We start from the raw sequence: 120578 nt of genomic DNA, 5'->3' as shown, positions 1-120578 counted from the left end.
TTAAAACTAGACATTTCTACGTTAAAGAAGCACTAGCTACGAGATATAGAAAAAATAAGAATGACAGAAAAAAAAATTAGGATTTTGTTTTTGGTCAATCATTAATTGAAATTGTGAAAAAGTGAAGTAAAAATCAATTTTTAGCAATCAGTTTGGTTCAGTTTTGTCAAAATAAGCAAAGAAACTTTGCTAATGAAATATCATCACTAGCAAGTAAATCATGACATCTGTTTTCATGTGAACTGTAATTAAACCTCTAAGCTAGAGATGGGTTACACATGAAATAGGCGCAATCAGCTAGTAAGAGGGAAAGAATGTTAACAATTAAATGGGAAACAAGGGTAATTTTTAAACTTTTGATTGACTTTTTCGTTCTACAAAAACTTATTATCCAATTGAGAAATTTCCATTTCTAAGTAGCAACATTCCAGCAGCACCGGCATACGGGGTATATATCTCCCAATGGATACGATATTCCTGTGCTTGCATTTCATATCATGATTTTCTTGATAGAGGGTTGCTACTTACAATGAAGCTATTAAACCAAGAGTTTTAAATGGTGAAGTTGAAATCATCCCTTCGTAAATTTTACGGACGCCATCACGAGTTGGTTGACCGTTATGGAATAACCGTTTCACAAATAATATCGGATATTTTCCTTACGTCGTAACTACAATCCCCTTCCCTTTCATGAATGTGAACTACCTAATAAGCCTATTTACCGGATTTTACATCACATTAGCAACACGACGGGTGCCACATGTGGAGCAGGATCTACTTACCCTTCCGGAGTACCTGAGACCACCCCTAGTTTTTGGTGGGGTTCGTGTTGTTTATTCTTTGGTTTTCCATGTTGTGTCATGTGTACTATTGTTTGTATGTTTGTCTTTTTCATTTTTATCCATGTCGTTGTCAGTTTGTTTTAGATTTATGAGTTTAACTGTCCCTTTGATATCTTTCGTCCCTCTTTTATTCTCATACAGGAAAAATCGATTATTAAGCTATTGTTTTTAAGGAATGACTGTAATATTTTTTCTGTCTCTGAAGAAATAACATAAAAAAATTGGTGTACACCGAAAAACACGCATAGCGGGTTATTTAACAGTGTGCACCACATATTTTATGTTATTTCTAATAGACAGAAAAAATATTACAGTCATTTCTTATAATTTAATTCTAAATTCCATTTTAAACCGTAGAATACCATGAAAAAACGTTGTTGACGTCACGGTTACATGACTCAATTATGTCTATGGGCTGATAACAAAATAACGTCAGCCAATCAGAAACACATCCAAAATTAAATTATTAACCTATAATATGAAATCAAACAGACCTAGCTAGAAATGTCCAATTGCACGACTTCAATATCTACTTATATCTATGTTTATATTTACAACGGAATATATAACCGTCGACATTCTTCGGAAGGACACATTGATTGTTAATTAGATGGAGTCTAGACTAAAATGCACACGAAATGCTGATACATAATTTCGAGTTTATGCATCGTAAAATAATTTAATTTTGGATGTAACGCGTCGCGTCTTCTGATTGGCTGATGTTATTTTGTAATCAGCCCATGGACATAATTTAATCATGTGACCGTGACGTCATTAACGTTTTTTCGTGGTTTTCTACGGTTTAAAATGGAATTAAGAATTAAATCATAAGAAATTACTGTAATTTTTTTTTCTGTCTATTCAAAAGAACATAAAAAAAAGTGTGAACATGAATTTGACAGGTAATGCCTCTTTTAGATCGTAAACTCAACTTTAGAAGGCTCGAAATTCTTATTCTAATTTTCAATTTAAGGGACGGGACTTGTAGCTACGAAAATTGAAAAAAATACATTTTATAGACAAACAAGCGTGTCAGCTTTCTATCGAACAATCTGGATAGTGGAGAACAGATTTGATCACCTTAAAATTCATGACATTAAACATATTACATTTTTAAATGTATACAATCCAGCATTCTCTTTCCTTGTTTTACCGTATGAATTTGTTTGTATTTTTTTGGTTTATTCCTTGTTATTGATATTGGATGAGTACTAATAAGGTATGTAGGAATGTTAATCCAGAAAACGCATTTTGTTCTGCTGTTGTAATTCTATTCAAAAACAGATCTCTGAATGTATAAAAGATTGGTGTATTTATAACAAATCTTAAATGAACAGTGTCTGAAAAATTATTTCCGACATTTAACAATCTTTATTTTGATATTGAGAGTTCACATATGATTGACATAACTGGTTGAATATATCTAATCACGACATTTTTGAAGGCCATCTTTTACTGTAGAAAGAACAGAAGTCAGCGCTTTAAACAGATGTTTAGTCAAACATCTTGATGATCCAGCTATGAATCGTTCTTTATATGGAGTTTGTGAAGTTTTGGTATCCAGTATATATAATAACGGTAGATTTAATTCGTTTTCTGTGATGTTAATACCATGAAAAAGGGATATATTTTTATTTTGTAAAATTTTATCCTTTGGAAATGATGTTAAAGAACATGTTGGATTGCAAGTTATGCTATTTATTCCAAGCTCTTTTGTGAGACATAGCAAATTAAATAACGGTTTTTACATTTGTAAACCCTTGTGCTCATAGTAAATTAAAATTAAGGTTAATAATATTTTTGATACGGTAAATAAATTGTAATAACACGAACAGCAACCATAAATTAGACATTCATCTGCTATAGAACAAAATTAAAGAACTTCTAACTAATGTTTACATCACTTCTTCTGCTTTGTAAAGTCAGAACGCTCATCCTAGATCATTTTTGCATGAAATAGGGTATTGTAAAAATGTAAGTGAATTATTTTCAGGTGTAATTATAAACTTCAGGAGATGAACCATTATAATAATCTATAAAACGGAGACATATATTTCCTTAATAAGAAAAGCATTGTAAACGCATCACAAGAATTTGTTGTAATAATTGAGTTTAACTTCACTTCCATTGTCAATCACGTTTTCACCTTCATTATGTCGTCAGTTTGCCTGTCGTCAGTTTGTCATAAATCGCAAAAGTAGTTTGACCGACGCGTTAGTAACCTGTAAGAATTATTGCACTTTAACATATTCCATACCGTAAATCAGAGGTTTCGTTCTCTACCATGTAATGAAAAGACCTGTATTTACTTATTTAAAATGATGTAATTAGTTACACATTGACTAGGATGAAATATTGGAGAATCATAAGTCCTTCGTGGCTTCAATGAACATTACATTGAACAATAATCGGAGAACTTAACTTATTTGTATTGGATACCTTAGCTTAAAAACATTTTGTAGAAACAACGGTTCATTGCTGGCTCACATGCATGTCGGACCAAAGAATTTTTCATTAGATTGATAAAAATTTGAACCTGTATACTCGTTTGGTGGTATTCTAGATCTATATCTTTCTCTGAAATTAGTTTTATCAAAACGTTCAATTTTCAACCCTGTTTACAACTGTTCCCCATGTGAAATTTGAAAATCGTCTAAAAGAAATAACCCACAATGCTTCACAGTTGTTACCCATTGGTTTGATGTGTTTGATGATTTTAATTGCCATTTGATGAGAGACTTTCCTTTTTGAATTTTCCCCGGAGTTCAGTATTTTTATGATTTTACTCTTGACAACATAAAAATGGTAGCATACGATATAGATTAAAAAAAATGGGAAACTTTATTCGACATTTTTTTCAAATGAACAAACCAGTAATACACATAGAGAAACACGTCAGCTGGAGTTACTTATGGACAACATAGTTGTTGGATTTGGAGGTAGAATTTTGAACATATATTTTCGGCATTCTCATGAGAACGAAATGTGCGCCTCTCTTATTTTCATATATACCTGAATTCCTTCAGACACTTGTCAAAAACAAAAAAGATCAAAGGAGCCAGATCATTTATTTCACAATCAGATATATTGATGATGCTCTTTCCATTAACAATCCAAACTTCTCTGATTGGGTTCCATTAATATATCCATCAGACCTAGAATGTAAAGAAACGACAGTTACGGTTTCCTTTGCCTCATTTATAGACTCATATCTCGAATTTGTCATAAGTGGTCATCTCAGTGCCAGAAACTGTGACAAACAAGACGATTCTTATTTTGAAATTACAAATGTTCACTACCTTAGTAGCAATTTAACAGCTTCACCTGCATATGGGATATACATCTTCCAACAAATTTAGTATTCACGATCTTGCAGTTACTTCTCATACTTGGTTGTCTTGAAGTATATATTTCAGGTAGTGGCGTCGTTTAACACCTTATTAACGTGTCTTATTCTTTTATTTATCTTTGCGTATTCATAACTTTTACAGTCTATTTTGGGTTATATCTATTTGAAGTGGCACGGTACTTATACATCTCGTCATTGTCTCATTTTGCTATTGTAAATTTTTGTATTGTTGTCTGTCATTTTTGCTCATGTTCTATGTTTGTGTGCTTTTTTTTCTCGGACATATTTATTTATAGTGACTAAGATTATAACACAACGTTGACTGCTGTACTCATATTTTTGACTTTTTTCCTAATAAGTCAGTTTGTTTTGCTCACACATCGTTGTCAATATAATGAGGTATTATGCGACTGTTATACAGGTGAGAGGTTTTGCTCGTTTACATAAGACTAAATATTGATGTCAGTGTAAATATTGATTTTTTTTTCTGGTGGAAACATGGTCTACGATACAGATTTAAACTTAATCCAAGCCGTGAAATACATAAGCACCAATCAAGGCATCTATTACAAGGTAGGAAACAACTAAGTCATCTATTTTCTGCAAATTGAAGATTGATATCCAGTAGTCATGAATATCAATAATGTGGTCATTTTTATAAATTTCCTGTTTACAAAACTTTGAATTTTCGAAAAACTAAGGATTTTCTTATCCCAGGTATAGATTACCTTAACCGTATTTGGCACAACTTTTTGGAATTTTAGATCCTCAATGCTCTTCAACTTTGTACTTGTTTTGGCTTTATAAATATTTTGATATGAACGTCACTGATGAGTCTTATGTAGACGAAACGCGCGTCTTGCGTACTAAATTATAATCCTGGTACCTTTGATAACTATTAACACTGCTGATGACCCCTCTGCATGATAAGCATCCATAGGAGAGTGGCGGGAAGGAAAAACTAAAAAGGATGCATTAATATGAACCAACAATAACATTACAAGAAGGCAGTAGCGTGAAGTTGCATCAAGAGTGAAATATTTCTCTTTTCAAAACGATAAAATTATTGTTTTCTGATTGATTGCTGCTTGAACTACCAGGATAGAATCACATTAGCATGAATATAAATAAAATAGTAATACAAGTTATTCATTTTGTTAAATATATTCTAATACCAATGACGTTCTTTTTTTATATATTGAACAAGCACGGTCTGTCTATTCAATTTCGCATACACGTACATTTCCAGGACCGTGAAATGTTAACAAAAACCTGTTACTATCATTTTTAAATCGCATTACCCACAGTTGGTCATTCATTGTACTGCATATATCGGATAAAGGGATGATTCTGACGAGCTCTCCAGCAGAGGTTAGCTGATGAATGTTTTTGGATTGATGCCCAACAGCATAAACATTTCCATCATAGTCAATAGCCTGACTAAACGGAACTTTTAAAGTTTCACTTTTGTAATCGAAACTTTTTTCAGTGGTCGATTCCTGTCTAATAGAATTATTGCCATTCGCATAGATGTACTTAGTTGACTTGTAACAAGTAACAAATGGTGTATTTGCATTCGTATTACAACATCTAAGTTTTGCACCGGTTTCAGAGTTCAACCAAGAAATAGTGTTACCTTGAGCGGTAATATATTCATCTCCAGTAAAACACAATCCCCACACACTAACACCAACGGTCAGTGTTTTCAATAATGTCATTGTTTCAACATTGATTTCAAAGATCGTGTGTGGGTATGATGACACCGCAACATTTTCTTCATTTACTTTAGTAATGTCAGTTGGTCTATAAACAAGATCTAGTTCTTTCTTCTTTTGTCCGTTGGGACTATGGCTAACTATCTTCTTACTATTATAATCTGTTATGATTATATCATCATTAAAGAATATTCCACTTATATTCCCTCCGCTGATATTAATTGTAAATATAACTTTTATTTTTCCTTTGTGTAGATCTGTGGTTTTTATCCCGGGGATGGTAGCTCTTTGTTCTTTCAGAATCAAACTTCCAAGAGTGTCTACTTTTTCAATATTATTTCTAGCTTCTATTTTTACTGATATTTGTCTTATTTTACTAACTTCTTGTGACATATCCTCCTCTAACTGCGGTAGTTTACTTAATATGTCTTCCATTGTAACCAAACATTGCAATTCAGATCCTTGAAATAAACACGCCTCAAAAATATTCTTCCAGTTGTTAAATGTGCTATTCAGTGCTGATAGTACTGTTATTTCATCATTCAATTTTAGAATATTAGATTTCTGTGTGTTTCTCACTTCGTCTTTTAATTGTTGTTCGATTTTATCTAAATGTCTATTGAATTTTTCCCGTAAGTTACCTATTTCTTTCTGAATAGCTTCTATTTCGTTTTCAAATGTTGCTATGTTCTGTTTGCGATTTTCAATAACTTTGCATGACTTATCGCTCAAATTTTTCAACTTATTCATAAGATCACGTGCCATTGTAGATTCTTTAACGCCAGATACAGCTTTATCTATGGTAACGACCTCTGTGCACTTTCTATGATGGACAGTGGCGCAAATAGTACAACATGGTTTTGTATGGTCTTTGCAGTATATTTTTAGTCTCTCGTCTGGATGTTCGTCACATGTGATAGCTCCAAACAAATTTAAGGCATTATTATCAGTATTTATATCTTTAATAGGAACGATTCTATGGTTTCGCGTTATTTTGTATGCTTTGTGATGAAACTCACAGTTTTCACAATATGCCTCCTCACAAACCGTACAAAAGGACACGGCATTCTGAGATAAATTTCTGAAACTGCAAGCATCACAAAGCTTCTCTGATGTTTTCATTGCTTTTCTATCTATCATTGACATAATCAAATGGTTCAATGGTAATTGTTTTGCCCATGTTTCTGAGTTTTCTGCATTGTCAACAATTGAAACAAGGCGTCTACATACAGGACATTTGAAACCTATTGGTTTCTCCTCCTTGTTAGTCGAATTGATATAAGTGTGAATACATGCCTCGCAGAATGTATGAAGACAGGGTAAATACTTGGGGTCTTTGAAGGTCTCAAGACATATAGTGCACGTTAATAAATCATCAAAGTTGTCTTTAAGAGATTCCACCTTCACAACTGTCGAAGTCGCCATTTTGTAAAGTATCAAACTTCCCTGTTCAAAGTAACACCATACGAAGATTATTTTTAGATATACATGTAAACTATATTTAAGTTACGGTGATCATACAGCGATAATAACTGAAAAGGTGTTTTTTCTATTTTTAATTTGACCGCATATTTGAAAAATGGAAATAACTTAAATAAATGGCAATAAAACAATAACTACTGTAGAAACATTGATAAGTGGAATTAATTTTCAAACATTAATTATTTTTTTAATCCATATCTTTGTAACGAGTTTACGGGACCTTAAAAAATGGTTAATAAGGAAAATAGTCTCAATAGAAATTTACCGGTGTTCAAATCTCGTAAATTGCTTAGGAAGAGACACACCAAGGGAGCAGACAGAAAACAAAGGGAATTGCATGGACTCGGAAACGATCAGAACTTGGTGCATCCACATCGTGAAAGAAAGGCGACAGATACAAAAGGGAAACGAACAGACAACTACCTGGCAAAAAAAACCCGTCTCCTGTTAAACATTCATACCAAGCCAGGCGAATTCACACTCAGTTAAAATGTCATAATCGGTAATAGGACACAAGCAGACAACTAACTTGAAGATTAGTTGGTGACCTTCTGTTGTTGTTTTTACTATGGTCGGGTTGTTGTCTCTTTGATACATTCCCTATTTCCATTCTCAATATTATTAACTAAATAAAAGTATCTTGAAATCTAAGAATGTAAAATATGTTGCCAGTGAGTTGAAACACCGACACATCGTATCGGTTAACCATTGTAAACATTGTTAATTCATGACCCCACGCCTATTAATGACGCCCCAGTGGCGGATCCAGAACTTTTCCTAAGGGGGGCCCGTTGACTGACCTAAGAGGGGGCCCTCTCCAGTCATGCTTCAATGATTCCCTATATAATCAACCAAATTTTTCCCACGAAAGGGGGGGGGGCAGGATCCGCCTATGCGCCCGTACTATATGAACACAAAAGAGCGTAACGTATTACTGATATGGAAACGCCATACCATGGTATGCTACGGCTGAAAAGATGACAATTGGAAAATTGAAATCATCACGTTTGTCGTAGAATTCTAGTTTAAAGTCGTCCATTCAAAAGTTTCAATATTGAAGAGCAGATCAAAAAAGTTATAAAGCCAAACAAGTACAACATTAACAAAGTTGTACAGCATTGAGGACCAACAATTCCAAAAAATTATGCCAAATACGGCGACGGTTATCTATGCAGAGGATACGAAAGTCCACAGTATTTCGAAAAAATCATTATTTTGTAAACATGAAATTTATAAATCATGACCATATAATTGATATTCATATTAACTCCGAAGTGCTGACTATTGAGCTGGTAAAACTATGCCATTATGTATATGCTTGTCCAAAATCGAGAAATTCTAATCCATTTGTTGTTAAAAAATGTCTGTTTCGGAAATTGTGATTGTCATAATCAAAATTAATCGCTGAAATCAATATTTAAGGTCTCATGTTAGCTTTTGTGGAACATGCTAGTAAATTGTGCTGTAAATCCGATTGTACAAGTGCAGTTAATCATTTTCAACTGAACTTTATCTAAATTATTTCTCGAAGTGTGTACTTCTATGCGTTTTGGTCTCAACAGTGCGAAAGTAATACTTACTGTTATCTATCAAAATCAATTGCAGATTGATTGATTTTTGTTGCTTAACTTCCAGTGACAAATATTTCATGCAAATAAAGGACGACTTACAAGAATGCTATTAACTATTTCTAGGAGTGCTTTAGCATCTTTACTTGGCGGTAATGGTTAATTTTCTAGTGCAAACGTGGCCTGATATACAGTCTTAAAATATGATCAACAATCCATGAAATAAGATCATGGTCACATATAATCTGTACACCTTATATGGGGGTCCTTACAATCAATCAATGCATTAAATGTAATATCTACGAAACGGTCAAACAGACTAAACGTTGACCAATGAACCGTGAATTTGAAGTCAATGTCAGGTCAAATTTGCCAATAATTCAATTGTGGGTCGTCAATGCTCTTCGACTTTGTACTTGTTTGGCTTTATAACAATTTTGATCGATCTGAGCGTCACTGATGAGTCTTATGAAGACGAAACGGGCGTCTTGCGTATTAAATTATAATACTGGTACCTATGATAACTATGAACACAAAATATAATTGTCCTATCGCAAATACAAACTGGAATACTGACTTATCCTTGATACTTATCCATGAAATAAGGCCAAGGTCAGGGGAAGCCTATCTGATAGACACAGAGACCTTGCAAATATAACACATACTATGATACCATGTATAGCAATCATCTCACTCGAATGAGAAAAATTCATGTCACTAAACCTAATTTATTTTATGTTACCGCTGAATCATCAAAATGAGACCAAGGACAACGGACAGTCTTCATCTTTCTCAAAATTAAAACTTATTCTATACAAACAAAAATGAATGATGTTGACACCGTGCATGATTAGTATCCCTAAAACTGGCAGGAATGTGGTTGGAAGGACAAAAAAATTACAAAATATGCCATATGAACCAACAATAACATTACAGAAGGATGTCACGTAACGTTGCATCAAGAGTAAATATTATTTCTCTTTTCAGGATGATAAAATTATTGCTTCTTGATTGATTGTTGTTTGAAAAACTTCCACTGAACAATACCATTAGCATGAATACTGCTAACTAGCAAGAGTACATACAAGATTTTTTGGAGCTTTTGATTTTGCCATTCATAATTCATAATTTTAGGGTTTTTTTCACTTTTTTTGTATGGTATTTTGAGACGAAACACAAAATCAAAATAAGCCTCTGAATTTACTGTATTCCTAAATCACGGTCACTATATCAATAAAGGCAAGCATTGCAAAACTCTTCCCATGAACATACCATATTTCTTTTTTTAATCAGTTTCGGGCCAGTTTCCAAGAAAAACATTTGAATGCAGAATTATAAAAGAGAGAACAAAAACGGCAACACACTCTACCCGACACATGGACTTGACTTGGAGACAACTAGTCGTTGCTCTAACTCCTTACATTATTTGATTAGTAAACAAAGAGAAAATACCTATTTTAAAGTTTATGGTAAAAACGTCAAGTTTACACCCAAAACCTCTTTCACTTACTATACAAGACAAATAAAAAGTTAAGGTGATGTATGTTTATCAAATATTACAATAAGAACAATGTTATTTTGATATGGTTAATGTTTGTTAGTATTTTTGTTTGTTTTTAGAGTGATTACGATAATACCACAATGTTGACTGATGTACTATTATTCACATTTTTAACTATTATATATAGATATAGGAAGATGTGGTGTGAGTGCCAATGAGACAACTCTCCATCCAAATAACAATTTAAAAAGTAAACCATTATAGGTAAAAGTACGGCCTTCAACACGGAGCCTTGGCTCACACCGAACAACAAGCTATAAAGGGCCCCAAAATTACTAGTGTAAAACCATTCAAACGGGAAAACCAACGGTCTAATCTATATAATCAAAACGAGAAACATGTATATATTACATAAACAAACGACAACTACTGTACATCAGATTCCTGACTTAGGACAGGTGCAAACATTTGCAGAGGGATTAAACGTTTTAATGGATCCAAACCTTCTCCCTTTTTCTGAAACAATAGCATAACATCACAACATAGAAAAACATACGATAAAATATCAATCGGCAGACTTAACTCAATCAAAAAACGTATGATTACACAATGAACGAATAAATTTGATCTGCGATATCTGAATACAAGTGCACAGTTAATTAAATATTAGAGACAAACATTCATGACCAAAAAGCTAACAAACAAATTCAAACACACTGAGAAATATTTAACCAATCAATGTTCACTTTAGAAAAAAAAACGTTTTTTTTATAATCTTGAAGTTTATACAAATGTTGTAAGAATAAGTGAAAAATTGAAGATATTACAAATAATCAAAGCTGGTGTATGTTTGTTAAATTCACAAATCGTGGTCAATACAAGGTAATTCTATGTGATAGACATACAGGTAAGAGGTTAAGTCAGCTATAAAAACCAGGTTTAATCCACCATATTTTACATAAGAAAATGTCTGTATCAGGTCAGTAATTTGATGTGAGCTTTTGATTTTGGCATTTAAAAAGGGACTTTCCTTTATGAATTTTCCTTGAGATCAGTATTTATTTGATTTTTTGATTTTGCTTTTTATACTTCAATATTTATATAGAATGGCGTGTGTGTTTAGATGGAAATATAAAACAATTCTGTTCACTTTTCCCATTTTATTTTCTTCACAATTTTATGATAACTTTCAACAAATACAACAAGCAAAAGTACAAATAATAATGTACATAACACTTTAAACATAAAAGTGTACACACAATTTTATACACATATGTGTACATATATTTCTGTACAATTCTGATAGTGAATGAAACTGTTACTGAATGAAATGGTTCTGTATTGAATTCTATTGTAGATAACACAAAGGATTACAATTATAAACATACAATTCTTATATTCTTACAGTAAAAGCCACAGATTTTATGAAGCAAGTCAATGGGGGTAAATAGCTATAGTTGTCACATCTACACAGACTGTTGCATTTCAAGACATGAATAACTTTTTAATTAGATAACTTGTGCAATAATTAAGTTATTTTGACTGATGGAAAAACAACAAAAATTAAACAAACTCACTGTGAGACTTAAGAAGACTTAAGAAGGAAGTAAAAAAACACCCCAACAATACAACTGTCTAATATAAAGGCACACAAGAGTATAGATGTAAACAAAGTAAGATTTAATGAGAAAAATTATTACAAATCATGAAAGTGAACATTTAGTTGTTTTTAATGATGGTTTGAAGGCATTTTTAAGTTAATGATTCAATAACTTATGAAATTAAAATCAGTATTGGTTGAATTTGTCCATTTGTCGCCCAGACAAACTATAAAATTCTTTCTTGGTAATTTCAAGACTATTTTGTTCTTCATACATTGCATGTCATTGCAAACTGAAACTATTGGAAAAATATTTTTAAATTTTAAATAACTTTAAAATGAGGTTTCTATTTGCTCAAAGTAAATTTCTGATATTTTATTCTAAAACTGGAATCAGTCAACCGTGTTTGTTTGTATCTGATTTGTATGCTGGAAAATTGCAATTTTGAAAACTTCTGTTCATCTGAACATAAATTATAATTATAAAATAAAATAATCTAATACTACTCCATCTTCACAATTAGGCTTTTATTCTCAGAAATTTGAAAACTAAACTTTACCTCCTGACAGTACAAGTATACTCATTTAATGTCTTTTCTTGGATAGAAAAAGTTATGAGGCAGTTGAAATTTTAATTTAATGATAATTTACAGTTTTGTAACAAAGAGTTTGGTCTTTATTTAACAAGCATTCAGTTTAATATACTAATATGAATAACGTTTTAAGCACATTAAAGTTAATAATGTTAAAATGAAATAAAATGTCATTCAACTCACTCACAACAACTTATTTCTCATACAACAATGTAATATAGAATTCTACTTTTAAAACAAATGAATTTTTCAATTATGCACATGAAAATAGGTACAAAAATCTTGCATGTTTGTTTCCCATTCATACTTTACAATCTATGCATGTTAATTTTCCTACAAAATACCTGTTAGTATTCATGAAAATTGTTATATTTCTTGTACTAAATATTGATATGTTTAATATGCCACTATTAACCAGATCTCAAATCAATTTCAAAGTGAAATATTAAAATAGTACTTTTTCATTATTACGGGAAAAATTATTAAACTCTGTGTTCTATCTGTTCAAATATGAGAAATATGTAAAATAGAAATTAAGCTAATAAAATATACCTGTTTCCCCTTCTACAAACTGTTTTAATGTTTGACTACTAGTACTCCCTAATGACTTAAATCAGCCAGATTTATAATAAATTTAGTGAAACTTTAAAAATTTATGTCTTGCAAGTGCAACTTACTGGTCATTAAATAAAATTCTGAATATGACAAAAAAACTATTGATTTTGCTGATTATAAAATACAGAAAAAAAGTTGGAAAAGTTTTAGGGTGACAAGATTCAGGAAGCAGACATCTCTTTTTTGTTTTATTTTTTCAACATGATTAAACAACATATAAATTGAATGTATACACCAACATGATGTCAAAGTATCCTTTAACAAAGCTGATTAAAATAAAATCAATTAAAAACATCCAAAATATGTAACAGAATAAACAATGCATGATTTATGTGTGAAACATTTTGGGACATCACTATTTATATTAATTACATTATAACATAAAATCTCAACACATATGCCTGAGCCTCTACGTGCCTTTTCCATAGTATACATAGTTTTTATTTTAAATTCTTATTTAGTTCTGCCTTGTTTTGCATACCTGATCAGTAAGCCAAGATGATGCTTCATTCTGACAAAATGATTTTTTTTTTATTAAAGATGCCTGAATTCTTTTAATGCAAAGTATACGTTTCAAAAGATTTAACCTTTACAAATTTTCTTGCTTTAAACATATTTCTGAATATCTTCATACTTTTTTTCTTACATTTTCTTTTAAATTTATTGCATTTATTTGCTATAAATAACAAAATTTCATAACAATTGCCCCAATCATAATACATCCCCGATGTTTGCAACAACTTCATGAAAACTACTCTTAAATTGATCAAACAAATACTTAAGAATGTATAAAATTGTATGTCATCCATGATTTAAAGATAATTCAAAGCCACTACATTAACAAGTTTCAACAGACAAAAAATGAAATTGCTTTGCTTTATTGTACCTCTCTTCTGTTACTATCAAGCTCACAATATGGAGAAATAAAAATAAAAACTTTTAAACCAGCATTGATCATGTGACACACTTACATGTAAATATCTCATGCAAATCAAATAACAGTGATGAGATTCAATGAAATATACACACACTTTAGGGATCATAAATTTATTCTTAAGGTGGTATGGGAGTCTAAAATAAAAATGATAGAATTTGTTCATACTTTGCCAAACTGTAGTATCTATTGATACATGTTAAAAAATGTTATTAAAATGATAGGTCACCGTGCATTTTTTCAAGCTACGGGTAGTGACAAAATGACAAATTTTGTATGGATTATACAGGAAAAAACACTATTTTGTGAATAGAAACTAAACGAAATGATAGAATTGTAAAATAAATTAGGAAAATATAGCTTTCAAACAATGCTTTGATAATATCAAAAGAAAAGATAGGGTCACCGTGCGTTTTTTCCGGCTAAAATACAAAGTAGAAAAATTCCATGAACAATCCAACAGAAAATGCACTGTTTTAGAGTTACCTCCCCTTAAAATGACAATTTCAAAATATTTAAAAACAACCAAAAATAATCTACACTTGTACATATATTTATATTTATAAGTTATATTCTTATAAATTGGATCTTTTAAATGTAAAAACACATGAAATATCTGCATTCTTGCATCAAATTTTGCTAATTTGATAGAAAATATGGACCTTAGATTCTCTGTTTTTTACAATCCAAGATGGCGAAAGACACCCATACCACCTTAAGAGAAAGCAGAGCATGCTCAGAAGATGCTCACACCTTTTTATAACTGCTCTTTTGAGCAGTTTATGCGACAATAATAATAATGATTCATTAAGATGTCAATCAAATCTACACCACTTCTATAGTACTTATGGAAAGTAGAGCATCCTCCGAGCATGCTTGGAGCTTCTTTGTAACAATAAATCTATGATCCCTTACTGAGTCATAAATTTTAAAGCTATTATCCTGACATTTGCATTTCAAATGGTTGGTTGGCTTGCTTGCTTTGTTTGTGTAAATGTTTAATTTAGTATTGTACAAGCTAAAGCCTCGCCTATCAATATCACATTTGTACAAGCAATGCAAACAAGCCCACCAAACCTTTGACATACAAGCATTAGTAAAGTAGCTCTAATTGAACTGCATTCCAGCAATACTATGACAATATCATGACTAATGATCTCTGCTAAAATTTACTTTTGTACATTGAAAAGCAATATCTTACTGTCAATTCTGATATTTTTGTTTGCATTGATTATAGAATGGTTCAACAATGTACACATTTTGTGATATTTATTATTACTAGTTTAGGAGATGCTGCATATAGATGACTCTAATGAAAATTAAGAATTCAACTGTTCATTTTTGCAAAACCTATCTTGTCAAGATGTAAGCAATAAATAAAAACATCACAAAAATTTCTGAATTGACAGTAAATAAAACAAACAAGACATAACACTACATCTCTATCATCAGAAAAAGTTGTCTTATTGACAATAAAAAGATATATATCCTCATTTCTAAAAACAGATGTTTTACAATGGCAATATTCATACCCTAAAAAACCTCACAATAACCATTAGCATTACAGGAATAGCGTAATTAGATGTTTACAGGAATAGGGTTTAGTCACCATCTGTAGGTCAGGTTAAATATAACATCTTCCATGTTCAAATTCTTAATAAAAATTTCACCAATCATCAATTCCTGGGGGAGGGGGTTGGACTCTTTTTGGCGGATTTACTGGAGTTGAAGGAGTGAATGGTTTCACTTCAATTCCTGGTGGCAATGGTGGTGGCTTGAGTGGAGGTACCTTAGGGGTACTTATTTCAGCTGCGGCTTTCTGTGCCAGAACTTGTGGCGGGGGAACTGGTACCTTATCTGATAATCTTGGTGCTTGTGGAACTTGCTTTTCTAATTTTGGACGCTGGTCTACATCTTCAGGCAAGCCTTCATCTTTATTATCTTTTCTTTGATCTTTATCCCGATGACGATGATCTCTATCATCGTGTCTTGAATGGTAGCGATCATCATCTCTTCGCCTCCTTTTGGATTTTCTATGTGAGGAGTCTTCATGTCTTCGTCTCCTACCTCGATCATGACCATCTGAATCTCTGTCATGTGACCCCCTTCCTTGTCCACGTTTGTTCTGATTTACTCTAAAATCCTGGTCCTCAGCTGAACCAGAAAAATTGTCTTTGCCCATTTCATTTTGTGGCATATCTCTACGCCTATAGTCCTGATCTAAGGGAGAGCAGAAATTTCTTAAATCACTATCTTCTGAAGGAAATTGTAAATCAGAACCGAATACAGGATCTGGGGTAAAACGCCCTCCTTTTCTATGGTCAACATCCTCTGGCCATATCACTCTTGGGGGAATCACGGGGGGTTTATTTATTGTAGCCTGTCTCATATCAACATCCATGACACGTAAATCCTGATCTTGTCTTAAATCTAAGTCCTGAGGCTCATCAGCTCTCCAGTCATTATCAGCTAGATCAAGTAATTCACGATCTAATTCATTTCCAGGTTCATCTTTACGTATTTTCCCCATAATAAGACTTTTGGATGGAGTCACTTCAAGGTCAAATAAACTTGGGATCGCCTTCTGAACAATAGGTTGTTGTACTGTTTGTGAAGGCTGTGGCATACCCATTGGAGGGCCTTGTGGCATCATGACTGTTGCCACAGGAGGATTTAAAAGAGGTGTTGGTAGTAATGCTGGCTTTGAATTAGGCATTGGACCCATTAAACCTTGCACTGCTTGACTCTGAAAAGGTGGACCTGCTCCAGATATTGGGATACCAGGTACAGTCATAGGAACTGCCTGTGGTGGTCCTACAACAGGAGACATTGGGACTGACATAGGAGGGACCATTGATTCTTGCTGCTTTTCCATCAGTCGTCTGAACGAAGCATCAAGTATAGCTTTGCTAATAGGATCTTTGGCTTCAAGCATAATTTCTGGAGCAGGTTTTCCTTTTTTACCCTTTTTCTTTTTCTTCTTTTTCTTTCTTCCTTTTTTACCAGTCTCTTCTTCCTCTTCTGAAACCTCCTCCTCCTCAGGAGCATGGTCTGGTGGAGGTGGTGGGGGCTCTTCAGGTAATGGCGGAGGAGCCTCTGGTTCGGCTGGTAATGGAGGATATTGTAAATGAGGAATATTGGCAGAGTCTTGTGACTCTTCACTAGATGATGACATGACAGATGATGGCCTTGTGTCGTCATCTTTTAGATCTTCACTTGGTGTAGTAGATGGAATTTCATCAGCCTCACTATCAGAGTCACCATAATCAAATTCAAGTAATGATACATTAAACATATTAGGTCCTTCTTTCAAACTGTCCACTGCTGCAGCCTGTCTAGTTTTGTCAGCCATTTTTTGTTGACGAGGATCTGTAGGTTTTAAAGTCTCGATTAATTTTTTGTTTTCATTTTCTTTTGCTGAATCTTTAATTTCTAGTTGTTCATGTTCAGTTTCAATGTTATGAGCCTCTTTTTCATCATTGTCGTTCTTATTATCGATTGTGATTGGATCAGCTTCTTTAAATTTAGTCACATGACTATAACTTCCTGGAATACTTGAAAATAATGATTGCAAAGCCTCAGGCATAGATGACATTTTTTCTGATTGCGCTGCAACTTCATGTGGCAGAAGTCCAATTGTTTTTGATGCAAGTAACTGCACATCAGCCGCTCCTGCAGCAGTAGGAGCAGACATTTTGGAAGAGGTTGCTGAAGGAGAAAGTTCTGTGTCTGTCTCTATAGAAGATGTTGTACTGACTTCACTTGAAGATGCCAATGAATCAATTTTTGTAGATGAAACACCATCACTTTCAGACACTAGAGTTTTTGCACTATGTTGTGAGGCTGATATTGCGGCCCTTTTAGGCGCTGAGACTAGAGTTTTTGAAATCTGACTTATTGCTGTCATAGCATTTGCCACAGCAACTAATGGAAGAGCTGGATCTTGTACAGATTTCCCAGCATGCTTTAGTTCAATTAATTTCTTCTGTTCACACACTCGTTGAGTAAGTTCTAATAATATTTTTTGTTTGTCCGTGATGGTTGCCATTGGAGACAATCCACCAGTAATTGTTTCATTAGCCTCTAAGGCATTTGTTGCCAGTTTTAATTTGTCCATCATTAATGAAACAATACTGGCAGCTCCTGGCAATGTTTTTACTGATCCAGGACTTGATGACGGGGATGAACGTTTCACTAATGGGGCTAGTGGTTTCTTGAACACAGCTTCATCACTAGATTTTGGAGGAACTGGATCCATTGTTGGCTTCTCTGGGTCATAAGGTTCTGGTTCCTCTGAAAATATAAGTGAAATTATATATGCTGAACTATACAAATATAAGTGAAAATATATATGCTGAACTTTACAAATATAAGTGAAAATATATATGCTGAAGTGCTCACAAACATTATAAACCATGTCACATTTTTATGTGTTTGGCCTGAGTCAGGAGCCTCAAATTAAGTAGTTGTCTGAGGTCTCTGTTAGTTTTTATTTCTTTTTTATTATGTCGTTATTTATCATGTTTATCTATTTCTTCTGACAATTTGGACATGAATTTAAAACCTGCTTTGTACTAGACATGTTGAGTTTTGTAACATGCAAAAGCCTTTTTTTCTGTTTTTTGGTTGGGTATTTGTCTCTTTGACATATTCCCCAATTTCCATTCTCAATTTATAGTCAATAAGACAACAATATGCAGCCTGCAAACAGACATATTACCTGATACCAAACCAAGTATGCTGTCTCTTAAATGATGTGTGCTTAGTGAAGTAGTAGAATATATAAAATGTTTGGGTCTTTGGTATAATCTGACCAATATCAAACCTATGACCTCCAGCTCTATGACAACAGTATTGATACAATATGCTTCCTAAGTTTAAACCATACATATATCATTTACCCTACAATATTGGCTAAGGGCTGTTCCAGAATTAAAGAAAACACATGAGGAGTGTAGGTTGGCCAATTACTTTATCAGACACTAAACCACACATAAAAAAATATTTTACTAATAATTCTAATAAAACTTCAATGAAAAGGCATATTAATCTGATGTTAGTGCATCCAAACTGCTTTATTTGGAACAGTCCTAGGCACAAAAGTAGGTCAACATTGAAAAAGTGTAAATATACAAAAACAATCATAGGTGTAAAATAAAAAGGTTAATAGTGTGTTCATGCATGGAGTATCACTGGGTATTATTTTTGGACATGTTAGTGCTTACTTTCAAGTTATTGTATGATAAGATTGAATGCACTAAAGGGTGAACCTTAATGATCCTCAACATTCACGAATTATCAATTGTTTGTGTTCAAAACTTTCAACAAATACAACCCTACCACTTACAATATACTAACTTGATTGCCCTATTCCTATCATTTAATAATTTTTAGAATACTCATTAATGGTTTCACAATACCAAGGAAAAGTGAAGTTAATAGAGTTCACTACACTTGAGGAAAAGTGATGTTAAGGAAGTCACAACACTAAGGAAAAGTAAAATTAATTGGTTCACAACACTAAGGAAAAGTAAAGCTAAACGGGTTCACTACACTAAGGAAAAGTGATGTTAAGGAAGTCACAACACTAAGGAAAAGTAAAATTAATTGGTTCACAACACTAAGGAATAGTGAAGCTAAACGGGTTCACTACACTAAGGAAAAGTGATGTTAAGGAAGTCACAACACTAAGGAAAAGTAAAATTAATTGGTTCACAACACTAAGGAAAAGTGATGTTAAGGAAGTCATAACAATAAGGAGAGATGAAATTAATGGGTTCACAACACTAAGGAATAGTGAAATTAAAAAGTTCACAACATCAAGGAACAGAACGGTTATTGAGTTCACAACATTCGTGATAGTGAAGTTAGTTAGTTCACAATACCAAGGAGAAGTGAAATTAAAGAGTTTACAACACAAAGGAAAAGTGAAGTTAATGGGTTCATAACACAAAGGAAAAGTGATGTTAATGGGTTCACAACATTATGGAAAATTGAGGTTAATGAGTTCACAACACCAAAGAAAAGTGAAGTAAATGAGATCACAACACCAAGGAACAGTGAAACCTTTCTACACCAGTTTGTCTACCATTTTTAAATTATAAATATATGAATATTAGAAGCTTTTTGGAATTTTAACTTTTTTACATGTATTTGAAAGTTTATAATCAATTCATTAAAAATTCATAATTAGAGAATCGTTTTATAATATTCAAGGAAATCCTTACTGTGTAGTAAATATATTTCATTTTAAATAGCAAAGATTTTTCTGATTTTTTTTGTAGATCTTGCAAGTATTCAGTAGACAGAAGATAATTTCAGATAAAGTTAGCAATAATTGTTATTTTGTTTCAAATTTTACTTTGGATTCATTATTCTTCCTAGGATTCCAATTTTTGAGGACATTTGTTAACCACAAAGTTAAATAATGAACATAGTACAAAATTTAAAGGCTGATATGCAGAATTTTACAAAACCACAAAATCAGATATCCACGAAAATTGAATTTCAATCAATCTACAAGAATTGGTTTCAAAGTATCATATTTATCAATTCTAAATCACAAACAAAATAATAACACACTGGTACCGAAAGATTTCCTGTTATATAATAACCCACCAACAACAGAACTATACACTTCCACAATGGGATCACTGCCACCAGAGGGCGTTACAGAGGAAGTAGTAGTTGTCATGGTAACCATTGATGTCACAGTAGAACTAGATGGCATGGTACTAGATTTAGATTTGTATTTCAAACCTATACCTGGTTTGCTCATTTTAGGGATTTTAGGAAGTGGTCCATAAGATTTCTGCCCTGGTGGAGTATATGGTCGTTTCTCCTGCTGACGAACTTTGCCGACTTGACCTTGCCGATGTTTTTGTTTAGGGTCTGGTTCGACACCATGTGGCTTTAATTTCTGCCTCACAATAACTGCTAGTAACATGTGAGGACGATTTAACTCCAAACCTAAAAATAAAAATAAATAAAATCTTTAGCATACACGAGAAGATGTTGTAGGAGTGCCAATGAGACAACTCTCTATCCAAGTCATAATATATGAAAAGTTACCAATATTAGGTCAGAGTATGACCTTCAACACAGAGCCTCAACTCACACCAAACAGCAAGCTATAAAGGGCCCAAAATGACTTCATACAGGATTTCATTAAAAAAAGAAAACCAACATATAATTTACTTTGATCTATATGATAATATTTTGCTGTTAGACAAGAGACATATATTAGTCAGCTATTAAATGATGCAGTGTGTTGACCATGTAAAACTCAAGTTTAACCAGTGTAAAATCAATTTTTTCCATTTATTGCTGGGTTCCTGTTATTTGGTCTTTAGTTTTTTTGTTAACTTGTTTGTCTTTAAATATTTTCCTTTTTTTGCCAAGGCATTATCAGTTTATTAACGACTCAGTTTCAATGTCTCTTTTTTATCTTTCACTTCTTTTTTTTGGTGTAAAGCTTTGTGAGCTGTTGTTTGTTTATAGGATTTTGTAGGCTGTTTTTCTGAGTTTTCCTTACATTATCATTTATCTGTTTTTCTACTTATTTTGGTTTTTGAGATTTCCCCCTTGTTACCTTCTCCCTCTTTTGCCAATTTCGCTTTTCAGAATCTAAAGAACTATGGGTAATCTCATTGTTCATACACCAAAATGAAAATAACGTCATGGCATTGGTTGAATTTCAAATGTTTAGAATGTTTTTAACCAATCACAACACTTTGTTGTACACTTTTGAAATATTACCCAAAATGCAGTAGATTCTGAAACGATTAGTTGTCTTTCACTTACCCCCTTCAACAAATGGTTTGATGACTGAAGGTATTTTACTATGAGAAGCTAGAGGCAGTATGTAGAAATCCTTTATGTATTTTGAGACGCTCCCCACCACTCCACATCGTGATCTACTGTTGAGATATGAATACAGATTGATGTAGGATGTCTTTTCTTCATTTGGTCCGGGGATGAATCGTAGTACTATGATATCCTACAAAACACAAATTTGTATGAGCAGGGGTTTAATTAGTGTGGGTTCAAGGTCCTGTTTTCTAGGAGAGGACTATTCATCTTTAGATAACAAAAGTCAAGGACCTATTCATCCTTTACACTGATACTTTCTATGTAACCATTGGTTTATAATAGAAGACCTTTTGCTAAAAATTTCAAATGGTCCAAATCTATTATTTTGAAGCCAAATTTAAACCCCTAATAAGTTGGTCTGATCCTCCAAAGTGAATTATTCACTGTATACAAATATAGTAACATTATATGACAATACACATAATTAACAGCGCCTGGTGATATTTCATAGCCTGACTTGTTTCAGTCCAAAAAGAACCTTCATCAGAGGTGGATTAATGACTGCACCCTATTTATATAGATATGGTAAACGGTGGTTCAGTGTTAACTGCCGGTTCAGTTAACTGGTGGTTGAGATTCCATAATCCTTCTTGGACTGAAACCGGTCAGGTTATGAAACATCACCAGGCACTGTTATTTATGTGTATTGGAATATATACTATGTTCTTATGCTTTCACATTTTTCCCGCTGGTCATCTGGTACACATAATTAATATGGCTTGTACTAATGAAAGCTCCATTTGGACCTAATGTGTATAGAGACCACTTAAGTCAGTATACCTTTCCTGAATTATTCACTGTACTTCTTATCTTTTGTAAGGATATGGATCAAATGTATTCAACTTGTTTGAAGTTAATTCTAATTCAATATCAGATGAGTTAAAATACCTTTGTTCCAACTTTTCTCATCTTTGAGAGATAATCATAAACTTGCTCTGGAGATATTCTTCCACAAACATGAACTGTGTCTGGTATATTCTGAGAAAAAAAACCATAAATATTTATTTTTTTAATGTATTATTCTTTTAAAAAAAATATGTCATTGTTAATATATACACAAAAAAAATCATCAAAGAATAAAGAAATCAAACTGAGTATGTAATCATGACAATTCCTACAATCAAAAATAAAAGAAAGAGTTTTGTAAAGAAAAGTTCGTTCTTATAGAAGCTTGGTGAGAGAGAAAGATAATGTCATATTTCGAGGGGTCCAATGTCAGACATCTGAATACCTTTTAGGGGGTCTTTTTAGAGCTATTTTTCTAATGCTTAGAGTAAACCCATGGTTAGTGTGATTGCTTTGTTTTTATATTGTACAATTGTAATAGGGATAACATTCAATGAAATTCAATTATAATATGTGCAGGTTTAAATATGCCATGCCTTAGTATCTATGTTGTTTGTAGATGTCAATCTTAATTACAATGCTTGAGCTTATGTTTATACAGTCAAAGCAAGCAAGCCAACCAAAGTCTTACTCTACAAGCATTAGGAAAATAGCTCTAATGGTTATAAAATCAAGATCAAGATTTTAAAATGACCTCCAGGGGAGGGGTGCTTTTTTCAGGGTATATTTTGTTACTGGTTTTCAGACCTACCAGTTTATCACATGGTCCTGAGATTCGGTATGCCGTGGTAACAAACTTAGACACATCCTGCATGGAAACAAAACCTTTCCACACTTGTGGTCCTTTGGGGGTAAAATCTGATTTTTGTTCTAAACCTGACTGCAGGGCTGAATCTGGTGACCTGGAATAAAAATAAATATGTATATAATTTGAGTCTAATGGCTGCAAAATTTGATTTCAAAAATTACACAACTTTACACAACCTCAAAAATTATTATAAGTACATTACAGTAAAAGTAGGACTGGTGACTGTATTATATGTTTTGTGTTTGTTAATGCTCCATTGCTCTCTATATCTCAACTTACAGTAGAATCAATGACAGGTGATTGTTTTTATTCCTCGATCTCTATCACTCACCAAACAGTAGAATCAATGATTGAAGACTGTATTATGTGTTTTTGCATTTGTTTTTTTATCCCTTGCTCTCTTAACACTCACCTAACAATAACAGTAGAATCAGCTACAGGAGACTCTGGCATATTTTGCTCTGGTTCCTCTAGTTTTGTTGGTTTTTGTTCTTTTGCTCTCTTTGCCTCTTCCTCCATCTGTTCTTTCTTTGCTTTTTGAATTGCCTTCAATACTTCCTTCACAACGTCTTCTTCTTTCTTTTGTTCTTCTTCAGTTTTTATTTTCACTTTTTTATCGCTAGAACTTGGTTCCTCTATCTTGACTTTTCGAGCAACACGAACCTTTTTAGGTGTTGTATCTTTAACAGCTCGAGGAGGGGCTTCTTTCCCCGTGCATATCTTACAGTTCAGATCGAATAAATGATTTTTATGTTGTGGAGTTGTGTCCCCTATCAAACCTCCAACAAAATCAAAGGCTTGTGTATCAGCTTTTGACTTTTCCACTTTTTTCTGCTCCATCTTTTTTATACCATGATCCTACAAGTAAATACAAATTAATTTTAATAGTTTTAGAAAGCAACTAACATGATTTATTAACACTTTTCATGTTCACAAAAACAAGTAAAAGTGTGAGCAATAAATGTATGGAGGGGTTGGAAGGCAGTTTTTGTCAGCACCCGCCACCCAGACAATTGTAATTGAGAATTATAGTGCATTATAGTGTGAAAAGTTGCTCTGATACCCATCACCCATGTATTATTAATACAATGTGCCTTCCAAACCCCCCCCCTACATTTTTTTCTGGAACAGCCCTCAGTATAAATGTGAAAACACATCATACAGTATTCCCAGCTGAAATTATGAAGAAGGATGGACAGACAATTAGACAGGGGGTATTATAACTTGTCTGCAAAAAACATATCAAACTGATTATGCAAAAAAATATTACTATTATTTTCTGTAATCTGAAAGAAACTTATACATTTTCATTTCAGTAAACGCCAATTTTTTAAGTGCTTTTTTTTCTGAATAAGTCATACTGATTGATCAAAGGTCAATCTGTGTAATAACATAATTGAACAATAGACTCGAACTAGGATATCATAACATAAGCATTGTGACATCAGAAATTTGTTGTACAGGCAAGTTCACAAATTTGAAAGTTAAAAGTCCTTTTGACGTACTGACTTGTTCATTGCTATTTAACTACTTACTGTGACATTTATATGCCGGAGCGACCGGAGAAAAACTAACAACCTTTGATAGGAAAACTGACAATCATAGTCAATTAAGATAAGAGTCTAGTGCACCCACACAAGGGGTTCGAACTCACAACCTCACTGTTGACAGGCTAGTGATTACAGTGCAGAACTACTTAGACCACATGGCCACCTGAACCCCTGAAACTTAATTATAAATTATAATGGAGTGAAATAATATACAAACCTCTAATACAGTAAGATCCTCATCTTCCGTAGCGTTTACGACATCAATTTCTATTTCTCCTTTATGAGTTTTTTTTACAAAATGTTCTCCTTCCTTCATGAGTTCTTCCTCTTGTTGTACAATCATGTCAAGTTCCTGCAATGTAAGAAACGGATATTGATGATGGGAGTTTTTTTAAACAACCTTGACTGGCTATACAATACAAGTATTAACTCTTAAGAAAATTTACTCCTTAATTCGTTTATATAGCATTGCATAATACACTTATTTAGAAGAAAATACGCCCAACCATTTGCATTGTACCAGTTTAGTATTTCCTGAAATCTTGTGATTTAAAGATAATGACCATACCGAACTGAAGGCTAATAATAATAAGTATGATGCCAATTATCCAAACTGCTATTCTTTTGTTTTCCACAACCCAAAGACCTAACTTATATTCTCATTTAGTGTTATTTACACCTTTACAAAAGTATTAAATCAGCTAAGCTTTTGGAAGTCCAAAAGAGCGTCTGCTCTATGGTCGGGTTGTTGTCGCTTTGACACATTCCCCATTTCCTTTCTCAATTTTATCAGCAATAAAGTAAGTAATATTATTGAATAATACAAACATGTTTTGTTTCAAATTCTCTCCACTTTGCTAGTTCTCTAGAGGCCAGTTCATCTGGGGTCATTCGTATCAATTTATTAGGCTTCAACTCTCCATTCAAAATCTTTCTAAATAAACCCTGAAAAAAAATATGTAGTCACATGTGATATCATAGAATGTTCAGGTAAATTGTGATTAGCTGGGCCATCATTGTCTGTTTATCTTTTTTTTTTTAAAAATTCAGTATTGCTTGCTTTTATCCATAAATCTTTTTGAGACTACTTTCTAGAACATTAAGAGCTTGGAATATTGTATAGATACATGTGGTGTTCAACTATTTTTTGCCCTCTAAATGTGTTTTAATATTTTTTAATTGTATTTTTAGGTATGCTCTATTGGTCTTATATCAAAACTGAAAAATGTACCTTTTAGCAGTTTTTTTCTATTTTAGATTTAATGAAAATACTTGAAACGTTTTTCAGCAGACCATATAATCAAATAACTTATATTGTAATGGAGTAATGTCCCTTTTATAAAAGTTTTTTTTTTATACAATTTTTTTATACAAGTGAGAGGTTTAGCCAGCTATAAAACTAGGTGTAATCTACTATTTTCTACATAAAGAGATGTCTGTACAAAGTACAAATAATATGACAATTGTGTTCTTTTGATGTTTTGTATTTTGATTTTCACATAATGATAAATTCATAAAGGATTTTATGTTTTGAGTTTTCCTTAGAGTTTAACATTTTTGTTATTCTACTTTTAAACAAACTTGACTAAATACCACTAAACCTTGATGTGAGAGGTTTAGCCAGCTATAAAACTAGGTTTAATCTACCATTTTCTACATGTGAAATGCCTGTACAAGTCAGGAATATGTTTTCTGTTTTCTGATGTTTGATATTTTGATTTTCACATTTGATAAAGGATTTTCTGTTTTGAGTTTTCCTTACAGTTTAACATTTTTGTTATTTTACTTTTAAACAAACTGACTAAATACCACTAAACCTTACTGTGAGAGGTTTAGCCAGCTATAAAACTAGGTTTAATCTACCATTTTCTACATGTGAAATGCCTGTACAAGTCAGGAATATGTTTTCTGGTTTTTAATGTGTTTGATATTTTTGATTTTTAAATTTGATAAAGCATTTTCTAATTTGAGTTTTCCTTAGAGTTTAACATTTTTGTTATTTTAATTTTAAACAAACTGATTAAATACCACTAAACCTTGATGTGAGAGGTTTAGCCAGCTATAAAACTAGGTTTAATCTACCATTTTCTACATGTGAAATGCCTGTACAAGTCAGGAATATGTTTTCTGTTTTTTGATGTCTGATATTATGATTTTCACATATGATAAAGGAGTTTCTGTTTTGAGTTTTCCTTAGAGTTTAACATTTTTGTTATAATTTTACTTTTAAACAAACTAACTAAATACCACTAAACCTTGATGTTAGAGGTTTAGCCAGCTATAAAACTAACGTAAGGGTACCCAAATTGCACCGAGTACCCAAATTGCACCTATTTAGAAAAAAATAGCAACAAAAATCTTACAAGATTTCCTAGAGACTAAACAATTTGTATTTTTATGATTTGATACTATGCACATCTTTCAACATAGGTAAACATATTTAGATATACACAAAACGTTCATAGTTTTTATCAACAGATGGACTGTTTACTGAAAAAGCAAAATGTACCAAAACGTCACCATGCGACGTCATCAAAACGTCATCTTTTTAAAATTAGCAAATACAATATATTATAAGTATCCATTTCGTAAAATATGAAGAGTAAGCATGGAAAAATATCCAATTGTTCAAAATATTTGAAGAAATTAAACAAAAGCCCGGTTATTAGACTTTTGACAATGTGAATCTAAGCATGGATGCAATTTGGGTACTCCTCATTACAGAATCATGGATAGTTTGGAGGTTGATTCAAACCCATTTTTCAATGACTCAATATGGATTAAAATGTAAATTGGTGTACCTATACAATCAAGAAGGATAGGGCTACAAAATAAACACAGTATAGACATTTTTTTCTTGATCATAAAAAAATGTAGGTGAAAACACTGTCAAAATAGGTACAATTTGGGTACCGTCACGTTAGGTTTAATCTACAATTTTTCTACATGTGAAATGCCTGTACAAGTCAGTTTTCTGTTATTTTACTTTTAAACAAACTGATTAAATACCACGAAACCTTGATGTGAGAGGTTTAGCCAGCTATAAAACTAGGTTTAATCTACCATTTTCTACATGTGAAATGCCTGTACAAGTCAGGAATATGTTTTCTGTTTTCTGATGTGTTTGATATTTTGATTTTCACATATGATAAAGAATTTTCTGTTTTGAGATTTCCTTAGAGTTTAACATTTTTGTTATTTTACTTTTAAACAAACTGACTAAATACCACTAAACTATGATGTGACAGGTTTAGCCAGCTATAAAACTAGGTTTAATCTACCATTTTCTACATGTGAAATGCCTGTACAAGTCAGGAATATGTTTTCTGTTTTCTAATGTGTTTGATATTTTGATTATCACATTTGATAAAGGATTTTCTGTTTTGAGTTTTCCTTAGAGTTTAATATTTTTGTTATTTTACTTTAGAACAAACTGACTAAATACCACTAAACCTTGATGTGAGAGGTTTAGCCAGCTATAAAACTAGGTTTAATCTACCATTTTCTACATGTGAAATGCCTGTACAAGTCAGGAATATGTTTTCTGTTTTTTGATGTTGTGTATTTTGATTTTCACATATGATAAAGAATTTTTTGTTTTGAATTTTCCTTAGAGTTTAACATTTTTGTTATTTTACTTTTGAACAAACTGACTGGATACCACTAAACTTTGATGTGGTGAACCAATAACATGAATGGGGAATTACATTGCACACCTACCTTGTTTTTAATATCTTTGATGTTAAATATCAGACTACGATATTTATTTTTATATTTGTGACCCGTTTCTTTGAAGAAGCTGAACAGTTCATTTTCAATGTCAAGTGACAGGGACTTTATTTCACTAAGAGACAGCATTACATCGTCAGCTTTCTCTGCCCTGAAAAACAAACACACAATTATACTTTTACTTCTGTATGGAGGTTAGTTTCCAAGATTCAAATCCTTCCCTTAAACATTATAAGACTTAAAAGAGCAAATACTGTAAATTCAGAAATCATTGTGTCCAGTTGTTATTGCGACTTTGTCATTTTAGACTAGAATACGATTTGAATTTTTGCAATATTGAAAAAAAATCCTGTTTAGATTATTTGAAAAAATTCAAAATGTGAGTTTAAATTATTGCGATTAATACTCCTGTCTAACCATCTCAATAATTTCTGAATTTACAGTACTGTTATCAAACTATTAAATACTTTTATTCACTTCTAACAAACAATTTGTAAATTTTGCAGTTGAATATTATTTTTTTTTCCTGGTTTCTGGTGTAGATTCAAAATTTGTTTAAATGAAATAACCCTTATGAAATAAAACGTTATATTTTACATGCTTTGTTCAGCTGATAAAATATATACTTTAGTGAGTTTAAGCAAATCAACCAGTTTTATCCTTTTTAATTTTTTACTATATCAGACTGTCTTTCTATGTTGTGATATTACACTATTGTTTCAGGTAAGGGTGAAGGTGGGTACCTATTAAAACATTTAAATGGACTGCATTTGTTTGCACCTGTCCTAAGTCAGGAACCTGTTTTCTCGTTTCTCGTTTTTTTATGTAGATTATACCGTTGGTTTTTCCGTTTCAAGGGTTTAACATTAGTCATTTTTAGAGATCCTTTATAGCTTGCTGTTCAATGTGAACCAAGGCTAAATGTTGAAGACCCTACTTTGAACTATAATAGTTTACTTTTACATATTGCGACTTGGATGAAGAGTTGTCTCATTGGCACACATAATAGCACATCTTCTTATATATATCAACATATATTTCATATTCATATTTTTTTGACACAGATATTAAACTTTCAGTATTACAACATATCAAATCAGTGTGTACCTTGTAGCTAAAGCATCTCTCAGTGACTTTCTAACATTGAGTCTGATTGGATCAGGACCATTATCGTCTGTCTTTGTGTCACTTTTCCCTTTGTCCGTCTTCTCATCTCTTGATTCCTTTTTACTTTTGTCTGTCTTTTCCTCTTTTTTGCTTGACACATATTTACTGGAATGTTTGTCATCATGTTTTTTATGAGTACTTTGTGATTTTTGGTCTTTGGATGAATCTGAATGGGACTTTTTTCGTTCTTTGGATGAATCACTCTTGCGATCCTTACTGCTGTCCTTTCTGTCTCTATCTTTGTTGCTATGGTGATGATGTTTACTGCCATTATGAGAGCCCTTTTCGTGCTGTTCAGAATGCTTGTGATGGGATTCTTTATCCTGTTTACCTGCAACTATAAATATAATCTTTTGTAAGAAAGTGGGAAAAACTAACAAATTCTTTAGTGAACAAATTGGCAATTAAGTCAATATGTAAGCTTAAAAAATATTGGGAGTAGATTTGAATTAGTTTCTTACTGACAGTTACCTTGACCTATGTGATGCTAGGAAAAAGGATTGAGTATAAAAAATTCTCTCTAACTATCTACCAGTGCACATATTTTATTTGTCATAAGGCAATTGAAGTCCAACATGTTTTTTTTCTCATAAACATCCTATAAAAAATGTATACATTAAATTGCCAACAAAGCAATTTTCTAGATGAAAAAATATTTATAAGTGGCATAACTCCTGTACAAAGATGATCAGTGCTGATTTTTGAAATTGTCTAGACAAATAACTGATATAATCTCAACTTGTTCTTAAAAATCTAGCAAGGTATCATTTTGTAGTGGTGATAATAAATCAGATGGACCAACAGATGCTGTTTTTCTATGTTACCTGCACAGCTTGTCAAAGGGGGACAATCAAGGTAGACAACAAATATATGAAGGATTCCTTCCAAACCACACACACAGCTCAGCCACTATTAGATACTTACTTTCAGTACCCTTGAGCTTTTTAATACTCGGCAGGAGCACAGAGTATGATGGATTTTTCTCCAGCCAGGCACATAGCTCGGCCTCTTTTAGATACTTACTTTCCGTAGCCTTGAGCTTTTTAATACTCGGCAGGAGTACAGAGTATGATGGATTTTTCTCCAGCCAGGCACACAGCTCAGCCACTATTAGATACTTACTTTCAGTACCCTTGAGCTTTTAAATACTCGGCAGGAGTACAGAGTATGAAGGATTTTCTCCAGCCAGGCAAATAGCTCGGCCTCTATTAGATACTTACTTTCCGTACCCTTGAGCTTTTTAATACTCGGCAGGAGTACAGAGTATGATGGATTTTTCTCGAGCCAGGCACATAGCTCGGCCTCTGTTGGAGCCTTGTCACCAGTGAGTATCTTGCCAGTTGTCTTTTCAATAACGACAATTCTTTTGTCACCGGTCAACTGGAAAATAAAAAAGCAAATACTTCCTAATATAAGTTGACTTAAGGATGTACTTAAGTGAGGTTTCAAAATTTGTGCCAAATGTTTCGGACTTCTTGTTTTTTTTTCCATACAATCCAATGTAAAATATTTTGCCCCATACGCTACTTCAAAAAGAGGGTAGTATACCTTACATAATAATGACTTCACAGTTCAGCAAGCAAGCAAACTAACCAAAGATGTTACCTTTTATATCTACCAACTGAATGCAATCGGCTGTAAAAGTTTCAATTTTGGAATGGCTGTTGTCCTCGTTCATGGGGAATAATATAATTAAATACCATCAAGGTTAATAAACTGTGATCATGCAAAACTAAGTGAATAAATGATTAAATCATTCTGATACATCAAAACAATCATACAGTCTCTACTACTATTACTATAAGTCTATCATCATGATCATGATTACAATATATATTTATATATATATATAATTATTTCCCATATTGGTTTAAGCATTTTATTAGATAACTATCAACTAGAGTACACATGTATAAGTTTCATAGTCAAATAAACAGTTTTCTTCAAAAAGCATTTAAGGTGGTACCCAACACTTTCTCTAAAAATAGTTTGGCTTGTTTTAATTTTCATAAAAAACCAAAGTATTTACTTTGACCCTTTAACAAAAATTTTGAACCAACCGTTGTATCAGAAAAAATACACTGGTTATCATGGTTATATAGCAGTTTGACAAACACTAATTTTGATCATTGAGAAGCTTGATATTCCCTCAACAACACCATATAATTAAAACGTTTAGCTGATTTTACAGAGTTATCTCCCTGTAGTGTAAGGCACCACCTTAAGAAGTACAGTACTCTCACTTCAAGTTAACAAACTATTTAAAGTAGATAAATTGCTTTTCACCAATTCACTTTTAGAAAACTTCCAACTGCAAAAATGATGAATATGACAGTTTAAATCATTTTCCCCAAGGTATTCTGTGTACATGTTGTTTTAAAGGAAAATAAAGCAAAAGCTTGTCAAATGAGCTCTAGTCAACCAGTGGTTTTTTTTCATGATGAAATCAAAAATAAATTATTCCATAGTTTCAAAGCAGAATTTTGCATCACTCTACAGCCAAAATATTTTTCCAAAATAGATGGTTAAAATTGGTAATTTCCTCTTCACCACAATCCTGCTATGATGCTAATTGAAATTTTAATTTGTGTAAAGAGTACTGCATAATTTGAAAATAATTATATTTCATTGATAACGCACAGTAGATATAATTCTGAAAATAGTATACCAATTTCATAGTACAACAATATTTAATACATTAAAACATACAAACTTAAACAATTATATCAAACTTTTTTTTTGTGCTAGGGTCATTGTTTTTACTTCATAATGAAATTACAGATACATGTAAGAAAGTTTAATGGTTAGAATGAACTTTTTCATAATACTCATTCTGTTAAAAAAAAAAAAAATTCATGTAAGCATGGTAAGTTGGACTAAAGCAATTTAAGAGTCGAAACTAATTATAAACACTAAAGAACAGACTGTTCCCAAATTTTTTTAGAGAGTTAACCCAGATAAGTAACAACATGCATGCACTCTTACCTTAGTTGGCCTCTGATAGATTTATTTAAAATAAATAAAATGTGGTTAATAATTCAAAATTGACTGTTAAAACCATCTTATAACATGTAAAACACAGCTTTCTCCAGAAAAATAACATTTGATTTTTAAGAATATGTATAAAAAATGTAAGAAATTATCAGAAGTTTGAGTCAAAAGATTATAATAAAAGAAATAGTTTTATTTCCTCACGTTCACTTGTGTTGATTCATTATAATTTGGATGTTAAAGGATGTGGAAATTTTTAGAAAGCTTGAATGCAACCTTTGGCAAAATTAAACTACAATTTCTTCTCAACCCAGAAAAAATTGGTACTCAGGAATATAAATGAATTCACAGTATTTGAGATGAAGTCAAAAGATGTGTATCCCCAATTTAACATGTTTTATACCATGTATACTGTGGATTCATTTATTTTCATGGATACTAATTTTTGTGGAATTATGATTACTGTTAAAAAAAAACTATTTTAGCGGTTATTTTATTTTCACGTTAAACCCTTTCTAGTACACTTCACACCGATTTAAGTTTTGCAATTTTCTAATCTTTCTTGATGTTGTTTTATAAGGAAAGATCTAAGTTATACATATTCATGCCAATTCCAATTAGCATCATTTTTCTATTCGTGAACGTTTCAAAATAGATAACTCACAAAATAAGTTTGTTTACAATACATGCATTTTCATGGTTGGTCGATTTTTGGTAGTTTTGCAAAAGTCTGCATTTCAGCGAATATAAAATTTGTGATTTGTTGAAAATTTAAATTTCTGGCACATCTGTATCCACAAAACCTACAATATTTTTATCCGACCAATAATTTGATCCCACAGTATTTGACAATACAGATAAACATGCAATTCCCCTACTCAGAATCTAAAGAACTATGGGTAATCTAATTGTTCGTACACCAAAATGAAAATAATGTCATTTCTATTGTTTAGAACGTTTTAAATCAATTACAACATTTTGGTGTACGTTTTTCGAAAATATTACACAGAATGCATTAGATTCTGAAAGAGCCTATATTGAGTTAGGACATTAAAGTTGTCTACCTTGACCGTTGTCTGTTCTTGCTGACTATGTATAATATTAAGTGAGTCTTGTGAATGATTGATGATACATTCGTTACTACAATACACGGAATCCCACCTCGACACTTTGCCACATTTAGGTCCGATACACCGGGGTAACTTTTCCTGTTAATTATATTCATTTTCGTTATGATGATTCCACTGTATTCACAAGATCTAGACAGTGAGACTAAATATAGCTTGTAATCATTTCAACATATACTGTAAATTCAGAAATGATTGCAATGTTTTTATTATTGCAAAAATGTGACAGTTATAATCGCAATAATTCAAACTAGAATTTTCATTTTTTTTAAATAATTTAAACAAGATTTTCTCAATATCGTAAAAATTAAATTCGTATTTTAATCTAACATGACAAAATCACAATAATAAATGCACGCAATAATTTCTGAAATTTATACAGTATTGGTATCTTGTTGTGTTATGGTGATTCCGTTGTATTCATAAGATGTTGACGGACTATAAACATGATATATAGCTAGTATAAATATGACTGACAATGAATAACACTTCACTAGATACTAAATGACACAGAAGGTACATTGTAACAACTATCAATCTGAAACCATACAGCCTTCAACAATAACCAAACCTCTTATTGCATACCATGTATTCTTAAATTGTAAATAATTATAAGTTCTAAATTGAAAACTGTAACAGGACTTAGCAAGAAAAAAACAATATATAACAGGCTATTATTTGAACTTGGAATTATTTTTAATTATGGAATTTGCTTGATTTCTTGTTATTGAAATTTTTAATAAATTCCATGTTTATTTGTAAACAATTTTATTCATTGATATATGTGTTGCCTTGTACTGAAATGCTCTGTGCTGCGCACAACACTATCTAACCAAAATATATTGTATGGAAAGTGTTATTAACCGCTTAAAAGATTATAATACCAAATAAACATGGAATTTATTAAAAAAAAAATAACACAAGAAATTATGCAAATTCCATAATTAAAAATAGTTCCAATTTCAAATAATAGCCTGTTATATCCTTAACAGTTAATAACATCTGCAACTGAAAACAAAAATAATTAGTTTAAACTCGTCTTTTCAGAATCTAAATGACTATTTGGGTTATCTCATTGTTTGTAAAAAAAATATGAAAAGAACATTACAAAGTTCTTCATTGGTTGAATTTCTATTGTTTAGAACATTTTAAACCAATCACTACATTTTGGTGTATGCTTTTGAAAATAATACCCAGAATGCATTAGATTCTTAAATGTCGAATTGGAAGTCAATATCTGTCACTGAAACACAAACAAACAATTATCAACAAACAAACAAACAAACAAAATCCTATAATATATCCATGTAATTACCTCTGATTTTTTCTGTTCTGTAGAAGTTTTCCTGACAGGTGCCAATATTTTAGCTTTATCAGGAGTAAATATTTCCAGAAAGTTCTCAGATTTAACCGCTTTCTTATCAAGTTTTCCAGGTGTGACTGAATGTTTATCAGATGTACTTGAGACCTCAGATTTTCCAGTTGTCCCACCTTTTTCAATTTTACCAGGTGTGTTTATCGTCTTTTCTGATTTTACAGTATCCTTTTGAAATTTTCCAGGTAAATTTGTTCCCTTGACCTCTTGACCTTTCACTGTCCCTTTTTCAGTTTTTCCAGATGAGGTCATGACCTTAACCTCTTGTCCTTTAGCACCAATCACTTTCTCTACTTTTCCTCCTAGTAAGGAGACTTTTCCTACAGCTTCCTTAGAACCCTTTTTCACAATAACAGTTTCTCCAGTTTTTTGTGTTGCGACCTTTTTCTCACTCTTCAAAGAAGATGATCCTGAAGCTAGTTTGTGTTCCGTGACTTTTGTACCTGGCACTGTTTTCTTATCAACTTTTCCTGAAGCTACAGGACTTTTGTCTTTATTTTCACTTTTCTTACCTTCAAGGACTTTTTTCTTGGACTGAAAAGAAGAAATACGGTCAACAATTTTCTTAATCCGTTTTGACAAATTATTTTAAAGTACGGTATTGACTATACACCTTATTGCTATTTGGAAATCTGTCCCGTTTGACCAAGAATCTGCCCATCTTGAACTATTGATGTCATACAACAACCCCTTTTCCATTGTGGCATCAGATATTTTGTATTAAGACTTCAAAATTGTACAGGAACATTTTGATGTCCAATAATGGTGGAAAATAGCAATAAGGTGTATTGTCAATAAACGTTTTATTTTTTTGACATTATTTTATGATAATATAAAGTAATTAATCTCCACCAACAAAAAATGACTGCCATGACAATAGGGCTTAAAGTTGTGTTGAGCACCAGTCAATCAATCAATCATATTTATAAGTCAATATAAGCATGGTTATCTAAGTCTAGTTCATTTTATTTATTATCGCTATTATCTGTATTTTTCCTTTGATGTTTTTTTGTGATAATTTTCATATCACTCGTGTAGAGCGAGAATGAAAATTATCGCTAGTTTCTAAGGTCCTTAGCAACAGCGTATTAATCTAATTCATTCGCTAGAGTGTCGACCAATCAGAAAAGATTAGCCGGAACTATACAAAAACATGTTATCGGATGACTGCGCTGAAATGTCAAAGATGATTTCTCGTTTTAATATTTTACCGTGAATTTCGCCGTTAAATAATCTATTGGAAGTTAATAAATGAAATCAAATCATGTTTTTAACAGATAGAAAATGTCCTTTTTTAATATAAGTCTACTTCAAACAAATCATCGTAGGTCTGTCTGCATATGTACATTTCTTCATGCATGATTATTTCTTCGTCTGCTTTGAAAATACATTATATATTCAACCGTTCACTTCATTTTGAAACGTAAAAACACCAAATTACAGCTTATCAACAGTGAAAATGGTCCTCGCCATATTTGAACACGCCGGATGGTTAGATGAGACATCTTTTTTCAAATGAATGAACTACCTGAGCGACTACATATTTATATCAAATAAGCCTACGCCAAAAAAAATAGTACCACAAAAGAAAATGCATTATCATCGTATAAGATACTTTTTTTTAACTGAAATTTAAATTAAATGATATTCCAAAATACAAATAATAGCGATAAATAGATTATTTATGTTTTGTTAAACTCGATGCATTTTCTCATTCTCATCTCATCTCAGGGCTCCGAATGAGAAAATGCATCTCGTTTAACAAAACATAAATAATCTATAATTATACCAATAATATACTGTTGAATTCATATGAAATTTTCATACAATTTTCATCGTCAATTTTGTGAAAAAAATAAAAACCACAATATTAATACTCTATGGAATGTTCTGCTAAAAATATTGAGTGAAAATTAAATCTTTTTCATTAGATACACTTGAAACCTAAATGTTGGAAAATAAAAGTACAAATCATTTGATAGCAAACAATTTGTGAGCTATTGCTTAATTGGTAAACAAACAAAGGTCATTTGGTACTATGGTTTCCCCAAATTAAAACAAGTCCCATTGATAAAGTCTATACTCTGACTTGATATGGTCTACATGTTTTCAAACAAGATCTACATATACAAATATCTCTTCATCTTGAATATGTTGGAAATATGTTGTACCAGATGAAATCGTGTAAAAAATGTGAAATAAAATACAAAAGTCAAATTCACTTTATGATCAAGTTATATATGTAGAAAGAAAAAAATATAGCCAAAGGGCAGACACAGGACACTATATAAAAGACTTGCCCACTTTAGCAAAGTTAAATCTATGGCAATACTTACTGTTAGTTCTGCTTTACCAGTTTTAACAATCTTATCTCCCTTTTTCAATCCAGGCATCTTAACAATCAGAGGTTTAGACCCTGAGGTGGTTTTACTGTCTTCTAATTTGGATTTGCCTTTGATCTTTTCTATCTTTTCTTTCTCTGTAAGATAAATGTGGGAAATATTTTACAGCAGCCATGTCAAAGGAACTCCAATAGTATGATAACTATGTATTTTTTAGGTAATAAGCATTGTGCATAAGTTTCATAACATTTGTTTGAGGCAAACTTAAGTTCGAGAACGGAAACAAAAAATTCAGCAAATTTTCCATTTCGAAAGGGGCATAACTCTAGATCTGTAAAAGTGACACCACCAAAATTCATTGGGCATGTTTATTGACCACAATCAATAGAGAAATAGCAACATTTACAAGGCTGCAATGGTAAACAATGGATTTTTTTTACCTGCCATCACAGAAAATATAGACTTTATAAAGGCAACAAGTGCGTTACCATATTTGTCTACTCAAGACAGGTTCTAATATTCTATAAACCTGGAGACTGTAAAACTGTTGGAGTGGAGAAATATCATAATAAAAGAGTTATAGTCATGACAGTGGTGGAATATGTATCACTAATTATTTGTTATCTTTCCTTTTCAAACATTTACAGAAAGTTGTGTTCTTTATATGTGACATCATCATGCATGGTTACCTACCCTTACAACCATCACAGATATACTCTTCTTCCTTGTCCGCCATTTCTTTTCCTCTCTCACGAGTTATCCCGATACATTTACCATGGTACCAATTCTCACATCTATCGCAGCAAATCATAAATCTGGAAATACCATGGCAACATTAAAAGTGCCAGTCTTTGTAAAAATCAGGCAATTAAGGTAAAAATCAAAACATGATAAGAAAAAACCCACCAAGCTAATCATTCTATTTAATACTAACCATCATCCTGAGTTAAAAATTATAAGTCTTTCGTTTGTGTGTGTCTGGTAATATCAAATAACTCGTTTAGAAAATTGGTAAGAATGATAGCAAATTACAGAGTTATCTCCCCTTATTCGTTAATTTCTAGTGCATTTCAACCAAATTGTATCTTCTACAATTTTCGGCTCTCCCTTGACACCATTTGCAAGTATGGTCTTAAGGAAACGATGATAGTCCGTCGGAAGGGGACGATAAATGGCTGACCCGTGTAAAGAGAGAGCCATATCTCTTGCACGTTAAAGACACCCTTGTAGATTTCGAAAAAGAGTAGGCTAATGCCGCTACAAGGCAGCACTCGCACCCGCAAAGTGGAGAGGGATTAATATAAGTTGCAAAACTTGTTTCCCAATCCACTATAAATAAATATGTTTAAACTAAAACTAAACTATTACCAGAACAGAAAACAGAAATGAATGTTATTTTTGTGCATGACTACATATTATGAACTGAAATCAATGTCAAATTGGGTGGGATTTTTTGGTCATGTTTTCACCACTGCCTGATTCTTAGACTGGCACTTAACAGTATAATAACAAAAGTCTAGAAAACACTAAAATAAAAAATAAAGACAGGAACGCCACCAAATACCAAGTGTGATTTTTAAGTTTTGTAAGTCACAGTAAGCAGTTTGCTGTTTGAAACTAATTAGTTATGCTTTTTGGTTGCTGTCTCGCTGACATATATACTGTGATATGCAAAAAGGGTATTGTTGATTTATTATTACATGTATTATTTATGGGATATATTTTCAGTGAATTTCTTCAATAAAGCTGGAGCATGAATTAAATGGTTCAACAAAATAAAAATATTGTAGAAGTTTGTATCGATAAAATTAGCCACCTTTGAAAAACACATGTTTTTTTCTCACGTCAGTTTTGTATCAACGAAATCAGACATCTTTGAAAAATAAATTTTGCTCAATCCATAATAAAGAGTACCCACAAAATCACATAAATAGACTGTTAATTACCCTATATGTAGCTAACATTGTACGTACTTGTTACCATATGGTTTGTTACAGATACAGTATTTACGATCTGGAGGCTCATATTCTTCTTCGCTGTCCATATCTTCATCATCATCATCTTCTGATGATGATTCTTCGTCTTCTGACTTTTCTTTCGCTTTTTCTTTTGCCTTTTTGATCACTTCTAATAGAAATAATTAACTTATTCTTTATTGTTCATACAAAAAAATAAAAAAATTATGAAAATGTAAATTAACATCATCAGATCACTGGTTGAATTTCCAATGTTTAGGACATTGTAGGTCAATCACAAAGATTTTAGACCACATGTTGCACTTTAGATTTCTTTTTTACAACATGGTTGCTGTCTCATTGACATATATACCCTATACAATCAATCTATTTATGTAAAAACTTATTATTGTTTTCCACAAATTGCTTAAAACCCTTGATTGCTATCTGCCAATTTTGTTTGTTTTTTTTGTTTAGGTTAAAGCTATAGGTTTTTCTTTTGAATCGTATCACATTTGCAATCCCGTGACCATTAATAGCTTACTTTATGGAATAGGTTCTATTCATTGTTGAAGACCTTCAGTTGTTAACATCCTCATACCTTAGTATCTGTTTGATAGTAGTCAATTATTTTACATCTTCTTCTTTTAAATAGTAACTACTGATTACACACCTGTATCCATTAAAAGGCCTCTTTTAAACATAGCAATTGTCAATCACATGACAAACTTACCGGGTTCTTTTTTCTCTTTTTCTTTTACTGTTTTCTTTTCCTGTTGTTTTATCGTTTTTACCTCCACTTTTTCTACTTCCTTATCTGTACCTTCATCTTCAGACTTTGTTGTTTTCTTTCGCTGTTTTCTTTCCTTTTTAAGAAATTCTTCAACAAGTGGATTTCTTACTCTTTTTCTCCGTAATACACGGCCATCGTCTTCCATTTCTGATCCAGTTATGTCAGACGTGTCTAAATCACTAGAACCCTTGACTTCAGAAACTTTTCCACGCTTTGGCACGGACTTTGGTGTTACTTTTTTCACCTGTTTTGTTTCTACATTTGCTTTACTAACCGCAGTCTCTTTTTGCGATACTTTTTCATCTTTATTTTTTGTTTCAATATCATCTTTCTGAACCACATTTTCTGTCACACTTGATACATCTTCATCTTCTTTCTTTTTCTCTACCGGTTCACATACCTGTACACTTAAAACATTGTCAGAACCTGGAACAATTTCAGCTTGAAACTGAACAGCCTCCTCTGGCAAAGAGACGAACTCAATGTTTTCTATCGTAGCCTCAAACTGAATGGGTTCTTCTTCTCTATCAGAATCTGAAGTAACCATAGATACTGATACAATTCCAAAGTTAGAATCAATAGAAGAATTCAAATCATCTGATTTGTCAGCAACTCTTTTGTATAGTTCCTTTATTTTTATATTTTCATCGTTACCTCCCTTAAAAGGTGAAACTTCTGATTCACTTAGTTCCTTTATTTTTGTATATTCATCATTACCTCCCTTTGACGGTGAAACCTCTGATTCACTTTCTTGCAGTGGAATTTGTTCAACAGGCTTTAATTCATTAGATTCATTAACTGAATTTTCATCAGCTGCAATACTTTTTTCAATATCTTTTTCATCTGAGTCAATTTTCTCTTCAACTTTTTCATCTGAATCAATTTTCTCTTCAACTTTTTCATCTGAATCAATTTTCTCTTCAACTGTAACTACAACAGTTTCATCATTTAAAACTTCTGTATGATCCTGATTATTTGAAGCTGAGTCATAACTATGTTTATCACTCTCATCAGGTTTTGTAAGTTCCTGTTTTTGTTCCTCATCTTTCCTGACAACACCATCAGGTTTAAACAAATCAGTCATTGTAAGGTCTAAAAACTCTTCTGATTTTCTAAATTTCTTTTTCACAGATTTGGGAGTTTTCATTTCACCATTTTCCTCCTTTTTCTTTGAATCGTGAGAATCTTGCTGTGTTATATGAGAGTCTTCCCCATTTTCGTGTTTTAATTTGACCATTTTCCCATCAACACTATCTGTCTCTGAATGTTTACGTTTTAAAGCACTTGATTCCATAATTTGCTTTGACAATGCCTCAAAAATATTTTTACTGGCAGACATATCTTTCTTAATTGAACTTTGAACCTTAGTATTTTCTGATTTAATAGCACTTAAGGGCTCATCCTCTTCATCACTGCTTACTTTTTTGTCCTTTTTTGTCAGAGATTTTGTTTTTTCTTCTTTTCCTTCATTCTTTTTTGCACTTTTGTTTTTCTGATTTTTCTGATTTTCTTCTTCACTTGATAAATCTTCAAGTTCTTCCTTTTTCCCTTTTTTGCCCATTGACGTTTTTCCTCCTTTTAGTTTTTTCCCTTTTGCTGTCTTTGGAGACTCTTCCTCCTCACCAGACTCCTCAGATTCTTCCTTCACTTTCCCTTTTTTTCCTTTCTTTTTAGGTGATTCATTTTCAGTTATTTGTTTTCCCTTACCTTTTTTCCCTTTTGTAATTTTAATGTCACTTTCACTTTCAGTATCCTGTTTTTTCCCCTTGCCTTTCTTTTTCTTTTTATTGTCATCATCACTTTGTTCAACTTTTTGTTTCCCTTTTCCTTTCTTTCCTTTCCCTTTCTTTGGTGTTTCTTCTTCACTTTCACTTTCTGTGTATATTTCCTTCCCTTTAATTTTCTTTGGTCTGCCTGGCTTTCTCTTCTCTGTTTTGGGTGACTCCTCTTCGCTTTCACTTTCAGAACTGTCTTCATTCTTTCCTTTCTTTTTCAAATTGTCTTTCTTCTTCCCTTTTTTTGGTGATTTTTCATCACTTTCATCATCAGCATCCTCCTCCTGCTTTTTATTCTTACTCAACGACGGCCCTTTTTTCCCTTTTTGCTTTGGCATCTCTTCTTCACTATCAGAATCATCTTTCACTTTTTTACCTTTTCCTTTTTTGTCTTTTTTATTAGTCAGATTTTCAGCCTCACTTTCAGATTCTTGATCTTTGACCTTTTTAGGTCTACCCCTTTTTCGTTTAACTTGTTCATCTTTTATGTCAGTCTCACTCTCACTTGAATTTTCATCATTCTCATCTTCAACCTTAAAAAAGTACAAAATGACATCAGGGCAATACATCATTTTAAACCCCCTTTAAATGCATGTTTATGCTTATTCTATTACCAGATGCTGTTCTGTAAGAAATCTTTTCACATCAAAATTCCAGCTTCTTGAATTGGAATACATGTTTTTTGCCTTATTTTATGCATAGATGCCAACCCTCTTTTGATACAATCAGTAACAAACTATCAAATTTTCTGTATTTATGAAAAGTTTTCAGTAATCATTTCAAAACGTGCATTTACCAATAAAAATATACTGACGAGTGATTGCAAAGTGATGTGCACTAACATGTTTCGTTTAACATGTTATCTGTAATATGTATTCCAATTATTAATTGTTCAGATGTTCTCGACTCGCACATTTTGGTTTTGTTAACTAAAGGGAAGTAGAGAAAGGGGGAAAGCTACTTCATAAAATGAAAGTTTGCCTCTTCGGAAGTAAGTTAGTTAGCCAACAATAGGTTGATAACTCCAGAGAACCGGAAGCATTACATTGGCGTTTTCTAAATACCGGACCAGGACGAATAAGTAATGATAAAAATCTGCTTTTGTAAAATTTGACCAAAATCTGTGACATACATGTAGTCCATTTAGGGTAGCTCAACCTAAAAATTTAGCCTGTATACCTGTTCAATCTCTTCCTCCTCCTCTTCTTCTCCTGTTTTCTTTGGTCTTCCTCTTCCCTAATAAGAAAACAGAAATTCTCTAAATTATAGACCTGAAACATTTGTCAAATTTAAGTGATTTTTTTAATGAGAAAAGGTGTTCATTCTATCAACAATATAAAAGAAATAAAAAAATTGTAAGGGTTCCGCGGAACCCAGTGTCTCGCCTATTTTTGCTGTAAATCACAGGCTCAACAACACTGAGGAAAAAAATCAATAAAAATATTCCTCTTGTTACTATTTTATGATTGTAAGAAAATTTAAGTCCATTTAAAAGTAAAATTACAGGAAAAAACGGAGTAATCTTTTTACAAACTTTACTTCTGGATACAATCTTATGATCATACATAAGCTTCTGTTAAAGTATAGTACAAACCCAGGATAGTTTAAGAAAGTTATTAAAATTTTAAAAACTTTAACCACAGAATGAATGTAATGGTTCCGCGCAGAAAAAATAAGTCCATTTAAAAGTAAAATATGAAAAAAAGGGATTTATTTATTTACAAAATTTACTTCTGGATACTATCTTATGATCATAAACAAGCTTCTGTCTAAGTTTGGTACAAACCCAGGATAGTTTAAGAAAGTTATTAAAATTCTAAAAACTTTAACCGCAGAGTGAATGTAATGTTTCCCTGCAGAAAAAAACTAAGTCCATTTTTAAGTAAAATACTGAAAAAATGGAATTTTATTTTTACAAAATTTACTTCTGGATATTATCTTATGATCATAAACAAGCTTCTGTCCAAGTTTAATACAAACCCAGGATAGTTTGAGAAAGTTATTAAAATTCTAAAAACTTTAACCACAGAGTGAATGTTTTGTTTCCCCGCAGAAAAAACTAAGTCCATTTAAAGTAAAATACTGAAAAAATGGAATTTCATTTTTTCAAAATTTACTTCTGGATACTATCTTATGTCAGATCATAAACAAGCTTCTGTCAAAGTTTGGTAGAAATCCAGTATAGTTTAAGAAAGTTATTTAAATTTCAAAAACTTTAACCACAAAGTGAATATTTGTTGACGCCGTCGACGACGGAATGTAGGATCGCTAAGTCTCGCTTTTTCGACTAAAGTCGAAGGCTTGACAAAAATGATCTATTATTAGGTGTATTTTTTATATTCATTAAAATTGATAGATATAGGAAGATGTGGTGTGAGTGCCAATGAGACAACTCTCCATCCAAGTAACAATTTAAAAAGTAAACCATTATAGGTTAAAGTACGGCCTTCAACATAGGCATATTTCAGAGTCCTCGAAATTTGGTGGTTTTATTAAAAGGTTTTGACCACTAAAATTTACACAAGTTCTGATTTTGCAATAGAAATAAAAGTGAGGACCAGCAGATTTTCTTCAAGGACCACCAGGGAACTCTGACCTTTGACTGTCTTATAAAATTCATGGGTTTTTTTTAATATTGTATGGTGACCTGAGGTCACTGACCTCTAGATGTCTATTGCTTTATTGAGTGATAAGGTTGCCATTTCCTTGACATAAACATATTTTCATTTTTTTTCATAGCAAATAAAATTGAGAATGGAAATGAGGAATGTGTTAAAGAGATGACAACCTGACCATAGAAAAAACAACAGCACAAGATCACTAAGAGGTCTTCAATGTAGCCTGCACGCCGTACATCCCTAAATCAATAACCAACATTTTTGTCACAAAAATCCGGTTAAAAATTAAAAAAATACAAGACTAACAAAGGCCAGAGGCTCCTGACTTTGGACAGGCTCAAAAATGTGGCGGTGTTAAACATGTTTATGAGATCTCAACCCTCCCCCTTATACCTCTAGCCAATGTAGAAAAGTAAATGCATAACAATACGCACATTTAAAATTCAATTCAAGAGAAGTCCGAGTCTGATGTCAGAAGAAAGACTATTAATTGTAGGTCCTCCTATAGAGCATTTCATAAAGATTGAGTCTGTATTTAAAGACAACCTGTCTTATGAGACCACTGATTATCTCTCACTTAAGTGGTCTCTTAAAAGAGGTTTCACTGCATTTCTATTTTTATACCCTTTTTGGTGTTTCATCTTGACCATCACTAAATTGTCCAGAGTTCAAAGCATCCATTGCCTCTTTTTCTTTCTGTATATTTTCTTGTCTTATTTTTTCTGCCATTTCACGCTGTTCATTATCACTAATTCTATTGGATCGTCTACAAAAATAATAATGAAACCACAATAAAACACTAGTTCTAATGCAATTTGGATGTAACAATTTTTTTCATTGGCTAAAGTTTGCTGTCAAATCCACAGTTGACCAGGCGTAACTAAGGAGGGACCTGCCATTTTGAATTGATTGAATCAACAAATGTTCGATTACTACTATATAATCGAAAATAAAACACCACCTACCTCAAGTTCGCCATTTTAATGTAATTTTATCCGAATTTGAAGCGTACATGTAACGTAATAACCTCCAGTTTGTAAGTTTTCATTGTATGATGTCACGTTTAGCCATTACGTCTTTGTGCCAAAATCATTCATGAAGTTTCGCGGATTTTTTTCTATTTATCAAATTTAGACATTTTTTCAGGTTTTATCGTATTTTTTCTTTTTGAAATGCATTAGAATCGGAATAACAGTACTGTAGTTGAAGAGCTGCTACCGTCAATTTTGATTTGACGGTCGCAAATCTATGTTTTACTGTCTCCGCTACGCGTCGCCAGTAAAACTGCATTTGCCACCGTCAAATCTATAATTGACGGTGGCAACTCTTCAACTACAGTACCGTTATTCCTTAATTATTAATATTCAAACAAAAGTGACTACTGTAGTGTAAATTCAGAAATTATTGTGTGCATTTATTATTGCGATTTTTAAATGAACGAAAATGTGAGATTTATTATTGTGATTACAGGGAAAGCTGCTACAGACATACCAGTATGTATCATATATTATAATCAACTTCTTATCGTTGCAATCAGTCATATTATTGGCATTTATAAAATATACCTCGCAATAATTCTAATATGATTTGCATATTAGGGAATAAATTGATATGATTGGTCGAGAGGACTTTCGGTAGTTGATCTTGACATTGGTTATTTTTTTATAGACAACATTGACCAAACTTCTTTTCGTAACCAATGTAAACAAGATGGAGGCAATATAACATCTATGTCCCCAAAATTTGTTTTCGCTGCAGGTTCATCGCTAGATTAAATGATAAACACAATAACATTCTTTTGAAAGATAATACTAGTTTATGCAGTTTATTTTTTATCAGATAGTAAATTTTATTGAGTACATATTTTTGCGTTAACCAACAAATATATTCATACGCCAGGCCTATACAACGAAATAAGTATACAATTTACCTGTGCTAGAGGTAAAGAGTGTGGAAAAAGTCTTCCCTATCTCCAATTTTAAAGAATTATAAGGATTTAATGCCTTTTCAAAGGAATTTATTGGTGTATAAACTGGACGGAGTCACTCAAAAACATATCATAAAAGTCCAACAGACTTTTATTTGTTCATGAATGAATTGGTTGAGTTTATACACCAATAAATTCATATAAAAAGATGTTTAAACCTATATTTATTACTGAATTTACAGTACATGTATCTTGTGAAATTGATTTTCAAGAAACCTCCCTTCTATGAAATTCTTCAATTTAATTAATCAAAAGAGAAATGCTGTGTAATGGATAAGCATGAGACTTTAGTCCAATGAAATACTAGCAAAATATCAAACAATCAAATAGCAGTGTTGTGGAAGGGATTAACATTAAACTGCTAGAAAGAAAAAGACTCAGAAACACAAACCCCACTAAATAACAATAATAAATCAAAAGAGCATAATTTTCATTTAGTTTACACAGCATGGTTTGGATTTACCATCTGAGATCTGAAAAGATATCCAGTGTTGTTGACTCTTAATGTATAATCTTTGATATATTTCATGTGTATGGTATGTAATAATCAGACAGAAAAAAAACATTTATCTCTTAAAGGTTTATTTTCCTTAAAAGGGATCCTAATATGTGTTATGACTCAATTTTAAAATAGGAAATTATTTTCAGAAGCCATTATGACAGTGTGTCATACAAGATTTTGAGTCTTTATCATATTTTCAAAAAATATACCACAAAAAAATTCAAAGAGACTATCATTATTATTTATAGTCAAGTGAATAATTCAGGTCTATGGTAAATTGCGAATAGATTTCAAAAACCTAAACAGTTCTTGTAGTTTGATATCAAACACACCCTTACATGCCTTTTGTACATCTATGATCATCTATGTGTAATGATTTTCCAATAAAAGTCAGTTCCTTTGACTATAGAAAGTTGTTACCTTTCAATATTAATTCCTAAGAGATGTACATCTTCTGAATATCCATAAAATTCCTTCCTCCACATTTAAAAACATGTGTATTTACTTGTAAGCCACATGTGAGAGACAGGTCATTATCTAGGTCAAAGTGGGTTATTCCATTTTCATAAGAGGGTATTGCTTGGGGTCATTTATCTCCCTTGTTGAACTTCCCTTACAAGATGGAATATTATTTTGTTGTAAAAAAATTGAATTCATCTATTAATTTTATATAAATTTATGATATAAAAACTTCATAACTGGCCTATTTATAGCTTTTTGAATTACAGGTTGCATTTGCAGTCATGAACATAAAATTAGTAGGAATTAATGCCATTTTTTTCTATTGAATCTTCACTAGGTTTTTATTTTCTGTGGATTGAGAGGTTATAGGTGAACCCCAATTTAGTATTCAACAAGAGGCTGTCACAATGACAGCAAACCGGATTTATTAGCATTTATTTGTGTCCTGGCAATATCACAAGAACCATTACTGATGATTGGTGAAAGTTAAAATTGTCAATATCAAATTTGACCTCTATTTTGTCATCAGTATCAACATGTTAAAATTTGAAAAGCTTAGATTGAATGGTTTGTGAGTACAATTTGGGAAGCTTTGGTAGAACAGTTCATGCGTAAATGCACGGACACGACTGGAAACGCCATTTTTCAATCTTTCAAGAACCATAACTCCTGAACGGTAAAAGTCAAAATCGTCATTATAGAACTTGACCTCCATTTTGTTACCAGTAACAACATATTAAAATTTGGGAAGCTTTGGTAGAACTGTTCATGCGTAAATGCACGGACACGACTGGAAACGCCATTTTTCAATCTTTCAAGAACCATAACTCCTGAACGGTAAAAGTCAAAATGACCATTATTGAACTTGACCTTCATTTAGTTGTCAGTAACAACATATTAAAATTTTAAAAGCTTTGGTTGAACGGTTCTTGAGTTAATGCACGGACAACATTTGATTGCCGCCCGCCCGCCCGCCCTCCCAGGCTTAAATTAAAATATTGTTTGTTTGCAGTTTACCGACCGACCCTTGAAAATCCTTCCGACTGTGAAGATTTTATTGCTTTAAATTTGAAGAATTTTTTTTTTATACCTCTATTGACGCGATCCGGAACTTTGGGTCCTTTCCAGAAAAGATTTAAATTCTGGGTCAATTACACATTTCAAGTTCGTTTTTTCTTAGCTTCCCGTCAAGCGTTCATGTGACCATTTAATGATAAAGCACATGGAAATTGTTTACAGGTATCCATGAAGTCACGGAGGAGTACTTTACGCTGTCGTTCGTGTCAATTTTAAGACAAATAACAAACAAAAAAGTTTATTAGTACAGATTCAGGCACATGTAATGATGTGTGATGATATCATTGACAATGATGCAGGGGATATTCATAACTGACACGATAACCATTCTGTCTCAAACAAATCAGGTTCAGAATCTGTGGAGGCTGACTTTATGAAACCAATTTCAGTGGTTAAAAATTTGACAGCAGCTTGAATAGTATGGCATATTTTCTACAAATCGTTGTGAAGACGACAAAGATGAAACCACTCCTCCGTGACTTAAATCTTCATGGATATCTATAAACACGCCTGTACGGAGGAAGGGCTCATTTAAAATGTTAATGGATATAGATTATGCCAAATCAATAAGAAGCAGCCCTAACTACACAAAGATGTAGAGAAAATTAATGGTCAGCTTGAAAAATAAATATACTCTCTCTATTTTTTAATCAATCTTCGATTGCAATGAGTATGCTCCTTTAGGATAAGGGGGGCTGCCCCACTCATTGCAATTATTTTCTTTCTTACAATATTAAATATACCCAAACTGTGTGGCCTGTGTGATTTCAATTTAAACATGTCCTTAGGAGCTATGCTGCCAATTTTATTTTTATGTAATTAAAAACATTTCAGTACAGACCATTTACTTTTAATGGGGTGCTATGGATTTCACCCCAAACTTTAGATTTCTTTGGTTTTCATTAAAGCCTGGCAAAAATATAACCTTATCACATATAATTAAATATTGTTAGAAATATGAAAACAGTCGGATGTCTTAATGCTTTTTTTTCAAGTTGCCTTTTTTTCAATTGAGGAAGATTCAATGTTTTTTTGGTTTTTTTTTATTAAAAATACACTCTTTAATGAGGGGGAGGACAGGGGGTACCCTTCTCCCTACCCCCACCCTTCTCCTTTCTTCTATCCCTCTTCTCCTTATTTTATTTTTTTCAATTTACCGAAAAAAAGAGATATTTTATTTTTTCATATTTCATTTTTTTCTCCAACTTTTTCTCCTTGTCTGTCTCCCTTACCCCTGTCCTCCCCCTCTTTAATAATTGTCGTATAAATCTTTAATATGTACATTTTTCTGATGAAAATACTCTACTCATGAAAACATTCTAGTCAAGAAGCATACATGTCTGAATATATTTCTTTAAAACAGTTCTAGTCATAATGACATTCCTTGTTTATAAGTGTTCCAGTATTTAATAATTATACCATATTTTATGTCATAAATTGGATAATGACACTATGTTAAAGTTTCAGTTTTGGTTAAAAAAAAAATTATCTGAAAATGCCTGTTCATTTGATGTTGGTTTTCAGCATGTCCAGTGTTTGTTGTTTTAAAATGGTTTTTATTCTTCACAAGAAACTTGGTTTAGTGTAACTGCATGCTTGTTTAAACTGTATTTTGGCTGATAAAATAAAATATTTTTCCTACCTACCGACCCTTCAGTCTGAAGGTACAGTCGGAAAACTGCAAACAAACATATTTTTAAGGTTGGCCCCAGCATCCCCAATTTAATAACCGACATTTTTGTCACAAAAATCCGGTTAATAAAATAAAAATTTCTACAGCCTAGTGCAGTGTTCTCCTTTTTTCACTTAGGTAAGGTGGGTGTTTTGAAAAAAACACTTGGAACTGGGTGATTTTTTTAAATATTTTCAATCGAGTGATTTTTTTAAATATTTTCAATCGGGTTTATTTTTTTTACTGTGGGTTGGGTCACAAATAGAAGGATAAGTATTGTATTCACAATTAATGGAATTGAACCATTCTTCTGCTATCACTGTTAGCCTTTCATTAAATGATTTGACAAATTAGTTTTGTGCATCTCGGACAGCAGATCATATTGGCTATAACAGGGCTCCATCCTGCGAATGCATGGCCTATCAAACCAAGTTTCTGTCCTGTTCCTCGCTTAAGTGTTGTATTTTTGGCACACAGAACAGTAGTATCCTTTTGTGACGATTAGCCATTTAAAGTCCTGTTCATATTGATCACCACCCCTCAAATGAGGGATAACCTCTTAATATAATGACTATCCCTTTTATAAGGGGTACATTTAAAGAGAAACAAATGAGCACATATATGTTTCCGGCCTTTTTATCATTATGGACATAAAAAATAATGGGACACTCTTTTAGAATAGTTGTACCAAATAAAACGATTTCCCCCCTTTTAAGTTAAAATATCTTAAGTTTTTCTTTTTCTTTTCTTCAACAGTAATATGACCCCTTGCCTGAGGACAGTCCCTCATTTGGGGATTGTTCCCAACCTGTTTATCTTCACGATCGCCTGTGTGCCTTTTCTGTTGTTTTGATACTTTTTTTTTCAATTTCAACAATTTCAATTCAACTATTTGACTTATATGACTTAGAATTTTCCTTATCACCATCGTCATCTACCTTTCCATTCCCCTGTTTAATAAAAGAAAACATTGAAATTTTACGATCTGCCATTTTTGTCAATGAAAACAAATCTGTCAGGCGTGATTAGTATTTTAATTTTTTCGGTGTGGAACCGAAAAAAATCTGGAATTTCAAAAAAAAAAGCCAACCACCTCCTTAAATGGAAAGGAGGTCGACTTTGAAAAGAATGTGGTCAGCCTAGTGTGCAGTGTTAGAAATACATTAAAGTATCCCAAAATACATTTTTCTTTTCCTTGATGTTAGTACCAAAGACTAAGGAAAAAGTTTGGATGTAATACCTCCACTATTATTTATTTTTTTCATCCATCAACTACTTAAACAGTGCAGAAGAATGCAAAACACACAGGAAAGTTGAATCCCAAATGAGACTCATAGACTATTTTACATATTTATGCATATAGTAATCAAAGCTCTAAATCTTGACCAGTTTCTGTTTTAATACTGGATATTAGAAGTGCCAAGAGGAATTTATCAAAAGCTTTTTCTTCCAGGACCTCTGCCTTTTCCACTTTTTTGTATCTGTCTTTACCTGTTACAACATGTATTAGAAGTGTCAACAGGAATTTTCCCAAAGCTTTTTCTTCTTCAACCTCTGCCTTTTCCACTTTTTGTTTCTGTCTTTACCTGTCACTAAAATTCCCCAGAGGGATTTCTTCAAAGCTTTTTCTTCCTTGACCTCTGCCTTTTTCACTTTTTGTTTCTACTTTTACCTGTTATTAGAATTCCCCAAAGGGATTGACCTCTGCCTTTTTCACTTTTTGTTTCTACTTTTACCTGTTATTAGAATTCCCCAAAGGGATTTCTCCAAAACTCTTTCTCCCACGACCTCTACCTTTCCTATCTTTTGTTTCTATTTTTACCTGTTATTACAATTGCCAAGGGGAATTTCTCCAAAGCTTTTTCTCCCACGACCTCTACCTTTCCTACCTTTCGTTTCTATGTTTACCTGTTATTACAATTGCCAAGAGGAATTTCTCCAAAGCTTTTTCTCCCACGACCTCTACCTTTCCTATCTTTTGTTTCTATGTTTACCTGTTATTACAATTGCCAAGAGGAATTTCTCCAAAGCTTTTTCTTCCACGACCTCTGCCTTTCCCACTTTTAGTTTCTTCCTGACTGATTTCCACATCATTGCCAACATCCGACACAATCATAACTTCATCCTTTGCCCCACCCCTTTTCCTTGGTGATGACATCTGAGGATTGGGAGAGGTAACAGGAGGAATGGTTACACGTTTAACAGGTATGGCATAGGCATGATCAGAAAAATGAGGGTCTAAACCTGAAGGATCTTCTGATTTATTCTGAAAAATTATAAATATAAAATAAGTGCATGTTATGATTGCCAACCAGACAACTCTCCTACAGAGACCGAATGACATGGAAGGTTACAACCACAGCTCACCAGTGGCGGTTTCAGAACATTTTCTAAGGGGGAGCCAGCTGACTGACCTCAGAGGGGGGGTCGCTCCAGTCATGCTTCAATGATTCACTATATAATCAACCAAATTTTTCCAACTAAAGGGGTGCCCCCCCCCCCCCCCGGATCAGCCTATGGTTACTGTCAATGACTGTAAGGCCTTAAACAATGAGTATAGTCAGCTATGAATAGCCCTGAAATTTCAAATGCAAAACAATTCAAACATGAAAAGTAACAGCCTGATTTATCATGTTTATGTACAAAATAATAATAAAAAAAATATGATATACCTCAATTAACACAAGGAGGTAAATAAATTGAGTCTGATTGCCAAATAAATCATACATACAATTTCTCACCATTAAAATAATGAAAAAGGATCTTGATCATGTATAATATAAGGAATAACTAAATTAAATTTTGATATTAGTTTTTCCCTTCTACTATTGAATTTTTAAATGCACATACATGTAGCTTATTTTATCACTTTGAATATCAATGTGAAGGATCTTTTATCATGTTTATTACATTGGTTTTAATAATGTCTTTTCTAATAACATTTATGTTTGCTAATATCTTATAACATGGATTTTAATTGTAAATGAAGTAGAAACTATTCCCTTTTGTGAACAGAGAAGTCTAGTGAAAGGGACACCATGGACACTGGGAAGATCTTTATAATGTTCAATGAGGACCTTTGCAAATTCTATCATTTCAGTTTGGCTGAGGCCATAAAAAAGAATAGGTTTGTTTGCCCTAACCCTACCTACCCAGAAAAAAGCTGCCTAATCAAAATCTTTTTTTGTCCTGATTTTAAAAAAAAATATTTTTTTATTCAGATAGGCATAAAGACTAATAACCATCTGATACCTAAATTTCTCTTTGCCACTGTCTCGATGTTTGGGTAGGGTTTGGGCAAACCAAAATATTTTTAAGTGTGGCCTGAATAGTAATCATTATAATATTATAATGGCACAAAGTAAAATGAAAAGTGAACTGCATAAAATTTAAATAAATAAAATTATGATGATGCAACCTTGACTGGTTATACAGCCCTCGCAAGGCCTTAAATTGATAAGATAAATGCCTTGGTTTTATATAGACAACGTTCATACCTGCTTGAAAATGATAGGACTACGAACATGCTCTGTTTGAACAAACTGACTCACGTCAAATATGTTTATCAAGTCCTCCTTTCCTATCACATCCGTGTCACTCTCAGGTGACCCTGACCTCTGACCTTGGTTATTGTAAGGTTCAACAGTGGTCTGGAGTAGGATCTTCTGAGCCTCTTCGGTGGACAGGAAGTCATCGAGTCGACTCAGATGTTCCTCAGAAAAACTGCTGAAAGGATTCTTGTCAGGCTAAAAAAAAGAAATCAAGATCCATGTTGAAGTTGGTGTGAAACAATCTGAAGACTTTCTTTGTGTCTTTCTGTAAAATTTACAATACATAGAATTGATACTTCAACAAGTGGTCACAGAGTCAGATCACAGATAATTCCAAAATATGTAACAGCTTATTTCCTACAGCTTGTAGAGTACAACTTTGATTGCCTTGCTTGCTTTGTTTGTATAAACATTTACTCAAGTTTTGTACTTAGAATTGACATCTTCAAACAATAAATACAGGCAAACTTAACATGTTTAACCCCACCCATTATTTATGAATGTGCGTGTCCCAAGTCAGGAGCCTGTAATTCAGTGGTTGTCGTTTGTTAATGTGTGATATATTTGTTTTTCATTCATTCTTTTATATAAATAAGACCGTTAATTTTCTTGTTTGAATTGTTTTACTTTGTCATATCGGTGCCTTTTATAGCTGACTATGCTGTATGGGCTTTGCTCATTGTTGAAGGCTGTGTAGTGACATATAGTTGTTAATGTCTGTGTCATTTTGGTCTCTTGTGGACAGTTGTTTCATTGGCAATAATACCACATCTTCTTTTTTATATTAAACCTGTAAATATTACATAGTTACAGCTAATACATTAATGCTAGCAAGACAAATCTTTGTTTGACTTGCTTGCTTTGCTTGTATCAATGTTTGCTCAAGCATGGTAATTAAGATAGGCGGGGCGTCAGCTTGTATACGTCATACTTAAATTTTATTGGACAGTTGTGTTGGAAGTTAAGGACACTAAATTTTAAACATCACAGAATGCTAAATATAAAGCGCAATCGTAGAAATGGAAGTATTTGTTTTTTCTCGAGGATATGCATTTTCATCATTCAACTGAAAAGACTGTCGTCGAGTACTTTTAGAAAAGCAAAATAACTATTCGAACACACTTACTCTGATTTAGTGATTCATTACATAGGTATTTCATTTAACCCATTTCATCTTTTAGTACTGTGATTTTTTATGTTATATAGTCAACCTGTAGCTTTGTTATATAAAAAGGATAGAATCTGAAGCGAGATGTTGTATCAAATGTTCTTCCTTTGTGCGTTTTTTAGACAAATTATTCATCTCAAACACACCCTAACAGAAGACGCTCGATTTTCTCTTTTTGATACAATTGTTTCCAATTTTTTTGATTTTTTTTCTTGGGTCACCTAATGGAAGGACAGACACGGAAATAAGTAAACTTATGTTCTCCGTCTGTATTAATTTAAAAAAAAAAGGGAAGAACTTTCTTCATCCAACTTGATAGATAACCATGTCGTCGACTTTATATCTAATTGTTCTACTTAACTATGTAATAGATAAATTAAAAACTTATGCAAATGGTTGTTTTTGACAATAAAACACTCGTATTTGAGAAGAAAATTGTTATTTTATTTGTTTCTATTCACTTTTAAAAAATTTCTTACTAAAGTAAACATAACAGAAAGCACTTATTGCCTTCTCTATAAACAAAGGATAATCAGTTTAAAGGTTTACACGCAAAAATTAATCAAAAGTGCGCAATATTCAAACAAAATAGACATAATAAATAAAATAATTAAGTCATCCCCCCTAATTAATTTATCCCTTTTATTAGAAAATCAAGTGCACCTTCTTTATTTGGGTGTGTTTGAGGTGAATATTTTGTGTTGAAAACGTACAAAGAAAGAATATTCGATACATCATCTCGCTTCAGATTATATTATTTTTATATAGCAAAGCTACAGGTTGACGTTATAACATAAAAAAAATCACAGTACTAAAAGATGAAATATATGGGTCAAATGAATTAATTCGTTAATACCTATGTAATGAATCACTCGAAATCAAAGTAGGTGTGTTCGAATAGCTTTTTTGTTTTACTAAAAGTACTTGACGACAGTCTTTTCAGTTGGATAAAAAAAAATGCATATATATATTCGAGAAAAATAACAAATACAATTTTTTGGCTTCCAGTTCTACGATTGCGCTTTATACTTGTCATCTTGTGATGTTTTAAAATTTAGTGTGACTGTCCTTAACTTCAAACATAACATCCAATAAAATTTAAGTATGATGTATACAAGCTGAAGCCCCGCCTATCTTAATTGCCATGCTTGAGCAAACATTGATACAAGCAAAGCAAGCAAGTCAAACAAAGATTTGTCTTGCTAGCATTAATGTAAAAGCTGTAAATTCAATTGGATGTTATCTAATTTACTATTGTACAATATACAAATAAAGCATGCATTAGGAAATAAGCTGTCGGATGATTATATAACTTTTAAACTCTTGCAACTACATGTACATGTATGGTTTTGGTAAGAAAATTGTGGCATCAACAAAATGCAAAATTCTTATGTTTGGAACTCTCTACATATTTGATATAACCCACATAAAGAATTGGTAAAAATATGATTTCACATTAATGAGATACATGAAAAAATAAATAAATCCATAATAATATTTGAACCACATGTCAAACTCTTTGGAATACTATCAATATGTGGACATGCTGGATTGACATAACAATTCTATGATTAACTCCCACACCTCGAATGTTATTCATAGATACACTTTCACCATGTAGACCCTCAAATTGTATTTAAACCTTCATTTAGATCATGAAATGGTATTTATACTTACTAATAGACCATGTAGACCCTTGAACAGACTCAGTATTTAAACCTACATGCATGTAGGCCATGTGGACCATGAAATGGTATTTATACCTACACCTAGACCTTGTAGACCCTCTGATGGTATGTTTACCTACACCAAGAACTTGTAGACCCTCTTATGGTATTTATACCTACACCTAGTCCATGTAGACCCTCTAAATGTATTTGTACCAACACCTAGACCCTGTAGACCATCTATAGGAGTTTATACCTACATCTAGACCCTGTAGACCCTCTAAATGTATTTATACCTACACCAAGACCCTGTAGACCTTGTAGACCCTCTAATGGTATTTATACCTACACCAAGACCCTGTAGACCATCTATTGGAGTTTATACCTACATCTAGACCCTGTAGACCCTCTAAATGTATTTATACCTACACCAAGACCCTGTAGGCCTTTTAATGGTATTTATAAATACCTACACCTTTACCATGTAGACCTTCTTATGGTATTTTATACTTACACCTAGACCTTGCTGACCATTTCATGGTATTTATACTTACACCTAAACCCTGTAAACCATCTAATGGTATTTCGCCTATATGCTCCACATCACTGGGGTCTACATCCAAAGCTGTTGCTGAAGTTACAGGAAGTGAACTTTGAACTATAGTAATGACTCGCTCTGACGTCTGGCTGGATTCAGTAGACATCACACAATGGAATTTTTCTGAAAACAAGACATAAAAATATCATTAAGGACACAACAGAATTCTACATGTTATACATTGTATCATGATTGTATGTTCAAAAGATTTTGGAATACATACAAGATGTTTAAAACCCAGGAATCCATCTAAACATTTTTTTAAATTAACAAATCTTATTCATGTTATTTGTCAATGTTTGTGAAACCATGCATCTCCTTCCAACAGAAAATGCTTCAACAAACCGCAGCCATACTTTGTTGCCAGATGAATTAAAAAGTTGCAATTTGTGACATTGGCCCAGCCCAGCACCGTCCCTCCTCTCTCATTTTTGCCATTTTAAAAGAATAACGATTATTTGTACTTCTGCAAGAATTTTGTCTTCCTTTTTTTGTCGAAGCTTCCATGTCAAACTTTTGCTTCATTTCCATCTTTCCTAATTATAAATCAAACCCATCTGCTTTAACCGAAGATATTCCTGACACTGGATGTAAAGGGTTTTATTTATACATGTTCAATTACAAGCTTCTTTGAACACTGAACAATGGAATTTGTTCAGAACCATACCCTGGACATGATTCTTGCTGACATTTCAACAAGAAAAGGTCTCATTATTGTTAAGCCTCTGAAAATTAAACAATGTGGGTAGGCCACTTGTTACACTGAGAAATGGGACATGCTGGGTCCATGTAGGTCATTACAAACACTAGTATCTTCACGACTGATCTTCAATACATGACACCTCAAAAATGCATAAAGGTCAAATTTTAAGATTGATCTCGACTTTATACCTTGTTATGGGATGATCTCAGAAACTATTATACTAACAGTTACCATCAACAGAAGCCATCAATAATAAATACTGAATAGTGAAAAATGTTCAAGTCATTATGGCCTTTCAAGAATTAAACAATTTAACATCAAACGAATAGATTGCTTTCTACTATGACTATAGATCTTTAAGTCCTGAGATAAAATCTAAATCCCTCAAGCACTTTTTGTTCCAAAATTTTAACCAACATGAGAGTTTCAATAGTACACAGATACCCCACTTTAACATGTTTAATTTTGGTCAAAAATTTGTAACAATTACGGTAAAGTCTTACCAATCACTTGACGACTTGTACAATATGACTGTGTATAAAAATAGAATCCGGGTTTGTTCGCGCCCATTCACGTTCGCACCCTTTCACTTTCGCACCCTACACGTTCGCGCCCAATTTTTATTGGTTTTGTGTTTAATAACTTTATACAAGTTTTGTTTAGTGTAAAATATTTTTAATCATTGTTCCTAAATAAAGTGAGATTCTGAAAACGGGGATGTTTTGGGTGGAATAAATCTTAAATTTTAATCAGTTTTGGTTAGTGTATTGGTATAATTTTTGTTTAATGGTTTTAGATCAAAGGGGCAAATCTGTTTGAAACAATTATCTTTTGTGTTTTTCATTTATTAAAATTTTCAGTCAAGGATTTGTATAGTTTACTATACACATGATCCTTGGTTTTACTCATACCAAGGACGTATATTTATATTTATACGTCCTTGTACTGTACATACGAAGCTAAATACATGCAATATTTACATCAAAGCAACTAAAAACAGCAATCATGATTTTCTTATTATTCAACTGGAACTTGATTTTAGATTGGGTGCGAATGGACCTTGCGAGGTGCGAACATGTAGGATGCGAAAGTGTATTGGGCGCGAACAGACCTGATACCATAAAAATAAATACATTATATATAATCATATAATATATACAAAACAATGGGGTATTTCACTTTCTAGGGAGCTAATGCTGTATCTGGAAGAAGCGTCAAGGATAATGTCTTCCAACCTAGGGCACTGACAACAATCAGCATTTGAGACTAGTTGCCACCACTGCCATTATGTGGATTCTGCAGATTTTATCTTTAGAAATTGATTAGTTGCATCAGACCAATTCCAATGACAAGCAAGGTTTGAATAAAATCAGTGATTTAGTGTTTTAGTATAAAATTGCTGCTCTCCTCTTAAAAGATGATCTAAATATTCCCTGCAGAATAATGTTGACTTCAATTTGTAAACAACAAGGGAGTCAAAACACATGGCTTTTAGAAATCTCTTTTGTTGTCAATTCGGGCACAACTTTCAACTTACGGTACCACACATACAAACCTTTTTCATCACAATATTAAATTTTAGAGTCCGATCAAATCCTAATGCAAACGAGAACGTGGAAACGTGTCATATTGCAAATAAAGAGTTGATTCATTTACACAACTTCCCACATTATGCAGTCGCCATTTTCGATTGTCACGTGACCTCTATTTTCATTCTTCCAAATCTCTCTGTATCCTTTCAAATTAGGACTTATGCTTTTGAAAAGAAATAAATGTTTATCAGAACATAAGTGTTCTTTAATTGTTTTATATCTATAATTAACTACATGGTAATAAACGGATCTTACTTAGTTGTAAATATAACGTTCGATACTCTCTAGATTTTTTCATATAAAATTATTTTGCGGGAGTTTATGAACTTCACCACACGTGTAATTTCCCAAAATAACGACTCATTTTCAAAGGAAGAAATATGTCTAACTTCCATAGACAACTTTGCAGCCTACATATCAGAACCAAATAAGTTAGTTAAATGTTATCATGTTTGATTTCTCAAATCTGTTTACTAATACTCAAATTATAATCAACATGATCAACTCTGATAGTACTAAAGTTATATACATGTATATTATATATTTAACTGCATGTGTTGTAGTAGTCTCAGATAAGTTGTAGCTTCCTTATCGCTATTTGTCCGCCATTACTGGACATTACACAGGTTCCCATAAAAATTTTGACGTCATCATGGTAATAGTGCTAAATATCTTTCGCCACAGTAAAAAAAGGGATTGTTGAATGATGTCAATTAATAGTTTAAGTGGGACAGATTCTCAAATCAGTAGGGAACAGCGATAAGGTGTATTTAGAAGAGCGTGGTAATGCCATTTACTGTCAGGTGTCAAACGGTCATTTTCGGTTTAAAACCATTACTGTCAAATTTGTTAAAATTTTACGGTATTTGTCAAAAATATCCTTATCGTGTTTCGTCAGATGTCTCAAATAAATATTGTTACCGTTATTTTTTTGAAAAAAATGGTGTGATTTGTCAAATTCAACTTATTTTTTTATCGTCTATCAGACATTGTCAGAAAGAGGGTGGTAAAGGGATATTTGCGTGCAACGTGTAATGCCATTTTTATTTCACGTGCAGCTGTGAAAAATGTTATTCACCATGTTTCATAAAATCGGTAAAAAGATCAACGTTCAAGACATTTTGAATTTTTCGTTAATCTTTAAATGGCACTACCATGACTACTATTTCATGTTTTTCCGTGCAGAGACCCCCACTTTATGCCCTTCAAGAAAGTGTACATAGTATCGTCATGCACTTAAGATTACCGTTAAATAACATAATTTGGCATGAACTTTTATCATTATTATGTAACGTCATGAAGTTACCCTTATTATTACCCCCTTAGGAAGGGCTAGGTACTCCTTATCATAAGGGAGTGTAAAAATTCCCTTTATCATCAGGTGTCAAACAGTCATTTCATCTTTCGTTAGCGTCAAATAAATTAAAAGCTTATCATGATTTGTCAGAGGTCTTTAAAAATAAAACATCTTACTGCTATTTGGAAATCTGTCCTGCTCGACCCGAGACTACACTTTATCACTATTTGTCCACCATTACTTCACATCACAAAAGTTCCTGTAAAATTTAAATTCATAATAGAAAATATCTCACACCACAAGGGAAAAGTAATAGTTGTATGATGTCAATAGTAAAAGCAGGACAGATTTTCAGGTGAGTCTGGAATAGCAATAAGGTTTATCTGTGCCTCTTGAACTTTTGAAAGTTGGTCAACAGGTACTATTTTCTTGACCCAAAGATCCAGAGATGCTGCTATAGGTACATTGTACATGTATCCAGCTGTAGTCTGCATGTAATGTGGACCCAAGTTAACAAAATGACCCCAACAGTTATTATGGTGGGTATGAGAGCAGTCTGAAGAAGGTCATTTGGACCAAAAATTCGGAATTTCACCATTTTGTTCTGATTTTTTACTTCAACTGGACCTGAAACCAGAAGTAGTTGTTTTCTATGCTTATTTAAATAATAAATTTAATAATTACTATCAGTTTTAATATTCTGAACTTCCTGTGTAAGACATTGAAGGGAAACCCACCCAGTTTTATCCGATTTATTCCAAATTGGTATTTAAGCTCAAAATGCAATTTACATGAGAAACATGTCACTAGATAGTCTCTGGGAACATGCATAAATTTTGAAATTTAAGTATCATACAGTTGACTTCTAAAAATATGGAAAGCCATTGGAGCCAAATAACTGTTGTTTGGGTACGCCCGTCATATGACGGTCATTGCATGGTAAGAATTAAGAACACAGATTTGATCTATTACATAGAAGCTAATTTTATTTAACCCATTTAACATTTTAACCAGATTTCATTACCTTTCTTTTTAGTGATGGTGAAACCATTGCTGATATGTGAACATGGTAGTATCTAATAGCAACAGTGGTAAAACTGGTGACCATGTTAGAACAAGAGTCACCAGGAATCAGACAAAGCCCAAGTGTCACAGGGTAATTACTCAGCTGTCACAAGATGAGTCTAAACATATAACAGAACACCAAAGTCAGTTGGAGGGAGTTGTAACACAGCCAGGTAATGGAAGACAAACAGAACAGTTAAGTGAGTTGGAGGGAGTTGTAACACAGCCAGGTAATGGAAGACAAACAGAACAGTTAAGCGAGTTAGAGGGAGTTGTAACACAGCCAGGTAATGGACGGCAAACAGAACAGTTAAGTGAGTTGGAGGGAGTTGTAACACAGCCAGGTAATGGACGGCAAACAGAACTGAGAGATAGAGAGTATAGATCTATACAAAATGAAGAAAATGATGTGAAAACTAATAACATAGAGGTGAATGGTATCCAGTCAACTTCTTCTATTGTAAGTTTTAATAAGTCCCAAGAAACAAAAAATAAAAGGCAATCCATTTCACAGGCAGAAATGCACATACAGAAAATGCCCGTCATTAATGAGGAGGGCAAACAAATGGCTGTGTGGACAGACATCAAGGAAATCATATTCCCATCATGTTCTGATTCTCTGTGTGACATCGTATTGACTGTTGTAAAAGAAATCCTCGACTACCCCCAAAACGAACAAAATGCCAGCCCATGCACTCCAAAACAACAGATGGCATTTTTAAGGAATTTTAGGATTGTTCCATGTGGAACACTTTTGGTCAACACAAAAACAATACAAGAAAAGATTCAGACCTTGAAAAGCATGGTTAGAACCCGTCATATCACTACTGAAGAAGTCCACAGTCGAGAATGTCATTATTCAAAGGAGCACATCAGTCATGACAGTCTTTTGACACCTGACCAGAAGGTGACCAGTGAGTTCCAGAAAATGAAATTAGTGGCAAATAATCAGTTCTGTTGGTGTGTACTACCATGTGGACAAGAAAAAGAGATCTCCAAAGATGGAGGTAAGAAAATAATTCTATCAAACCTCAATGTCATAGTATGACTAAACCTTCATTTAAATATATCTTGAGAACTAGTCCAGTCAATCTAGCATATATATTTGACCCTAACCTTGAAGTATTTGCAACAGAAGATTTTAAAGTTTTAAACTTTAGCATTATACCCCAAATTGAAAAATGTCTCATAAAATCGAACTTCAGGAAAACTAAAAAAACATGACTTTAAAAATTCCTACAGAGATTTGCATTGATATGGGAGATAACTCTGCAAAAAGGCAGAAATATTCATGAATAAAAAATTGATACAAAATTAAAATTTAACCTCTTTCATTCAACATAATGTATTGATTCTTGATACTTTAGCAATCTTTAGAGTATAACAAACAGCTCTTAAGGTGTTTTCATATCTTTTATCAACCCTCAAGTTCAACCCAGATTTCATAATTTATTAGATTTTTCAGCATGTCATTGAAGGTAAAGAATCTCATATTGAATTAAACTTATTAAGCATATATTCTTCTGTTTGTGGTTTAAAGTTTCTTAAGAAAAAGAAGAAGCTGAACAACAATGATTCACAGATATAAACAATATCAAATATTCACATTATTTTTTCAATATGTTCAAAAAGCCATAAATTTATCAATTTCTTCAACATGAGGAATCTGACAAAACAGTAAGCTGGATCCAGGATCAGAACCCCCCAATGAGACCCCCTATAGAATACTCCTGTACACAGCACTTTGTATAAATGTAATAATTTGTTATGTTTTTGACGTATTTCAGAATCTGATCCTATAGTCTACAATGGCCGCTACTTGATTCCTGCAATGAAGCTTGGTGTCCGACCATATGTTTCTATGTCACTTGTCTACCCCTACTTTCGACAGTTCTACAATTTTTTGTTTGATCTGAGTAGAGACCATCTGATCGGAACAGGAAGTGATATTACTATTTGTCTTTCCCCTCTAGAGGCCAACTGTATGTCCAGTTATATTGCTAGGCAACAAGGATGGGGTAAGCATTAGCATTTTGACAGAATAAATTTTCTAAATATACCTGGCTATTAACAGATAGAAAGATACTGTAGACTGTATGATTGCAAATGAGACATTACTCTCAAAAAGAGACTAAATGGCAGTCGACTGAAAGTGACACATGTACAACAATTCAAACAAAAAACTAGCGGCCTGATTTAATCTTATGTACATAATTATGAATGAAAAACAAATATGATATACCTCAACAAACAACAAACAACAACCACTGATTCAGACTTTGGACAGGCACATACAGATCAAATGTGGCAGGGTTAAACTAGTTTGAAGGTGCCAGTCATTAGGTTATTAATTGTGGGTAAAGATGGACCATGAATTTAAATGTTTAAAATGAATTTCAAATTTTAAAACCACAAAATCAGATATCCATGAGAATACAATTTTCCTAAATCCTTGGAAATAAATGAATCCACAGTAAGTCAAAATGACAAACAACAGTATAATTTTAATGCCTTATGCACTTTGGCAAGAATGTGTTTTCTGTTTTTAAAGTGTTATTCTATAGGCTAGCAAATCCTATGAAAACAAACAATAGTGACCACTAAACACATGGCTATTTTTACTCAGAATGAAAAAAATGCAAAGTTTTTATTTAAAAATCAAAGCCTCATGTTTTATGAAACCCATTTATTGTCCATTTACAAAATAGTATAACACTTTTAAATAAACTATATGCAGGTACATGTACAACATATATCATGTAAATCTGGACTATATGTTAATGAAAAAGATTCCCTTCAAATATTGAATCAGTTATATATATAAACAAGTGTCAGATGAATATACAAAACAGTAAATATTACTAATACTCTGGTGTTGTTATTTGATTTTTTTTTAGGAGCCAATTGGCATCACATTACATCACGTGACCTGATGATAGATTGGCAGAAACTCTGTAAACATGTGAAGAATCCTCCAAGTTTGTCAACTGAGAGTCCAGATCTGTCTCATAATGTTGCCATGGTTACACCATTACAGGTAAGTATCTCTGAAAATGATGGAGGAAAAATATTCAGGGGAATATTGAACAATTGTTCTGGGTTGCTGTTCAAGATTCTTCAATGAAGCTATCCGGATTCATGTTCTGTTATTGACCTTATAAAGTCTCCATTGATGCATTGTCAGAGCCCCCAATTTCACCAAGGGAGTTCATGCAAAAAACATTTTGTTACTTGTTAAAATCGTCTAGTGAAACTCTAGTAATTTCAAATAGTCAATGTGTTTGATAGCTTGCCTTTTTTATGCCCCACCTACGATAGTAGAGGGGCATTATGTTTTCTGGTCTGTGCCTCCGTGCGTCCTTTCGCTTCAGGTTAAAGTTTTTGGTCAAGGTAGGTTTTAAAGAAGTTGAAGTCCAATCAACTTGAAACTTAGTACACATGTTACCCATGATATGATCTTTCTAATTTTAATGTCAAATTATAGTTTTGACCCCAATTTTATGGTCCATTGAACATAGAAAATGATAGTGTGAAGTTCAGGTTAAAGTTTTTGGTCAAGGTAGTTTTTGATGAAGTTAAAGTCCAATCAACTTGAAACTTAGTACACATGTTTCCCTATGATATGATCTTTCTCATTTTAATTCAAAATTAAAGTTTTGACCCCAATTTCACGGTCTACTGAACATAGAAAATGATAGTGTGAGTGGGGCATCCTTGTACTATGGACACATTCTTGTTTTCTCACTGAGACTCCTATTTTCTTTGATCAAGTACAAGTCGGAAATGCTTGTAATTCATGCTAGCACACTTCACAACTGTCAAAATCACCAAAAAATAATAACTGAAAAGGTTATGTTTGACATGAATTAAAAATAGTGAAAGCATGTGAGATTTAAACAAGCAACATTGGTTCAAATGTTTACAAATGATAAAACTTTTATTCAAATACAGTGAACCCATGTTTCTAATAATTGATATAAGTATACTTCATTTTGATACAGTCTAGAAAAAAGTAAAATCACAAAAATACTGAACTCCGAGGAAAATTCAATCGGAAAATCCCTAATCACATTGCAAAATCAAACGACAAATCACATCAAACGAATGGACAACTGTCATATTCCTGGCTTGGTACAGGCATTTTTAAATGTAGAAAATGGTGGATTGAACCTGGTTTTATAGTGCTTAAAACCTCTAACTGGTATGACAGTCTCATCAAATTCCGTTATATTTACAACAATGCGTGAACAAAACAGACGTAATAAATAAAATAGTCAAAATATGGGTACAGCAGTCTTACAATCTTAAAACAAACAATATTACAAAAAAGCACAAAAGCATCTTTCAAATGAAAAACACATTCATTGCTTCACTTGTCTGACGTCAGAAAATGTAAACGTCACATAGGCTAGGATATAGTATAGTTTGCTTAAAAAATACCACATTTAATTATCATACAATAGAAAGTATAATTGTAACTTTAAGCAATAAATATAAAAAAGAAGATGTAATGATTGCCAATGAGACAACTCTCCACAAGAGATCAGTTGACACAGAAATTAACAACTATGGGTCACCTTATGGCCTTCAGCAATGAGCAAAGCTTGAAGTCTAACTAAATCCAGATAATATAAACAACAATTTCTACGTATGTTATATTTTAAAAAATATTACAAGATTTTTGATTTCAGATTCTTTATGATACAGAAAGTGACCAACCTCAGTATGGCAGGATCAAAGATTCATACTACAGAAGTGATAAGTCATGGATAGATGCAGATAATACAGGACTGCAACAACAAAGAAAGCCTTCAAATCTTACTACTCCCTCAACTGGTCAAATAACACCAATGAAAAATTATGTCAAAATACTGCCGAAATCTGAACTCAGCAATGGACCACTGCAGATTCAACATTCTCTTTCTAAGAATGGAAATTTAGAACCAAGTATACATAGGTCAGCACAAGTTTCCTCTAATGGTCAGAAAGTAGACAATGTTGACCTCCCTCCTAGTTCTCTGAGCCTCAATCAACCCCAACAGATAACACATGTGCTGGGAACCTTTCTTGGCTATGGGAAAGATGGTAAAAAGATAATACTACTCAACCGGAATACCAACGATGGAAATACGACAGACGGGTCTAAGTTAGTAAACAATAACAAGTTACAGGTAATTGTAACTAACAACCACTTGTCAAAAACTGCAGCCGAAAGTACAAAACCAAAGCAGTTCATATTTGTAACTCCCCAGAAAACAACAGAGCAGACAACAGAGCAGACGACAGAACAGACAACAGATCAGACAACAGTACAGACAACAGAGCAGACGACAGAACAGACGACAGAGCAGACGACATCAAATGAGACTGTTGTTGGGACTATGGCCAGTGTAAAAGAAGAGAAAGTTCCTGTCACACAAAATGAAACAGTAAGACAGAACACTGAGGTGAAACAGGAAACTGTTGTTCTGAAAGCTGAGCATGAGGAGTTGGATTTGGAGCAGACTAGTGAAAACACAACAAATGGAATCATGAGAGAGATATTAGATGACAAACATCAGTATAAAGATGAAGCTGAGAACCAAGACAATGATCATACTGTGACAAGTAAAAACTCATCAGAGGAATGTAAAACTAAATTAAAAGAGACCAAGAAAATTAAAAGTTTTTGTCAGCAAAATCCTGTGGAATCAAAAGTATTTTCTGAGAAAGATGAAGGAAAGCCAAATGAGGTGAAAGACCATTTTGATGGACTGAAGGTTAAGTCTGACTTAGAGCAAAAAGATGTGATTGATAAAGTGTCTGTAATAAATTCCTGGGTGAAGAATGCAGGCAAAGATATGATTGATAAAGTCTCAGGCTTAAAGGGTAGGGTGAAACATACCAACAAAGATGTAAATGGGAATATTATCATTTGTCCTCAAAGAAAAGCTAATAATTGTCAGAAAGATTACCATGACGACAGCCTGTTTAATAAAACTGGTAATAGTAAAGATACACATGCCACTGACAGCATACAAAATGTATCATCGGAGCAAAACAAAAGTAAGAAAACCGTTGTTAAAGATAATCTGAACTCTGACCTTCTACAGAAGTCAATAAAGGTAACTAATATCAGCAATCCTGTGAAAGATCTTGCATTTAAACATGCTGATTTGAATACAGACAAAAAAAAATTAATTAGAAACCAAAGTCAGAAATCATTCATAGATAGAAATATAAAGACAACAAAAAGACCTGTGGTGCTACCTGTGGGTAAGGCAGGATTTACTAACCTTAGTAGAAACAAACAGTCTATAATTGGACAACGAATCATTGAGAGTAAAACTGTGGATATTGTGGGATCTATCCTAAAAGATTCAATGTCAAGTCAGAAAAGACTGGAAAAGTTAACAGGTGACACATCTAAAAATAAACCAAGTAGTATAAGTAGAGAGGCGCCATACAGGGAAATATTGTTTGATAAAGACCAGCTAAACCAACGTAATTTGATGGCATTGGCATCAGCTAGTCCTTTTGCTCCTAATAGTCAGAGTACATGGAAATTGCTGAATTTGTACGACAGTCAGTACATTTCACATCTAAGTAAGGATAAAAATCAGATTTCATGTCCAACTAATGACAAGGAACGTGATCATGTGACAGGAAGTCAACAGAAAAGTCCAGTAATGTTACCTCTGATATCTAAGAGCTGTCATCTCTTGCCATCAATCAGACGAATCAAGGGTGGAAAGAAAGAAAGGCCAAGGAAGAGTGTATCATCACCATTGTTGGCTTCAGAGAAAGCAAAATACAAAGTCAAATGTGATGATTTGAAACTGACATTTTATAAAATCAAGGAAAAGAGACAGAAATCCAAAGATGATCAGGTGAAACCCAGTGGTCAGCACCGCAGTGGTCAACATGGTCCGTACTTTCATAAAACAGATTTGAGCAAAGCTTTGTATGAAGAGAAGACAGTAGAAAACATGAGTCAGGCAGAGGATCAGATAGGGGTTCAGGAAGAGATAGACTCAGACCACAACAGTAAACCATGTAAGAAATCCAGTAAGGTTGTCAGGGCACGAACATCGACTGATTTGGCTGGGAAGGAAAATAATATTGATCATCAAAGCAACGGAAACATTAAGGCAAGCAAAGTGAAGAAAAAGATTTCAAAGAAAAAGAATGGTAATGGTAAAACTACTGATAAAGGTATTACCAAAGCTTCACATTGCCCCACCACTAGGACAGATGGATCTAGAGGAAAGAAAAGTGACAGTATGTCCAAAGAAAATGAGAAAACAAGTACAGAATGTCACAGCAGAGGAAGACCCAAGAAAAAGGTAGATAATGTTAATCCATTACCTGAAGATGACCTCCAGCATATTGATTGGTCATTGCAGGGATCTGTTTTTGTTCTAGATAATAACCTTGGTCAAGGAAACCAACACATTCTTCGCAGAAGCTTAAGGTCAATTCTTACTCCAAATAAACCCAAAATACAGATTAGCAGTGATGATGATAAAGAAACCAATGATGATGGTGAGAAACAGCCGAAATCTACTAAGAAGGGTAAAAAGAGGAAAACAAAAACCAAATTAAAACTAACAAGACCTGTTGTTTATGATGAAAGCAGTGGAGATAGTCTGTATAATCCACAGCTGAGATCTACGGTTGAAGAAGATATATTAGTTCCACCTTCAATGATTAACAACACCTCAGATAGTTCAGAGGATGTTACATCATCCAAAACAGATCGTGATGGCACCAGTTCTGATGAACTTCCAGATCTAGGAGTTTCTGAAAATGATCATGAACTTAACTCTGTTACTACTGGCAGCAGCATGGAAAGTTTGGGTGACTCACAGGGGTCGAGTGTAAGTAGTGGCAGTCTGGAAACCAGTCATGGAGCAGATAGACAAGGAATCAATCACAACAAAGCAGAGAAGTTTGGAAAGAAACCAGGACAGAAATCCAAAGCAAAAGGGGAAAAAAAGAAAATACAAGTGAAAGCAGAATCTGGTGTAACTGATGAAAAGAAGGTTCCTGACAGAGATAGAGATATTCTCAAAGTGAATTACATGGATAAAGTTATGCAGGAACAGCAGAGAATACTGGACATTATTAAAAATAAGTCTCCATTGATGAAGAAAAGAGGTGGGTTACACAGAAATCAAAACAAGGATTCACAGAATGGGGATACATTAAGGGGACAGTCTGGAACCAGTACTCAAATCATGAGACTAAGGAGTAAAAACGATTTGCTTGATGAAAACAATAATGATACGAACATAGAAAGTGGAAACTATAATTCAAGTCAATATGTTAGTGACTCTTCAGTCCATGAGACTAAAAGTATGAGTCAAAAGAATTCATTCAATAAAGAAATTACAAGAGGAATTCATCTGACTGATTATTTAACTGAGGCTGGTGAGAATCTTTGGCACGACAAAGATGGTTGTGATAATGAGACAGAGAATTCAGATAATAAGGATATGTTTTCTGATGAAAGTCACACACACCTTTCTATAATAAATGACAGTGGTCAAACATCCTTCATAGGCAGCAATCATACACACCTTTCTGAATCAGGCATTTCTGATGGCAATGCTGATAATCATATAGACAATCAAGATGAACTCATTGATCAAGATGTAATATACATCATTAGTGATGAATCAGATGGGGAGTGTCCTGTACTGCTTGTCACTGAGGATAACATTGAAAATGTCACATGTAATCAGCTGATTCAGGACAGAAATATATTTGATTGGGCAAATGTGGAGTTGTTAGGAGAAACTATGAAAAAAGATGATCCTAATCATTGTCTTGGAAATACAAGCAACAACTCAAGTCCAATTTATGTACATCAGCACAACATTCAACTTGAAGATGGAAATTGGTTACCTGGTGGCATTTTTAAAACTGAATATGACAATAATTCTTGTCCAGATATTGACCATGAGGTCACTCTGCCTCATACAGTCGATTATACTTACCAAACAGATGAGCGAGGACATAAGGATATATCTTACTCTGAAACAAGTATTAACCACCTAGAAGAAGAAGATAAGACATTGGTATACACAGAGAATGTTGACAATTTTTATGAGTCTTACTCAGAAGAAGATGTGACATTGACCTTACAGGTTGCAAACAAAAAGAACAAGAAATCAGACATTGATACACTAAATGTTTGTCGTTCTCAAAGCAGATTTACTGATGGAACACATGTGTATGATGGAGACTTGAAGACAATGTCAAATGTAACAATACCAGCCATTGGTACAAAAAGCAGTGTGTCAAATGAAACAGACTCCCTCATTGGTGGAGAGAGTAGCACAACAAATGTAACAGAGTCTACTGTTAGTGGAGAGTCCAGTTTGCCAGTCCTTTCATTAAGTGCTTTTGATGTTATGAGCAATACATCAATTGTTACAACTTCGACAATTGGTGGAAATCTTGCCTTACCTGATATTACATCTAACATCATTGGTGCAGGAGGTAGTTTGTCAGGTAGTACAGAGTCAAACATTGATGTAACCATACCAGACCTGAGCAAAACTGAGATTTTCAAAAGTGATTCAGATTTCACTGTGTCATCAGTAGACAGTGGAGAGGTTATAAATGAGAATGATCAACAGATTACCATGGCATTAGATGACAACAACAACAAACATATTGTGGTGGATACCAATGGAATCAGGTAGGATTTCAAATAATGTCTTATATACATGTTGTGATGATAAAATTGCATAGAAGCAAGAAATAGTCTGTTACATTTCCACTGTTGTCATCATCTTCAACAATCAATGTTACGTTTTGTGATTGGACCCATTTCATCATAATTTTTTGATACATAGTCATACCTACTGCAAACAAATTTTAGGATGAACATAGAAATCTTTCTGTCTCTTTGCTGTACAACTTTCAAATTGTTTGTCTATTTCAATATTATTGCATACAATACAATAGCAATGGAAGATAGAAATGTATCAAAATTTTAGCGTTTTGATTTTGCAACGTTGCTAACGATGATCATTCAAAAAAAAAAGACATGTTTGTATCAATTGGTATCTATAATACTAAAATAACGAGGTCCAATTTGTCAGCCGTCATCGGTTAAAAACGACAAATCAAAGAATTCAACTTTATATATAGCTAATATAGAACAATGGTGTAGATTTAAGAAATAATTCATGGGGGCTTGAATATATCGTTATTTTACCACGGGTTGGCCCTTTATGACAAATATTTTACCCTGAGCGAAAGCGAGGGGTAAAATATCGGCATAAAGGGACAACCCGTGGTAAAATTTAGATATATTCAAGCCCCCATGAATTATTTCGATTCTAATAGGACAAACACGGCAATTTTTTTGGATCGAAGCGCTCTAGGTGAAGGCCATTATTTGCCGTTCCCATAAATTAACGCACTTTTAGATTGGCGTAAAAGAACGGAGCAAACAGAATAAGTGACATGGTCAAACTATTCACAAAACTTATTTAGATAGATTTTGATGAATTTTAATGATAACTTACTTATATGTCTTCTATGTATATAAAAAATGGGCTTATACCGTTTGAGCATCGTTTGTTTACGTTTCCTTGTTGTGATGATTTTCGGATTAGAAGCGTGTATTTTCCCATAAAATGCTTAAATTATAACGTCATCATTCTATGACGTCGGGTACTTCATTCATATAAAAACATATGACGTGGGAGTACGATCGGAACAGCCAATGCAATATATTCATATTTTACCACGGGTGTGTACTCAAAGCGTTTAAAGGACGTCATGTTAGAATAAAAATTACACCACTCCAGACCATTTTGTTTTCAACATAATTAATATTGCCAATAATTAACAAGTTCCGGGTAGAATCCGATACCAATACCAATAGTATATTCATCTGTTACCTATTACCTTATCTGTACATTCCGCATTTGACAGGCGCACTACCAAACGGTGTAATAAGGATTTTGCTATATACACGGGTCATATTCACAGGGTTGACACAACTAAACTGTCAAATTGTTCCCTATTGTAGTATTTTAATTAACAAGACTTTCTAAGATAACAATACAAATACTAAAAATCTGGACTAATTGATAAGTTCCAGGTCGACGGGTTCAAGCAGAAAGATTTGAAAGCAGAGAAAACTGTATCTTATAATCGGCATGACTTTATCAGATGACAATACCAATACTAATAAAAGGCTTACGCATAGTTATATACTTTAATTCACTCACAGACCCGCAAAATCACGGGTGTGTTCTAGTACAATATAAATAAGAAGATGTGGTATGAGTGCTAATGAGACAACCTTCTATCCAAGTCACAATGTAGAAAAAGTTTGCCTATGCAAAATATATCTGTTGTTGAACATTTAAATTTGTAGTTTACCAATACACAAAAACTGATATCCCATGAATATAAATGACTTCACAGTACTTGTTCCGTTTTGATGATATATGTAGTAATTCAGCTGTGCTTTGTTTTTCAGACACTTACCAGATTATGACAAGTCTGGTGAGACTAATAGTGGACTGATATTCTATGATAGTTGGACCATTCCATATGTCCTTGTCAATGGATACAAGTATACCATATCTAGAGATGTCTTACCTCTGGTTAGTAAACAGTGTCAACCAAAATGTCAGATCCCGAAGAATGTGATGAAGAGGTACCCAGGAATACTCAGGACTTTCTGTACATGGGAACAGGTCAGGATTTATAATAATATTTAGACATTCAAAACAGAAAATGTTATAATATTAAATTGTTCAAAGTTGCAGTGATTCATGATTGATATTGGTATAAAATGCATGCATTAAAGATAGAAATTTTCATATAGTTTCATTTATCATATGTTTAGTAGTAAATACAGTAGTTTTGCATATATTTGATAAATATCCTGCTGTATAATCCATATCGTGCAACTATGATGCGCACCCTTTATCCCATACCCTTTATCTAATACAATTTATCACACCCCTACTTTTTTTTCATTTTTTTACATAAAGTCAGTTTTGGTTTTTTTTTTTGCTTTGAAAAATTTTCCTCAAAACAAACCAACTTTTTGAATGACGTCATTGTTTGGAATGTGACATCAGGATGTCAAGTTTTCATATTGTATGTGACGTCACTAACTTAACTTCAAGTTTTCGTATTTTTTGGCACACTAAATGCAACTATAAAAAATACAAAGCACACAAATAAATACAATAATAAACAAAATATTTTTAAAACAACAGCACGCAAATTGTAAGGTAACTCAGGTTCCTCGGATAAGTAATTGAGCAGTTCTTTTAAGGCGTTTGAAACAAGACAAAAGTAGAACTGAAGGTAACCCAGTGCTATGAATCAGAAAACAGTTCATATGATATAATACTGTTCTGTTAAAATATATGATAAAGCGTATAATACATGGCAAAATCCGTATCACATGCCGTATCACCCTCGACCAATATCATCCCTCGGGCCTAAAAGTTCTTGGGTGATATTGATGTCTCGGGATGATACGACATATGATACCAATTTTGCCATGTATTATTCTGTAAATATTTGGTATTATTGCAAATTAGGCAACTATCCACCAAAAAAAGTGGATGAAAGCAATAAGGAACAGCCTTCAACAATGAGCAAAACCTGTTATGAAAGGCCCTAACATAAAAAAAATTTGAACTGATTCTAAAAAGGAAACAGATAACCTGATTTAAGGTAGAAAATTAACAAAAAAAGTCCCATTTTGATAAACAGCAACAACCAACAACCAATGAATAACAGGCTCCTGACTTGGGATAGGCACATAAAGAGGGTTTTGCTTTGAAAAACATCATATTTTATTTTTTTCATTAAATTCAGGTGTTTCAGATAGATCAACTGATTTGTAGTACACAAAGAGGTCCTGTACGTACTGGAGAACTGATGCTGAGATTTGATATGTTTGTATCTAAGATAGCAGATATCAGGGCCACCATCAAAGACAAACACAGGAATACAAAGCTTAAAAATAGTCAACTTTGTCATTACTAAACATTATTCTACATATAAGAAAAGTTTAAAAGATTCTCTAAAATGTCTGTAACAGTGATTTTTTTTTCTGTCTTCTAAAAATTAAATTTTAGAATTGTGAAGGTAAGATAACTTTGATAACCTTTGATAAACTTGGATAGAGATCTTTGTTATAATTTTACCATATTTGTTGTTTTGAATGATATGTGTATTCTACATATTGTATATTTATTTTTTATTGTTAATGAAAGAGTGATTTAATTATAACTGTTAATGAAAAAGTGACTTATTTATAACTGTTAATGAAAGAGTGACTTATTTATAACTGTTAATGAAAGAGTGATTTATTTATTACTGTTAATGAAAGAGTGACTTATTTATAACTGTTCACCAAAGAGTGACTTATTTATAACTGTTAATGAAAGAGTGACTTATTTATAACTGTTAATGAAAGAGTGATTTATTTATTACTGTTAATGAAAGAGTGACTTATTTGTAACTCTTAACGAAAGAGTGACTTATTTATAACTGTTAACCAAAGAGTGACTTATTTATAACTGTTCACCAAAGAGTGACTTATTTATAACTGTTAATGAAAGAGTGACTTATTTATAACTGTTAATGAAAGAGTGATTTATTTATAACTGTTAATGAAAGAGTGACTTATTTGTAACTCTTAACGAAAGAGTGACTTATTTATAACTGTTAATGATAGAGTGAATTATTTATAATTGTTAATGAAAGAGTGACTTATTATTATACCCCTGCTTTAAAAAAGGGGCGGTATACAGTTTTACCTCTGTCTGTCCTTCCGTCAGTCCGTCCGTCCCATGAATATTTTTCCTCGCATTTTTCTCAGGAACTACAATACAAGGATTTCTGAAATTTGGTTTCAGGGTTTATCTAAGTCAGCTATACTGTGTGATGCGTTTTCAGATTGATCACTTGACAACTTCCTGTTTACAGAACACTTGTATGATTTTACACATGAAAGCCAAGTTGAAAATGTTCGTCACATTTTTCTCAGGAACTACAATACAAGGATTTCTGAAATTTGGTTTCAGGATTTATATAAGTCAGCTATACTGTGTGATACGTTTTCAGATTCATCACTCCACAACTTCCTGTTTACCAAACACTTGCTTATTTTTACACTATTAATATTATCCACTTGCAGGGGGGGGTATCATCAGTGAGCAGTAGCTCGCAGTATCACTTGTTTATAACTGTTAACCAAAGAGTGACTTATTTATAACATGAAAGAGTGACTTATTTATAGCTGTTAATGAAAGAGTGACTTTTTTATAACTGTTAATGAAAGGGTGATTTATTTATAACTGTTAATGAAAGAGTACCTTATTTATAACTGTTAACCAAAGAGTGATTTATTTATAACTGTTAATGAAAGAGTGACTTATTTATAACTGTTAATGAAAGAGTGATTTATTTATAACTGTTAAGGAGGCTCGAGGGTATAAAAATTTCAGAAAAAAATAAACATTGGGTTTTCATTACAAATTTTATGTGTTACCTTTTGTAGTTGTTACTTTATCATATGGTACAAAAATCATTCAAAACAATTAATTAGTGTGGGCCCAAAAGGAGTTTTAAAATGTATACATCATTGAAAAAGTTCCAAATTATCTCCCTTTAGTGGAAAAATGCCATATTTTGGCTTTAAAATTGAAATATCTTTTTCAACTCATCGGTGACCTATATTTTTTAATATAATTTCCATATAAGCTGTACTTAAACTAAATTATTGTAAAATTTGAGCGATTTCTGTAATAAATTTCTTTTTTTTATTTGATATAAACTTTATTTCTACTGTTACTTCAACAGAAAAAAACACTTTTACACAAATGTATGCTTCTTTCGAAGGCAGATTGTGAGCGCAAATGAACGGTGACCCCACTTTTTTATTTTATTTTTCTATTGACTTTAAGATAAAGTTCATTTAAAGAAAAATGTAGAGAAATCCTATATAAATGATTTAGACCCGCAAACCCCCTTAATGAAAGAATGATATATCTTTAATTGTTGATGAAAGAGTGATTTATCTTTTAATGTTAATGAAAGAGTGACTTATTTATAACTGCTAATGAAAGAGTTATTTATTTAATATTGTTAATAAAAGATAATTTATTTATCATTGTAAATGAAATTTTATTTTGGGTCTAAGATTTTTTGTTTTGTTTGTTTACTGCCTAACTGTGATAATCTTTTTATGTTGTTCTGTCATATTAACTGATTTTTATTATATTTAACCAAAACTGTTAAAAACTATTGACATAAAAAGAAAAGTTTAATTGAGTTGTAGTTCTTTTTCAATTTAACAATTCAGATTTGTGTGGCTATACAATGTTTAAGATATGTTTATCATTCATTGACCATTGACAAATCCTTAATAATTTGTATGTATAAATTAATGTATTTTCACAGGTTTGGCTTGTGACATTAAAAATTCTCCTTCACACTGTAACATGACATGCATTCTCCCTCTAAATGAGAAACTTGAGTCTTGACATAAAAATTTGTATGACATATAACTAGCATTGGATGTTGATATTGTCTATACAAAAGTAATGACCTCTGTCATACAAGTTTTAACTCAAGAATGAGGTCTAACATGAATATACCATACTGGCAGGATTACAGAGGTTATGTTTATGATCACACTTGATGACAATAGGGACACTGTACAAATACATGCTTAATGTCTTATATTTGATACATAACCTATGAGAACTAGTTGTGACATCTGACATGCATGTTGTCTTTGTCACAGCATTGAAATTTCACCTAATATTCTATACAATAAACTAATTGTCTTATAGGGGCCTTATATAGCTGACTATATGCGGTATGGGCTTTTCTAATTGTTGCAGGCCTTACGGTGACCTATAATTGTTAATGTTAGTGTCATTTTGGTCTTTTGTGGATAGTTGCCAGGTTGGCCTGACCTTGACCTTCTTTACAAGAATCACTGTTTAAGTTTATGTGATACTTGTAGATGATATAAAAAAGATGTGGTATGATTGCCAATGAGACAATTCTTCACAAGGGACTAAATGACAGAAATTAACAACTATAGGTCACCATGTACAACCTTCAACAATGAGAAAGCCTATATTGCATAGTCCGCTATAAAAGGACCCTGAATGATAAATGTAAAGCAATTCAAATTAGAAAACTTAACAGATAAAACATTAGATAAACCATGAAAAACATCAAACATCATGTAATGCTGTTGTTCTAGATCTTCATCTAAAGGTCATAGGCATTGTAACTAAAAGTCCTTTTAAAGATATTTTCTGTTAACTCAGTTTGTGTCATTCAAATGTCAATGTTCTATAGTTATTCTTTGTTCTAAAGCTCAATACTAGTACTTTAAGTGAAAGTAGCTAACACTATCTTGTTACTGTTTTAACACTTCTAATAACAACAACCCTATAATATAATACACATAGTCATCAAGTAATCATACCTTTAGAGTGAAAGACTCATTGAATTGTGTGTTTGTCATTGAAATGGTTGCAATATTACTGTTTGTTTTAATAACTCTTAAAAACTTTGTGACAAATAGTGCATTTCACAGTTTTTAGAAAAAATTAATTGGAATTTAGCACTTTATAATTTTAGGTTCATTATATTTATAAATGTTTTGTAGATGTTCTGTTGTAAAATAATTATTTGCCAATGTTTTTTTTTTGTCATGAGACTTTCTATTTGTATCAAATATCATACCATTATCAACCCCATCCTTGTAATTTATAATCAAGAGTTATTTTCAGAAATTTTCTCTATACATTAGAGTATGAATATAAACTCCAAATACCCTCCCACTATAAAACATAGCTAATTTTCTTAATTATTTAATTAATTGATTAAAATCCTATATTTGGTATTCTAAATGATTATAAATTTCTAAATTTGGAGCAGTAATTAATAGATATGCCAAGACTTTCCAATAGTTGATTGTCTTTGATCAGGTTTATGAACCAATACAAACTACATGTAATATATTACATATAGCTGTGTTACACTACTGTACTGTATACTGATGTGTCAGGGGCAGATCCAGCCATTTTAAAAAGGGGGGGGGTTCCAGCTATATACCGCCATTCAAATGCATTGATCATCAAAAAAAGGGGGGGTTCCATCCCCCGGAACTCCCCCCCCCCCCCCTGGATCCACCAATGTGTGTTATCCTCAAATATTGTTTTTCTTGCATCTGTTTATGTTCTGGCTGAAATAGGGTGCATTATGGGTATGTTTTTTGTCTGGGAATCAACCTTCTCTTCGTCTGCTAGATAGTTCTGTGTAGATTAAAGATTTGATCAAAGAATTTGTAACATATGATAAAAATGACACATAGTACTAATACTATTATGTCAACTTTCAGAACTGTATGCCCAAATTCTGTTCATAGAGCATAGAAATGTTTTTGTTTAGATAGCAATATTATCTGTTTTTATGCCCCACCCACCTAGAGAGGCATTATGTTTTCTGGTCTGTGCGTCCGTTTGTCCTTCTGTCCCGCTTCAGGTTAAAGTTTTTGGTCAAGGTAGTTTTTGATGAAGCTGAAGTCCAACCAACTTGAAACTTAGTATACATGTTCCTTATGATATAATCTTTCTAATTTTACAGCCAAATTAAACTTTTGACCCCAATTTCACGGTCCACTGAACATAGAAAATGAAAGTGCGAGTTTCAGGTTAAAGTTTTTAGTCAAGGTAGTTTTTGATAAAGTTGAAGTCCAATCAACTTAAAACTTAATAAACATGTTCTCTATGATATGATCTTTCTAATTTTAATGCCTTATTATATTTTTTACCCATTTACACGGTCCATTGAACATGGAAAATGATAGTGCGAGTGGGGCATCCGTGTACTTTGGACACATTCTTGTTAGTAACTATGATATTGACGACAAAATGTCTTACAAAACAATAGGAATATTCCTTTGTATGCCCCACCAAAGATAGTAGAGGGGCATTATGTTTTCTGGTCTGTAATTCCTTCTGTTTGTTCGTTTGTCTGTCCGTCTGTGCGTCTGTTCGCTTCAGGTGAAAGTTTTTGGTCAAGGTAGTTTTTGATGAAGCTAAAGTCCAATCAACTTGCAACTTAGTACACATGTTCCTAATTATGATATGATCTTTCTTATTTTAAAAACTTTTGACCCCATTTTCATGGTCCATTGAACATAGAAATTAAAAGTGTGAGTTTCAGGTTATAGTTTTTGGTCAAGGCAGTTTTCAATGAAGTTAAAGTCCAATCAACTTGAAACTTAGTACACATGTTCCCTTTTGGTTGATCTTTTTACTTTTAAGGCCAACTTAGATTTTTTATCCAATTTCACGGTCCATTGAACATGGCAAATGATAATGCGAGTGGGGCATCTGTGTACTTTGGACACATTCTTGTTCTACCTCAACTTCTCTAGTACGGTTGTAGTATTTGATTCAGCATCCTGCAACTACTTTTCTGCAATATTTTCTTTAGTTAAATTTTAATCGTGACCTGAGAAAAAGTGACCTCAGAATCAATATAGAAATGCCACTTGTTTTAAGTGACCATACAAAAAAGTAAGCTGCAATTCAATGTACATGTACTGTAAAATCTGAAATTATTGTGAGGTTTTTATTAATGCGATTGGGTGAGTAACACAATAATAAGAACTCACATTAGGCTATCTGCACAATAATTAATCCTGCATTGGTGTCCATTCTTCAAAACACAATAATAAATGCATACATTAATTTCTGTATTCAGTATATAATAAGCAGTAAAACTCTTTTCTGCATAAATAATATTTTATTATTAAATACTAGACCATGCCATTGAGTAGATAAGATACACTTAAGGAATGACTGTAATATTTTTTCTGTCTATGAAGAAATAACAATTGGTGCACACTGAATAGCGGGTTATTTAACAGTGTGCACCAATTTTTTTATGTTATTTCGAATAGACAGAAAAAATATATCAGTAATTTCTTATAATTTAATTCTAAATTCCATTTTAAACCGTAGAAAACCATGGAAAAACGTTGATGACGTCACAATCACATGGATAAATTATGTCTATGGGCTCATAACAAAATAACTTCAGCCAATCAGAAGACGCTTTACATCCAAAATCAAATTATATAAGGATGTTAGTGCTCTTGTTTGAATTGTTTCACACTGTTCATGTCGGACATTTATAGCTGACCATACAGTAGGTTTTTTTTTATTACGCCCCACCTACGATAGTAGAGGGGCATTAGTCTGTGCGTTTGTTGGTCTGTTTGTTCGTCCTGCTTCAGGTTAAAAGTTTTTGTTCAAGGTAGTTTTTGATGAAGATGAAGTCCAATCAAATATAAACTTAGTACACATGTTCCCTATATGATCTTTCTCATTTTAATGCCAATTTTGAATTTTTACTCAAATTTCAGTCTACTGAACATAAACAAGAGTGCACACACTGAAATGTCTCGCCTTCTTTATTAATCATTGATATTATGTTGATATGTCACGGAATAGAAGTTCCTTCATAATGTAAGTTTCAAATGGAAAAAATATTCTGGAATATTACTTCCACAGGAATAAATGTTACAGTAGATGTTCCTAACGGAATATATAGTATAGAATATTTGTTCCATCAGGTACAGGTATTATGACATTGTTTATAATAAAGATTCCACTGGAACTTCTGTTAGGTGGAACAAATATACATTGACAGATAGTCCTAAGTATAAAGCTTTATTACAACTGTCACATAAACTTAACAATAATCAAGATAGATAAACAAAGACCAATGAACCCTGAAAATGAGGTCAAGGTCAGATGAACCATGCCAGGCAGACATGAACAGCTAACAATGCTTCCATACAACAAATATAGTTGACCTTCTACTTGTAGTTTAAGAAAAATAGACCAAAACACAAAAACTTAACACTGTGCAATTAACCTTGAGGTGATGGTCAAATAAAACCTGCGGGACTGACATATAGATCATAATATATTTCCATACACCAAATATAGTTGACCTTTGGCATGTAATATTAGATAAAAAGACCAAAACTTAAAAACTTAACTTTGACCACTAAACCATGAAAATGAGGTCAAGGTCAGATGAAATCTGCCCGCTAGACATGTACACCTTACAATAATTCCATACAACAAATATAGTAGACCTATTGCATAAAGTTTGAGAAAAACAGACCAAAACACAAAAATCCAACTATAACCACTGAACCATGAAAATGAGGTCAAGGTCAGATATCACCTGCCAGTTGGACATGTACACCTTACAGTCCTTCCATACACCAAATATACTAGCCCTATTGCTTAAAGTATCTGAGATATGGACTTGACCAGCAAAACTTACCCTTGTCCACTGATCCATGATATGAGGTCGAGGTAAAGTGAAAACTGTCTGACGGGCATGAGGACCTTGCAAGGTACGCACATACCAAATATAGTTATCCTATTACAAACCAGATGCTCCGCAGGGCGTAGCTTTATACGACCGCAGAGGTTGAACCATGAACGGTTGGGGCAAGTATGGACACAACATTCAAGCTGGATTCAGCTCTAAATTTGGATTGTGATTAAATAGTTGACACAGCATAGGTTTCTGACACAGAATGAATGTGGTCTAATGAACTTAAAATTTTCTCTTAGAGCAATTCACTATGCTGTTGAATATTAATCCTCTCAAAAAAATGTTTGAAGAAATTTTCTTTTTATTTATGAAATTTCAAATGAGAAAAATTGAACCCAATTTTTTAATCACATCCCCCTTTCCCTTATTCCAAAACTAATCTCAATTAAAATATTCTAATGGAGTTTGCAACAATAACTACTCATTTAAATACATCATAAAATATTAAGATGTAAAAAAACTGCTTGTTATCACTGAATGGTAAAGATTATTTAAATTTATCAGTTGGTAGTAAAAAGTGAATATACATTGTATATTGTATATAACAAAGATTTAAGTTGATTCTGGACAAAGAAAGATAACTCCAATTAAAAAAATTCTTGCAGATATTTCTTGCTTACTATACTGGACAAAGAAAGATAACTCTTAATTAAAAAAAAATTTGCTATTTCACAATATTGTGAAATTAGATATTTCTTGCCATTGCACAATACTGTGCAATTGATAAGACTTGCTATTGCACAATACTTAATATAATAATTTTAGATCCTGATTTGGACCAACTTGAAAACTGGGCCTATAATCAAAAATCTAAGTACATGTTTAGATTCAGCATATCAAAGAGGCCCAAGAATTTAGTTTTTGTTAAAATCAAACTTAGTTTAATTTTGGACCCTTTGCACTTTAATTTAGAACAATTTTAAAACTGGACCAAAAATTAAGAATCTACATACACAGTTAGATTTGGCATATCAAAGAACCCCAATTATTCAATTTTTGATGAAATCAAACAATGTTTAATTTTGGACCTCGATTTGGGCCAACTTGAAAACTGGGCCAATAATCAAAAATCTAAGTACATTTTTAGATTCAGCATATCAAAGAACCCCAAGGTTTCAATTTTTGTTAAAATCAAACTAAGTTTAATTTTGGACCCTTTGGACCTTAATGTAGACCAATTTGAAAACGGGACCAAAAATGAAGAATCTACATACACAGTTAGATTCGGCATATTAAAAAACCCCAATTATTCAATTTTGATGAAATCAAACAAAGTTTAATTTTGGACCCTTTGGGCCCCTTTTTCCTTAACTGTTGGGACCAAAACTCCCAAATTCAATACCAACCTTCCTTTTATAGTCATAAACCTTGTGTTTAAATTTCATAGATTTCTATTTACTTATACTAACGCTATGGTGCGAAAACCAAGAAAAATGCTTATTTGGGTCCCTTTTTGGCCCCTAATTCCTAAACTGTTGGGACCGAAACTCCCAAAATCAATACCAACCTTCCTTTTGTGGTCATGAACATTGTGTTTAAATTTCATTGATTTCTATTTACTTTAACTAAAGTTATTGTGCAAAAACCAAGAATAATGCTTATTTGGGCCCTTTTTTGGCCCCTAATTCCTAAACTGTTGAAACCAAAACTCCCAAAATCAATCCCCACCTTTCTTTTGTGGTCATAAACCTTGTGTCAAAATTTCATAGATTTCTATTCACTTAAACTAAAGTTATAGTGCGAAAACCAAGAAAATGCTTATTTTGGCCCTTTTTGGCCCCTAATTCCTAAAATGTTGGGACCAAAACTCCCAAAATCAATACCAGCCTTCCTTTTATGGTCATAAACCTTGTGTTAAAATTTCATAGATTTCTATTCACTTTTACTAAAGTTAGAGTGCGAAAACTAAAAGTATTCGGACGACGACGACGACGACGACGCCAACGTGATAGCAATATACGACGAAAATTTTTTCAAAATTTGCGGTCGTATAAAAATGTACTTATAATAAGAGAGAATTCAACACTACAAAAATTCTGAACTTTTTTTTCAAGTGGTCACTGAACCATGGAAATGAGGTCAAGGACATTGGACATGTGACTGACGGAAACTTCGTCACATGAGGCATCGATGTACAAAGTATGAAGCATTCAGGGCTTTCACCTTCTAAAATATAAACCTTTTAAGAAGTTAGCTAACACCGCCGCTGACGCAGGATCACTATCCCTATGTCGAGCTTTCTGCAACAAAAGTTGCAGGCTCGACAAAAATGATAGTGTGAGTGGGGCATCTGTGTACTTGGGGACACATTCTTGTTGTAGAAGGCTGTACTGCCAATAATTGCTTACTCATTTAAACTCTGGTAAATAGTTGTCTTATTTACAATCATACCAAATTTCCTCAATTTTATATGGATACCATTTTTGCTTTGTCTTCCACATGTCATAAAATTACAAATTTGAAATGATAAGATGATTTTAATGAACAATTGACATGAAGAACAAACACATATAAATCTGACTAAAAATTTATTCAGAATTCATATTGCCCTTGTAATATATATGTACAAATTTTCAGAACAAAACTTACAGCAATTTTGATAAATATAAATATTTAAAACAAAGAAAATTCATTGGCTGACTGAAACCAGTAACTTCATTGGCTGGTTTCTTACAATAAAAGCACCAATCAAACCAATCTCAATTTGAACTTTAAAATATAAAACATGATTTTATATGTGAAAACAATGAATCAGAAAAATAAATATGGAACCTTGACAGTTCAAACAGGCAGCAACTTGGGAGGGAATGTCTGGTGTTTGTCAAGGTCATTAATCAAGGGCAAATTCTGTGGAACTGAGATTCTTGTACTTTTTTTTTAATATTAACTACAGAATACAGTGAATTTACCATTAAGACATTAAATTCATAAAATGATGTTAAATCGACAGTGAATTTACCATTAAGACATTATATTTATCTGATGCTTAAATAGACATTATATTTATGTGTTTTTAACATTTATCCATTCAATACAACATATTTTTTTGTCACATAAAAGACACAAACTGAATTTTCCTTAATTTTTTTCAGGGTATTTGTAAACATTTCAGAAGGCTAGGTCTACAACTTTCTAGCAAAGTATTTTTTTTATAGTTTCTTGTTGAAAAATTATAAAAACAAATCAAATGAGCAAAAAGTGAAACTACAGAATTTTAGAATCTTAGACGAAAAGAGAGGTACAATGTAAATATGGCAATAAAATTAACATCTTATTCTGGGTTTTTTTCATTTAATTTTTGAAAATCTTTTTGTAAAATCTTGCACTCCAATATTACATTTTTTGGGGAAGGCCAATCACTGTTGTAAAATATTAAAAAGTTAATTGAAAAGCAAATTGACACAAAATATGAATATTTGACGAACAATATTATGTTATTAAGAAATGAAATACATGTTAAAACCTAGTCCAAACAGATATTTAAACATGAAGTGTTTTATATGATTATCTAATCAAAGTTTAAAACAGTGTTATGAGCTTCAACTGTGCTATTTGTTTTGATACCTAGATTAAATATTGGAATCAATAACGGCTTCTCACACCTTTATATTTTGTTTGAATATATTGAACTTAATAAGCCTAAAAAATAACTTCTCCTTCAAGGGGTACAAAATGTGAATCAACTGATGGAACTAAAGAATTCTGTGTGTATTTTTTCCTCAAAAACTCATGCTTTTTTTAATTTAGTGTTAAAAATGATGTATACAACAGTTACCTTCAGTTGTAAATTAAGCATTGACATTAAGGACAATGTTGATGCAAAAATTCAAATGCACAAAGTAACGTTACAACTTACAATTTTTTTTTTAACTCAATACATTTCTACTCAAAGTGGATATTCAATAATCTTGGATTTTATCGAACATACATTTGCAAGGTGTCCAATGAAAATGGACATGGCTTTAGTCATATAATAACCTGGCATACGATCTGAACTTACATCTTCATATATAATTCATCATATAAATCAAACAAAAGTTTTCTCACATGACATATATGTAAATAATCCAAACACAATATGATATAAATAAATAGCTGATAGTTTTGCTCCACAATAAAACTGTAAATAATGGGATTAAAACCTAACGACATTCCAATGGTATTCGGATTGAGTATGGAGTATACATGTCTCAAGGCAAGTTTTAAGGCTATGTTATAATGGAGTGATTTCTAGATTTCCATTTTCTCACAACTCAGATTTATGTTTTGTCTTCTAAATCTACTTATAGGTTACATTTATGACTTCCCCTGCTTATAAGACATGTACATTTTATTTTTATTACTTCCCCTTATAAGACATGTACATTTTATTTTTATTACTTCCCCTTATAAGACATGTACATTTTATTTTTATAACTTCCCCTTATAAGACATGTACATTTTATTTTTATGACTTTCCCTGCTTATAAGACATGTACATTTTATTTTTATTACTTCCCCTTATAAGACATGTACATTTTATTTTTATTACTTCCCCTAATAAGACATGTACATTTTATTTTAGAATCCAGATTGTTTGATTTGGACACTACAATGACATCTAGATGTCTTTTCCTTATTGGTGTTGGATAACTGTCTTATTGAAGATTATTTCTTCTTTATTCATATATATGAACATTACATGGATCGACCAGGTGAGCTAAAAATGTTATACCTGGATTAATAAGGTTAAAGTACCTTGTCTAAATTCTCTATACAAATTTCAATTACAGATAATAGCATTTTCAGAAAACTGTGAGCAATGATCAAAGTATATTTTCTATACTGTTTTTTGTGGTGTTTTTTGTTTTGTTTCAAAATATACTATTTTTACATCAATTTCCTCAGAAAATATACCTGCTCCTACTTTAATCAGTTATTAAACAATTAATACAAAGTTTGCAAAGGGAAGTAATAAATGTGAGCATTTCTCTATAACTAGAAATCAGTCAATGATAAAAATCTACTGAAATTTGTAACCCTAGCCTTATGTTGCTAAAATATGAAAAAAGTGAAATGACATAAAAATCAATAACTGGAAATATAAATGGTGAAGAGATGGACGTCCCCTACATAGCCTTGTCATTGATAGTCATGAATTCACATTTTTCCAACTGTTAATTCATTGGTAATTAATTTTACTTTAAATCATTTATTTCTATACATAGCACTAAAATGTGATGACCTATACAATGTATACATAATTTATCTACAACTTTAAAAAAGAAAAATTAAATTTCCCTTATTCTTATACTGCAAATTCTTTTTAGTATTTCTTTTGTAACATGAGCAATTGTGAATTTTGGCCCTTGCTTCCAGAACTACAAACCTTAGTCATCAAGAATTATTTCTTCAAAATACAATCTGACAAACAAGTTAAAATAATATGTTCTAACGAATCCAAAACTTGGCTGGTAATATATTATGATAACAAAATTGAGAATTATAATGAGAATTTTGACCTGGTGTGTTACAAAACATTTGTATGTCTTAGCTATTACAATCATTATATTTTTAGCAGACAAAGTTACTGATCTGAATAATTGTTAGAAAAATATGAAAATAAAAGTTTTGCTAAGCCATAGATTTGTATTACTGTTAACCCCTTTGAGAGTTCTTTTAATGAATAACAATACAATAAAAGTGTCATGATATCAAGCATATGAAAATACAATGAGCTGTTCCATAGAACATACATGCAAATAAGGGAAAGTAACCAGAGTTCAAGTTCTAAATTTTAAACCTTTTTGCCAGATTTTACATTTCACATCTACCCTAAATGGGAAAATTGTTTTTGGATGGTTATAATTTAAAACAACTTGCTTGAAGATAAAGGTGCTTAACTCACAACAAATACAAAAATTTCCAAAAATATAATAAGGTAGGCTTCAAAATTTAGAGTACTTCTAGGAAATAGAACTATAATTTTGTTTTGCTTTATTCTTAAAATTGCCTTCCCTAATTCACATGTAGGTTTTAGTATAACAGTCCAGGGAATATAATCAAAATAATTTTAAGGAACAAATCATCTGAACATATTTTTATAATAAAATCTAAAATGAAAGCAAAAGTGGTAGTAATAGAGAGAACCCTTGTTGCTGCTATATATATATATCTGTTCTATAAATAAAATAAACAGTATAAAAATAGTTTCACTTCCCTAATTAAATGGTGGAGGACATATACTCCACCTATATTTAATCATGTTATAAAACACTAATAATGAACAAATGAGTATGGTTGACACAGGGGCAATAATCGCTTAATTATTGAACACGTTTAAGCGGTGTGTCTGTGTTGTTAATGCTGATCACATGTCACATCACATGACACAGCATTGCTTGTGGCCATTCCCTTTCTGTTTTAGTCGGGATTTTGGACGGTAATGTTCCAAGAAGGCAAGTTGTTTTGCATTGATTGCTCCTCGTCTTTTCCTGAAAACAGAAATATAAATCTTTATCATATCTAGAAGACATAGGATTAGAAACATTCATATTTTTTTTAATATTTGTTTTTCCTTGGTATTTATATATTTTTTAATTAATTAATCAAGTGTTGGTGTTTTTTGTAGTCTACTGATTATCACATATTTGTTATTAGTGGTGGTTGTGATCAGTTGTAATGTCTAGTTTTTTGTGACATTGCTGTTACCCCATGTTTTGTTTTTTTTAAAGTTTAAAGTATGTCCTTACTTCTACATATATTCTTAAATGTTATCCTTTAATAAATATAACATATATGTGTGTTAACTTATTGCAAATCTTATTATAATCCCCGACTTGCTAATATTAAGTGACTTGAATACATAAAAATTCTTTAGAGATGAAATTAGAAATTAAATTCTTTAATTTGCAATTACATAAATTTTGTGAATGCACAAGACTACAGCTCCTGGCATTCTTTCTTGCACATCACTGGTATAATTGGTTTTTTAAATGTTATCGGTTACGTAATCTATTAATTTTCAGTAAATATTTATGACAAGTATTACTTGTAGAATGATTCTCATCAAAATGAGACCTTAAAAATGTTCACAATAAGGAAGCATTGTGTTATAAATTATGATCCAGTTTTAGGGCATCTTAAAGTAAATATCAGATGCAAGTCTTCTCCTTTAACATCTATTTAACTTTTCCTTGTTTCCTTATAAAACAGTTATCAAAACAAAAACTTTAATGCCTTCTTCCTTTTTCTGAGAAGTACAAATGTATTTATAGGTGATATTACTTATTTGATACAGTTAATTTAAAGCAGTATATACATGTATAAAGGAAGACCTTCATATTCCGGGTGCAGATTTTTTGTGCTGTTTTGAAGACCCATTTGTGGCCTTTGGCTGTTTTCAGTTCTCTGTTTGGGTTGATGTACCTTAGAAACATTCTTTATTTCCATTTTCATTTTTAACTTTTGCTTTTTAGTTGTTTGATAAATGTCTCAATGACATATAGCCAGCTAGCTGTTCTTTTTATCACTGGTTTCGACAAACAAGAGGTACATGTAGTTTCTTGGCTTAAATCTTATCAAAACCCCAAGATGAGATGTAAATGAGCTTCAAGTCCTATTTTCCAGGACAATGCCAAAAAAAATATCAAAGGGATAATTTGAGAAAATAGTGGTGATTATCTAGAGTATACATACTGTCTGATTAGTTCTACAGCATCTTCATATAGCATTCCACATTCAATTAATGCTAAAGCTACCATAACAGGAGCTCTGAAATATAGAAAGTATCAATCATTTAATACACCATCTTCATATAGCATTCCACATTCAATTAATGCTAAAGCTACCATAACAGGAGCTCTGAAATATAGAAAGTATCAATCATTTAATATATATGCAGTGTTAAATATTCCTTCTTTTCAAAAAGAATAAAATATGCAGACTTATCTGAATTCCTGTTGTAACAAACACGTTTGTCCTAGTTCGCAATTTCAGAATCTAATGCATTCTGGGTAAAATTCTCGAAAGTGTACAACAAAACGTTATAATTGGTTTAAGATATCATAAAGAATGGAAATTCAACCAATGATGTGGTGTAATTTCCATCTTGCTGTACTAACCATTAAATGAGTTCTTTAGATTCTGAAACAGGCAATTATAAATTGTCTTTAGTTTCTTAGATGGTGGTCTTTCTGATGGTGGCCCCCTTTGCAAATTTTTATTGTGTTTTACTTTTACATCAAGTGGGTAAGTTACATAAAGGGGCAATTTTTTTGTGCACATAAAACTGGATTAACAAAACCCCATTACATTATGTGCCTGTACAAAGTCAGGGTTTCTAAACCAGCTTTTGTCTTTTGTTGTTTGTATGTTGTGTGGTATTTTAGAATATTACTTTGAATCATCTTTATATAGGTATTATCATTTTATGCATACAACAGCCACACAACATCCTGGCTCCTCTTTAAACCTTGTTTTAGTATTTACCTGCATAATCCTGCCACACAATGTACAGCCACACAACATTCTGGCTCCTCTTTAAACCTTGTTTTAGTATTTACCTGCCTAATCCTGCCACACAATGTACAGCCACACAGCATCCTGGTTACTCTTTAAACCTTGTTTTAGTATTTACCTGCCTAATCCTGCCACACAATGTACAGCCACATAACATCCTGGTTCCTCTTTAAACCTTGTTTTAGTATTTACCTGCCTAATCCTGCCACAATGTACAGCCACACAACATCCTGGTTCCTCTTTAAACCTTGTTTTAGTATTTACCTGCCTAATCCTGCCACACAATGTACAGCCACACAACATCCTGGTTCCTCTTTAAACCTTGTTTTAGTATTTACCTGCCTAATCCTGCCACACAATGTACAGCCACACAACATCCTGGTTCCTCTTTAAACCTTGTTTTAGTATTTACCTGCCTAATCCTGCCACAATGTACAGCCACACAACATCCTGGTTCCTCTTTAAACCTTGTTTTAGTATTTACCTGCCTAATCCTGCCACACAATGTACAGCCACACAACATCCTGGTTCCTCTTTAAACCTTGTTTTAGTATTTACCTGCCTAATCCTGCCACACAATGTACAGCCACACAACATCCTGGTTCCTCTTTAAACCTTGTTTTAGTATTTACCTGCCTAATCCTGCCATACAATGTACAGCCACACAACATCCTGGTTCCTCTTTAAACCTGGTTTTAGTATTTACCTGCCTAATCCTGCCACACAATGTACAGCCACACAACATCCTGGTTCCTCTTTAAACCTGGTTTTTAGCAGATTAATCCATTCCTCTATGACTTCTCCGGGGGGTGGATTACCATCATCAAACTGACAATCCTGAAAAACAAAATAAAGCATCAAAGATTGAACAGAAAGGACTCTATAACTTCCCAAGGGGTGGATTGCCATCATCAAACTAACAATCATGAAAAACAAAATAAAGCATCAAAGTTTGAACAGAAAGGACTCTATAACTTCCCAAAAGGTGGATTGCCATCATCAAACTGACAATCATGAAAAACAAAATAAAGCATCAAATTTTGAACAGAAAGGACTTTATAACTTCCCAAGGGGTGGATTGCCATCATCAAACTAACAATCATGAAAAACAAAATAAAGCATCAAAGTTTGAACAGAAAGGACTCTATAACTTCCCAAGGGGTGGATTGCCATCATCAAACTAACAATTCTAAAAAACAAAATAAAGCATCAAAGTTTGAACAGAAAGGACTCTATAACTTCCCAAGGGGTGGATTGCCATCATCAAACTAACAATTCTAAAAAACAAAATAAAGCATCAAAGTTTGAACAGAAAGGACTCTATAACTTCCCAAGGGGTGGATTGCCATCATCAAACTGACAATCATGAAAAACAAAATAAAGCATCAAAGTTTGAACAGAAAGGACTCTATAACTTCCCAAGGGGTGGATTGCCATCATCAAACTGACAATCATGAAAAACAAAATAAAGCATCAAAGTTTGAACAGAAAGGACTCTATAACTTCCCAAGGGGTGGATTGCCATCATCAAACTGACAATCATGAAAAACAAAATAAAGCATCAAAGTTTGAACAGAAAGGACTCTATAACTTCCCAAGGGGTGGATTACCATCATCAAACTGACAATCATAAAAAAAATAAAGCATCAAAGTTTGAACAGAAAGGACTTTATAACTTCCCAAGGGGTGGATTGCCATCATCAAACTGACAATCATGAAAAACAAAATAAAGCATCAAAGTTTGAACAGAAAGGACTCTATAACTTCCCAAGGGGTGGATTGCCATCATCAAACTGACAATCATGAAAAACAAAATAAAGCATCAAAGACTGATAACAAACGTTTACCTTTGGCCATGCATCATAAACATCTTAATAATCCTGTTCCTAAGAGATTGTTTGATTAGACTGATCATGTTGAATGACATTAGAATGATTAGATTAATATTTAAACATTATATTACCTCCCTTACATGTCTTTTTTTCTTAATCTTGTTATATCATATTTAAATATTATCTACTAGTTAATACTGAAAGCCTTTTCAACTTTAATTTCACTAAAATGTTCTTCAGTGGGGAAAGGTTCTGAAACCTCATCAATGCTCAATTTTATTTTCTGTCCCACTTTTATCCCACAGCTTCTACAAGTTGTATCCAATATAAACATTCATCCCATTAAATCCCGTACTAATCAATAATTTCAATTATCCATATTGTCTTAATCCCTCCACTATATACATCAATACATTGACCAAATTTAATCAATGTTCAATTTTATTTTGTTTACATAACAACATATTTATGTGCAGACAGCCTTATCCTGCGACATTCTATGACAAAATAGAATTTTAAATATGTCATCAAAACAATTCTTTTCTACCAACGCATTTTTTTTTTTACTAAATAACAATCAAATGTTTAATTCAGACTTTGGGGAATGTTTAGTGGTAGTAAATAAGGAAGTTGTCTTAAGAAAACAATGAAATCAACTATTTCTTCTTTCTTTCTTCTTTAATTTGTATTCATTGTGTTAAATGATAAATTTGGCGTCAAAAACAGTCATTGCAGTTAAAAGTTTTTAATACTTCTGTTAGTCCATTCTACTTTTGTAACATCCACAAGAATTATCATTATTATAAAAGGTTTTGGCATCAAATAAATTCTTATAAATTTTAAAATTGAGAAAGGAAATGATGAAAAAAATGTGTCAAAGCAACAACAACCCGACCATACTAGCAGACAACAGCTGAAGGCCACCAATGAGTCTTCAATGTAGCGAGAATTCCCGCACCCGTAGTTGTCCTTTAGCTGGCCCCTAAAAAATATGTATACTAGAACAGTGATAATGGACGTCATACTAAACTCCGAATTATACCCAAGAAACTAAAATTAAAAATCATACAAGACTAACAAAGGCCAGAGGCTTGGGACAGGCGCAAAATTGCGTCGGGGTTAAACATGTTTATGAGATCTCAACCCTCACTTATACCTCTAGCCAATGTAGAAAAGTAAACGCATAACAATACCCACATTAAAGTTCAGTTCGAGAGAAGTCTGAGTCTGATGTCAAAAGATGTAACAAAAGAAAATAAATAAAATGACAATAATACATAAACTTATAACTATATTTCAGCTTATTTCCTACTGCATGTAGAGCTAGACTTTGGTTAGCTTGCTTGCTTTATTTGTACAATAGTAAGTTTTTGATAATATGGATTCTGGCTTACCTTTTCATTGCAGAAAATGTCAAAATGCATGAAAATAGTTTTTAGTTTTTAGATTTTTATATTCCCCCCCCCCCCCCCCCCCCCCAAATGCTTTACATCATAGTGTACAAACTTATGATACACATAGATATTATAAATACTGAAAAAATGTCTTCTGCATTTAGTAATATAGACATAACAGATGACAAAATCAGACTACACACACAATTCAATATTATATAAGCTGAATTCTGAATAGATTTTTAAGATAACATCATTATCAATATATCATAAGTCAGAAACACAAACTGGAATAGTCAACTTTATTTAACAGGACAAATAAAATCTGGAAAATCTAACAAATAATGTCCTTAGTTTTCTGATAAACTTTTTAAGAGACAGATACCTTAAGATAATCTAGAACAAAGAAAAAAGGTCATAATGTACAAGAGAGGTAAAAAAAAGTTAAAGGAAGTTATAATGTACAGGTATATTGGTTTGTAGATAAGTTAATAAAATAAAAGACATAAATTATCATAATCCATTTTTTGTACAAATTATGTCACGACTTCTAACAATTATCACCAAATTATCTCCATAGCTATTTCAGAACTGTTCAGAATCATGTCCTTAAAATAGTTTCAATATATATGCTCTATAATCTCATAATGGCTATCACCAGGAGACATATACTGTTTCAAATGCAAATGTATAACGTTTCTTGATATCAACAAGATATATAGGCCTTTTCTGTTTGATATTAAAACAGATCTAGAATTTCCTCACAAAGTTTTCTCCACTTGAGATAGTTAAATTCAGGCTTCAAATTTTTAACTTGCAATTAAAATGTAAATTTGAGCAAGCATGTTCAAATCTAAAATTTAACTTGCAATCAGAGGTAAAAAAATTATGAGAAAGAAAAACAGGCACTATGCAGACTCGGCATTAACGATCAGAGGATTTCATGTCTATGGATTTTTATCATTGTTGAAGGTTCTATGGTGACCTAAAATTGCTAATTTCTCATTTTCTGTACCATTTGGTCTCTTGTGAAGAATTGTCTTATTGGCAATCATACCACATCTTCTAATTTTTATATTTAAGTGTACTTTGTTACACCAGAATGGCAAAAATCATGTTGAATTATACTATTTCATCTTACATAGCTGGAAAAAATGGTTTGTCATTACATGTACTAAGAGATTAAGACATTTGAGATAGGTGTGTCTAGTCTAGTAAGTTTTTATTTCATCAAATTAACACCTCTAATATTACTTTGTATTCTCTTCCTGGGGTCAGAGAAAAGACAAAAGATGGTTTAGTGCATTACATTTAAAGAAAATTTATACTATTGGAGTATTTCTATAAAACCTTATGCTTTGAAGTTCTTCATATTAATATTAATCTTTAAAGAGGGAATTTACCACAGATCTCCTTCTGTATGCATTATTTAATGTAATAAATTAAATCATGTGTAAAACTGGAACAAAATTTTGAAATATTTAGAGTGATTGTTGGTTGCTTAACGTCCAGTGGCAAATATTTCATGCATGTTCAGGACAAAGAAACATTTAGAAGTGTAGTAAATCTATTTAAATACTTTTTTAAATATCTTGCTCAGTTCAAGATACTAGTATATGAAATAATAATTTTTATTTTCATCTGCTAGATAGCACATTGCAGTAATTCTGTTTGAATAATAGACAAGGGACATATGTGAATGTAAAGGAGAAAGCTTACCAACAAGTTACAAAAAGATTTAGATTTTACAGTAGACAACAGCATACATGAATTCTCCAATAATACAAGTATCTATACAATATTTCAAACTCCAAACGGTCCTGAGTTTATCAAACTGTCAATAAATAGAACAGAAACTATCAAAGATTTGCCATCAAAAGAAATTCAAAATAACTAAATATAAACTGCTTCGCTGAGCCTAGCTGGATACGCCAGCAGGTCAAACCATGAACAGTTGGACGAAAATGGACACCATACTCAAGTGAATAAATTCAGAAATTATTGCGATTTAGAGAAAAATCCTGTTTCAATTATACAAAATATTTCAAAATGCAAGTCTAAATTATTGTGTTAACAACTCTGTGGTATTTGAGATATTTTGAATGTTGTGTATCGCCCTTTAACTACTGTTTACTGGTTTCAGAGGTTTCCGCTGGCGGTCGCCATTTTCGCAATTTGCGATAAAATAATAATTGTGGCGATAAAAAATCGTCATTTGCGAAAGAATTTGGCGAAAGAAATATATAGAACGATTTATTTTCCTCCATCTTGTTTATTTACTTTTTTCGAGTTTCTCGGACTTAACCCGTTCAGACAATACTCGGAATTCACCTTGACCTCATTAAGGTTTGGACAGAAAATCAATAATCAGCTGATTGCATTTTATAGCTATCGACAACAAAGGACTATTAATAAAGGTGTTGATTGAGTTGTTTGACAAAATGATATGGTTAAATGGCTTCTGCTAAATGTCACATACAGAATTTATTTACCACTTTGCGACGCACGTGTTTGAAGCAAACTTTTGACGTCTCCTCCGCTTTTAAAGATAATTGAGATAAAGCTGTTGTTGTGACGAAAATTGTTCAAAAGCAAGAAAAATCTCGATTTAAAACTTTAATTATCTTTTGACTTAAATAGCGGTAATTGATTAGGGAGACGTGTTTTAAAGTCGTTTGAGTGACACACGTGTTTCAAGCATAGTTTTACGTCTCAACGTTTTCATTTACGATGTTCAAAAAATGAGAGTAGCCCTTCAATGTAATGACTACACATGAAACGAGAGATCAATTTCATGTGATAAAAGCTTTTGTTTTGATGTAAAAAACACTTCTTAGTACAAAAGGGAACATCTGTATTTTTCTTTTAAAGAAACTTTCAATACGAACTATAATGGTATTATATAATCAAAACATGATGTCCATTAATTTTGTTACTAGTATATTCCAGGACTTATATCTTAATTCTTTATTATTAAAATTATAGTGGTCCAATCAATTAGAAAAGTTGTTTTAAATACAATGGATATTTTTCCCTTTTAAATAAAAAAAATAATGTCCTTTTAAAGTAATGTTTAGTGTTTATTCATTAAATGTAAATTTTAAAATAAGTTTGAGAGCACAATGCTAGACACAATGGGGCAAAATCATCTGATTTAAGGGAAAGGGGAAAAGGGGGGGGGGGTAGAAAAAAAGGTAAATTTTAAACGAAAAATATAGTTATGTTATTTGGCGAAAAAAATAATAAAGTGGCGAAAAAAATATTGTTTTGGCGAAAGAGGTGGCGAAAGAAATAATTGACCCAGGGGAAACCCTGCAGACAATAGTACACCCTAATTGAATGAAGCAGACCTGTTGATGAAAGCAATGTGTTGATTAACTACAATAACACTTTGTTTATTTACATCACTGTATATCTATGTTGTTTATTTACATCACTGTGTATCTATGTTGTTTACTTCACAGCTACAAACTGGAGGAGACAAACTACACTTCTATAATATACACCAAGTGTAAATAGGGTGGCAACTTTTACATCTACTCACAGTTTAAATCCAAACATGCAAAATGTTCACAAACAATTCAAATTGATCATTCAAAATTTATATTTCATTGCATTGTAACAAAAGTTTTAATTTGCATTGGTATTTATATATCTCACCATAAAATAAAACCAGACTCATTAGAAAATACAATTATAACAATTATTAAAATATTGTTTTCAGAGGTGAATATAGATTTTCTTCTGCCTAAGAGGAGGCCCAGTCTGGTCATCCTTCAGTGATTTCCAATATAAGTAACTTAATTTTTCCAAGTTAAAGGGCCCTTCCCCAACCCCTACCTCTTCTAAATTTTTTAAACACATCAGGTCATACTCATAGCCTCTAGATTGTTTCAATTTAGTCTATAACCCAAAACAATTTTGCATTGGCATTATATTTCACTGAATCATGAAATACCTTACTAATTTTAAAATCTTAACAATTATTAGAATGTAACAAAGTTCTGTTATAATACATTTGTTCTAAACTGAAGTTATTTGCACCAAGTACATGTACAAACAAATGATTTAATGTATGTGTCATGTGTATTTGTCTATCATTATCCTAAATAACAGCACTTAACCAACATATCTACAGTAACTACTCAGACTTGTCACTAGTTTTTACTTCCCATCTCAGATCTTCATTCAAGAAACCTAGAAACAATTCCTCTAACTATAAAATTCATCTACAGTTTCCTATTTTTGTTTAAAACAAGAATGTGTGGATGATTCAGGGATGCCCTTACATGCACTTTCATTTGCTATGTCCCACATGTTCAGTTGACTGTGAAATAGGGGTCAAAACTCTTAATTTTAATTAGTAGGATCATATCATAGGGAAAATGTGTACTAACTATAAATTTCAAGTTGATTGGACATCAGCTTCATCAAAAACTACCTAACCAAAATCTTTTATCTAAAGCCGGACAGACTGACACTGACAGAGGAACAGATGGACAAACAAAAAAGATTTTGAACTGTACTATGACAGACTTTAACCAGGCTAAAGGCAATGGACAGACTCAAAAACAGGACAGATATAAGGCTCCAAAATAATGACTACACCCAAATGGAGAGTAATTTGCGTGCAAATTAAGTGTGATTCCTTATAAATCAGAGGACACACCTGATTTCCTTCCCTTAAACAGCCTCTATATTATGTGAACATATTGTATGAATTAATTATGTAAGAGTATAGAATGTTAATGTAAACAAACTGATGTCCTTTCCATGTCCTACAGAAACCCAAGCCAAAAAATATATAGGTAACAATGTCAATGTATATAATGTATGTGTAGGTGGGATGTATAACAATATCATTTGGCAAAACACACAGACAGTAAACATCTACATCACCAGCAGAAACTAATGCAGGAGTGTACATTGTAACTGATGGTTTCTATAATCCGTTCAAAATAACAATATCAATTTCTGGACAAATAAAAAAGAAGATATGGTTCAAAATGTATGATTGCCAATAAGACAACTATACACAAAAGACCAAAATGACACAAACATTAACAACTATAGCTCACCGTACGGCCTTCAACAATGAGCAAAGCCCATACCGCATAGTCAGCTATAAAAGGCCCCGATAAGACAATGTAAAACAATTCGAACGAGAAAACCTACGTCCTTATTTATGTATAAAAATGAAAGAAAAAAACAAATATGTAACACATAAACAAACGACAACCATTGAATATCATATGGTTGTTCTTCACAACATCACAAGATCTTTTTTTTTAAAAAGAGCGAACAGCTAACCTTAATTCAAAGAGGTGTACATCAAAACTGTAACAAGTGCTATTAAATCTGAATCATTGGTACAAAATAAATAAATTGTTCATAAAAAGATATATATGTCTATTTGGTATGTTATTTTGATAATAAAATACAAATGTTTAAATTGGAATGACAAAACTTAACACTTAAACTATTAGACAACAGCTGAGGGCAAAAGTGACAAAGTCAATAGCTAAAGACGTACAGGGTGGGGCAATTTATCTCCAACATACCATGCAATGCTAACATAACTGCATGCCAAATATCATTAATATTCAATTACGGTCCCCTTTAAAATGACATAATTACAAACATAAACAAATTATTGATGTCACAGACAATGGAAACTCTGGGACTTCACCAAGACCAGACACAAATCATTGATGCCACAGACAATGGAAACTCTGGACCTTCACCAAGACCAGACACAAATCATTGATGCCACAGACAATGGAAACTCTGGGACTTCACCAAGACCAGACACAAATCATTGATGTCACAGACAATGGAAACTCTGGACCTTCACCAAGACCAGACACAAATCATTGATGCCACAGACAATGAAAACTCTGGGACATCACCAAGACCAGACACAAATTATTGATGCCACAGACAATGAAAACTCTGGGACATCACCAAGACCAGACACAAATCATTGATGTCACAGACAATGGAAACTCTGGACCTTCACCAAGACCAGACACAAATCATTGATGCCACAGACAATGGAAACTCTGGGACTTCACCAAGACCAGACACAAATCATTGATGCCACAGACAATGGAAACTCTGGGACTTCACCAAGACCAGACACAAATCATTGATGCCACAGACAATGGAAACTCTGGGACTTCACCAAGACCAGACACAAATTATTGATGTCACAGACAATGGAAACTCTGGGACTTCACCAAGACCAGACACAAATCATTGATGTCACAGACAATGGAAACTCTGGGACTTCACCAAGACCAGACACAAATTATTGATGTCACAGACAATGGAAACTCTGGGACTTCACCAAGACCAGACACAAATCATTGATGCCACAGACAATGGAAACTCTGGGACTTCACCAAGACCAGACACAAATCACTGATGTCACAGACAATGGAAACTCTGGGACTTCACCAAGACCGGACACAAATCATTGATGCCACAGACAATGGAAACTCTGGGACTTCACCAAGACCAGACACAAATCATTGATGTCACAGACAATGGAAACTCTGGGACTTCACCAAGACCAGACACAAATCATTGATGTCACAGACAATGGAAACTCTGGGACTTCACCAAGACCAGACACAAATCACTGATGCCACAGACAATGGAAACTCTGGGACTTCACCAAGACCAGACACAAATCATTGATGCCACAGACAATGGAAACTCTGGGACTTCACCAAGACCAGACACAAATCATTACAAGTAAACATTATCTCAAAGTTCAAAACCTTATAGTTTATTTTTACCTGAGAAATAGTATTGATCCAAATGTATAAATCACAACCAGTACGTAAGCACTGGCTATTTATCTGTTAAAAGCAACACAAAGTTAGCTGTGTGAAAAGTTCTATCCTCTATAATAAATCACAACAGTCAAATTATGTTTATAAATTAATAGCAATTCGTCACATGGAACAATTTTAGATCACAACATTGGTTTAACATAAGAGAATTTCTAGAATTTATCGTATCCTTAAGCTTCCTTCTTTCTTATGAAGTTTACCAAAATAAGAGATAAAAAATTCCCTAATAAAATTACACTTAACAGGTACCTGCCATCAAGCCTGCCATAGATTCAGGAGAAATTTGTAGCCATAATGATTCAAAACCTAACCCCCACCCCCCTTTCTGTTTTAATCAGCAAGAACTAAACGTCATGCTTATACTGATACATTAATTTGTGTATAAATGATCATGATATTCAATGAATGAAAGATGATAGTGCCCCTCACTCAGTCAATGACTTTGTATGGTAACGTCTTGATTAACAATATATGACATGTTATATATGTGCCCCTCATTACTTTTAAAATATGCAAAATATTCAGACTAAATTTAAATTAAAGTTTGATCAAAAGACTAATATTTAAATAATTATGACAGATTTGCTTTTGAATAGTAATCAGTATGTCCTTAAATACTTGTTCCACCAGGTAAATATAGGTCAAACGACCCATGGTAATACCTGGCGACAGGTGTAATATACGGAAGCATTTATTAGAAATTCATGACAAAGGTTTATACATGTATATATATAATCACATTTCATGTACATGTTTATCCAACTGATATTGTTCATAAAAATAACATGTATATTTATTTCATCAGTCATGCACATTTTATTTTGGGATCTCATCTAATATTTATTATTCTCTTTCATATTTATAAGTAAAAGGTTATAACCCAAGACTAAAAGTTTAAATAAACATGATAAAGTATGCCACTAATTTAAATATATTATCCTGCTAGGGCAAACAAATGTTGTTTTATGTTCATTTTGAATATGTAAATAAATATCAAAGTTTTATCAGAACTAAACGAAATTCCTAACTAAAATAACCTAATTATTTAATTTTCATATAATTTACTAATACACTGTACTCTCAACAGTGTTATTTTTTCATATTAAATATGGACAGTTTTTCTATATTTTTCATAATTTTCATCTATTTTCTCAAAAAATTTCAAAAAATTCAATTTTGCTGTAAGCATGGTAAGTGCGAGTTGAAAAAGACAAATCATATATTTTCCCCTTTAAAATTAAATTTAGAACCCTTATTTCAAATTTCAAACTGAACTGGCACATTTATATTTCAGGCATAAATTTGGAACTCCACTTCAATGAGATAATTCTAGCAAATTTGTATACATGTATAATATGGTCTGAGTTTCTAATAAAACACAACTGTTTGGTTAACCAAAACCTTTCCAAGAAAACTCAGTTTGTCAATAAATTTAGATTTTTCAGGAAATATATTGTTTTAAAAACAATAAACATGATTTTTATGTACATGTATATGAGCGCCTATCATTTTTTACCTTCTTGTTTTTTCAACCAATGTAAATACTGTCAATTCAAGCTTTGTGAAATTATATACATGTATCAGACAAGAATTTTCACATGTATTTATCATGTGTCTATTTTTCCTACAGGAAATATATACTGGTGCCCATTTCTTTAAGTTCTAAAAGTATATCTGGGCATGTAGCTTTGCATCAGCCTTAGCCATAGTGCATGTTAAATTTACTCTAAATTGTAAATTTCACAACCTTACTAGAAACAAATTAAACTTCCCAATATTATCAATTAAACTAAAAGGTCCTTTACAACAATTATATAACCTGGTCATATAATGACCAGAGTCAATATTCCCTGACCTGAATACAAGGTCATTGGATAATAAGATAGGATTAGGTGTCCTTGTGTGTCCAACAAATAGTCAGAGGCACCAGAAGGGGTATTGTTGAATGTCCAGTAGGTATGGTACACAGTGATACAAGTTTGATATCTATATTACTTCCTTGATCAAGTATCAAAAATACTACCAATGCAATTTCCTCATTCTGTTTTTTGGCAACTGCTATTTTAACCATTTCTTGGAAATGTATATAAAATCATTTGTTTTTTAGAAATGTGTGTCCTGTTTTAGATTGATAATGAAACAATTTTGATTATATCAATAAAAAAGAAATAAGGATGTTAAATATTTGAAAATAACTGTATATAAATTTTAGCAATTGCATTTTGGTTCAAATTGATATTACACAATGTATTCAACATTTAATTTCAAATTTTTGTGAAAATTTATTCTTCAGCATACAGATCTAGAGTGGATAACTAAATTTCTAACCAGATTGTTTAGTGGCAATGATTCATGTTATGGGGGACTATTTCTTAAAAAACTTAATTATTAAAATATTTGACTACCCAATATACACTTTTTTAAAAACAAGATAAATACACTGAATATTATTTTTGCACTCATTTTTACTATTTCAAAACTTAAATATCATATGACAGTTACAACAATGGTTAAATCTAGACCAAAACATGAGTGTAGTGTACTTAAGTAGGAATTGTTTTACATTTATCAATGTTTACCTACTGTGAAGGGAGGACTGTTTTTCTGATTTTCTACAATAAAATTGAGAATAGGGAAATGGGGAATGTGTCAAAGAAACCATAACCAGACTAAAGAGCGGCAAACAACAGAAGCTGAAGGCCATCAATGGGTCTTCAATACAGCAAGAAAATCCTGCACCTGGAGGCATGCTTCAGCTGGCCCCTTACCAAAAATTGTTTACTACTTCAGTGACAATGTCTACTTGTGATAATCACACTTATTATGGATAAATATTTTGAGGTGTAATTACTTGGGTAGGCACAGGAATCCTAAACCCCAAATATCTTTATTTTGGCGTCACACCAAATAAATGGGCGCCCCAGACAGATGTAACTGACCGAGAGTTGTTAATGGTTTTGAACTGAATTAAGGTGATTATTACCTTTACATGTATTTTACCTTACCAGTACATGTACATGCCTTAGATACAGACTGTGTCATTGGGTACTTAACAAACATACTAATCTAGACAGAAAATATATAATCAAACAACATTAAATGGTCTCTTTTTAATAGGATTAAACTGTGAGAATTGACAGGCCAATCTCCTACTAAATATACAAACAGTTGGTAATCCGACTACGTTTAAGTATACATGGTATAAAAGGTATTGTTATAAACATCAGGAAGCTCCGTGTTAAGATACATACATGTACATTAAAACTACTCAGGTGAACAATTTCTCATGGCTTCTTTAAGGTTTTTATTTCTAAGTTCATTTCCTTGTGTATAATGTCTATTCATAAATCTGAATAAAAGGAAGAAGTCTTCACGATTTACCACAAGCGTTACGCCCCAGGCTAGCAAAAATGTTGTTGGGTCAGCCAAATTTACCTGGAGAGGCCTCAGAAACCCATATACATTTAAAGAAATTTAATAAGACTGATTTTGTCACTTGCTGAACCAAAGTATTTCATGAAGACTGAAGAGCTGAGGTTTATAAGTCAATGAAACAGCAAGCAATCAACATAAACACATTTCTATCTATCAAGCTATGGTCGAAAAAAAAAGAAAAAAAAAGGAGTTTGAACAACATGTATATCAAAAAGACGGTTCTTCAACATATTTTTTCTTTTCAAATCACAAAAATATTAAACAACCACCAACATGTCATGTTCATATAACCTGCTAGTCAAAAGACACCCACAGAAACCAATATACATACTTCTGAATAAGGGTGGGGGATACAAATGTAGTAAATTTTTTTATATACTTACGATTACCCGTATTCCCTGGGCATCAAGTTTCTCTGTTTTATAAGTCGGCTCACATACACGTACTACATCTTTAGCTCCTTTCTTATGCAGTTCCTGAAAATATTTCATAATTTTAAATGTTTTTAAATCATATGTACATTTTATGCTGCCCATCAAGGGCCCTTGATTGGAATAATAAATATTCTTATTTATTCTTATTCTTATATTACTCAATAAGTAAAATTGAGAATGGAAATGGGGAATGTGTCAAAGAGACAACAACCCGACCATAGAAAAAAGCAACAGCAGAAGGTCACCAACAGGTCTTCAATGTAGCATGAAATTCTTGCACCCGGAGGTGTCCTTTAGCCTAGGCCCCTAAACAAATATAAACTAGTTCAGTGATAATGAAGCATGTATTCCTTATAAATATATATGCTATTATAATGTTTTATAAGAATTCTGCACAACAATGACTATGCTGAAGAATGCAAATTGCATTCTTTGCCTTTCTGTAAATTCAGAAATATTTGCAAGCCAATGTTCTTACTTTTGCAAAGATTTTGACTGAATAGATTTTTTTAAACTTGCATTTTAAATTCTTATAGCAATATTTTTTGGAGGATTTCCTGACATCACAACAATCTATAGATCTTCCATTGTTGTCCATTCTTCAAAAAAATGGAATTGAAATAATAACAATTAAATAAATGCACACGAACATTTCTAAATTAGCAGTATTCGTTATAATGGAAGACCATGCTTGGTTATTTGGAATGGCTGTTATGAATAACACCATCATGGTCATAGAATAAAAGGATTTAAATGGCTGATAGTTGCTTACTTAACATACCAGTATAAAACGGAGATTCCAACATTATCATTGAGACAACATAAATTGCCATGTGTATACAGATGCCAGCAATATAATAGATTTTGACTTACTTATTCTTGACCACATTGCATTGCATTATGCAGTTTTAGAAAAAGTACACATGCAGGAGACACCAACCCTAAAGCTCCTGATCAAAGACAGCATGTATACAGTTTACAACAATTGACATGTACAATTATAAATATGTATATGTGTCTATCTCTATATCATATAAAGTCTAGACTAAATGTGCATCAATCAACACAAAATTCTTTAACCTGTAATATAGTGTTATTCAGCAATGTTAACCGCAATAACGATATTAACATCTGACCCTATGTAAAAGAGAAGTAAATAGTTTCAAGGGAGACAACTGTTTACATTTTTGCCGGCAAGATTTTTTCCCAAAGATGGTACTCAGAATAGAATACTATACTGTATATAGCTTCTGATTGGATGATACAGGATTGGAATTACATCTAATTGAAAGCTTATCAATTAGGTTTTAAAAATACAGAAAATCATATTCACATTTTACAAAGTATAGAAAATGCGGCATGAACATCTATATTTTTGGCGTTCTAATGCAACACTGGCATTTCAAGTAACAAGAACTGCTACCTGTTTTTTCCTAGTTTGTGTAGTCTTCGAGGAAAAAAAAAGGGAACACCAGTGGTACCCTATGGAAAATGCATTACGAATAATAGTGCTCTTGTAAGCATTAAGATTGTCATGGTTATTGTTGTTCAGATCTTTTATTTTTTCAATAACAATATTATCTACATGTAAAAAAATAACTATGGATAGTAAAATAAATGTTCTGTTAATATATAAAGCATTTGTAAAATAAGGAAAAGTGGTATAAAGAGACAACTTGCAACCAGATACCCAAACAACAAGGATGTATAATAACATAGGGGAGAATCCCTGGAGATATCATAATGGCAATCTATCAAGATCAAAAACAACAAGGATGTAAAAGTAAGGGAAGATACCTAAGTTGCAAAAATTAAATATCGTACATCTCAAAAACAGTGAAATTTAAAAAATGACATACACATGTATATATATACTGAAGAACTGTAGTGACATGATTGAATGCCAACTTATAAGACTTATGTTTACTATACTTGGCAAGTATCATGTTGCTAAAACAGAACAATTTGTATTCAGAAACCTAAAGCACATTTACACAAATGTTTAATAAGATGAAGATTTTTTCTAATAGACAATATATTTACACTCCTCCTATTCTTTATCTGACAGACAGGTATAGAAAGGTAAGCCAGTACTTAGCCACCAGGAAGGTAACAGAGATATCTTGTTAGTGATGAAGGTTTGGCACCTGTCTTTTGGGTTAAGTACTTACATGTCTACACATGATTTATATTTAGTGTTTTGGGGTTTAGTGTGACCCCCATTTTCCCTAAACAAGTAAACAATTATATTTAGGGGTCAACTGAGGATCAACTCATCAGGGTGAGGGATTTTCTTGCTGCCTTGAAGACCCATTGTTGGCAAACGGCTGTTGTCTGTTCTTTGGTCAGGTTGTTGTTTCTTTGACATATTCCCCATTTCCAGAACAGATTTTCATTTACATAGACCAATGATACAGGTTACAAGGTATGCACACCATAAACTCATGGAGACAATGAATTTTATTTAACTAACCTCTATAAATTTATCCATAGTTGAATCTGTTGGTCGATCCATTATTAGGAACCGCATGTTCTTATGCTCAATCTCCGCAGGTTCTGGTCTTCGTGACTTCATGTTTGTCATAGATATTGTTTACGTAATATGAGATTGCGTCCACTCAGAATTCTACGTTAACAAATGTACAACGAAATAAACTCTTTAAAATCGGAACAAAATAAATAAATTCACATAAAACAAAGTGAGAACAAAATGTACCCAACGATGAACTATTTATCCAACGATCTATACACAGAAAAGCAGATATGAAAGACGTTCGGCAGAATTTCCCTGTCGAGGAATTTATCCGTCAAATTAACCCATTCAACGTAGTGTGTTGACACTGCCACAGAACATAGGATTCAAATAAAGCACCACAGTAAATGACTGTTTAGTTTACACGTGCTGTGCCTGGCAATAGTCCCCACTGTTTGTAACGAACTCCATAAATGTATGACCATGTACTCCAAAAAACTGAAAAGACACAAAATGTATAAGAATTAATGCATATTTTAGGCTACATATCAAACTTAAATATAAGTAAATAAAACTTACAAACAAGAAAACTATTTTTTTATGTATGAAAATAACAAGTGTTGAATTCTCATGTACTACCTTTCTTCATGGTTCTAAGCAGAATGAATTTACATTCATACATGTAGAGTGTACATGTAGTAAGGGTGTTTTTTATTAGCTGTAATGTTCTTAATGTTTACACTACAAACTGACACTGAAGTTGATTCAAGAAGAAGATGACCTTGGACTTGGTATTTAAGTTAAGCCTTCATTTACATCACCATTGCCTATAAAAAAGACTTGGTAAACATATCATGCATATCAGATTTTTTTAAGTCCAGACTAAAAATATAAGTCTTCCAAATTAGATTTTCTATCCCAATAAGACTGTATTAATTGTCATGATATTATCAAACTATCTACAGAATATTTATTTATAGAATACCATATCTCTGTTTATTGTGAAGGTGGGCTGTACTGGGGAAAATAAGCCAACAAACTTGGACGACATTAAGAAAACAAAACACAACAACAGAAGGATTTCGACTAATTACTTCATTGTGTGCAGTGTCTGTACTAGATTATTACATGTCGATAGCTTTCCCAATAATCCAATACACAAGGTAGATCTAACTTCCCCAATAATACAATATGCAAGGTACAAAACAAAAGGAGATTGCTTTCCCAATATTGCAATAATCCAATACACAAGGTAGATAACTTTCCCAATAATAAATACAATACACAAGGTAGATAGCTTTCCCAATAATAAATACAATACACAAGGTAGATAGCTTTCCCAATAATAAATACAATACACAAGGTAGCTATATATATATATATAGAGAGATAACTATCCCAATAATAAATACAATACACAAGGTAGCTATATATATATATAGAGAGATAACTATCCCAATAATAAATACAATACACAAGGTAGCTATATATATAGATCACTATCCCAATAATAAATACAATACACAAGGTAGATAGCTTTCCCAATAATAAATACAATACACAAGGTAGATAGCTTTCCCAATAATAAATACAATACACAAGGTAGATAGCTTTCCCAATAATAAATACAATACACAAGGTAGATAGCTTTCCCAATTATAGAAAACACAAGGTAGACAACTTTCTCAATATTTAGAATAATACAATACACAAGGTAGATAGCTTTCCCAATTATAGAATACACAAGGTAGATAACTTTCCAAATAATACAATACACAAGTTAGATCAACTTTCCAAATAATACAAAACACAAGTGACAAAGTCATGAAAGTAGATGGCTTTCCCAATAATACAATACACAAGGTAGATAACTTTCCCAATAATACAATACACAAGGTAAAAAACAAAAGTAGTTTGGTTTTCCAATATTCCAATACACAAGGTGTTCCTTTTGCAAAATCACCTTTGATAATGACATGTTTATATAAAAAATTTGTAAGGGTTCCGCTGAACCCAGTGTCTCGCCTACTTTTGCTGTAAATCGCAGGCTCAACAAAAAATGAGGAAAAAATTAATAAAAACATTCCTGTAAGAAGCTTCTGTCCAAGTTTGGTAAAAATCTAGGATAGTTAATGAATCAAATTAATGTTTTGAAAACTTTAACTGCGGACTGTATGTAATGTTAACTGGAAGAAAATATAAGTCCATTTAAAAGTAAAATACAGAAAAAATGTAGTTATCTTTTTACAAAATTTACTTCTGGATACTATCTTATGATCATAAATAAGCTTCTGTCCAAGTCTGGTACAAACCCAGGATAGTTTAAGAAAGTTATTAAAATTTTAAAAACTTTAACCACAGAGTGAATGTAATGTTTCCACTCAGAAAAACTAAGTCCATTTAAAAGTAAAATACGGAAAAAATGGATTTATATTTTTACAAAATTTACTTCTGGATACTATCTTATGATCATAAACAAGCTTCTGTCAAAATTTGGTTCAAACCAAGGATAGTTTAAGAAGGTTATTAAAATTCTAAAAACTTTAACCACAGAGTGAATGTAATGTTTCCCCGCAGAAAAACTAAGTCCATTTATTAGTAAAATACGGAAAAAATGGAATTTTATTTTTACAAAATTTACTTCTGGATACTATCTTATGATCATAAACAAGCTTCTGTCCAAGTTTGGTAGAAATCCAGTATAGTTTAAGAAAGTTATCAAAATTTCAAAAACTTTAACCACAGAGTGAATATATGTGGACGCTGCCGACGAAGGAAAATAGGATCGCTTAGTCTCGCTTTTTTCAACTTAAGTCGAAGGCTCGACAAAAATGCATTCCTTTCGAGAATTTTTATCTTATATAATATTCAATTTCTAATGTAGCAACAGTTATATATACATGTCATGTATATATTTGTCAATTCATGCAGAGTCTCAGCATGCATATAGATAAGATTTTCTATGACCCAATATCAATATTCTTGTTAATAATGGCATCATTTGATTTTTTACTGACATGATTTTGATGTAAACACCAATTCATGTATTATATATGATTTCTTTTTTATAAGCAGGCTTAGTCTGATTATAAAACAGGATCTTTGTACAATGCACATTGCAGTAAAAAGTTTAATATACATAAATATATGATATCTAATTGAAAAAGAAACAGTCCATCTTAAATCGCAAACTTTTTAATTGCATGTACCAATATCACACTTAAACACTAGTACTATGGCCCAGGCTTATAAAATTCTTCCCTTCAAGTCAACAGTGAGCAGTTAAAATTTTCCAAAAATTGAGCTTCCAGGTTGTAGACTCAAAGCCAAAGGTTCATCGTTGAGCCAGCAACACTTGATTATATAAATATCTTCTAATCTCAAACATTTTGTCTAAGTACATTGGAACATCTCCTTACATTAGACTTCCTGGTAGTACTTCCTTATTTGTTTGAACTACCCTACTTCTACAGTAAAACCAGGAGATTGTAGAATATTTAGGTCATTTAAATGCCGGTAAATGACACCAGACATCTTCCAAAAATCCTGTCTGATGCACGAGTAATAATCTTATAAAACATAAATAAATATACCTATAAAACCATCCCCATGGCCATGTAAAGTATGGGCTATTATCTTATAAAAGCATCTCCATCAGCAAGATCAGACAAGATTATAAAAAAGTTCTTGGTCTTTAAAACACATGAGCAGCAGCGAATTAAGAAACCTTTTAAAGAACAATGGATTCTATCATCAGGGGGGGTAGATGCAGAACCGTAGCCCTTAAGACTTAGGTCCTTTTGTTAATTTTTTTTATGTGTGGACAATACACAAATAATAGAAAAATAAAATAAGGACCCAAGAGCTACAGTTCCACAGCTACAGGGAGGTCTAATGCTGAACCTTCATGAGCAACAGGTTTCACCCCTGATTTATAATGTTGACAAAATTCTAGTTTTCAGTGAGGTGTTTTCTGGTTATGTAGTTCTTTTTTCTTTTTGTTCATTCCTAGTAATACATGTATTGTTTTTTTTTATTTCTGATCTCATGGTACAGACTGATCTACTTTCAGTTATGTTTTTTATTGCCTTCAATTTTTGTATTGTATAAATATTTTTTTTCAAAAAGTAAGTATCCTGCACTCTTCAGATCAACTTGAAATCTACATGCAATTATGTGTGTATACTGTGTGTGACCCTTAGTCCAATGTGTACATGAAAAATACATACATGTACAATAAGTAGGACAATACAGTACATCAAAAATATTGTCTTTCTAAAAGCTCTGGAAATGATTTTAAAATATAATCCACACTTACCAAACTTAAGAATAATAATTTCCCAAATTGCATATATATATTTACAAAGACAAACTCAAGTTGTTAAAGTTTACAAAAAAACCCCACATTTTGTTACAACTATTTTAAAACCATGTTAAGCGATAAAAATTTTAAGCTGTATTGACGTATTGTGTGAATTTGTCAAACAACAGGAAAAAGGTAAAAGTCATAATATCATGTCTATGTATATTTGTGATCGGAGGTGGTCATTATAAAATGTCAACGATTGGTAACTAGTTCACATACATAATAAAACTTTCACACGTCAGACATTCCCATAATAAACAACTTCTGACCGATACTCAACCCTTCAATACAAAAACAAAAGAAATACAATTGTTCTATCAACTTACATTTACACGATATAGACAATTTCATTATCCACAGCCCCACACTTTACACTCACATTTCTCCATTGTGAGAAAATCAGAAAGAAATGAAATAGGTCATGAAAGGAGACAAAGATTTAAATCCCATTCATACATTCTGTCCAGGTACATTCTGTACAGGTAACAGGCCACCTACTAACATTCTTAACAATCATTTTAAAACCTTCAAACACGTTTATCTTTATTTGGGGTTTTATCTGACGATTTATCCTCCTTCCTTTACAGACCTATATTAACATCAATCAAATGTAAACTTATGTCGCAATTCCATACATGTAATTTGGTCTAACAAGTCATTCATGGGTCTTCATTTTCTTATGAATTAAATTTGATGTGTATGCTGTGTATTTGTTTTTTGAAGATCGTGGTGCCACAACTGATATAAAAATAATGAGATGTGGTTTGACTATATAGACTCATATACATGTACCGACAACAAAAGGTACAGGATGTTGACTTAAAGATGTTTTTTTGTCATTGATTTTTTTGTCTCATTGATGTTACAATGATGAACATCTTATCATATTTTCTTTTATTTACGTCACAGGATATCACTGCAAATCACCAAACGATGAGCAAATGTATAAATGCATCCTAGTGTAAATATTGTTACTCCAGAAAATATTTGTCTTTTCTGTTTATTCCATCACTTGACTGTCATGTTACCTAAGAAATGTTGTCAGTCTCTTTCATGTAGGCAGTGATATTTTTTTTTACTAAATATGTACATGTACCTTAGACAAGTTGTATGTACATGAAGTATTTGTTAACCTTTTATATATAGTGGCTCTTTGCAAATCCTTAACAGTATTTTTTTTCAGTACAAAGGAATAACACATAGTCATACATGTACTTTAGGTAATTAGACATGTGTCTTTACTTTTCACCAGATTACCTCCTATACACATGATACATGTGCAATATGTTCACGACTGTAAATAAAAGACATGTAAATTTTGTGCATTTTGATAATACATTTCAGTCTTAAAGACAGATACGTATATATACATAAAATTTTCCAAGTCCAGCAAAATTTTAACACTTTTCTTCCATATTTTAGTTTAATTCCTTTTTTAAACCCTCACATTCACACACCCAAAATATATAAGATTTTATAGTCCTGATTTAATACATTTACATATTACATTAAATTTGCAATACATCATGGATGTCCTTTTAACTAGGTCAAACCTGAATTTCTTTGATGTACAGATAATATCATTCTGTACCAAGCAGTAAGATCACATGATTAGTCACGTCACATGTCTGCATTAGAAAGTTGACATAAACTTAAGATAAAGGTGCTGCACAATAGTGCATTTTGTTTCAACGACAGATTCAGGGAGAGTCCCGGGGTTTGAACCCCCCTTTTTTTTTTACCATCAATGCATTTTAATGAGAACATAGTTAGACCCCCTCCCCCTCTTTATCCTGGGTTGGGAACCCACTTTTAAAATGGCTCAGCCCCTAGATCCACCCCTATGTTTATTATCCAATTAATAAAAAAAAAAACATGATACTGTGTAACACAATTGTAATTGTGGTATTCATCATTTAAATTCACAAAAAAAAAATACTAAAAAATTTTAAAAGTTAAATCTTCCGCCATCCTAATAGGAAGGTATTCATATTCAAAAGTTTAAATTAATTTACAGCCATTCTAACATTTTCACAATAAATGTCCATAAAAGGAAAACAACAATTACATGACAGCCCGATACTGCAGATAGTGAGACAAGTGCACTGCCATACAATCAAGGTTTATCTGTAGACCAATCGATACAATATGCACAACTACACACCACTTTTATCCACCTGTACTACTGATGATGAAGGGGTGAATGTCCTCTCTCCTATATTAATGTGAAGGAATGTCACGTTAAAGCACGACTGGTTATTAAACTATTTGATGTATTTGTGAACATCATATGTATTATTGATGTATATATGTTGTTATACATGTACAATACATGTATGTCAACTGAAAAATTTCAGTAGCACATTATAATTTCCTCATATTTATCCTTTGTTTATGAAATGTGGTGAAGTCCTATTTCATAAATTCTTTAGAAGATTAAAATGTGGGTTTTTTTCTGAGACAGAATGTGAAAGTAAATATATATACATGTACATGTAGACATAGTTTGGGGAAATTATACAATTACAATTTGTGGAAAAAAATCCAAGATTTTAGAATCACTTCTAATTATCAGATTATGACTTAATGCATGGTCACGTTTAAAGGAGATACAATGTACATCGATACTGACAAAACAAAGTACAAAACTTATTTGCTCTTGAATTAACCCAGAAACATAAAATATTCATCTATGTAAAATGTAATATTTATTTATCTTTAAACTAAGGACTGGGGCACAACAATTGAAAATGTTCTTAGTCCTGTTAGTTTTAAATAAATGTAAGAAAGCACAACTATATTCTATTCCTAATTATTTGATGCTATCTGTCACTGATAACAGAAATGTTTATCTCATCTCTGCAGTCTCCTAGCAGCTTTATAATGAAAAAGTATGATGATCATACATCTTCCCCACTTCACAAAAATTCTTTATAAGACATCTGTTGCTTTTAATTGGTCTCTGTGTAAAACATATCATATATACCTGGAGAAAATATTTCATTCACAAAATGATAACATGTTTACATAGACTGTCAGGTAAACAAGACACACCTGCATGTAACCTAATGACCTTTATCAAAACAAACAAAATATATCAGATATTTATTGGAAACATTTAACCAAATTTTCTCTGCAGTGGTCCTTCAAATAATCAAAATAAAAGTATGCAAGAAAAATAAACAACCAAATAAAGTTATTTACCTGTAAACATGTGTATCCTTGGAGGAAATGTTAAAAACTTATTTATCATTGGACCACTAACAATAGCACTATCACGACTATAGCAGTCTGTAACATCCAAATCATTTAGACTTACTACTATAGACTAATGACATTCATTGTGTAACATGTACATATAGATAAACAGACAAAGCGCAGTTCATATGGAAAATATAGAAATCACATACCCAGACTTCAAGCAGCAATTTTCAGTCTTAAAACCCATGAATTACAAATTCAACCCAGAGAGAGGACAACGTTCTAACATGTCTAATAAATAAGTTCACTTGTCTGGCACTGATTAATAAAGTTGTTATATACATGTACATGTAGGATAATAAATTGAGAAGGTACTAAGGTAGTTATAATATATTGATCCACAAACTCGAGAGTTCTACGATATTTGTTCATACATGTAGCTGATATTTTTTTTTACACAATTTAATACATTTACAATACATCACTAATAAATCAACTGATAATTTCAGCGTATAATACAGATTTGTTTAATTATACAGTATTACAATTATCAGAGGTTTTATCTCTAATAGTGTGGGCGACATGTCCCCCAAAGGCTGTTTATTTAGCAATATGATTATACATGTTTAATGGCAATTACATACAATGAATTTGTTAATACCCTGCATTACAATACACTGTACAATAAATTTCTGAATTGATTCAAACCAAGCTGTTAGGGAAATAAACAAGGGATCCAAAATCTTCTGTCTACATACATGTAGAATTACAGGGGTGGGGTGGGGCAGAGAAAAATACAGAAGTTAAAAAAATATTGAATGTTTTTTTTTCTTCTTATCATTTTATTCTCTGAAAATGACTCTCAATGTCTTAATTTTATCTATGTTAAATTTAACATGTATGCATTCAGAAATATCTATGAAATTGAAATTACAATTATGACAATGGGGCTCAAGTATTTGTTGTATAAATCAGCTTAGCAAGTACATGTGCCTATGTTCAGTGAACTGTGAAATTGGGGACAAAATTGTAATTTGTCATTGAACTTTGAAAGTTCACCTCATGTTATAATTTCCCTATTTATTACATTTCTATGGTCATTGGGTCACCTTTATTTGACATTAGTTTTCTTAGTTGACATCATCATGACTATGTGTACCAAGTTTCAAGTTTATCTGGCCATGCCTTCATGCTAAACTGCTGTAACAAAAAACTTTTACCTTATACAAATGGAGAAACTAGAAAACATTTACTATTTTTCTTATTGCCCATTACCAGTCAGACTCACTACAAATGCAGGTGGGTAGGAGAAATTCTATTGTCAACAGTTATATGATGCCCACCCAGTATAAATTCCTCATATAAATTAATTGTGAGTTATCTCCCATTGTAAGAAAATCTATCTGCATTTTAAAAACACACAAGTTGCTTCATTTATACTAAAAAGAGTACACATTCTGCCTCAAACTTGATTCTTTCATTAAATATTGTCTCTGATGAAATGATTAATGATAATTTTCTGTTGGTTGAAATCCAAGACAGTAAAAGACCCACAACTACCTCAACATTATAACACGGTTAGTGTTATGTTTTTTTTTTAGAAAAAAAGCATGATTGACTATTGAATCATACAAGTCTGGTTGAAAATATTGTTAGATTCAATTTTACTTTTGCACATTGTATATGTATCAAAAACCATGAAAACTTTTAACATGTTTAAAGGGGATCCAATATTACTTTTATCTTTAAAGAGGGGGATAGGACCTTTATATCAGGAATTCCGGGATCTGGTGTTTTAGGCTCTGGATTTCCAGATTGTGCCATTCAGGATCCGGGAATTCTTTTTTCAAATTTCACGATGTCGGGATTATTTAAATTAATTTAAATCAAGACCTTTAAATTTTGTGTTTTTAAGCCCGAAAATCAGAATAAGGACCCTCCAACCCCTGTTTTAACTCGCAGAGCTTACCTGATGAATGCCAACAGATCAGGCTATATCAAACATGTACCGATTTTGAAATAAAACATTTTCCTGTTAAACTTCAAATATTTGTCACAGAATAAACTTTTGATTTCACATTATGACATACAAGGAGTATATTGTGCAATCATAAAAACTTAGGGTCAATTATGTAATGAAAGATAAGTCCCAAAATGTGAAATTCTTTATCAATGAATCCGGTGGAGTAAAAACCAGAATTGGTCATTGTCGTCATCTTCGACCCTGATTTGGGACTTTTAACTTCACTAAACAAATAATTAAACACCAACAATGACCAAGAAAATGGTATCAAACACCATTCTTTTCATTTTGAGTTTTCAGGTATATTTCTGCAATATTTATCAGGTATTGTGTAATTTCTAAACATAGGAATTTTAACTTTCAATTTCGCTTCCTACGCATGAAACACGCACAAGATGAATGAATGGGCAATACACAAATTTCCCATCTGGGATCCGTTTCTCGTGATTGTGAAATAATTTTCAATGAAAGACAAGTTGACAATTCAACTTACCAGTATATTCCTGCACATTGATCGCACTCAACGCTTTTACCTCGCTCTTACAGCGAGACGGTACAGAAAAATGGGAAATCTAAATGTTTTCACCTCTACACAACCGCTCAAGCAAGTATGGCTGTCAGACTTGTGACGTCACGAGTACATTGGGGCACAAGGGGGGTAATATTGATTTACAGATGTGACTAACAACCAACAATGAGTCACTTGTTGATGAACAGGGACCTAATTATTACAAAGCTATGACAAGTCACCGATTTAAATAACTTTCAAGCAAATATTCTGATGAGGAAGCCCATAAGAAGAAAATGAAATTGAAGGGTTCTTCTATAAATTTGTATTTATAGATTGTAATTATTTATTTAAAATGTACTGTGCGTATCATTACAGTACTATATATATTTTCTAAAATAGAATTTGTTAATACTTTGTTAAATTTGAGATATTGTCATGCATTCTGGTAAATGTTATCAAAATGTATAGGTCACTATGCTATTTTTTCTAATTACAAGTAGTACAAAATTACCAAAAATATAATATTCACTCTTTTTTAAAAACAAAAGAAATAGATTTTTTTATATAATTTTCGAGATCAGTTTAATTATATGCTTTAAACAATTATATAAAAATGATGTCACCAAACTCGTTTTCTTACTGTACAATGAGTAAACAAGTGAATATTTTGGATAACTTTACAATCGTGATTAAAAAAAAATACTATAAGAGTTACCTCCCCTTACATGGCCTTTTTTTTTTGAGAGAGAGAGAGAGAGAGAGAGAGAGAGAGAGAGAGAGAGAGAGAGAGAGACATTCACATATCTGTTAAACATCATATAAAATACAACAAATTACTTATTTTTCTTTGTTTAAAAGAACCGTCTTACACATAAATTGGCAATCTGACTAAATATTTGCAGATTTAAGCAAAGAACTAGACCGACTATGTACTGCTTTTTTTTATTCCAAAATGGCGGTATACGGTAATATCTTCTTCTTCCATATACAGTTCATACCGGTCCACCATCAGTTGTACTATCGAACTTTTGCGTGGTGCAGACAACCAATATTTACAGTGCAGTTAAAAAATAGTATGTACAGTTAAAATTGCACACAACCCTTTATACAGCTTGGTCTTCTGCAACTCACACTTGAATGTGTCAATTGAGTTGCAGGCTAAAGTAGTTGGTTCCATAATTTGATGGCATCTCAGTGAAAGAACGAGTGCTGGCATATCTGCGTTCTTGCGAATGGCCCGAACAAGGAATCTTTGGTTGTGTCCTCTTAATGTTGCTGCTGTTGAAAATAGACAAGATGTTGGTATTGCATCCAGGTGGTTAACTATGCTGTACATCATTATGACTATGTTCGTAGCTCTACGCTCTTGTAGGGTTGGCCATTGCAGCTGGTTTAATAGGTTTGTTACACTGGTGGTTCGGTGGTAGTCACCAGTAACAAATCTTGCTGCCCTACGTTGTACCATTTCCAGGTTGTGGATGTTGTTTGCTGTGTGTGGATCCCAAATGATGCTTGTCTCACAAGGGTCTTTTAGCAGAGTTCCTTAGTCTTTCGTGGGCATTGGGATTTATTTCTCTGCAGCCCTGGTGTTGTTAACTAGCTTTTCTTACTACTGGGTCTAATTGAGTAGTCCAGTTCAGTTTGTGGTGGATGTTGGCCACCTGATACTAGTATTTTGCACATTCTACTTCCTCTATTAAAGACATGACTATGGATGTTATATGGCTGTCTAATTGGTTTTCTCTTGTTGGTAATGTGAATGACTTGGCACTTTTTGGGATGGAATTCCATGAGCCAAACTTTCTCTCATTCTTGAAGGGTTTCCAGGTCTTTTTGTAGTAGTTCTGCATCTGTGGTGTTTGTATCTCCCTGTACAAGACGCAGTCATCGGCAAAGAGTCTAACTGATGGTTTGTTAACTGTGTAATCTGGAAGGTCGTTAATATAAAGTAAAAAAGGATGGACCCGAGGACACTGCCCTGATGAACTCCTAATTGGAAAAGTGCAGTTTTGGATTTTCCGTTTTCAAGAACAACATGTTGTGTTCTTTCGTTTAGAAAGTCTTCAATCCAGCTATGGAGACTGCCCCGTATTCCGTAGTGGTGTAGTTTATGCATAAGTCGCTTATGTGGTAACTTGTCGAAAGCCTTGGAGAAGTCCAGGAGGATGACATCTGTTTGTCCACTGTTATCGACTGTTTTGGTTAGATCCTGGACAGATATTTTTTATCGAGATTCACAGGATCTGTGATAACGGAAGCCATGCTCTGCGTCTGTTAGTATGGTGTGTTTCTCTAGGTGTTTCATAATGCTGCTCGTGATTATATGCTCCAATATTTTCAAAGAGATCTGAATTATTCTGGTTCGTTACACATGCTGCCATGCAGTCTATAGTCTACACGCAGCTAGTCTACCAATTATTCTGGTTCGTTATACATGCTGCCAGGCAGTCTATAGTCTACACGCAGCTAGTCTACCAATTATTCTGGTTCGTTATACATGCTGCCAGGCAGTCTATAGTCTACACGCAGCTAGTCTACCAATTATTCTGGTTCGTTATACATGCTGCCATGCAGTCTATAGTCTACACGCAGCTAGTCTACCAATTATTCTGGTTCGTTACACATGCTGCCA

The 120578-nt window shown here is 32.5% G+C and overlaps 4 protein-coding genes across 14 annotated transcripts; 1 reads left to right on the top strand and 3 right to left on the bottom strand.

Moving 5' to 3' along the window:
* Positions 1 to 5408: 5408 nt before the first annotated feature.
* Positions 5409 to 7355, bottom strand: LOC134689729 (E3 ubiquitin-protein ligase TRIM45-like). Its single transcript, XM_063549696.1, has one exon. It carries the CDS (start codon positions 7329 to 7331, stop codon positions 5409 to 5411), a length of 1923 nt encoding a protein of 640 aa, XP_063405766.1. The 5' UTR covers positions 7332 to 7355.
* A 7558-nt stretch (positions 7356 to 14913) lies between these two features.
* On the bottom strand, positions 14914 to 60368 carry LOC134690733 (PHD finger protein 3-like). 8 transcript variants are annotated; one of them, XM_063550775.1, is made up of 24 exons: positions 60090 to 60368; positions 57788 to 57954; positions 54345 to 54593; positions 52894 to 53113; positions 52756 to 52807; positions 45772 to 45913; positions 43709 to 43765; positions 40695 to 43062; positions 39980 to 40133; positions 38700 to 38821; positions 38001 to 38143; positions 35605 to 36198; positions 34227 to 34370; positions 31392 to 31551; positions 30112 to 30508; positions 28996 to 29155; positions 26104 to 26220; positions 25493 to 25627; positions 24138 to 24583; positions 23669 to 23819; positions 22960 to 23049; positions 22003 to 22198; positions 20818 to 21168; positions 14914 to 18492 (listed from the first exon to the last, which is right to left on the bottom strand). In XM_063550775.1, exons 2-24 carry the CDS (start codon positions 57935 to 57937, stop codon positions 15866 to 15868), a joined length of 9225 nt encoding a protein of 3074 aa, XP_063406845.1. In that variant the 5' UTR covers positions 57938 to 57954; positions 60090 to 60368; the 3' UTR covers positions 14914 to 15865. The 8 variants fall into 8 exon arrangements, with proteins under 8 accessions (XP_063406845.1, XP_063406844.1, XP_063406843.1 ...); XM_063550774.1 differs by lacking the exon at positions 52756 to 52807 and adding an exon at positions 52670 to 52721; XM_063550773.1 differs by lacking the exon at positions 52756 to 52807 and having other exon boundaries at positions 52842 to 53113.
* Positions 60369 to 60447: 79 nt separating this feature from the next.
* Positions 60448 to 76944, top strand: LOC134690735 (uncharacterized). The gene is made up of 7 exons (XM_063550781.1): positions 60448 to 60557; positions 62460 to 63495; positions 64276 to 64506; positions 65386 to 65525; positions 67180 to 72176; positions 73977 to 74196; positions 75338 to 76944. Exons 2-7 carry the CDS (start codon positions 62490 to 62492, stop codon positions 75506 to 75508), a joined length of 6765 nt encoding a protein of 2254 aa, XP_063406851.1. The 5' UTR covers positions 60448 to 60557; positions 62460 to 62489; the 3' UTR covers positions 75509 to 76944.
* Positions 76945 to 85433: 8489 nt separating this feature from the next.
* Positions 85434 to 118100, bottom strand: LOC134690740 (protein tyrosine phosphatase type IVA 2-like). 4 transcript variants are annotated; one of them, XM_063550789.1, is made up of 6 exons: positions 117929 to 118100; positions 107846 to 108343; positions 105322 to 105414; positions 92124 to 92254; positions 90596 to 90670; positions 85434 to 89391 (listed from the first exon to the last, which is right to left on the bottom strand). In XM_063550789.1, exons 2-6 carry the CDS (start codon positions 107954 to 107956, stop codon positions 89280 to 89282), a joined length of 522 nt encoding a protein of 173 aa, XP_063406859.1. In that variant the 5' UTR covers positions 107957 to 108343; positions 117929 to 118100; the 3' UTR covers positions 85434 to 89279. The 4 variants fall into 4 exon arrangements, with proteins under 4 accessions (XP_063406859.1, XP_063406863.1, XP_063406861.1 ...); XM_063550793.1 differs by lacking the exon at positions 117929 to 118100 and adding an exon at positions 112538 to 112675; XM_063550791.1 differs by lacking the exon at positions 117929 to 118100 and adding an exon at positions 112164 to 112185.
* Between the last annotated feature and the right edge of the window lie 2478 nt (positions 118101 to 120578).

The sequence above is a fragment of the Mytilus trossulus genome, chromosome 11 (genome assembly GCF_036588685.1).
Source record: "Mytilus trossulus isolate FHL-02 chromosome 11, PNRI_Mtr1.1.1.hap1, whole genome shotgun sequence".
Lineage (NCBI taxonomy): Eukaryota > Metazoa > Mollusca > Bivalvia > Mytilida > Mytilidae > Mytilus > Mytilus trossulus.
Note: the sequence above shows the minus strand (reverse complement) of the source record. Positions and strands in the feature narration are given on the sequence as shown.

Coding starts and splice junctions, on each gene's coding strand:
- LOC134690740 (XM_063550789.1), bottom strand. CDS start 107,956: ATGACAAACATGAAGTCACGAAGACCAGAACCTGCGGAGATTGAGCAT. Junction 92,255..105,321: donor CCCAGGGAATACGGGTAATC/GTAAGTATATAA, acceptor TTTGTTTTTCAG/GATTGTCAGTTTGATGATGG. Junction 89,392..90,595: donor GCTGTAGAACTAATCAGACA/GTATGTATACTC, acceptor TTCTGTTTTCAG/GAAAAGACGAGGAGCAATCA.
- LOC134690733 (XM_063550773.1), bottom strand. CDS start 57,937: ATGTCTACTGAATCCAGCCAGACGTCAGAGCGAGTCATTACTATAGTT. Junction 29,156..30,111: donor AGAGATGCTTTAGCTACAAG/GTACACACTGAT, acceptor TTTGTTTTTCAG/GGCAGAGAAAGCTGACGATG. Junction 23,050..23,668: donor CAGGACCATGTGATAAACTG/GTAGGTCTGAAA, acceptor TTTTTTTCTCAG/AATATACCAGACACAGTTCA.
- LOC134689729 (XM_063549696.1), bottom strand. CDS start 7,331: ATGGCGACTTCGACAGTTGTGAAGGTGGAATCTCTTAAAGACAACTTT.
- LOC134690735 (XM_063550781.1), top strand. CDS start 62,490: ATGGTAGTATCTAATAGCAACAGTGGTAAAACTGGTGACCATGTTAGA. Junction 65,526..67,179: donor CCATGGTTACACCATTACAG/GTAAGTATCTCT, acceptor TTTTGATTTCAG/ATTCTTTATGATACAGAAAG. Junction 72,177..73,976: donor GTGGATACCAATGGAATCAG/GTAGGATTTCAA, acceptor TTTGTTTTTCAG/ACACTTACCAGATTATGACA.